This window comes from Sapajus apella, unplaced genomic scaffold, assembly GCF_009761245.1.
Source record: "Sapajus apella isolate SASKATOON/1434 unplaced genomic scaffold, GSC_monkey_1.0 scaffold81, whole genome shotgun sequence".
Taxonomy (NCBI): domain Eukaryota; kingdom Metazoa; phylum Chordata; class Mammalia; order Primates; family Cebidae; genus Sapajus; species Sapajus apella.
The window spans coordinates 2,555,912-2,700,090 of record NW_022437021.1 but is presented as its reverse complement, the minus strand read 5'-3'; the positions used below and the strand labels follow the sequence as shown (position 1 = coordinate 2,700,090).

Sequence of the window (144,179 nt, the reverse complement as noted above, 5' to 3'; positions counted from 1 at the left end):
TTCTCTGGAGAAAAGATAAAATATTGGTATACTAATGTTGATAAATATATGTATACATACACACCAACCTTGGGTGATAAAAAAGTTGGAATTAGTAGGCAAGGATTTTTAAAGCAGGTATTATAACTATGGTCAGTGAAATAAGGAAAAATATGTCAGCAATAAATAAAATAAGAGGAAATTTCAGTAAAGATAAGAAAATAAGAAATATTTTCTTTATCTCATATTTATGAAAATAAAGAAGCTAATAAATTCTAAAACTAAAATATAAAATATCTGAAAATTAAAAAAAAATCATCAGATAGGTTTATCAACAAAATATAGATGACAGGGCAACTAGTCAGTAAACTTGGTAATACAATAGAAATAGTCCAATCTGAAGAATAGACAAAAAAAAATTTTTTAAAGTTGGAAGAAGATGAGCAGAGCCTTGAGGGAGTATGTTAACTTCTTTTCCTGGATCCACAAGGGGTGTAGTTTGAAAGGCAAGAACTTCCCAGTGCCATACCTCCATCTAACTCCCCATCCGGGAGCCTGGAGTTATTTGTCTAACTTTCCTGCCTAGGAAGAGTAGGCCAGGTAAGCTTCCTTTGTTTAGAAAGCCCGACAAAAGCCTTGGAAGGAGGGGCTCTATTGCAAGCCAGGCAGCCAATCCAGCATCAGAGTCACTCCAGAGGAAGTCTGGAAAAGCTCCTCTCACTGCAGAAGAACTTGAATAGGACAGGAGTAACTCTGGGGTTAACTTCCCCCCCACTGCCTTACATATATGGACTCCATCTCTGGATCCCCTCCCCAATAGCATGGGAGCTCTCTCTCTCGGCCTGTCTCTTTTTCTATCTCTCTCTTTCTCTCTGTCTCTCCCTGTGTCTCTCTCTCCCTCTCTCTGTCTCTCTCTCTCTCTCTCTCTGCCTAATAAATCGCTTTTCTGCAAAGCTCTTTGGGTCCAATATTTACTTAAACAGTATCACTGTGCTGCCTGGGTCTCCTCCCCATTCTTGGATGAGTGAGAGCCCAAGGACCTGGAAAAAACACATCAGCTCGGGGTCCAGTAAGCGTCTTGGGACACCCCGGCAGCTTGCTCCTGTCACCCAGTTACAGCTTCAGAGAACTCAAAGACAATATCAAAAGATGTAACATATGTATAATTAGAATCACAGGATGACAGGAAAGAATGTGGCAGAAAAAATATATGAAGAATTATCTAAATTTTTCCAAAATTGGGCAAAAGGCATAAATATACAGACTGAAGAAGCTCGGTGACCCTCAAACATGATAAATGAAGAAGCTATGTGTAGATTCATCGTAGTCTTAATTGCCGAAATACAGAGAAAAAGAAAAAATCTTGAAAGCAGACAGAAAAAGAGTAACATAATTACATAGGGTTCAAATGATCCCAGATTTTGCATCCAACACTGTGGTGGCCATAATTCCATAAATAAACATCTTCAAAGGGCTGAGAAAAAAGCATCAACTCAGAATTTCATATGCAGCTAATCTATTGGATGAAAGTGAAATATTGTGATATAATTTTCAAATAAAAGAAATCTAGGAAAATGTGTCATCTAGCAGATTTGTTAAAATTCTAAATAAAATCCTTCAGACTGAAGGAAAGCTATACCAGCTGAAAATTCAGATCATCAGGAAGGAATGAAGATGCTTGGAAATATAATATCTGGGTAAATATGAAGTACTATTTACCACTTAATTTCCTTAAAATATATTTAGGTCAAAAACTAAAATTTATTGTGGATTTATAGTGAATGTGGATGTAATCATATAATATATGATCATTTACCATATGTAAGGCACAATACATCATGATTTATGATCATATAATATATAATTATATCACATAAAGGATAGTGGGGGAATATTAAGCCTACATGATAGCAAAGTTTCCACATTTTCTGTAGACTAAATGTACCTATTAATCCTAAATTAAGTACCCTATTAACTCTAAATTAAGAGTAAAAAGTTATGTATATTAACTCCCAGAGCAACCACTTTACCTGAGATTATAATCTCCTAAAAAGCAAGACGTTTGCTTTATTCACTATTCATTTTAAATCACTCACCACAGAGTAGCAAATCTAGTGAAACTGAATAGAAATAATGAAACAATATTTGTTAAGGTGTTTTGAATCAACTTTTTAAAACTGGAATTACAATTCAGGTGTAATTCTACTTGTAGCACAATGTTTAGCATAGAGAAAAGGCATAATAAATGCAATCATGATAACTAGTAATGTTCTTAATGATGTCTTTGGAACACAATAATGTCATGAGTCATACTTTCTGAATAATCAAAGGATAGTCAACTTATATTTAATCAACTTATATTTAAGAACATGGGTGCCAAATGCCCCAAACTTGGGTTTGAGTTTCACTGATTACCTATATGACTTCTCAATTTATTTACATGTAAAGTGAGATGATGACTTTAAAAGCTTACTTTACAGACCTGTTTAGAAAATTAAATGAAAATTCATGTACATTGTTTAACATAGTACTTGCTACAAAGGATGTGTTCAATTAGTATAGGTTGCACTTACTGAAGAAAGCTTTAGGATTGATGATACTCAATCATATATAAATCAACTCTGTACTAGTCAGAATATCTGATTAGGCAGAATTTTCATTCCCAAACTTTGGTAGATAACCGTGTTATTTAACTCCACCATGTATGAAAGCCTTCACATTTTCAAACCATTAACAAATAAAAAGCAGGAATGGCTCTGTTGTCTTATCAGATGAAATAACAGCAACACAGGTCAACAATTCCTTTGAAAACCCCATAGGACCTGATGTCCTTTGGAATTCACAATGTCTTGGATCTAAGTAAGTTGTGAATATCTTATGCAACAACCCCAAGGGATATGGCAGTAGCTCTTAATCAAACACATTAATACTTCTACCATCATACATATGAATATTCATACAAAATGGGATAAGTAAAGTTTATAAGTTGTCACAGATCAGTTCCAGTCAGATCTTGCCACTGAATGAGTTTGCTAAAAGTTGAACCAATTTTTTTCAATTTTTCAATTTTAGAATTGCAAATAAGGAATTGTAGACTTAAAAAAACAAACACTTATATTGCACTAATCATGAGCCAGGCATGTTCTAAATGCTTCACATATCAACATATTGATCCACAACAAGCCTAACAGGTAGACATTATGATTATCCCCATTTTACAAGTGAGAAAACTGAGGCATGAAAAGTTTAAGTAATTTACCAAAAGTTGCATACCTAATAAGATATCTGTAGAATGAGGATTCTGTTCCAGAGCTTATTTCTTAACCATCTTGCTACATTGGTTCTATGAAATCTAATTTATGTCCTAATTATCTGTAATGTATTTAAATATCATCTTAAAAAATTATTTTTAAATTCAGCTGAACATCAGTCAGCATCTGGCCAAAGGGACAATTGAGACTGTAGAAAAATTTTCCTGCTCTGCAGGCACCCTTGCACTGTGAACAAAAATAGAAAACTTTACTCAAGTACCAATATGTACAATATTCACCAATATGTACCAATACCACATGTGTTTTTCTCTGCCATACTGGCAGTGAAAGAAATAGCAGGGGGTGAGAAATTGTTGGGAGAGGCAAGCGGAATGGAAAATAACATGTGAAAAGCAATAGAATCCCTAGTGGGTAGCCTTACTCATTCCCATGTGTTCATTTTTACTTTTGGAAGAACAGGGTGGCAGGTTTTCTGAGCTTGACTAGAAGTCACGTTGTATTGAGTCTCCTGGACCTCCTCCTGAGGAATTACATAAAAGTCACATTAGAATGTTAGTTATTGATTTAGAACATTTCTGACCTCTGATTCTCTCAACGATTTGAATACAACTTAAAAAGCTTTATCAGAGTTTTCTGTATCTTAAAATTCAACTACAAACATACTATGGCTTCTTTGAGGTCTCTGTAGTGACTGTAACAAATCATCGCCTCTTCTTTGAAAACCAAGTGATCAGCACTCTCCAAAGATAATTTCTGTGTAGGTATATAGTAACCATACTCCGTTCCTATATCTACTGTTAAGCTGATTGGCTTTACAGTATAGGACATTACAGTTGAATATGTATTTTTTTAATTAGATGTTTTCATTGCTAATCAAAGACACAAAGTATTCTTGCTATCCCAGATATAGTCAAATCTAGGCTATGTCTAAAAAGCTGAAAATCACTTTAATTATATATCTATATTCCTGTTGGAAAACAATCTGCCTTATTTTATACTCTTGTTTTCCTATTCTCATTTCATGCCCTTGGCCCCCAGGTAATCACAGCTTTAGTTCTTACATTTGAAAAACAAGTTTTGTGAGATTGGATTTGATTCTGCTTGGCAAAAATGTTAGTTCACAGTAATATTGTATTTATGGTATCCAGAGAACATACAGAGGTAAAGAAAACTAAGAATCAGAGGGTACAAGAAACCTACTAATTATAAAACCTAAGTGAGACAGATCCATCTTAAATGATCTGAAAAACAAATGAGAATATAACAATAAGTGAACCATCTCCAGACCCCAGCTTGTCATACCATCAAAAAGTATTAAAAAAAAAAAAAGTAGCTTAAGATCAAATGGACAAAAGTGGAAAAGGACAAAACTATATAGATGAAACTTTCAAATAACTCAGTAGCCCCTATTATCTCTCTCCCCAAGGGCAGAAGGGCCATTACTGCCGCTGTGGGAGAGTGAAATATTCTCCTCATTGCAGAATTGAACCAATCTCCCTCTTGTATGGGTGATCACAGCAAGGGTAAGTACACTAAGTGAATCAGGGAAAGAGATTGCCGGCAGGGATGTCTGCAGACAAGGCATGAAAGAGCTCTTTTCTGGGTTTTATCAGGGCAATCACATTAAGGTAAGAGAAACTTTCAATCAACCAGGAAGAAAAGGTTATTATCCCAGAAGTCCTCTTTTTCACCTGGTACAATTCAACATTATGTGGTAAGAAGTAAACTAACACTTGAACACCACAGTGGGCTAGGCACCTTGATGGATTTGTTGTTTATGATCTCATTTGATGTTATAATAAGTTCTGTGATTGGATATCTTCTTCTCTCATTATACTGATGAGACTAAAGCAAAGAATCCAGGTAGCTCATCCACCATCACTCTACCTGTAAGCAAGAAGACGGAATTCAAATACAGATCTGCGTAACTTCACAGGCTTTTCCCACTGCTTCTGAGAAATTTTTGCCTCCCAGATTCCCTTCTTCTTTTCTTTCTTCTCAAAAATATAGACTCATTCCCCTTTCTCTAATAAGAATCAGGAATTCTCCAATCTAGAACATCCTTGTTTCCCCTCAAACAGAGACTCCTCTTCAATCAGCTATTTTCCCTTGAACATCTTCAGGAAACGCCACCTACAAACACACTTTGGATTGGCAAAGAGCAGAGTCAGGACCAAAATACAAAACTCGGTAAAGATGTGATTTTCTGAAATGGAGGGAATGGACATTGTTTTTATTTGTAATACAAATGAATCTTGATAGTTTGGGTTTAGGTCCATTCTAGATCACCCCTCAAAGTGGTACCTGTGGACACAGGTGTCAATCATGGCCAACAATGCCTAGACTATAAGCCTCTGCAGAAGATGCTACTGCACAAGGGTCTGTGCATGTATCTGGGGATGGGGGATGTGAAAGTGGACATTGAGCAATCCTGAAGCCCTTTCCTTTACTTTCTTCACTGACCTTTATCACATACCACACTTTACTGGAAATGTAAAGAAAAACAAAATTAGTGTGGCACAAGAAATTTGAAACTATATATTAAATATGACTTTCCCAACAGTCCAGAGGTCAACCAGCTACTAGCCACAACAGAGCTTAATTTCACCTTAGTTTCAACCAGCTACAAACCACAGCAGAGCTTAATTTCACTTTAGTTTGCACAATTCAGGGTATCGCCTTTGTAGTTACTAAGGCATGTGGGGGTCTGGAATCCAAGGAGAAGTGCACGGACAGTGTTTACACATATTTCATCCAGGTAGTAATGAGGCGTCATGAAGTATACTTATTACTGAATACTTCAGAGGCAAGAAATTTTTCAGACCTTCAGATCTAGCATCTCTCCTGCTCCACACCCAGATGACCCTTCCGGCCTTCTTTAAGAGTAAATAACAATCAATGCATTTTTTTCATAAATTCTGTATGACCCAACTTTGTTTAAAACTCAGCCTCCTGAGAATACGTGTGACTTCTGTGTGCTGCCTAAATACACATTTTTAAAATTGTTCTTGTAATCTTAATTTATACTTCATTTTATAAATGATACCTGGCAAGAGCAAAAGTCAAAAGTAAACTTCTCCTGTGCTCAGTACATAAAAGATTACAGTTTTTTCTAAGACTGGGAGATGATTGAAGATGGACCTTTAATGGTTAAACTTAGCACACAGTGACTAATGAAAGGAGATATAAAAGCAAGAAGTGAAGCTCTCAGGCCAATAAAATTGACTGCATCCTGAGATGGCATTAACTGTTAAAGAATGTTTACTGAACCTGTTCCCTTTGTTGTGATTTTATGTTCATCAGGTAAGCTTCAGGTCATAATTGACATCTCACGTTCACTTATCTACACAAACAGAATGAACTGGTCATAGACAATAGTTCTCTGGTTAGTGGGACACTTCTATTTCCTGTTAAAAATTAATGAATTGGCACTCAATTTTAGACATCAACCTTGTGAGTTTGGTTTACATGAATCTGTCTCTAAGAAATGCATCCATTCTTGTGAACAGACAAAAACTTTAGGGCTTCAAGTCTAGACAAGCTCAGGGCCATATTTTTTGACAAATTCACCAAAGTAAAGCCCCCATACAGGGTTCTGCAGGGTATCTAGAAAGCCAGCTGCTGCCACCTCTCACTGACAAGGCCTGTCTTCGCATTCCTATTGCTTCTGAGCAATGGTGTTAACTATAACAGCCCATTAATTGTTGACATCCTACTCAGCTTTATGCACAGGAATCTATCACAAAAAAGAACATATTCTTTACCTCTAATTGGGAAGGAAAATGCACTTTTGTTGTTTTCCCAGCCCACCTTATGTCAATTGTCACTTTTAGTGGGAAAAGCTAAATTAAAGATGGGAAAGTCAGTAATCACCAACCTCACTGCACTGCCAAGCACACCAAGCTAACACAAAAAGATAACACTTTATAAAATACTCCAGACTTACAGGATTTTTCCAATTTATGATATATGTTGACTTTTCTTAGTTTTGATAAAGAAATACAAGATTATTTTCCTGTGTAATTTTTCTTGGTCTTGAATATCTGAAAGCAGACAAATTTGAAAATCCATCATCAAGGTAGGATATTGTAAATATATTTTATTCATGTTTACTCATGTTATCTAGAGAAATGTTTGCTTTTTCTACTGTTTCTGGGCAAAGTGAAGGCTCTATTTTACAGGACTACCACAAACAATAGTAATGTAATTTCACGACAACCAACAAGAAGAGGCACTTCTATCAGTTTCCAGATTATTCTGAATTCAATTAACTGACATTAATATTTCTTAAGTCCCCAATAAGCAAGCCCAGAACAGAGGAATCCCCAAGTTTGTATTCGTGAAAATATTACATTTGAAGTAGGTTTTATATGTTTATTTGAAATTATGTTGAAACAGAAACAGGTGAGGGGTTTTTATTGGTTGTATTGCTACCACAAAAAGCCAGCTTATTTTCCATGAAAAATGAAACAAGATTCATAAGCCTCAGTTCTAACTATATGATGGGCAAAAGAGAATTAAAATTTAATTCAAACATCTCAGCCATAGAAGTCTTGTGTGGTCCTATTGGTCATTAATAATCCTTGAAACCTATTAATAAAAGAACAATATGCTTCTGTTGCTAGAAACTATAAGCAACATCACCATAAATCCATCCTATTAAATTCATCAATAAAACCTTGGGGGAGGCTGAGGCAGGAGAATCGCATTAGGCTAGGAGTGGAGTTTATCCCATAGACTGAATTTAGATGGCTTAGATTTCCTTCTTTTCTCTTTTCTTCTTTTCTTTTCTCTTCTCCTCCTCTTCCCCTCCCCTCCCCTCCCCTCCCCTCCCCTCCTCTTCCCTCTCCTCTTTTCTCTTTTTCTCAAGGTCTCACTCTGTTACCCAAGCTGGAGTGCAGTGGTATGATCATGGCTCACTGCAGCCTCAGACCCCTGAATTTGAGTGATCCTCCCACCTCAGTTTCCCAAAGTGCTGGGATTACAGGCATGAGCCACCATGCCTGGCCTATCATGTCCTCTGCAGATAGAGACAATTTGACTTCCTCCTTTCCTAATTGAATGCCCTTTATTTCTTTTTCTTACCTGATTGCTCTGGCTAGAACTTCCCATACTATATTGAATAGGAGTGGTGAGAGAGGGCATCCTTGTCTAGTGCCAGATTTCAAATGGAATGCTACCAGTTTTTGCCCATTCAGTATGATATTGGCTGTGGGTTTGTTGTAAATAGCTTTTATTATTTTGAGATATGTTCTATCGATACCTAGTTTATTGAGAGTTTTTAGCATAAAGGGCTGTTGAATTTTCTTGAAGGCCTTCTCTGCATCTATTGAGATAATCATGTGGCTTTTGTCTTTGGTTCTGTTTATGTGGTGAATTATGTTCATAGACTTGTGTATGTTTAACCAGCCTTGCATCTCCGGAATGAAGCCTACTTGAGCGTGATGGATAAGCTTTTTGATGTGCTGTTACAATTGGTTTGCCAGTACTTTATTGAAGATTTTTGCAACTATGTTCATCATGGATATTGGCCTGAGTTTTCTTTTCTTGTTGAGTTTCTGCTGGGTTTTGGTATCAGGATGACGTTGGTCTTATAAAATGATTTGGGAAGGATTCCTTCTTTTTGGATTGTTTGGAATAGTTTCAGAAGGAGTAGTACCAGCTCCTCTTTGTATGTCTGGTAGAATTCGACTGTGAACCCATCTGGACCTGGGCTTTTTTTGGTTGGTGGGCTATTAATTGCTGCCTCAACTCCAGCCCTTGTTATTGGTCTATTCAGGGTTTTGACTTCTTCCTGGTTTAGGCTTGGGAGGTTGCAAGCTTCCAGGAATTTATCCATTTCTCCCAAGTTTATGTGCATAGAGTTGTTTTTGGTAATCTCTGATGGTAGTTTGTATTTCTGTGGAATCTGTGGTGATATCCCCTTTATCATTTTTTATTGCACCTATTTGATTCTTCTCTCTTTTCTTTTTTATTAATCTAGCTAGTGGTCTATTTCATTGATCTTTTAAAAAAACCAGCTCCTGGATTTATTAATTTTTTGAAGGTTTTTTGTGTTTCTATCTCCTTCAGTTCTGCTCTGATCTTAGTTATTTCTTGCCTTCTGCTAGCCTTTGAGTTTTTTGATCTTGCTCCTCTAGCTCTTTCAATTTTGATGATAGGCTGTCGATATTAGATCTTTCCTTGCTTCTCATGTGGGCAATTATTGCTGTAAATTTTCCTCTAGACACTGCTTTAAATGTGTCCCAGAGATTCTGGTGTGTCATGTCTTCATTCTCGTTGGTTTCGAAGAACATCTTTATTTCTGCCTTCATTTCATTGTTTATCCAGTCAACATTCAAGAACCAGTTGTTCAGTTTCCATGAAGTTGTGCAGTTCTGAGTTAGTTTCTTAATCCTGAGTTCTAATTTGATTGTACTGTGGTTTGAGAGACTGTTATGATTTCCATTCTTTTGCATTTGCTGAGGAGTGGTTTACTTCCAATTATGTGGTCAATTTTAGAGTGGGTGTGAAGTGGTGATGAGAAGAATGTGTATTCTGTGGATTTGGGGTGGAGAGTTCTGTAAATGTCTATTAGGTTTGCTTGGTCCAGATCTGAGTTCAAGTCCTGGATATCCTTATTAATCTTCTTTCTTGTTAATCTGTCTAATATTGACAGTGGAGTATTAACACTCTATTATTGTGTGGGAGTCTAAGTCTCTTTGTACGTCATTAAGAACTTACTCCTGTATTGGGTGTGTATATATTTAGGATCGTTAGCTCTTCTTGTTGCATCGATCCTTTTACCATTATGTAATACCCATCTTTGTCTCTTTGGATCTTTGTTGGTTTAAAGTTTATTTTATCAGAGATTAGGATTGTAACTCCTGCTTACTTTGCTCTCCATTTGCTTGGTAAATCTTCCTCCATCCCTTTATTTTGAACCTGTGTGTATCCTCGCATGTGAGATGCATTTCCTGGATACAGCACACCAATTGGGTTTTGACTTTTTATCCAATTTGCCAGTCTGTGTCTTTTGATTGGGGCATTTAGACCATTTACATTTAAGGTTATTATTGTTATGTGCGAATTTGATCCTGCCATTTTGATGCTAGCTGGTTGTTTTGCCCATTAATTGATGCAGTTTCTTTATTGTTTCGATGCTCTTTACCATTTGGTACATTTTTGGTGTGGCTGGTACTGGTTATTTCATTCTATCTGTAGTGCTTCTTTCAGGAACTCTTTAAGTCAGGCCTGCTGGTGATGAAATCTCTCAGCAATTGCTTGTTTGTAAAGGATTTTATTTCTCCTTTGCTTATGAAGCTTAGTTTGCCTGGATATGAAATTCTAGGTGAAATTTCCTTTCTTTAAGGATGTTGAACATTGGCCCCCACTCTCTTCTGGCTTGTAGGGTTTCTGCCAAGATATCCACTGTGAGTCTGATGGGCTTCCCTTTGTGGGTAACCCGACCTTTCTCTCTGGCTGCCCTTGGAATTTTTCAACTCTGGTGAATCTGACGATTATGTCCCTGTGGGTTGCTCTTCTTGAGGAATATTTTTGTGGTGTTCTCTATATTTCCTAGCATTGAATATTGGCCTGCCTTGCTAGGTTGGGAAAGTTCTCCTGGATAATATCCTGAAGAGTGTTTTTTCCAGCTTGGATTCATTCTCTCTGTCACATTCAAGTACACCTATCAAACATAGATTAGATCTTTTCACATAATCCCATATTCCTTGGAGGCTTTGTTCATTTCTTTTTACTCTTTTTTCTCTAATCTTGCCTTCTCATTTTATTTCATTGAGTTGATCTTCAATCTCTGATATACTTTCTTCTGCTTGGTTGATTAGGTATTGAAACTTGTGTATGCTTCTTGAAATTCTTGTGTTGTGTTTTTCAGCTCCATCAACTCATTTATGTTCTTCTTTAACCTGTTTATTCTCGTTAGCATTTTGTCAAACCTTTTTTCAAGGTTCTTAGTTTCTTTGCAATGGGTTAGAACATGTTCTTTTTGCTCAGAGAAGTTTGTTATTATCCACTTTCTGAAGCCTGTTTCTATCAATTCATTAGACTCATTCTCCATTCAGACTTGTTCCCTTGCTGGTGAGGAGTTGTGATCCCTTGGAGGAGGAGGGGCATTCTGGTTTTGGGTATTTTCATCCTTTTTTGCACTGGTTTCTTCCCATCTTTGTGGATTTATCTACCTGTGGTCTTTGTAGTTGGTGACTTTCGGATGGGGTCTCTGAGTGGATGTCCTTTTTGTTGGTGATGAAGTTATTTCTTTCTGATTTTTAGTGTTCCTTCTAACAGTCAGGCCCCTCTGCTGTAGGACTACTGAAGGTCTGTTCCAGACCCTGCTTGCCTGGGGATCACCTGCAGTGGCTGCAGAACAGTAAGTGTTGCTGCCAGTTTCTTTGTCTGTTATTTTTGTCCCAGAAGGATACCTGCCAGATGTCAGCCTGGGCTCTCATTTACGAGGTGTCTCTTTGGATATACAGGGTCAGGGAGCTACTTGAGGAGACAGTCAGTCCCTTATAGGAGCTCAAGTGCTGAGCTGTGAGCTCCATTGTTCCATTGAGAGCTGCTGGGAAGGTATGTTTAAGTCTGCTGCAGCAGAACTAATAACCGCCTTTTTTTCCCAGGTGCTCTGTCCTGGGAAGGCGGGGCTTTATTTATAAGTTCTGACATGCTGCTGCCTTTTTCAGAGATGCCCTGCCCAGTGAGGAGGTAGCCTAGTTACAGTCTGCCAGCAGAGGCATTGCTGAGCTGGTGTAGCATTTTAAATTTCCATTCATGGACCTCATATCAACTTCTGTTTATCCAGAGTCTTGCATAAAGTCTCTCAATAACTCCAAACCAGACTCTCTTCTCTAGTCTCTGAACTTCCTTCTCTAGTCTCTGTGACTTAATATACAGTAGACATCTGTCATTAGCCATTCTACTTCTTCATTGCATTCTAACCTCCTTTTAGGAAGCAATTTCCCCTCTGTGTGTATGATCAGAGTTGGAAATCATATTGAAGGTGTCTCCCTTGAGAGGTTCCCATCTCTAACTACAGTCAGGAGGTGGGCACACAACCTAACCTCAGCCTATTGAATGCTCTTGTCCCACACAGTGAATCTGAGCAAGTGAGGTAAGAAAAAAATGAATGGTTGACAGTCACATAAAATGATGTCAACATAACGGCAGAATCAACATAACAGCAGACTATTTCCACCATACTATGGTGGCTCTATTTCTGCTTCTCTTCTCTTCACAGCTCCCTAGAATCCTCCATATTCCCAAGCCTGGCAACAGATTTTTAGAGTGCCTGTTATCTTTCAAATAACCTCAATTTTTGCTTAATTTAATCAATGGACTTCTGTTACTTTCAACTAACATTCCTTACTAATATGCTATATAAATCAGCACTTGCTTAGATATTTTCCCTAATTTTTGTATTTATTTTTTTTCTCACCAAAAGAATTTTAAGTTGCATACTTAATATTTAGTAAATACTGACAATTTTAGGGTAACAGAAAACATAAACTGAAGAGGGATTTAAGAATAAGTTATACCACTTTGGGAGGCCGAGGCGGGTGGATCACAGGGTCAAGAGATCGAGACCATCCTGGTCAACATGGTGAAACCTCGTCTCTACTTAAAATACAAAAATTAGCTGGGCATGATGGTGCGTGCCTGTATTCCCAGCTACTCGGGAGGCTGAGGCAGGAGAATTGCTTGAACCCAGGAGGCGGAGGTTGCAGTGAGCCGAGATCCTGCTATTGCACTCCAGTCTGGGCAACAACAGCGAAACTCCGTCTCAAAAAAAAAAAAAAAAAAAAGCATAAGTTATACTTAAATCAATTAATTCAGTTAATGAGAATATTTTCTTACGTGTCTTTATGTAGACAATCAATGTTTGTTATTTCAAAGGAAAGCTGTTAGTAATCTGTTACCCTGTTCTTTTTCATGATGATGAGCCTGGTATGCTTCCAAATACATTTTGTTCTTGTAGCTAACACCTGACATCCTGCTCTAGTCAGTAAAGCTGTTCCTTGTAGAAAAAAGAAAAAATAAGTATGTTATAAATGAAAAAGAGACACTGTACCTAAGGTAATTCACCACAGTTCAGAGTTGGCAGTGGAATAGTGACTAGAACAAGGATTACCCATTCTGCTGTTTATTTCTTTCTACCAGAACAAGCTTCCTTCTTGTTCATTAAGTGATTTTTTGAAAACATTAAGACTAAACTATGAATCATATTCTCAGATAATATTCAAAGAGAATATAATATGCATTCAAACAAGGAGCCATAAGAGCAGTTAAAGAGCACTCTCACAAAACAATAGAACTGCATCCGTCATTTTAGGACGTCATCTTGCAGAGCTAATGGAACACAGGAAATAATTCCCAAGATTGTGCAAAAGAAAGTAATTTCCCATAAGAACCCAAGGAAATATACTGCTATAATGATGACTGCAATAACTGACTTACAATTCATAAGCCTTCATTTATCATGAGCTTTATATAGTTATTTCCATACTGAACAGAATTTTTTTTCTCAGTTTCTTCCATGAGACAGCTGCAATACTTATGTTCCAGGATTAACTAAAAGGTATCATGTTGGATTCAGAGTGACTATTTGCATAAATGTAGCAGGTAGAAGTTTAAGGATTGTGCTGACAGGTCAGTAATTCATATTAAAGAAGAAGCCAGAAACATTGCTGAAAGAGGGCTAAGCACACGTCTCTAACAGGCTGCGCAATCTTTAACATGTTTTATGGGAGAACGGTGCTCTAATGAGAGACAATGGGCATACTGCTCCTGGCAGAGACTTCTATCTCTGGAGTTTAAAGACGTCTATCTCTTTAAGTCCAAGAGGAAAGGTTTTCCGTTCTGGGTTTAAAATCATAAGTATCACAGAGCAGAACTTTCAGCCATCCTGCCTTCATTATTTTCTGTACATTTTCTACATGCTACCACATTAATTGTTTCTGTACATTTTCTACATGCTAGCAAATTAATACCTTTCTCTTGCCATGATTAACATGAACTATTTACGACAACAATTGAATCTATTATTTCAACCTTTTAGAAAATAATATTATCCAGGCCCTAGATGTTAATTATAACTACTTAAGTATGTACACATGTTTGATGAACAAGAGTTTAATTTTTGAGTATGAAGAGCTAAGTGATATGAAAAGTGAAACAGTATAAATGAATTTTTTATAACTATCTAAGTATAATAGTAGCAATGAATTCATAAGGAAACAAGTGTGAGATGTATTAGTATTTTCTTGCCCCTGAGACCAGAATTATTTGGCATTCTATGAATGTGTGATCCATCAAATAAAATTAAATTAACAAATCCAGAGTCTTCTACAGAATACCAGGGCCAAGAAAATGCTTAAAATTCTTTTTTTTTGAGGAAACCAAAATAGCAATCAGAATGTTCTACCATGGTACACAGGGTCTTGACCTTTGCCCACTTTGCTGGAGGTATTTTCTGTCATCTTCCGCCTCACCTCACTTACCGTAACTCCATTCACACTGGCCTTTTTTCTTAGCCGAACGTTTGGGTGTTTTACACTTTTTTTTTTTTTTTTTCTGAGACAGAGTCTCACTCTGTCACTCAGGCTGGAGTGCAGTGGCGTAATATCAGCTCACTGCAACTTCTGCTTCCTAGGTTCAAGCAATTCTCCTGCCTCAGTCTCTTGAGTAGTTGGGATTACAGGTGTGCACCACTATACTTGGCTAATTTTTGTGTTTTTAGTAGAGACTGGGTTTTGCCATGATGGCTAGTTTGGTCTCAAGCTCCTGACCTCAAGTGATTCAGCAGCCTCAGCCTCCCAAAGTGCTGGGATTACAGGCATGAACCACCTGGCCTGGCGTAGGTGTCTCACACTTTTGCTCCAGAGCTTGGAATGAGTGGCTCTTTCTTGTAATGGAGCTCTTAACTCAAACAGGCCCTCCTGACAACCAGAGCAAATGTAGCCTCCTACTATACCCGTCTTCATAGTTACTTTCTACTCATTACTCTGCTTCATAGCATTACCACCAACAAAATGATCCCACTTATTTGTGGTTTATTTTATAGTTGGATCCCTATGGAGGAACAAACATGAAAATTTTATTTTTTTCCAATCACTGCCTTCAGCCTTGCACTGTGCAATTTTCCTTTCCTTCTTCTTAATAATAACTCAGGCTGCTCTCAAAGCAGTTGGGTCACTTTCAGTTATTATAAGTCCACCCGAGTTCATTTTTATTTTTATTTTTTATTTTTCTTGAGACAGGGTCTCAATCTGTTGCCTAGGCTGGAGTGCAGTGGCATGGTCATGGCTCACTGTGATCAGTGAGCTTCATGGCTCAGGTGATCCTCCCACCTTAGCCTCCCAAGTAACAGGGACCATAGACATGCACTACCCACACAACTGGCTAATTTCTGTACTGCTTTTGTAAAGACTGGGTTTCATTATGTCACCTAAGCCAGTCTCAAATTCCTGGACTCAACTGGTCTGCCTGCCTTGGCCTCCGAAAGTGCTAGAATTACAGGCTAGTTCATCTTTATAGCTCAATTTTATTCTCTTTCTCAGATATTTATTCCTAATATCCCTCATTACACCTCCTCCCCATTCCTTCCAATACTACAGCTTCTGGAAAATGGAGACAATTATGAAAATTAGCTGAGGTCTTATGTACCTGGCTGGCTGCCTCTCAGAAGTTCTCTCTTGGTTATTGAGGCATCTCTGGCTAAGACTACCTGGTCTTTGATATTTCCTTTCAGTAAGCTTCCAACTGCTGGTACTTCAGAAGACCCTGAGAGATTCCTGACACAGACAATCCCACTCCAGCTTGCTTTTTTTAATCCTCCAACACTGTTGCCCTGATGGCACCCACAAAGCACTTGATGTCAAGATCCTCACCAAGTGAAATACCAGGAGAGATCAAACTAACACTTCTGCAACAAGCTAGTAACCAAACTGAAACTAGAATCAGCATGGTGGTGGTGATGGTTGCTTTTCTTTTCTTTTTCTTTCCTTCTTTTCCTCTTTAATTCTCATCAGTTCTCTCCTTCTCCTCCTCTTTCTTGTCCTCTTTCTCCCTTCCCATCATCCCTTGTTCCTCTCTTTTCCTCTTTCCCCCCCTTTTTTCTTTCTTCTTCCTTCTTTTCTTCCTTTAACCATTGATCCAAAAAATGGTACCCCATGTTCACATATAAGGTAAACGGAGAAGATTATATTAATTTAAGCTGAAATTGTGAAATGATCTGATGCCAGAACAGCAAATTAAACAGTTTAGCATAGACCTTTGATGTAAAATTGAGGTTTGAAAAAGAGTTTAAACTTACCCAACAGTAATATTGCTATAAAGAATCTGGCATTGTTTATACCTTTAATACGAAAAGGATGCATGGTCACATAATTGTCTTTTCACCAAAACTTTTAAGAAGAGGAAAGTTCCTCAATCCCTCCTTCTACTTTCTTTTCAAACTCAAAATATTTTCCTACTAAATTCACACTAGGAAAAGAGACAGGTACAGAGCAATGTCTCCCTTGGTTCACTTTAGGATTTTCCTAAATTCTCTTCTGAAATGTTTCTATGATTCCATGAATAATTAATTACTGATCAAGTACATCAAAAAAGATGGTGTATTCTGAGTCAATTCTGAAAGGGAAAACCAAGGAACTTACCCCAGGCCTCCAAGGCAGAGCTGGCACACCGTTTTCACTTAGATTGCATTATTATTTGAGACAGCCTTAAGAGGGCTAAAAATAGTGGATAATAATATTGGATGGTAACCCCCGAAGGAGACAATTTTTCTTTTTTTTTTTTTCAGGTATAATCATTTTATTATATGCTTTTTGACATTATAATTAATTATGTAATTATTATCATTTTCTGAAGGTCATACATTTAAACATCTTCTCTAAATACAACCAATAATTCATAAAATCTTCTACCTTCTTCAAAAGCTCATGCTAACTTTACCATATAAAAATGCACTAATACAGAAAAGGCACATGCATGCTCATTGCAGCACTATTCACAATAGCAAAGACATGACAAAAATGCACTGATGATTTCTATCAGAAACTGATTTAAAATATCACCTATTTCTTTCTCAGACCTTGTGTTTCTCTTTTCTTTAATAACCAAACCTTTAAAGTCAGAATTATCCTAGGTTTGCTCCTCTTAGATATAATTCTAATCAATGCAATCTTATTTCCTCTGTCACATTTTTTTTTGGTATAAGTTTATAGGGTGCAAATGCAATTTTGTTACATGCATAGATTGTGTAGTGGTGAGGTCAGTGCTTTTGGGGTATCCATCACCGGAATAACGTATATTGTACTCATTGAACAATTTTTCTTCATCCACAACCTCCCCCACTACCATTCAATCCACTGCCACATTCTTCTGATACTACCCTCATGAATGTCATCATTGTCCTCCTGATTAACAAATCTAATGGATTATTTTAGTTTTTTTTTTTTCTTTTTATCTAACTTGACCACTTTTAGGCATAAAAGAATGCTGAATCCTCCTTCTTTGTATGTCTTATCTCCTTTATCCCCTTGCAATTTCACATTCTTGATTTTTCTATAAATTCTTCTCGGGATTTTCTTTTTTCTTTTCTTTCTTTCTTTTTTTTTTTTTCTTGAGATGGAATTTTACTCTCTCACCCAGGCTGGAGTGCAGCAGTGCTGTCTAGGCTCACTGTAGCCTCGGCCACCTGGGTTCAAGCAAATCTCCTGCCTCAGCCTCCCAAGTAGCTAGGACTGCAGGCACATGCCACCACACCTGGCTAACTTTTGTATTTTTAATAAAGATGGAGTTTCACCATGTTGGCCAGGCTGGTCCCTGACCTCAGGTGATCCACTCACCTTAGCCTTCCAAAGTGCTGGGATTACAGGCATGAGCCACCATGCCCAGCCTAATTTCTCAGGTTTTTAAAATGAGTTCTTACCTTCTGATATTCTCAGCCCCCTCCTCTTCTATATTCCCTTCTCTACTCCTCTCCTATGATTCCTTCTTCTTTTCTCTCATCTTTTGTTTATGTTATCCTCTTTACGGGAAGAATTATTTTTAGCCATACTTTTAATTTACAGCCATGATATCCAAATTGATCATTTTTAGCCCAAACCTAGACTTCTCAACTGAATATCCAATTGCTCCCTAGATAGCATCTAGAAGATAACATACAACTGCTGTTGCCCAAGACAAAAATATCTGAGAAAAATCTGAGTCATTTCTTTCTCTTCTTTGTTCTCCATTTTCAATGATTACCAAGTTCTATGAATCCATGTCTTAAGTATGTTTCAAAATTTCTCCTTTCCATAGTCATGATCCTTAGCCTAGGTTGAGCAATGAGCTATCTTAGAAACTCTCTCGGTGATCTTTTTGATGTTTATCTTATCTAAACCTTCCTTAAAAACCCATCTATTACCCATTCCGCCTTTTAAGATGCAGGTCTTATCAGATTACTTCTTTTCTCAACATTGTTCAGTAACTTTCTACTGTCTACAGAATAAAATGTAAAGATCCTTTGTATGGCTTAGAAGACCCTTTAATTACTTGTCCATTTTTATCTCTTGTAATCCTTATCTTTACTGCCCGTGACACCTTATACTTCAGAAATTCTAATATATTCTAGTTTCTGAATCTCAAGCAGAAGATGCTGTTTCACATTTGTTTCTGCCTCTGTTTGTGCATTTTGCATTGCTTGGAAATCTTTTATTCTAATTTTCCTGACAAACACCTGCAAATCCTCCAAGTGTCCTCTCAAGATCTGACTCCTCTGTGATGTCATCCTCAACTTTCTTAAATAGGTTTTCTTTCCCTAAAATGCCATTATGCCTACTCTGTTATAGCAAGTTTCTCTTTGTATTGGTTTTTCTGGCTCCCACTTCTTGAGAACTAAAACAATTTCTTTCATTTTTTAATTGTTTTTATTTTTAATTTTTATGGGTACATGGTGTATATATTTATGATGTACGTGAGATATTTTGATACAGGCATACAATTTGTAATAATTACATCAAGGTAAATGGGGTATCCATCATCTCAAGCATTTATCATTTCTTTGTATTATATACATTCTAATTATACTCCTTTAGTTATTTTAAAATGTACAATAAATTATTGTTGACTGTAATCACTCTGTTGTGAATACTAGCTCTTATTCATTCTAAATAACTAAATTCTGTACCCATTAACCATCCTCAGGTGCCCACCATCACCATCACCCAACTACCCTTCCTAGCCTCTGGTAAGGATCATTATACTATCTCCATGAATTTAGTTGTTTTAATTTTTAGCTCCCACAGATGGGTGAGAATATGTGAAGTTTGTGTTTCTGTTCCTGGTTTATTTTACTTAACATGTCCTCCCATTTCATTCATGTTATTGCAAATGAGAGGATTTCATTCTTTTTAACGGTGGAATATTACTCCATTTTGTATATGTACTACCTTTTCTTGATTCATTTATCTCTCTCTCTCTCTTTTTTTTTTTGAGATGGAGTTTCCCTCTTGTTGCCCATGCTAGACTGCAATGGCACCATCTCAGCTCACTGCAATCTCAGCCTCCCAGGTTCAAGAGATTCTCCTGCCTCAGCCTCCAAAGTAGTTGGGATTACAGGTGCCTGTCACCACTCTCAGCTAGTCTTTTTCTTTGTATTTTTAGTAGAGACGGGGTTTTGCCATGTTGGCCAGGCTGGTCTCAAACTCCTGATCTCAAGTGATCTGCCTTCCTCAGCCTCCTAGAGTGCTAGGATTACAGGTGTGAGCCACCACGCCTCATTCATCGCTTGATGAACACCTAGGTTGCTTCCAAATCTTGGCTATTGCAAATAGTGCTGCAAACAAACAAAACAAAAAAACAAACAAAAAAAATGGGGTATCTCAAAAAAACATGCAGATAACTCTTCTGTATACTGATTTTCTTTCTTTTAGGGATATACCTAGCGGTGGGATTGCTGCATCATATGATAGTTCTATTTTTAGTTTTTGAGGAACCTGCATACTGTTCTCCATAGTGGCTATACTAATTTACATTCCTACCAACAGTATACAAGGGTGTCCTTTTCTCCATATCCTTGCTGCCCTTTGTTAGTTTCTTTTTGGATAAAAGCCATTTTAAGTGGGGTATGATGATATCTTATTGTAGTTTTGATTTGCATTTCTCTGATGATCAGCGACATTAAGCATCTTTTCATATACTTGTTTGCCATTTATATATCTTCTTTTGGGAAAAATCTATTAAGATTTTTTTTTGCCCATTATTTATTTATTTATTTTTGTTATACTTTAAGTTCTGGTGTACGTGTGCAGAACGCACAGGTTTGTTACATAGGTATACACATGCCATGGTGGTTTGCTGCATCCATCACCCTGTCATCTACATTAGGTATTTCTCTTAATGTTATCCCTCCGGTATCCCCCCACCCCTAGCTATCCTTCCCCTATCCCCCCATCTCCCTGCTACAGGCCTTGGTGTGTGATGTTCCTCTCCCTGTGTCCATGTGTTCTCATTGTTCGACACCCACTTATGAGTAAGAACATGCGGTGTTTGGTTTTCTGTTCTTGTGTCAGCTTGCTGAGAATGATAGTTTCCAGCTTTATCCATGTCTTTGAAAAGGACCTGAACTCATCCTTTTTATAGTTGCACAGTATTCCATGGTGTATATCTGCCACATTTTTTAATCCAGTCTATTATGGATGGACATTTGGGTTGGTTCCAAGTCTTTGCTCTGGTGAACACTGCAGCAATAAACAGATATATGTACATTTGTCTTTAAAATAGAATGATTTCTAATCCTTTGGATATATACCCAGTAATGGGATTGCTGGGTCAAATGGTATTTCTGGTTCTAGAACCTTGAGGAATTGCCACACTGTCTTCCACAATGGTTCAACTAATTTACACTCCCACCAACAGTGTAAAAGCTTTCCTATTTCTCCACATCCTCTCTAGTATCTGTTGTCTCCTGACTTTTTAATTATCGCCATTCTTAGTGGTGTGAGATGATGTCTCATTTTGGTTTTGATTTGCATTTCTCTAATGATCAGTGATGATGAGCTGTTTTTCATATGTTTGCGACTACACAAATGTCTTCTTTTGAGAAGTATCTGTTCATATCCTTTGCCCACTTTTTGATGGGGCTGTTTTTTTCTTGTATATTTGTTTAAGTTCTTTGTAGATTGTGGATATTAGTCCTTTGTCAGATGGGTAGATTGCAAAAAAAATTTCCCATTCTCTTGGTTGACAGTTCGCTCTTACTGATAGTTTCTTTTGCTTCAGAAGCTCTGGAGTTTAATTATATCCCATTTGCCTATTTTGGCTTTTGTTGCCGTTGCTTTTGGTGTTTTAGTCATGAAGTTCTTGCCTATGCCTATGTTCTGAATGGTATTGCCTATGTTTTCTTCTAGGATTTTCATTGTGTTAGATCTTATGTTTAAATCTTTAATCCATCTGGAGTTAATTTTTGTAAAATGTATAAGGAAGGGATCTAGTTTCAGCTTTCTGCATATTTTAACTTAGTTTATTTAATGTTTCTCTGTTGAGTTTTTTGAGCTCCTTGCATATTCTAGTTACTAATTTCTTGCCAGATGGATAGTGTGCAAATATTCTCTCCCACAAAGTGGGTTTTTGTTTTTCTTCATTTCATTGATTGTTTATTTTGCTGTGCAAGAGCTGTGTGTCTGTGTGTGTGTGTGTGACTTTCACTTTTGTTGCCCAGGCTGGAGTGCAATGGTGCAAATTTGGCTCACTGCAACCTCCACCTCCCGGCTTCAAGCTATTCTCCTGCCCCAGTCTCCCATGTAGCTGGGATTACAGGTGCGCACCACCATGCCCAGCTAGTTTTTTGTATTCTTAAAAGACAGAGCGTTTCATCATGTTGGCCAGGCTGGTCTTGAACTCCTGACCTCAGATGATCTGCCCACCTCAGCCTCCCAAAGTGCTGGGATTACAGGTGCAAGCCACCATGCCCAGCCCTAACTTTTGTATTTTTAGAAGAGATGGGGTTTCACTATGTTGGCCAGGCTGATCTCAATCCACCTTGTCCTCCCAAAGTGCTGGGATTACAGGCACGAGCCATCATGCCTAGCCAACTAGTGATTTTTGTATGTTGATTTTGTATCCTGAACCTTTACTGAATGTATCTAATAGTTTTTTGTAAAGTCTTTAGGTTTTTCCAAATATAAGATCATATCATCTGCAAACAAGGATAATTTGACTTTTTCTATTCTATCTAGGATTCTAATACAATTTTCAATAACAGGGCACTCTTTTTAAATGTCACAGAACTTGAGTTTCCAAAATGATCACTTCTTAAAATGTTTTATTCCTCATCCCTTTATTGTCCCCAACACTATATAAGTCATTATCCTAGCTCCCATGAATCAATCCACCCAACAAGTAGGCAATTGCCACACTTGGTAATGAATGATCTCTGAATCCTATTTCCCAATCATTTGCTACATCCAAGAAACCATGAATTTATGTAGTTTTTTTCCCCTAAAGTAGTTTTCAAATGTTTTTTCACTGCTTATCCATCATCAAGATAGTTGAGGCTATTATAGGGAAAGAACTGTGCTTCAATGTAAAAAGTATATATTATTTACATCATAAAACTTCCAGATATCTGATTATTGTCCTTTATTGTCCTTGAGCTATTTACAAATCTCTTGTAGATAACTGATAGCAATGTACAATAATTATTGTCTGTGAAATGTAAATTCTGTCTGGTGAAGAGTCAACTGACTTGCCTCCTTTCCCATCTGTCCCCATGAAGCCAGTTTTACCTTTATTAGCACATTTATTTAAATATTCCTGATTAATAATTCTTAAAAATTATTCATTGTCTTTGTTGTAACACTTCACCTGTTTCCTGTTGAATTAAACAAAATCTTTAACATGGCCGGGCACGGTGGCTCAAGCCTGTAATCCCAGCACTTTGGGAGGCCGAGGCGGGTGGATCACGAGGTCAAGAGATCGAGACCATCCCGGTCAACACGGTGAAACCCTGTTTCTACTAAAAATACAAAAAACATTAGCTGGGCATGGTGGCGCGTGCCTGTAATCCCAGCTACTCAGGAGGTTGAGGTAGGAGAATTGCCTGAACCCAGGAGGCGGAGGTTGCGGTGAGCCGAGATCGTGCCATTGCACTCCAGCCTGGGTAACAAGAGCGAAACTCCGTCTCAAAAAAAAAAAAAATCTTTAACATATGTTAATTTTCATATTAATATAAAAGTTATGATTTTATCTTTTATAAAAAATGTATTTTAACATATTAAAAAATGATTTACTGTCACTTCTTAACATTCAAGGTCATCAGTAATATGGCCCCTTTGGCCATCCTACTCCTCGTTTAAACTATTTGAAACCAAAACACACTAGATCAGGCCAAGAAATGTATGAAAAAATACTAAACATCACTAATTATCAGAGAAATGCAAATCAAAACCACAATGTGATACCACCTTACTCCTGCAAGAATGGTCATAAACAATCAACAATAATAGATGTTGGCATGGATGTGGTGAAAAAAGAACATTTTTACACTGTTGGTGTGAATGTAAACTAGTACAACTGATTTGGAAAACAGTATGGAGATTTCTTGAAGAACTGAAAGTAGATCTGCCATTGGATCCAGCAATCCCACTCCTGGATATCTTCCCAAAGGAAAAGAAGTCACTATATGAAAAAGATACTTGCACATGCATATTTATAGCAGCACAATTCACAATTGCAAAAATAGGAAACCAGCCCAAATGTCCATCAATCAATGAGTAGATAAAGAAAATGTGGTTTATGTATATACCATGGAATACTACTCAGCCATAAAAAGGAACAGAATAATTGCATTTGTAGCAACCTGGATGGAATTGGAGATCATTATTCCTGATGCTAACGCAGATATGGAAAACCAAACATTTTATGTTCCCATTCATAAGTGAGAGCTAAGCTATAAGGATACAAAGGCATAAAAATGATTCAATGGACTTTGGGGACTCAGGGAAAAGAGTAGGAGGGGGCTAAGGGGTAAAAGACTACACACTGGGTACAATGTACACTACTTTAGTATTGGGTGCACCAAAATCTCAGAAATCACTACCAAAGGACTTATTTACATAACTAAACATCACTTGTTCCCCAAAAGCCTATTGAAATAAATAAATAAATAAGCCTAAATCATCATTCTCTAAGTATACCATGGGAGATTTTAGTTTTTTTTCCTGGTTCTTAGCCAACTCTTAATGTCTCATCTAACTTTACAGCCAGACCCGGGGACAAGCAGTTACATCAGACCATTGTGACAGTCTTGATTTCATAGTCAAAAAAGCATCTTATGTATACCTAAGTCTGATGGTACACAGTCAACAACTTGTTCTTCATTCAAAAGAGTAGTATTTAGGGGCTGGACATGGTGGCTCACACCTGTAATCCCAGCACTTTGGGAGGGCAAGACAGGTGGATCACCTGAGGTCAGGAGTTCAAGGCCAGCCTAGCCAACATGGAGAAACCCTGTTTCTACTAAAAAAAAAATTCAAAAATTAGTTGGGTATGGTGGCAGGCACCTGTAATCCCAGCTACTTGGGAGGCTGAGGCAGGAGAATTGCTTGAACCAAGGAGGCAAAGGTTGTAGTGAGTAGAGATCATGCCATTGCACTCCAGCTGGGGCGACAAGAGCAAAACTCCACTCAAAAAAAAAAAAAAAGAGTAGTATTTGGGAATCTGGTTTTATGATGAGACCATCTACCGACCTCTCTCAGGACATAAAGGGGATCAGTTTCTGTTGGGTGACAGACAGTAAAAAATCTGGTTTGTTAGCCTTGTTTTTGTTTACTTGTCTGACTATTTGTGAGCTCAACTCAATCAGGAAAACATTTTATGCTCACTAAAAGTAAAATATTCCTTTGAGATCTGCACTAGTGATTTTTATGGTTCTGTGTTTACTGTTGACTCATGATTGAGGTTGTAGAACTGAAACTTCAAGTTCTCAGTCTCAGTAAGTCTATCTGTAATTGTGAAAAACCTTTACCTTTCATTTTGTGAGTTTGACATTTTTCCACCTCATATATGTAAATAAATTATAAAGTCTCTCAAATCTAAATAGTTCCACTCTAATTGGTTCATAGAGAAAAATAAGCACTGATATAACTCTGGCATTTGCAAATTTCTCAGGAAATAAATAAATTGTTCATTTAAAACTAGGCTTAAAATTATTATAGAAATCTCAAGATCAGAAGCAGGTTTGTAAGAAAACATGAGTTCATATTATACAGGTGAATCCTTTGAGTCATACGTTTTATGTTAAAAAATAAAATAAAGGTGAATCTTTTACAGATTAGGCTTGTTTGATAACTTTTAGCTTGAAAACAGCTATATGACTCTTCCCTAATTTTATCAATGGGGTTGAAATGGTTTTCTATTGCTTTATAACAATATTACCACAAATTTCTCAACCTTAAGCAACAGGTTGATCAGTCAAAGCTCAATTTTTTAGGTCTGGTACAGCGAGGGAGAATGCCACCTTGAGAGATCTGAGTGATATCTCAAAATGGGACGGTAAGAGGAGAATATTTATAAGGCTTAGGGATCTAGGCTTCAGTTGTTTCTGGCAGGTTTATCATGTCAAGAATCTAACTGAACTGGAGGGCAGTTCATGACTTATAGTTTAGGATTAAGAGACACAGAAAGGCCAACTTCTTGAAATAAGCCTTAATAAGTAATTTTTCTTTCTTTCTTTTTTTTTTTGAGACAAAGTCTTGTTCTGTTGCCTTGGCTGGAGTGTAGTAGTACACTCTTGGCTCACTGTAGCTTCTGCCTCCTGGGTTCAAGTGATTCTCCTGCCTCAGCCTCCCAAATAGCTGAGATTATAGGTGACCACCACCATGCCTGGGTAATTTTTTTTTTTTTTTGAGTTGGAGTTTCGCTCTTGTCACCCAGGCTGGAGTGTAATGGCAAGATCTAGGTTCACTGCAACCTCCACTTCCAGAGTTCAAGTGATTCTTCTGCCTCAGCCTCTGGAGTAGCTGGGATTCCAGGCACCTGCCACCATTCCCGGCTAGTTTGTTGTTTTTTGTCTTTTGGTAGACAGGGTTTTGCCATGTTGGCCAGGCTGGTCTTGAACTCCTGACCGCAGGCAATCCACCCACCTTGGCCTCCCAAAGTGCTGGAATTACAGGCGTGAGCCAATGCGCCCAGTCTACTTTTTGTATTTTTAGTAAAGGCGGGGTTTTGCAATGTTGGTCAAGCTGGTATCAAACTCCTGACTTCAAGTGATCCACCCACCTCAGCCTCCCAAAGAGCTGGGATTGCAGGCTTGAGCCACTGTGCCTGGCCAGTAAGTAATATATATATATATATATATATATTTTTTTTTTTTTTTAGTAAGCTACCTATTTGGCCAGATGGCCAGATAAGCAATCTATTATCCTGATAAAAGAGGCTGCTTGGGCCAGCACTTTGGGAGCCTGAGGTGGGCAGATCACGAGGTCAGGAGATTGAGGCCAGCCTGATCAACATAGTGAAACTCCATCTCTACTAGAAATACAAAAATAAAATAAATAAATAAAAAATTAGCTGGGTGTGGTGGCACACACTTGTAATCCCATGTACTCAGGAGGCTGAGGCAGGAGAACCCCTTGAACCTGGGAGGCGGAGGTTGCAGTAAGCCAAGATCGTGCCACTGCACTCCAGCCTGGGTGACAGAATAAGACTCCATCTCAAAAAGAAAAAAAAGTTGCTTGGCCAGACGAACAAACTATATAGATAAGTTGCTGTTCAGGAATTTCCTGAAGCAAGTAATAAAGTTATACATGGGTTTATAGCTTTATATTTCTGGGCAATAATTTTTTAAGCAATAGGTAAGTCAAAGTAACATAGGGGATCTCAGTTCTAAGTCCCCACATTAAGTTATGTGACTACAAATGGTTTAAATTCTTAAAATACTGAAAAACTATTTTCTAAGTTGTAGTTTGTCAACATAACTAAGAACCTTATTTAACTTTAAAACTTTAGCCTATTCTTAGATCAAGTTATTTAATAGATAACTTGGACACCTAGATAATTTTTAAGGGAAATAGAATTATAAAATTTGGTCACCCAACATATTTTTAATACATACACTTTGTTTCTTATAGGGGGTATATCTGTTGTTTGTGTTAATGATTGTGTTTTCCTAACTAATGATTGTGTTTACTCTGATTTAAAGAGCGATAAATGGATGTGGGTGACTCTAGGAGGTTATATGAGTGTATTCATGAGTTTTCTTAATTTGCTAAAATGTATATAATAGATACTTCTTTACCCCCTTCCAGTTTTATCTATGAAATAGAAATCAGCTACTTTGAAAGTTAAAATTTATATAAGTAATCAAACCTATACTAAAGCAATAGTAGCAGAAAAGTATGACTATGAATGCAAGGTAATGAAAATATTTTCCGTCCTTAACTAAAAGGTTTGGTTCTTCTAGAATGTGAAAATGAATTGTGTAAAACAAATCTTGGATATAGAAAGTTGCAAGTATGCAGAAAACAATTTATTTGCCTCACTGCAAATAAAGAGTTGGAAAAGACGCAATAAAATATTTTTGAACGTTGGCAACATTCCCTCCATTTTGACGATTTTATTTGTAAGGTTGTTTTTTAAATAGGGCAGGCCAGGAAACGGAGGCTGCAATGAACTATAGGCATGCCACTGCATTCCAGCCTGGGTGACCAAAGAGGACCCTGACTCAAAAAAATACAACAGAAATAGGGCAGGTGTTCAGTTAGGCAGCACATACACTAACATTGGAATGATACAAGAAGATTAGTGTGGCCTCTGAACAAGGATGACACACAGAATCATGATACATTCCATAAAAAAAAAAAAGGGCAAAGAGCTAAGAAATCCTTTCCTGCTGACTACTATATTAATGTAAACTAGAATCTGGTTTTCTATGTACTAAAATGACAGTTTGTCTCAAACTGTTTGGTCTCCTCTTAACAAAGGGTAGGAAAAGTTCATTCCTTTACATTCTATCTGGTCTGACAACATAGAAATTCCATATTCCATCAAAACAGTTTTCTGTATTTTGTGCTGACTTTTTCCAAGCCCTTGACTATTAAGCAGCAAAAACTTAAAAGTTCCTCATTTGCTGCAAAGGTAAGACTCCTTTCTTTTGTGTCATCATCATCTTGTTATTTAAAATATTGTATTGTCACTTTGATCAATAGATACTCAATTTATTATTTCTCAGTCACATCTGACCCTATATTAATAGGTGATCTAAAGTACTGCAGTAACTCTTGGTTTTGCTTTCCCACAATCACATCCTCAATTCAGAAAAATAAAAATGTCAGGATTTTCTTCACACATAAAACTATCTTTGAAGCTTCCCATAAGACTGCTAGAAAATCATGAAGATTTTTTTCTTTTGCTTTATAAAGCAGAGAGGTACCAAATAATTGTTTTCTTGACATTTTTTTCTTAGCTCAACACTATTGTAAGAATTGATCAAAAGAGTAGTCAAATTAAAGGATAAATTTTATAGATAAATTATTACTTACACATTTATTTCTGAGACTGTACACATTACAGAATAAATTGGAAGGCCCGGGATATTTGTCTTTGCTCTCACTGTTCACAGCATTTTTTTTACTTAGTGAAAAACATTAATCAAATTCTTATTAAAAAATTATGTATTGTGGCTGGGTGCGGTGGCTCACGCCTGTAATCCCAGCACTTTGGGAGGCCAAGGTGAGTGGATTACCTGAGGTCAGGAGTTCAAGATCAGCCTGGCCAACATGGTGAAATCCCATCTCTAGTAAAAATACAAAATTAGCTAGGCATGGTGGTGCACACCTGTAATCCCAGCTACTCAGGAGGCTAAGGCAGAAGAATCACTTGAACGTGGGAGGCAGAAGTTGCAGTGAGCAGAGATCATGCCATTGTACTCCAGCCGGGGCAAAAAGAGTGAAACTCGGTCTCAAAAAAAAAAAATATGTATTGCACCTCAACAGAGAATTTGACTGTCTTCAATTTTGATCTCATCATACAAGGCCCACCCTGGAGTCACATTTGAGAATAAATTGAGATAGGAGAGTTCCTTGGACCCCTTCTTGGGACTTTTGACATGGGCATGGTGACATGAGTGTGGCTCATTTATTCAGCCACTGCACAAACCCCATGTGGAAGTGGGAGCATGCAGGTGAGTGGGTGCCAGGGCCTGGGCAAGTGTTTCTGGACTCCGGCCCCACAGTAGCATCTAGGGGTATGTTATAATTAATGCTCTTTTAGCAATGGCCATCCACAGATGGCTATGTATTAACCAGCTCAGTGGAGAGTCAAGGTGACAGCTTTTTATACCCTGTCCTCTTGGTATCCAGGTCCTTGTCTAGCATCCAGGAAGACAGGTCACACAGACTTGAACAACAGTCATTTCAGAGGTTTTATTGAGTGATGGAGGTGGCTCTCAGTGGGAAAGGGAGCTGAAAATGGGATGGAGTGGGAAGATATTCTTCCCCTAGGGTTTGGCCATCCCCAGCCAAACTCCTCTCTTAACATCCAGCTGCCTCTTTGACATTCAGATGCTTCTTTTTTTCTCTCTCTTTCTCTGCTGCACTGCTCTGCTCTTCTGCCAGGGGAGTTTAGGGTTTTTATGGGTATACAGGAAGGGGGCACGGCAGGCCAGAGTGGTTTGGGAAAAGCAACATTCGAGCAGTAAAACAGCAATAATTATTCTCATTTAGGCAGCAGTTTCCAGGCTTGAGGGTGGGGCCTCTTCCAGGGAACTGCCCTCTTCTACCCAGTATTTCCCTGCCTCTTGTCCTTATCAAAACGACATTTAATCAAATATGGGAAGCTTATCATTAAGAAGCAAGATATGAAAACAATGACTACAAATTTCACTGCCCACCCCCCCTCGAAAAAAAAACAACCACCTGTTTTATGATTAAAGCCTCACAGGTGATGAGCAATACCACTTACTAGCCAGCCAAGGACCTCAAAGTATTTGGGAGACTTCAAATACAAAGAAATTCACCAGAATCTATTAGTAATGACAGTGTAATCTTGGTGGATAGAATTTTGGGGGCTTGGTTTTCTAGTCTTGGGATAGAAGAAAAATAACACAGGTTTTTAAAGAATTGAATCCTATATTCCCTAATGAAATTGCCTGACAGAATTTAATTATTTGGCCTCTGCAGTTGCTCAGTACTGATGTTCAAGGAAGCATATACAGTTAATACCACTTGCTGAACTATGCGAACTATCATGACAAAACATGAAACTAGCTTTATGTGTGTGTGATCAAGAATGATCTCCTGAGGTTATTTATGATCACAAAAAGAGGCTATTAAATAAAATTATTTAAAACGTGGAAATAAGGCAAAAAGGGAGCTTGGAAAAAAATAGGGACCTTCAATGTCACAGTGTTTTGTTTTTTTAAAACAGGCTGAATCAAGGATTATTTAATTATCTAAGGGAATGTATCTGCATTTGACTTGGCTATTTTCTGTTAATTAAATATCTGGTCTCTGACACGTGGTTACTTTTAGCTATATAATCAGGAAGAGACTAGATTTAAGAGCAACTGCTTGTGCATTTATCAGTGAAAATGAACCTTGAAGGAGGGAAACAAAGAATTTTTTATTGAGCATCACCTAGATGTCAAGAACTATGGATTACTCATTGAGTCATAAAAACAACTTTGAGTGATAAGTGTGATTATCTTCATTTTACAAGTAAGAAAGCTGAAGTTCCACAGGTAAAATGATTTGCCACATTGTTTAGCTAGTAAATGGTAGAGCCAAATGTCAAATCCCAAATGTTCTTTCAAAACCTACACTCTTTTTACCACATTATTCTACCCCCGTAGTAGAAACTTTTTTCTAAGGACCACAAAGTTATACCTGCCATTTCTCCAAACTAAAAATGATATCTAAATGTCACCAAAAAAATATGCTAGTTAGAAAAGACAAAATTTCATGATGGAAAATGTAAGTATATGTTCTGTGTGCATAGAGCAAAAGATCTATGAGTCATCTTGTACAACCCACTAAGTGTTTAGTTGAAAATTGCTCTTTATCATCTAGCTAGATGGCAATTAGAAGTGTGAGAGACAAAGTATCCCTTAGGAAAACTTGGCTAAAGAATAAATCATTTAAAGTGCTTTAAAGACAGCTACCTAATACATTTTCATACATCCGTGTGAGCTACACAGCCCTACACAAAAAGCAATCCTAATTTGTTTACAGGCATTCAAAGGTGATACAATGTAAAGTGGAAGGCCAAAATTGCTGCTAACAGCATTAAACTTACCTTAGGCCTAAGGCAGTGTTGATCATTTCAACTGAAACACCACTAAGTTAATTAACCTCTATTTTTTTCCTTAGTGAAAATGTCAGTACCATTTGGGCCATGCCGGTTTGCAACCAGGCAGGTCATTTAGTTTTCTTCTCCACTTCCAACTGCCTCACTTTGACCTGATCAATGGTTAAGATTCTTTATTTTAGAAACAATAGAAGATACTCATATTTACCATCCCTAAGGGACTTCTTCCATGCCTTTGAAAAACCAGTGAACTGAATTTTAGCTAATTTAAACCAACTATTCTACAGAAAGGAAAATTGGTCTTAGTTTTTTAGAAAGACCCAAGGCAAAATAATTTTTACACTACCATTTCATCCCCCACTCACCCAATTTCTTTAAAACTCATTGTGGGAAACTGTTGATTTCACCTGAAAAAAGTGCAAGTTGGGAATGGAGTGGGAGATGTACTTTTTGTATGTCTGTCCTAGGGAAAAAAGTATTAAGAGTGGTGGGGTAGGGCAGAGTTTCATATATGGAAATTTAATATGTATTGTATTTTCTGGGTTTTAACTTTTAAACATAATAAATAACGTAAATAAGAATTAACTGAAGAAATATTCTGGTAATCATTCCTAAGCTTGTTCCTACTGCATTATTTCCCCTATCAGTAAGTAGTCTCTGAAGCCACTGCTTAAGCCAGAAACAGAAATCATCTTTGATTCTCCCTGTCTCTAATCTCTCACATGCAATCCATCAGCAAGTTCTGTCAATTTTACTTCTAAAATCCAATATGTCCACTTGTCTCTCATTTCCTCTGCTTCCACCTTTGCCAAAGCCATTAAAACAAATGAAGCCACCAGGGAAAGGGGTGAAGAGTTTTCTTGGAAGTACAAATATTTGGTAAACACTACAATTGGTAGGAGAAGGAAACAAGATAGACGAGAAGCTAAAACGGTGGGAAAAACAGAATATACTTGAGATAGGAAGAGAATTTAGACAGAAAGAACCAGAGACCTAAGGTTGAATCTCAAGTGCTTCCAATCTGAAGACAAATAGGACATGTGTGAATTTAAGGTAAATTTGGGATGTGTTCATTATATTGAAGACTATTATATATATAAAACTTTTTCTTTATACAACTTCCCAAATTATTGAGAAGATTTCTGTATCACTTTTTTCATTGTGAAAACTTACAGATTAAATAAAAACTACAAACAAAATAACTGTGTAATACTTTAGGATTTCTTTAAGTTTATTCTTTTGTGTCAGTATTTAAATGATTGAATAAATACAAATTGGATATTTGGGTTTTGTTTTTTTTTTTTTTGGCAGGGAATACTCAACTTGATCGAAGGATCTAAAGGGTGATGTTCAAATTCATTGTACTAAATATGTCTTCTTCAAGAAATCCAAATAGGAAAAGAGGAAGTTATCTGTCTTTGCTGATGACATGATTCTATACATAGAAAACTCTAACAATTTGGCCGGGCGTGATGGCTCACGCCTATAGTCCCAGCACTTTGGGAGGCCAAGGCAGGTGGATCACGAGGTCAAGAGATCGAAACCATCCTGGTCAACATGGTGAAACCCCGTCTCTACTAAAAATACAAAAATTAGCTGGGCATGGTGGCGCACGCTTGTAGTCCCAGCTACTTAGAGGCTGAGGCAGGAGAATTGCTTCAACCCAGGAGGTGGAGGTTGCGATAAGCTGAGATCGCGACATTGCACTCCAGCCTGGGTAACAAGAGGGAAACTGCATCTCAGAAAAAAAAAAAAAAAAAAAAAAGAAAACCCTAACAATTCTACCAAAAGACTCCTGAACCTGAAAAATGATTTCAGTAAAGTTTCAGGATACAAAAATCAATGCACAAAAATTAGTAGCATTTCTATACACCAATAACATTCAAACTGAGAACCAAATCAAGAACACAATTCCATTTACATTAGCCACAAACAGAATAAAATACCTAGGAATACATCTAACCAAGGAGATGAAAGAACTCTAAGAACAACAAAACATTGCTGAAAGAAATCATAGGTAACACAAACAAATGGAAAAACATGTCATGCTCATGATTGGAAGAATGAATATTGATAAAATGTCCATAGTGCCCAAAGCAATCTATAGATTCAATGTGATTCCTATCAAATTACCCATGTCATTCTTCACAGAATTAGAAATAACTATTCTAAAATTCATATGAAACCAAAAAAAGAGCCTGAATATCCAAAGCAATTCTATGCAAAATGAACAAAGACAGAGGCATCACATCACCCAACTTCAAGCTATACCATAAAGCTGTAATAACCAAAGCAGCATGGTACTGGTACAAAAACAAACACCTAGACAAATAGAATAAAGAAGCCAGAAATAAACTGCACATGTATAACCAACTGATCTTTGACAGAGTCAGTGAAAATAAACAATGTGAGAAAACACCTTATTCAATAAATGTTGCTGGGGAAACTGGCTAACCATATGCAGAAGAATGAGACTCAAACCCTACTTCTCACCATATATGAAAAATTAGCTCAAGATGGATTGAAGACTTAAATGTAAGTCCTCAGCCTATAAAAATCCTGGAAGAAAACCTAGGAAATACTCTTCTGGACATTGACCTAGGCAAATAATTTATGACTAAGTTCTTAAAAGCAAATGCAACAAAAACAAAAATTAAGTGGTACTTAATTATTTTCAAGAGCTTCTGCACAGCAAAAGAAAGTAGCAACAGAGTAAACAAGCAACCTACAGAATGGGAGAAAATATTTGCAAACTGTGTATCTGACAAAGGACTAATGTCCAGAATCTATAAGAAACTTAAACAAATCAACAAGAAACAAACAAACGATCCCACTAAAGAGTGGGCAAAGTAACATAGACACTTCTCAAAAGACATAAAAGCAGCCAATAAACCTATAAAATATGCTCAACATCACTAATCGGAGAAATGCAAATCAAAACCACAATGAGATATCATCTCACACCAGTCAAAATTGCTACTATTAAAAAACAACAGGGCCAGTCGTGGTGGCTCAAGCCTGTAATCCCAGCACTTTGGGCGGCCAGGGTGGGCGGATCACGAGGTCAAGAGATTGAGACCATCCTGGCCAACATGGTGAAACCCCGTCTCTACTAAAAATACAAAAATTAACTGGGCGTGGTGGCGTGCGCCTATAGTCCCAGCTACTCGGGAGGCTGGGGCAGAATTACTTGAACCCAAGAGGCGGAGGTTACAGTGAGCCAAGATTGTGCCACTGCACTCCAGCCTGGTGCCTGGTAACAGAGTAAGACTCTGTCTCAAAAAAAAAAAAAAAAAAAAAAAAAAATACTGGTGAGGTTGCAGAGAAAAGGGAAAATTCAAGCGCTGTTGGGATTGTAAGTCACTCTGGTCCCTGTGGAAAGCAGTTTGGAAATTTCTTGAAGAACTAAAAATAGAGTTATTATTCAACCCAGTGATTCCATTACTGAGTATATACCCAAAGGCAAATGAATCATTCTACCAAAAAGACACCTGCACTCACATATTTATCGCAGCACTATTCAAAGACATGTGATCAACGTAGGTGCTCATCAATGGTGGATGGATAAAGAAAATGTGATACATATATACCATGGCATATCACACAGCCGTGAGAAAGAACAAAATCATGTCCTTTGCAACAACATGGGTGCAGCTAGAGGCCATTATCCTAAGTGAAGTAACACAGAAGCAGAAAAGCAAATACTAAACGTTCTCACTTATAAGTGGGACCTAAACAGTGGGTATACATGGACATAACAATGAGAACAATAGACACTGGGGACCCCAAAGGCCAGATGAAGGATGGAAAAACTACCTATTGGTTACTATGTTTACTATTTGGGTGATGAAGTCAATCAAAGCACAAACCTCAGCATCATGCAGTATATCTATGTAACAAGCCTGCACATATACCTGCTGAATTTTAAATTTTTAAAATAAAATAATAAACAATTTTTAATTAAAAAATAGTCTTTTTCAGTCTTCTAGAGGAAACTGTTTTCTCATCTACACAAACAAAAATTTAGCTTGGAAAATATTTCTTTACCTCATAATCTTAAAAATCTTAAAAAAATCTCAAAATCTTAAAAAAATTTTAAATGAAAAGTGTCTCAACTTTCTCCAGTATTCTTCATTAAATTATCTTTAATCTGAACTTAAGAAATATCATGCCAGGTGCTGGGACTCACACCACACCTATAATCCCAGCACTTTGGGAGGCTGAGGCAGAGGGTCGCTTGAACCCAGGAGTTCAAGACCAGAGTGGGCAACATGGTGAAACCCTGTCTTTACAAAAAATACAAAAATTAGCAGGGCATGGTGTCCTGTGCCTGTTGTCCCAGCTACTGGGGATGCTGAGGTGGGTGGATCACTTGAGCCCAGGAGTTCGAGGCTGCAGTGAGCTGTGATCACATCACTGCATTTCAGCCTGCACAACAGAGCAAGACCCTGTCTCAAAAAAAAAAAAAAAAAAGAAAAAATATTAATATTTATTAAATTCAAGGCATACCCATGTATTAAAACAGTTGGCCCAATCCTTTTGGCATCAGAGACCAATTTCATGGAAGACAATTTTTCCATGGACCGGATGGGCAGGGCGGATTGTCATGTATGTACCTATGCAACAATCTTGCATGTTCTTCACATGTACCCCAAAACCTAAAACACAATAAAAAAAAATATATATATATATAAATAAAATTTAAAAAAAATAATACATGTTTTGGGTGCTTAGTTTCTAAGTGTCTCACTAATTTTGATGGCTTTGTATCAGTAGTAACTCTCAAAGCACTATACATTTACAGCAAGGCCCATAATTCTTATTTCAAAGTTTTGATAATTTTTTTCTGATATATATTTAAGTGGCCATCAATATGTGATAAATATATACACACACATTTATACATACTTTTTTTTTTTAACCATATAATGTAATAAAGAGTGGTTTTGTTGTTGTTGTTGTTGTTGTTGTTGTTTTTTCTGAGACAGGGTCTCACTCTGTCACCCAGGCTGGAGTGCAGTGGTGTGATCTTGGCTTACTACAGCCTTGACCTCCCGGGCTCAGGTGATCCTGCTACCTCAGCCTTCTGAGTATCTGAGACTACAGCCACGTACTACCACACCTAGCTAATTTTTATCTTTTTTGTAGAGACTGGGTTTCAGTATGTTGCCCAGTCTTGAACTCCTAAGCTGAAGCACTCTGCCCAGCTCAGTCTCCCTAAATGCTAGGATTACAGGTGTGAGCTACCATGCCCGGCCTAAAGAGTTTTTTCTTTTCTTTTTTTGAGACTGAGTCTCGCTCTGTCACCCAGGCTGGAGTGCAGTGGCGCGATCTTGGCTCACTGCAACTTCTGCCTCCCAGGTTTAAGCGATTCTCCTGCCCCACCCTCCCGAGTAGCTGGGACTACAGGTGTGGGCCACCAAGCCTGGCTTATTTTTGTAGTTTTAGTAGAGACAGGGTTTCATTATGCTGGCCAGGCTGGTGTTGAACTCCTGACATCAAGTGATTCATCCACCTTGGCCTCCCAAAGTGATGGGTTTGGTGGCCAAAAGAGTTTTTATCAGAAGATTCCATTCTGCATATTCTTGTTTGCTAGTATTTATGTAGTTAGAATTATCTTCAATTCACAGTTCCCTTATACAGACTTTTTTTTTTTTTTTTAAATCACTACCTATTTTGTGAGTTTAAGTGAAAGTAGATAATATAATCTGTTAATTCCTTTGGTCGGCTCATAGGCACAATTTGCTCAAAGTGAACCAATAAGTGAGCCACTGTCAGTCTCTCCACAAGGATGAATTTCCTTTGTTCCCTCAGGATTTATCTCCAAGTGAACTTCACATGACTCTATATATAGACCAAGTCAGGATACCAAGGGGAGTCTTTGTCTTAAGTAATAATGAGGCCTTGTTTTTATTGTAGGTCAGAATTAACTTACTGTTCTAGTTATCCTCTGCCTTGTCTTGTGAACCTCTGCCCCTTTAAAAACCTATAATTTATTTATTTTTGAATACTTACTTATTTATTTATGTTTTTTTTAGAGAGGGTCCCCCTCTGTTGCCTAGTCTGGAGTGCAGTGGTGTGATCATAGCTCACCGTAACCTTAAACTCCTGGGCTCCTGGTATCAAGTGATCCTCCCCTCTTGGCCTCCCAAAGTGCTGGGATTACAGGCATGCACACCTGGCCAAAACTCTATACTTTAGATAAGTAGAAGGCAGAGTATAAAGAAAATGAGTCAAAGATTAGCAGAAATGAATTGAAGGATAGTGTGCCAATGAGCTAAACGGAAAACTTCAAGGATGAACGATGTTTAGAAGAAAAATAAAACTTGTTTTCCAACACATTAGGTCTGAGGTACTATGAGAGTCATTGAAGCTTTCCCTGAGGTATATGAAAATGAGAGGACCATGAGAGAAATCCAGACTGTGCATGTGGATCAGGAGTGATAGTTGAAGCCAACTTACCATTTAGGTTTTCTAAGAAGAGAAATAAGAAAATGAGAAACTTGAAAAGCGCTTTTAAAAAGGGGCTTTGAAAAAGCAAAAGGAATCTTTGGAGGTGCATGAGAAAGGTAGGAGGAGAGAACTGAATAAGGCAAATATGTCAAGAACGTTGCACAGCCAAGAAGGATAAAGCTAAGCTAAATACATTGAATTTGGTAATTTAGGATGTAGCCCTCATTTTAAAGAGTGGTTGAAGTAAAATAGTAGGAACAGAAGTTAGTTTCCACGTATTTAAAGAACTGACAAGTAGTAAAAACATTTTTTTTTTTAAATGGGGAAAGTAGCCACAGACTGTTCCTTCAGAAAGTTTGGTGGTGAAAAAGTAGAGATTGTGTGGTGCGTTAAGGAAGACAGGATGCATCTGGCAAACAATGAAGAGAGATAAATTAAAGGTAGAAATAAGGAAGGGGAACTTAGGAGACCAGATTCTTAATGAAATGATATTGATATAATTATAGACATAGGTGAGAGTGACAGTTTTGGGAAAAGGGAGAAGGAATTTTTCTTTGAATCAGAAGGGAAAAGATAAAGTGTAGCAGCTTGTTTTAAATTAATGCATGGCTCATGCCTGCAATCCCTGCACTTTGGGAGGCTGAGGTGGGTGGATCACCTGAGGTCAGGAGTTCAAGATTAGCCTGGCCAACATGGTAAAGCCCCGTCTCTACTAAAAATACAAAAATTAGCCGGGCATGGTGGTGAGCACCTGTAGTCCCAGCTACTCAGGAGGCTGAGGCAGAATTTCTTGAACCTAGGAGGTGGAGGTGGCAGTGTGCCAAGACTGTGCCATTGCACTCCAGTCTGGGAGACAGAGTGAGACTCTATTTCAAAACATAAAAATAATCTTGCCTTCTTGCTTTATTTCATTAAATTTATCTTCAATGTCTGAGATCCTTTCTTCCGCTTGATGGATTTGGCTATTCAAACTTGGGTATGTTTCTTGAAGTTCTTGCACTGTGTTTTTCAGCTCCATCGTGCCGTTTATGTTCTTCTCCACAGTGGTTATTCTCATTAGCATTTTGTCTAACCATTACTCCAAGGTTCTTAGTTTCCTTGCATTGGGTTAGAACATGCTCCTTTAGCTGGGAGAAGTTTGTTATTACCCACCTTCTAAAGCCTGCTTCTGTCAATTCATCACACTCATTCTCCATCCAGTTTTGTTCCCTTGCTGGTGAGGAGTTGTGATGCCTTGAAGGAGGACAGGCGTTCTGGTTTTCGGTGTTTTCAACCTTTTTGCACTGGTTTCTTCCCATTTTTGTGGATTTATCTACCTTTGGTCTCTGAAGTTGGTGACTTTTGGATGGGGTGTCTGAGTGGGCATCCTTTCTGTTGATGTTGAAGCTATTTCTTTCTGTTTGTTAATTTTCCTTCTAACAGTCAGGCCCCACTGCTGGAGTTAGCTGGAGGTCCACTGCAGACCCTGCTTACCTGGGAATCGCCCACAGGGGCTGCAGAACAGCGAAGATTGCTGCCTGTTCCTTCCTCTGGTAGCTTTGTCCCAAAAGAGTACCTGCCAGATGTCACTCAGAGCTCTCCTCTATGACATATCTCACAGTTGGGGTACACGGGGGATCAGGGAGCCACTTGAGGTGACAGTCTGTCCTTTAACAGAGCTCAAGTACTGTGCTGGGGGATCCATTGCTCCCTTCAGGGCTGCTGGGCAGAGACATTTAAGTCTGCTGAAGCAGAACCCACAACCACCCCTTTTCCCAGGTGCTCTGTCCTAGGAAGGTGGGGGCTTTGCAACTCCCTGACCGGCTGCTATATAAGACAAGGATGTCCTCTCTCACCACTTCTATTCAACATAGTATTGGAATTTCTGGCTAGGGCCATCAGGCAAGAGAAAGAAATACAGGGTATTCAAATAGGAAGAGAGGATGTCAAATTGTCCCTGTTCGCAGATGACATGATTGTATATTTAGAAAACCCCATCGTCTCAGCCCCAGATCTCAAGCTGATAAGCAACTTTAGCAAAGTCTCAGGATACAAAATCAATGTGCAAAAAATCACGAGCGTTCCTATACATCAATAACAGACAAACAGAGAGCCAAATCATGAGTAAACTCCCATTCACAGTTACTACAAAGAGAATAAAATACCTAGGACTACAACTAACAAGGGATGTGAAGGATCTCTTCATGGAGAACTACAAACCGCTGCTCAAAGAAATAAAAGATGACACAAACAGATGGAAAAACATTCCATGCTCATGGTTTGGAAGAATCAATATTGTGAAAATGGCCATACTGCCCAAAGTAATTTATAGATTCAATGCTATCCCCATCAAGCTAACCAATGACTTTCTTCACAGAATTGGAAAAACCACCTCAAACTTCATATGGACCCAAAAAAGAGCCCACAAAGCCAAGACAATCCTAAGCGGGGGAGAAAAAAAAAGTTGGAGGTATCACACTACCTGACTTCAAACTATATTACAAGGCTACTATAATCAAAACAGCATGTTACTGGTACAAAAACAGAGATATAGACCAATGGAACACAACAGAGGCCTTCAAAGGAGTGCCACACAACTGAAACCATCTGATCTTTGACAAACCTGACAAAAACAAGCAATGGGGAAAGGATTTTCTATTTAATAAATAGTGCTGGGAAAACTGGCTAGGCATATGCAGAAAGCTAACTGGATCCCTTCCTTATATGTTATGCAAAAATTAACTCTAGATGGATTAAAGATTTAAACATGAGGCCTAACACTATAAAAACTCTAGAAGAAAACCTAGGCAATACAATCCAGGACATAGGCATAGGCAAGAACTTCATGATGAAAACACCAAAAGCAATGGCAACAAAAGCCAAAATAGACAAATGGGATCTAATTAAACTTAAGGGCTTCTGCCAGCAAAATAAACTATCAATAGAGTGAACCTGCAACCAACAGAATGAGAGAAAATTTTTGCCATCTACCCATTTGAAAAAGGGCTAATATCTGTAATCTGCAAAGAACTTAAACAACTTTACAAGAAAAAAAAGAAATCCATCAAAAAGTGGGCAAAGGATATGAAGAGACACTTCTCAAAAGAAGACATTTGTGCAGCCAACAAACATGAAAAGAAGCTCATCGTCACTGGTCATTACAGAAATCCAAATCAAAACCACATTGAGGTACCACTTCATGCCAGTTAGAATGGCAATCATTAAAAAATCAGGAGACAACAGATGCTGGACAGGATGTGGAGAAATAGGAATGCTTTTACCCTGTTGGTGGGAGTGTAAACTAATTCAACAATTGTGGAAAACAGTGTGGTGACTCCTCAAGGATCTAGAACTAGAAATGCCATTTGACCAAGCAATCCCATTACTGGGTATATACCCAAAGGATTATAAATCACTCTATTACAGAGACACATGCACACGTATGTTTATTGCAGCACTGTTCACAATAACAAAGACTTGGAACCAAACCAAATGCCCATCCATGATAGACTGGATAAAGAAAATGTGGCAGATATACACCATGGAATACTATGCAGCCATAAAAAAAGATGAGTTCATGTCCTTTGCAGGGACATGGATGAAACTGAAAACCATAATTCTCAACAAACTGACACAAGAACAGAAAACCAAACACCGCATGTTCTTACTTATAAGTAGGTGTTGAACAATGAGAACACATGGACACAGGGAGGGGAACATCACATACTGGGGCCTGGGGGTTGGGGGGCTAGGGGAGGAAGAGCAGAGGTGGGGGGATTGGGGAGGGATAGCATTAGGATAAATACCTAATGTAGATGATGGGGCAATGGATACAGCAAACCACTACCATGGTACGTGTATACCTATGTAACAAACCTGCACGTTCTGCAAATGTACACCAGAACTTAATGTATAATAAATAAATAAATAAAATAAAGTAATGCATAAGTTGAGAGAGTTTCTGTCAGATGGTTTCTGTCATTCTCTTTTTAAAATATCATTAAGGTGTGAGGCAACCTGCTGAGCATTAGTAAACATTCTGGATAGTTCAGAGGTAAGGAAATAAACATGGAGCCACTAACTAACTAGTTTTTAGCAGGAAATGACATTACCAGATTTGAATTTAAGAAAGTTCCATCTGGTAAGAGGTATGGCAGAATGGCAGTAGTATTGTATTGTTGAGTGACCTAAGAAAGATGCATAAAAGGATGAGAAATGCAGGCAAGAAAACATCCCTTAACCAAGGTAACAGCAAGTTGCTAGAGATGGGGCAGCACAGTTGAGAGTTATTTAGAAGGAAGCAAGGATGACTCAAACACTTGCTTGGATAACTGGGTTAATGATGAAAACTAAAGCATAAAAGTTGAAAATAGATAAAGGAGAAGGAAAGTGATGAGCTTGTTTAGGAAATGATAAGTATTAGGTACCTGAAGTATATCCTAGTAGAGAGATCCAGTAGGCAGATGGCTCTTACAGTATGCAGATAAATATGAACTGACATAATCAGTGGTGTGTGTAGGTGTGTGTATGTGTATATAAGGAAACTGATCCCATGGGAGGGATGGGACCACCAAATGATGGCTAAGTGATTCTAAGATCACTTTAATAAAACAGCAAGAAGTGGGCTGAAAACAGAGCCCTGGTTAATATCCATCAAGGAGGAAAACTTGATGGATAACAAATAAGGAAGAATGGTCAACAATGTCAGATGCCATAAAATGATCCAGGAAGATAAAGAATATAAAGTGTCCCTTGGATTTAACAAGTGGTCATACCACAACACCTTGGTGAAGAACAATGAAATGGCTGAAGAGAGAATGCTAATTGAGCCAGTGAAGGCAGAGAGTCAACACTGCTCAAAAAAATTTCTAAATGTTTGCCAGAGGAGGAAAGAGATGACAAAGTAAACACACAGGAACAGAGTCCATGAGTGTTTTTCATTAAAAAGAAAAAGTTATTGGAGGAAGGCAAACAGCAAGGAGATAGGGAGAATTGGAAGATACAGAAAAAGGATGATTTGCATAGGGATAACTGATGGAGGAATCAACAGCCTCAAGAAAGGAGGATAAGAAAAGATTCAGAGCAGAGGTAGAGAGATTGGCCTTAAACTTGAGAGAAGAAAAAGGAGGTTCAGAAGCTATTTAGAATATTTCAGAAAGCCTTCTGGAAATTGCAATTAAATAGAATGTCAAGTTTCTTTACTTTTGGCAGGCATTAAATCAACCCTGTGGGTTAACACTGGTTATTGCATGCTGATAAGAAATTCTAATTTGCTGTTGATGACATCATAGAAATGTCTAGAATGTGATTGGCAGACCATATATTGTTAGCAGAGTTATCTGGTTTTTACAATATCTAATTCTTAAAGCATGTGATTAACCTCTGATCAGAATGACAGCCAAAATTAAAAGGCTATTTTCAGGGAACAGCACTGAAGTGTTTGTACACTTATTTAACTTTATTGCTTATTAGCATTACATCCATGACAGTGATGTATGTGATTTCATTTAAGTGACAAAATCTTTCAAGATATGAGTCCGTGGATGAAAACATAATAAAGAGTCCTTGGATGAAAAGAATGGGAATGAGCATACAAGATCTCTGCAGTCCATTCATATCTAATATTCTACAATTTTAAGAGGGGCCTATAAGCACAAGTTCAGGAATGGCTAAATGGGAAAGTTGTAAAGAATACCTGACAACACCCCAACTAAGCAATGACTCACTGTAAACGAGGTAAGGCAAGTAGAATGGCAAGCAATGTAAATAACGATTCCGATCTGGAAGTAAGCACAAGAAAAACCATTTTAAAAAGGGGTGGGGTGGGAGCGAGAGGAGAGTAGGGATAACAAGTGCTTTATTAAGGAAATGGAATGCTGGCTTTATTGAGAATCAGAAAACATGAACCAACATTAGCGCGGAAGATTGTCATAAGCACATTAAAAAAAATTTTTTTTTTGGCTGGACACGGTGGCTCACCCTGTAATCCCAGCACTTTTCGAGGCTGAGGCAGGCGGATCATTTGAGGTCAGGAGTTGGAGACCAGCTGAGTAACATGATGAAACCCTCGTCTCTACTAAAATACAAAAATTAGCTGGGCATGGTGGCAGGCACCTGTAATCTCAGCTATTCGGGAGGCTGAGTCAGGAGAATCACTTGAACCCAGGAAGCGGAGGTTGCAGTGAACCAAGTTCGTGCCACTGCACTCCAGCCTGGGCAACAGAGCGAGACTCCCTCTCAAAAAAATTAAAATTTTTTGGCCGGGCGCGGTGGCTCAAGCCTGTAATCCCAGCACTTTGGGAGGCCGAGGCGGGTGGATCACAAGGTCAAGAGATCGAGACCATCCTGGTCAACATGGTGAAACCCCGTCTCTACTAAAAATACAAAAAATTAGCTGGGCATGGTGGCACGTGCCTGTAATCCCAGCTACTCAGGAGGCTGAGGCAGGAGAATTGCCTGAACCCAGGAGACGGAGGTTGCGGTGAGCCGAGATCGCGCCATTGCACTCCAGCCTGGGTAACAAGAGCGAAACTCCGTCTCAAAAAAAAAAAAAAAAAAAAAAAAAAAATTAAAATTTTTTTTTAGTATATCGACCTAGCCAACCATGTGTAGATACAAGTGAGAGTCAGCCTCTTTTCTCATCAACGCCTACACTAAGTTAGGCTCCTGCAGCTTCCACTCTGCACTTTGGTGTACCTTTGCCCACTGGAGCCGGGCAAACTGAGGGCACTAAAAAATGGTTTAAGAGAAACTGGCCAAGGCAGTGAGTTAAGTATTAAGACTTGTCTTTACTCCTGGGTTGGATGCCAGCACTCTCAATATCTGGCCAGCACCCGGGGGCAGCCAGACTGACCAGCCAGGCCACGGATAGCCATACAATAAGCGACCTTAGGGTGTAGCCTTCGCATCTGGGCGGGTCCTGGGAGTAGAAGACCGAGAAAGGGCAGTGTTGGGGAAGGAAGGAGTGGGACGGTGTGTACTTTCCTCCCGGAACTGTAGTTCTATTGTCCCAACCTGGGCTCAGGTAGCCGCCGGTAAACTAGGAGAGAGCCCTAAGCCCCGCGTCCGGGCCGAGCGGGTATCCCTCTCCCCACACCCCCATGGCTCTGCTGCCGCCGCCGCCGCCGCCCCCGCCCGCCGGGGCTCGTGACCCGGTGACCCCGGAGCCCTGGGCATCCCGACCCCCCTTGCCGGCGCAGCCGCTATTAAGGCAGGAGGCTAAAGAGGAGGAGGAAGGGGAGGAGACAGACATCCAGGACGCCTGGGGAACCGGCACAGCGGAGCAGCGGCGGCGGGGCTTCGGGGAGGCCGCCGAGCCGGCCGACTCGGCCGAGGAGGGGCAGGCGGAGGCCAGGGTCGCCGCGGCCGGGGGGTCAGGTTCCCCGGCGGGAGGCGCGGGTGGTGACGGCGAGAGCTGGCGGCAGCTCCTCGCCTGGCTGCAGCGGCGGCAGCCCCAGTGCTGCCCCTGTGCGGCGCCCCTTCCCCGCTCCGCCGCGCACTGTTGTCATGGAGGAACCAAGATGGCGGCTCTGGCCTACAACCTGGGCAAGCGGGAGATCAACCACTACTTCAGCGTGAGGAGCGCCAAAGTGCTGGCGCTGGTGGCTGTGCTGCTGCTCGCAGCGTGCCACCTCGCCTCCCGCCGCTACCGAGGTGAGCGGGCCCTCCCCCCTGCCCGGGCAGGCCGTGGGGGAGGCGGCGACGCGGTGGCTGGAGGCCGCCCCCCTCGCCCAACACACGCCCACGCGGCCTCCCGCCCGCCCGGCCCGCGGGGGAGGCGATTCCCACACGTGCCCCCAGGTGTCCCTACCAGCGGGCCGGCGCCCCAGGCCAACAGAGTGGACCCCAGTGCGGGTCACCACAGGACAATGGCTGGTGGTTCCGGTCCCCGCCCCGAGCCGCCCGCGCTGGGGTCGGGGGCGCCAACCTTGGGCCTGGCCCAAGGTGCTGCCAGGGTCCGGCTCCTGAGCGGTCTGGGCTCCAGGTTCAGGGGCTCGCGTGCAGGAGGTCGGTCAGGCGGCCCTTGGAGGCAGCCCGGGGCGCGTGAAGCCCAAGCCGCCCTGCGAGGGGCACCTCTGCCAGGAGTGGGGTCGCAGGTCCAACCTCTTAAGGGTCCGGCTCTTTAGCTTTTGTTTAATTTTGCCTCTGCCCTGTAACACCCAGTTTGGGCTGTTGGACAGCGGCAAGGGCCGCCCCCCATTTTCCTTTGCCAAAAGGGTGATAGCTGGCAAAAGATGTCTGTGGTTAAATGGAAGAGGTGCTACCCAGCTTTTGTGATTCAAAAACGTTTAAAGGGTTTGGAATGCACACTTTTTTAAAAGTAAAGGCAGATTTTTGGAAAAAAGTTATGGGTTGACAGGCATAAAGGTGGGCAGTGAAAGCAAGTTGTAAGCAGTATGAAAGCAGGCCCTGGCCATGGGTTTTGCAATTGGTGTGAAAGGGAAAAGAAAATAGGACGTTATTTCAGAAGGAACTACCTTTCAGTAATCAAGGGATATTTACTTGTCCTTGTTGATTGATTTTTCTTTCTTTGTAAAAATGCCACTAGGAAAGAGTCTGACTGGCAGAGGGAAATTAATGATAGGATCTTTTATTTTTGGCTGTTAATACTATCAAAGCCATTATCTGGACAGCTCTTGGTGGCTGTGAAATTAATCAGTCAAGATATTATGTGTAATGGACAGGTGTAAATTAACGCTGTGCCCGTTTAACTTTACACCTACTTTGGCAAAATATTCATAAATGGGGTGCTAGAGCCTGTGATGTATCCTCATCCCAGGAGATCTTTCAAGGTATAGGGCATTTTGGTCAGTTTTGCTTTTTCAGTTTGCTGCTTTCCGCCAACTCCTGAGAATTAAAAATCTTATACTCTAGAGGTATACTGAGTGAACAGTTTTTAATATACTAAATTGATACAGCGATATAGATTCTTTATAACCTTTTGGCCTCTCTCCAGCTCTCTCCAGATCATAGTCATATGACCTGGCAGGGCCTTGGTTCATCTACAGTCATGTAAAACTAGCAATGTTGATGCATTGATTTGTGGTAGTTTCGAAGAAATACTTGTTTTAACTACTCTTAATCATTTTATGACAATTTGGCATAAAATAGCAGTGATTTAATTCAATTTTGTGTATGTGATGGTAGTAGAGAGAAATTTTATAACTACAGTGCTGTTGCCCTAAGATAAAATTCTGGTCCCCTTCCCTTTTTCTTAATTGTGCTTATTATCTTTTGATAAGCTTGGAATACTATTATTTTTAGATTATAGTTTTCATCTTATCAAGATCTGTCATCAGCAGGGAGAATAGAATGTCAGATGGGAACTGTTTTGTAAAGTCTTCTCCAGAAGTAAGTCATCAGTTTCCATAGGTACTTCAGTGCCTTGAGTGTGAAGCACTACACTTGGTGTGTGGATTTGCCCAGACTGAATGTCAAGACTTTGAGCTGAAGACGTTGGGAAAAATAAGTATCTTACCAGGAACATCTTAGCCATCCTCATGCTTTGGCAGTATCAAACTGAGTCGGGTGCAGTGCCCTTCACACTCTTCAGGATAGATGTGGCCAATCTTTTGACTACTCTGGGCACATGGGAAGAAGAAGAATTGTCATTGGGCCACACATAAAATACACTAACGATAGCCGATGAGATTTTTAAAATTGCAAAAAAAATTGTGTTTTCTTAAGAAAGTTTATGAATTTGGACTACATTCAAAGCTGTCCTGGACCGCCAGCAGCCCAGACCACGCACATCTTGGATAATCTTGCTTTAGAGTAAGAAAGGATCTTACAGTACATGAAGGGAATTAGGCTGTATATTTGGATTTTGAATCTGTGAGTATCAGTGTGTCACAGGCAAGGTACAATAAAGGCAGTTTGGATGTAAACATAGTCAGTTTCTCTTGCTTTACAAACTATATAAAGTAAAAGAAAATTACCCACTACAGAAAGTAAAGCTTGGCAAATACTGTGTGCTAGCATTGAACACTTATATATCAAGGACTGTTCTACTAAAGGTTTTATGTGTTTTAACTCATTTTGTCTTAATAACCATTCTATGAGGCAGAGACAATTACCATATTTAATTCCCCCCCCCCATCATTTTTAACAGCTCTGTAATCAGGATGAGTCTTTAAAACTTTGATTGCATGTCAAAGTTTAATTGGTAACATTTTTTTCTTACTATGACATAAAATAATCATGTGTCTTATAATCAATGGTCTTAGATTCAGTGAATTACAGTATTATTTCCATTTTAAAGATGAAGCATGACAGATTAAATAAATTGCCTAAGGATACACAATGACTGAGATAGGATTTAGATCACAGTTAGTCTGTCTCATGCCTTATGTTACAGTCTGTCTTTCTCAGAGCTTCTTAGATATTTGGGAGTATAGAAGATGGAATGAGAAAGCATTTTCCAGGGAAGCATGGGTTAAACAACATAGAAACAGGAATTCAGGTCAGGCACGGTGGCTCATGCCTGTAATCCCAGCACTTTAGGAAGCCAAGGCAGAAGGATAACTTGAGTTCAGGAGTTCGAGACCAGTCTGGCCAACATGGCGAAACCCTCTCTACTAAAAATACAAAAATTAGCCAGGCATGGTAGCGGGCACCTGTAATCCCAGCTACTGGGGAGGCTGAGGCAGGGAGAATTGCTTGAACCCCAGAGGCGGAGGTTGCAGTGAGCAGTGATGTAGGCATTGCACCCCAGCCTGCATGACAGAGTGAGACCCTGTCTCAAAAAAAAAAAAAAAAAAAGAAACACTAATTCAACTTCATTGTACCAGTAAGAGTTTTTCTATTATTTTTCCAGCCAGGGGGTAATTTTCTAAAAGTTGTTTGTGTAAAGCTTCAAAATCTGACCTGAGCCTACTTTTTCTTACCTATGTTTTTTCCTATTTTCCCCAAATTCCAGGTTCACAATCTAAACGTGCTTTACCCATTTACACATCTTACAGTTATCTGATTTTCTCTGCCCACAGTGACGTCTCTCTTGAAAGAAAGTATAGGTTTTTCCTTCAAGACCTGGTTCAAATGTCACCCCCATAGCAGTAGGAATTAGCAATTTAATTTTGCCAGCAATTTATATATACTTATTGTGTTGTATTGTAATAATTGGTATCTGCCTACCCACACAAACTGTAAGCTTCCAGTAGTATCTTATTCATCTTTAAATCTTCAAATCATGAGAGCCTAAAACACAATAGGAAATCCTTAAATAACTGTGGATAAATAGATTTCAAAGTCCTTATTTCCTTTTATGGTTCTTTTGTGGCTTTAATTGAATTTCATGTTCTAATCTGAATTTTAGAAGGTAGGCTTTTAAAAATTATTAATATTATTTTCACATAATAGAGTGGCATTTTGAAAATAATTATTGTCTTAATTATACTTTTTCCAAATGTTATCAATTTCTAACATTATGAATCTCAAAATGTCCATTATTAGTGTGATTACAGGTTAAAAACATAATTTCTGTGACAATTGACCAATATATGTAGCCTTAAGGATAGTTCCAATCTGGTAAAATTTTAATTTTTTAAATTGATAACAGTAACTTCAAGTGTCTTAATTTTGAAATCAAAAAATTTTTTTTATCACTAAGCATATTAAATCCCAGTGTTAAATGATATTTGATGTTCTGCAAAAAAGTAAGTTGAAAGCTTCAGAAATTAAAGCAAGAAAGTAGCAGCTCTGGGCCTCTTAGCCTTTTCTTTGTTTGACTGTTAGAAAGTTCCTGATCTGTATGATACCACTTGTAATGAGCCACTCCTTGCTTTTCTAAAGAAAACTTTTAATGGTGATTTTCAGCACAGACTAAAGTATAACTTGCTGTATCTTAGGCAAACAAAATATTCTGTGAACTATATTGTAAACTTTATGATCTGGTATTTTAATGGTTGGTAGTAGGAAACACACAGTTTTAGCAGGATGATTCAGTCTAAAGGTGTAGTGTGCCAGACATATGCTCTTCAAAGGAAAACATAACTTGCAGCTTATATGGGCCATCAGATGTTTCCTTTAGTTGTTACATTTTATTTTTTGGTTTGTTTTTGTTTGTTTGCTTTTAAGGACTTTTCTATCACAGAAAAATCATGCATAAAATTCTGAGATTGTAGATTGACAAACCAGAATGCTTATAGTTAAGATAATAGAATAAATAAAGAGGAAGACAGCCATTCATCCAGATAATTTTAGTGTTGGAGATAGCTGAAGTAGATAATTCTGTCCCTTTCCTTTCATTTGTGTGTGTATGTTTCTTGCTTGATTTATCTGAGCACTTGGCAACGTTTATCTCACATTAGTTGTATTAAAATAGCTATCAAAGTTATACTAGATAATTGAAAATAACAACTGAAGTTTTGTTTTGTCTTTGGTAAATTTGGAAAGGAAAATATGTGGCAACAGATATTTATATATAGTTAGTGTAAATATTAAAAAGGTGGTACATTGTCTTAAGATCTAGATTTATATTTAGCAATTTGGTTTTTAAAAACTTCCTTCCCAAAAAAAGAGAACTTGTTTTAGAGTATGAAATTTTATGGCATGTTTTCTGGATCAGGTTAATTTATTTTAATTAGATTATAATAGGAAGAGTAATTTATTACTACTATTTTTGCTGACATACAGAAAAATCATTCTTTTCTTACTTTTTCAGTTGTCTACTTAGCAGTCCTTTGTATTAGATTCTATTAAAATTGCTAGTATAGTTCCTGTCTTTTGACTGGACCCTAGCTGATATGATACAGACACATATGGATTAATGTCAGATACAAGCCTTGTAAAAAAAAAAAATCTTTGCATTATGAAATATATTGAGTCATCACTAGCATTCATTAGCAAATTAAGAATTTCTTCCATGGAAAGATCAGTATTCTCTAAAATACTATGTTTATAATGCCTTTGGGTAGTGACAACTTCAAATCTTATTTTGCTCTTTTTTTTTTTCGATATGTTTATCAGGTTAGAGCACTTATTTTCCATCAACTCAACAACTGAGAAACAAGATAGTAGTAGTGTTGACTGGAGGCAAAAAAAAATTGTTGGTATTTTAGAAGTGTTTTCTGGGGAGAAAAGACTGGTTATTTTGAGATACTGGTATGGTGTTTCTGTCTCTATAAAAAACATACTGGTGCCAGGCGAAGTGGCTCATGCCTATAATCCCAGCACTTTGGGAGGCTGAGGTGGGTGGATCACAAGGTCAGGAGATCAAGACCATCCTGGCCAACATAATGAAACCCTGTCTCTACTGAATATACAAAAATTAACTGGGCATGGTGGCAAGTGCCTGTAATCCCAGCTACTCAGGAGGCTGAGGCAGGAGAATCACTTGAACCAGGGAGGTGGAGGTTGCAGTGAGCTGAGATTACACCATTGCCCTCCAGCATGGCAACAGAGAAAACTCCGTCTCAAAAAAAAAAAAAAATGCGAGTACCCCCTACAGGGATGTGTAATCCCGGACACTGAAGTTTGACTAAGGTGTGTTTCTATCTACTTTTTTAAAAAAAAAAAAAAGAAAAAAACCCCCCCCCCCCCCCCCGCAAAAAAAAAGGGGGAAAGGAGAAAGAAAAGAAAAAAGAAAAAGAAGACGTACCCCAAAGGATTAACACCTATTTATTTACAACTTACAACTTAAAAAAAAAAATAGATGTGTTGCTAACTTTTAACTTGGTTTAGTAGATTTAAAAAGAAATGCTGTAAATATGGAATTTCCTCTTGAATTTTCAACATTTACTAGGTTTTAATAAGATTTTACCATATGGCCATTATAAAAGAATGCTACAGGAATGCTATTTGTAGAAAAATCAGTTGTGTAATTGTACAGTCCTTTTTTTACTCATCCTTGGTTATTTATGTAGCTTAATTTTGTTTTTCAGAACTAGAATTAGTTTTTAATTATTGGGGGAAATGAAGAACTAATTATTTGCAGTTTACCTAGAGACAGGTTATTAAAAAATCTTTGAAATACAAAAAAAGCCTGCTTAGGCTGTATATGTAGTTACACAAATTTAATAATTCATATCCTGCTTTCCTTACCCAGTTTCACATCAATAAGATAATGCAACATTTTAACTTTTTCTCCCTGTTCTACTTTCGAATTTATGACATAGGAAACAACAATACTTTCAATATTTATGCATACTTGTCTTGCATTTGTATCACCTTTTATCTGTATTTTGGCTAGATAATGAATAACTGGATTGAGAAAAGAGATGTGTTCTGCTACTTTAAATATCTTTGAGTCTACCTTATCTCTACCCTGAAAAGCTCAATATCATTTCTGTTCTGCAGTATTCCTCCTCTCAGACTCCCTAGTGTGACCTTAACTAAATGTCAAGTATAACTTGCTGTTCACTATTAATAAATAACTGGAGATTAAATTAAATAATGCTTATATTTTGTTATATTCCCCATAGTTAACCTAAACATCTCATTCTGCCCCTACATCCCGCTGTCCTACCCCACCATCACCCTGCCCTACCCCATTCATTTGACATGTTTGAGCTTAAATGCATCTAAACTCTCTTTTAACCCCTTTGGATATTTAGCTAATGTATAGTAAAATATCCAAAAGTGTAGAGTGACTGTGCCACAGTTTACTTGGGACTGAGGAGTTCCTAGTTACAGAACTTTCTATATAAAACTAGACCTCCGGGTATGCTGATGCACTATGTGTTATAATAGTTGAATAGGAAGTCATTTCCAAAGTCTTGTCTTTTATCCCTTACTTTTTTTTTTTTTTTTTTTGTGAGACAGAGTCTCACTCTGTCAGCCAGGCTATAGTGCAGTGGCATGATCTCAGATCACTGCAACCTCCACTTCCTGGGTTCAAGCGATTCTCATGCCTCAGCCTCCCGAGTAGCTGGGACTACAGACGTGTGCCACCATGCCCAGCTAATTTTTGTATTTTTAGTACAGATGAGGTTTCACCATGTTGGCCGGGCTGGTCTCGAACTCCTGACCTCAAGTGATCAGCCCGCCTTGACCTCCCAAAGTGCTGTGATTGTAGGTGTGAGCCACCATGCCTGACCCCCCTTAAACTATTCTTTCTCAGCTAGAAGTAGGAGTGATATTCAAATATAAAGGCTAATTTAAGGTTGAAATGATATCCCTGGAAAGAAAACCTGAAGTAGAAGGAACTGCCAAAGCAGGGAACATAGCGTTTAGGAGTTAGGCCATCAGTGGCTCTTGTTTTCTTGAATACTAATATATTAATATTTACCATGTTTCTCATGAATGAGTAATATGAACCTGGATGGTGTACTAAAACATAGAAACTCTACTTTTTGATTTCAAGAATCTTATATAGGGTCAAGATAGCTGATGTGTAAAATTTTATCTATTGTTTACAACACTGTTGTGTTTAACTGTTTTAGGCAATGATTCATGTGAATACCTTCTCTCAAGTGGCAGATTTCTTGGAGAGAAAGTTTGGCAGCCTCATAGTTGTATGATGCATAAATACAAAATCAGGTAACATTTCTTCATTTTGTTGTTTGCTTTCTTTTTTAGGATGGGTCTTAATATGTAGTGGAGAAGGGGTTGGTGAAACAGTACTTTTCTTCTTTATGTTAGGGTGGAAACTTGCTGACTGACGGTAGGGTTGATTGCAAATGAAGATTTCACTGCCCCCAAGGTTTTAGGGAAGGGCTTTGGCCAACCTGCTTTGTCTCAGGTGAAAGATAACCAGGGCTAACTCAATAATCCTTGAGCAAAAGTCTTTTACCCTGGCACCTGCTGGATACTTACGGAGTTATTGTAAGGATTAAGAGATAGTAAATATAAAGCACCTAATACAGTTAGAGTACATCTTAAATATGTAATGAATCGAGCTATTACAGAGAGTTAACTGATCATAAGTACATGGAGTGGTAAGTTAAACCTGGCCACCTGCTTATAAAGCAATATAATGGTACGTGTAACAATCCGGTACAATTTTCTTCAAAAACCATGTGCTTCAAAATGCCAATATGGCTGATTTTACTTATTTTAATTAATTTTTCTCTGTTGATTTCAGTGAAGCAAAGAACTGCCTTGTAGATAAACATATTGCATTTATTGGAGATTCCAGAATTCGTCAATTGTTTTATTCTTTTGTAAAAATAATTAATCCCCAGTTCAAAGAAGAAGGAAATAAGGTAAAACTTGTCTATTCCCTTCTGTAGAGTGTTTTAGAAGTTAACCAACTGAATAGTTATAGGAGGAATGTGTCTCTCCAGATTGAGTGGGAGCTGAAAAAATTTTACTTTGATTTTTCAGAAAGGTTGGGGGAAAAGAGAGATAGATGACTTGCTTTAATGAGAAAGATGAAAAAAAAAAGTGATAGCTAAAACACAAGCTTGTTTTGTTTATTTTATTTTTTATTTATTTATTTTTTGTGTGACGGAGTCTCACTCTGTCTCCAGGCTGGAGTGCATTGATGTGATCTTGGCTCACTGCAACCTCCAACTCTGGTTCAAGCAACTCTCCTGCCTCAGCCTCCCGAGTAGCTGGGATTATAGAAATGTGCCACCATATCCAGCTAATTTTTGTATTTTTAGTAGAGACAGAGTTTCACCAGGTTAGCCAGGATGATCTCGATCTCCTGACCTCGTGATCCACCCACCTCAGCCTCCCAAAGAGCTAGGATTACAGGCGTGAGCCAGCACTCCCAGCCTGTCAAGCTTTTAATTGTGATAACCTAAACTTTTAGTTTTCAGAAATAATAAATTCTTACCATGGAAGAACTTTTCAATTTCCTTAGAAAGAAGACAAAGAGAAAATATCATCCCTTATTCTCTTGTTAGTATTTTTCCATACTTCTTTTTTCATCTTTTTTTTAAAAAAGTAAAAACATACTAGTAATCTTTTAGTATGTGCAAGTTTATATCTTGCTTTTTTCTTCACCGCTTATTCACCATTATAAATCAACTTAAATATTTTCTTAATGGTAACATATTATTGGGTGGATGTAATGTCATTTTATATAATTTTCTAATTTTTAAAGTTTTTTATAGTTTTCTAATTTTTTGCAGTTAAGGGACATTTTAAATTCTTTGTGTGAAAACTTTGCTTTTTAAATTATTTCCTTAGGATGGAATCTCTAAAATTCAAATATTAGGTTAAAGAACATAAACATTTAAAAATTATTAATTATGCTGTAAAATTCTTTCCATTTATACTAATTATCAATATATGTTGGGGCCTAATTTTCTGCAAACTTTCTGGCATTGGGTGATCATGCTGCAAATTAAAACAGCAATGCAATAAATTTCTGCTATTGATTTTGTTAGAAAATTTCTCATTAAAAATATAACTTGAAAAAAAAAAAAGAAAAACAAAAAAATATTACTGAAAACTAACAAGGATTAATTTCTATATATTAATTAATTAGTTCATTACTTTTTGGTTAAGTATGTCATTATATCCTCTGTTTATACCTTTTTAAGTGATCCCAGATTCTAATCATTGTCTTCAAACACCATGTGATTGGGAGAGGGAAGTAACAAAGGGGAGAAAGTAGAGTACAACAAAATTTAGAATTGTGAGGGGAGTAGCTCATGAATTTATAAAAATCTGCCTGTGGTAAAGAGCTGAAAACTTAGAGGCTTCACAGCTAAGTAGTTATTAACATACTGATGATACCAGGTCCAAAACCTTTAGCAGCTATTCTATGTAAGAATGAGAATAATGGAAACAAACGATTAAGTCAACTTTCCATTTTATTTGCTACTATCTGTATTTTTCATTTGCATTTATACATACGAAATTATAGAGAAGTTTCAGAACTATTTAACATCAAATTATTACAAAAGTGAAAAAATTTGATAAGCTTTTATTATTCTTTTTAATACTTAACAAATTCTTTAATACAGATGAGGTCTCACTGTGTTGCCCAAGGTTGTCTCAAACTTCTGAGGTCAAGCAATTTCTTCCACCTTGACCTCCTAAAGTGCTCGAATTACAGGTGCGAGCCACTGTGCCTAGCCTTTAGTAAACTTTTAAAAAGTAGAGAGATTTCTGATTACTACGAAGGTTTTAGTATTTCTTGGCTTAAAATTGCATGACTTTCTAAAAATTTGAATAATGGATTTGACAACAAGTAGTTGAAAAAAAGCTATAATGGTTTAGTCTGCAGCAAAAGTAGATATAATATAGTACATTGTTTCTGAGCCCTAGTTATAACACTTCGGTTTCCAGTTTTTATAGTCTAGGGTGGCCAGTTATTTCCAAGATTATCAAACAAGATATCAGGCAAGATAAATTTTAATTTATATGCATTTAAAAAGAAACAAAATAAAGATAATGTGTTCCAATCTTAAAGAGACAGTTATCAAGAAAATATTTATTTCAAACTGCGAATGGAACATTTGCCAAATCATATATTACCTTGTCTCTGCACACTTTGAGAACAGAAATTGCATATCATCATTATTATTTTTTAATATATTTCTTGTGCCTAGCAGAATCTGGCATATTTTATAAAAGCTTATTAATTTTATTTAAAGCCTGGTGTGGGTATGTCTGGTTAGAATAGGAATATTGAAGATAATTCTTTGTTCGAATTTGATTTCTGTGTTGAGGCATTTTTTAGGAAAAAAAAAAAAAAAAACTGAATTTTTTCAAATTATGCTTTGTGAAAACTAGTTCTGTGAGAAGCACTGGTCAAATGAATTTGGGTAGAGCAAGATATTATATCTCCCTCTTAGATGATTTTAATTTAGGCTGGGATGTTAAAAACTTGAGAAGTTTTACAGTAAAGAAACCCATTTTGTGTTGCTTCCAGCCATAGAGCAGGCTAGATACCCTAGGGGCTTCTTTTACTTCAAACCAACTAGAGCCTAGGTTTAAAAATATACTGTTGATGGGCTGGGCACAGTGGCTTACGCCTGTTATCCCAGCACTTTGGGAGGCTGATGCAGGTGGATCACGGGGTCAAGTGATCAAGACCATCCTGCCCGACATGGTGAAACCCCTTCTCTATTAAAAATACAAAAATTAGCTGCACATGGTGGCACGCGCTGTAGTCTCAGCTACTGAGGAGGCTGAGACAGGAGAATCGCTTGAACCAGGGAGTCAGAGGTTGCAGTGAGCTGAGATCGTGCCACTGCACTCCAGCCTGGTGACAGAGTGAGACTGTCTCAAAAAAAAAAGAGAAAAAAAAAAAGAGTAGCAGCATTGAAGTTCTGAAAGTAAGTTTGAACCTAGAATTGTATACTTGGGATTAAAATTTCTGTGTCCTTGAAATGTAATATAGGACATTCTCAGATATATAAAAATGATGAGGATTTACTACAAAATAGACTTAACACTAAGGGAATTTCTAAAGGGTAAATATCAGGAATGAGGGAAATGTTCAGAAAAAATTATCTGAAATATAAGAAGCAAAGGTTTAAGAAAATAGTAAACATGTATATAAATCTAAACAATGTTTGTATAAAATAATATTATCTTTTGCACTTAGTGAAAAGACAGAACTAAAGAACTGGCTAAGTCAGAAGTAAATGATGACAAAGTGTTCTAATATACTCTATATTCTCTGTGTTTCTCTAAAACTTAAAGATGTACAGTAAAACTTCAAGAATAAGGATTGAAAAAATAGAATTAGGATGTATGAATTTCAACCAGAAGTATAAAAAATATTAAGCCCAAACCAAACTCATCTAATACCAAATATGTATATTTATACGCACATGCATACACACGCATGTACCCATACACATATATATGATATGCATACACACACACATATGTCCATGTAAAAAGCTGTTTAACATATACATATATGAGAAAGCTATGTCTATGTGGCAGGGATAGAAATTAAAAAGTGAGATGGCAGAAACATTTATAATCAAAATAAATGCAAGTAGCCTAAACTTGTAAGCTAAACACAGATTTTCAGATTGCTCTTAAAAAGAACTTTCTACAACTTAAAAAGACATATTCAAAATAAAAAGGACATGGAAAGGTTTTAATTAGAAATGAAAAAAGATTCATTCGATAAATACTAAAGAAAGTTGAGCCATATTAGTATAAGACAAAATAGATTTTAAGGCAAAAGCATTTTCAGGGATACAGAAAGTCACTTTCTAATGACAAAGAGTTCAGATCACTAAGATTTTAAACTTACAGACATCTAGTAAAGTAGCCTTAAAATTTATAAAGCAAAAATATAACTACAAGGAGAAATTGGCAAATTCTCACTCATAGTGGGAGAATTGCATACTGCTCTCAATTAATGGTAGGATAAGCAAATTAAACTAGTAAACATATAGTAGACCATTAACATGCTTGATTCTACAAGCTTATAGCTCAAAAATTTAGTAAATACGCTTCAAAATCGGGAATATATTTTTTGAAGCACACATGGAGCTTTTTAATTTTTAACAATGTATTACACCATTAAGCAAGTTCCAACAATATCAGAGAATTCGTGTTATTCTTTCTTTAAGGTAAGTTACTTTCTATCAAACTTAACTGATAAAAATTCTAGGAGCCTACAGTAAATGTTCTTAATGGTGAAATGTCAGACATATTTTCATTAAAATCAGTAAAAAGACAAGGATGTTCAATACTGCTCCTTCTATTCAACTTTGTATTAGAGATTCTAGCCAAAAAAGATAATTTAAAGATAAAAGGATTAGAAAGAAATAAACTTAGGAGTTCATATGATACAGTTCTCTATGTGGAAAATCCCAAAGGATTTATAGAAAATTTACTAGGAATAATAAATATTTTAACAAGGTAGCTGATTATAAGATGTACATACAAAAATTGTGATACCTCAACAAAGCTTTTAAAAATTAATGCATATCTGCATGCCAACAATGTAGAGTTCTAAAGGCTTTTAAAATATACCATGTGCAATGGTAATGACAACAACTATATGTTACATAGGAATAAACAGCAAATGTGGAAGATCTGTATGCAGAAAAGCCATAAAAATTTATTTTAAGACAGTTTGAAATGACATAATTAGATGGAATATAATATACTGTTTTCTTGGATAGCAAGACTCAGTATTTTGAAGATGTTAGTCCCAAAGTGATCTGTAGGTTCAGTGTAATTCCAATAAAATCCTAACAGAATTTGTTGCGAAACTTTACTAATGAATTCTAAGTTTTTTTATAGAGGGGCAGCAGACCAAGAATAACCACAACAAATCTGAAGAACAAAGTGAAAAGGATTTGTTCTACAATATCAAGATTTAATTTTACCCTATAGTAATTAAAACAGTAGGGTACTGGTGTAGAGTTAAACGAAGAAACCAATGGAATAGAATATAGAGCCCTAAAATAGAAACATGCATATACAATGACTTTAAAAGTAACAGAAATGGGCCGGGCGCGGTGGCTCAAGCCTGTAATCCCAGCACTGTGGGAGGCCGAGGCGGGTGGATCACGAGGTCAAGAGATCGAGACCATCCTGGTCAACATGGTGAAACCCCGTCTCTACTAAAAATACAAAAAATTAGCTGGGCATGGTGGTGTGTGCCTATAATCCCAGCTAGTCAGGAGGCTGAGGCAGGAGAATTGCCTGAACCCAGGAGGCTGAGGCGGTGAGGCGAGATGGCGCCATTGCACTCCAGCCTGGGTAACAAGAGCGAAACTCCGTCTCAAAAAAAAAAAAAAAAAAAAAAAAAGTAACAGAAATGCCATGGAAGATCACTGGGGAAAGGAAGGTCTATTCAATTAATGGTGCTAAGGCAATTTGCACATGGAAAAAATTGAAATTGGATTCCTACCTCACACCATTGAGTGAAATCATTTCTAGATGGATGAGTTTAAACTTAAATATGAAAGTAAAAATTTTGAAACCTTTAGAAATAGAAATAAAATGTAGGCAAATATGTTTATTACCTCAAGATAGGGAACTATCTCTCACATAAGAGACAAAAAGTGCTAACCATAAAAGATAAATTCACATACCTTAAGATAAAGAGTATCTGTTCACCGAAAGATACCTTAAAGAAAAAAGTTAAACTACAAACTGAGAGAAGATATTTACATTTTTTCAACAAATATCAGAAACTGCAAATTAATGAAGAAGATAACCCAGTAGACAAAAGGTAGGTGTCAGGGAGCATGGCCAGGCATTTTACTGAAGTGGAAGTGAGACTTTTTTATACCTATAATAATGACAAAAATTAAATCTGACAATGGCAAGAAATATGAAAACAGACCAGATACATTAGGCTGTGTACCAGTAGATGCCTTAGAAACTGTTAGTGGGAGTGTAAATTCTTACAAACACTCCAGAAAATAATTGCATTATTATTTGAGGGTGAACATTTTTATGGCCTATGGATCTATGAAACAATTAGGGAAGTTCTTACTCTTTTTGTTAAGAGACATGTCCAAGAAGATAACCATTAGTGCTGTTTATAATCAGATAGTGATATATTGTGTCAAGTGATCTGTACTCTAAAAAATAGTAACTATGATAATTGATATCAATAAAAATTATATTGATAAAATAAAGTGACTGATATGTACAAGTTTTTAAAAGCTAGGGAATGTTCTAGATTTTGAGACTAAGATGTGACAACTAAATGTAACACTTGATTTTAATTGGATTGTAGGTTAAAATGTAAGAGCTGTAGAAAGTATATTCTTGGGAAATCGGAAAAAATTGAATATGGGCTGTATATAAAATGAGATAATATTTTATCAGTGTCAAATTTTTTATGTAAGAATGTTCTTAGGGATTATGTGCTCAGAGATATATGTTTACGTATTTAAGGGTGAAATGTTATGACTTCTGTAATGTGCTTTCACATAGTTCAGCAAAAGAGAAAAACTATAGAGTATGTACATGCCGAGAGGGAGAAAGGTGAAGCTGATACAGGAAATGTTAATTGGTAAAGGATTTTGGGTATTTATTTAATTCTGTCAGCTTTGCTGTAAGATTGAAAATTTTTAAAATTAAAAACTACAGAGAAAGCCAACAACACTAAACAATATATCATTTAAAGATGCATATTTATGTGACAAAAACTATACAAAGGTTTTAAAAACAAAGCATAAACACAAAATCAGGAGAGTGGTTTACTTTGGGTGAAGCAGGGAATTAAGATAGGGAGAGAACCACATAGGTGGTTCATTGTGTTGGCAGTGCTCTAATTTGTATAATGGATTCATGTGTTTATTAGTTCTACTGTGCTTTGTGATTTTCGTATATGTGACTTTTGTATATATCAAATGTTATATTGAAAAAGGAAGAAGAAGTAGATCGAGTTGCATTAACTACGCTATGCCAAGTAAGACAAAGTTCATGACATTATTTCTCTGAGGACAAATTTTTAGAAGGTTGAGGACAGGGTAGAAGGAGGAAAACACCTGTGTGATTTTGTTTGACCCAGTATATCCCAAATTTATTTGATCAAAGAAACTTACCCTAAAGTTTCATTGAATTGATAGTCTCAAGACTCCTTTTGGAAAGTGAAGTTTTAGGAGCACCAACAAGAATCTAAAAAGTTAACCTGTTGGTAGAACAAATTTTATTGCATGGAGATTTCAGTATAAATACCGTTTGTCTGTTTAAATTAATGAAAACATTTCAACCTTGATTTTAGCAACAGAATTAGCTTCCTATTGACCACCCTTACCCCTTCCCCACCCAGATTTTTAATTCTGAAAGAAATGCCATTCTTGATGTGGAACATTTGGTTACAAGAAGTTGTAGTGTTCGCATTTCAATTTTTTCTGCAAATCAACTATTTATATACCGTTTGCAAAGTGAAACTTACAATAACCTGGAATCCTGTACATCCATTCCTGTCATTCAGGGCCTGTACTCTAGTGCACTGGTAAGAGTGGACTAGATGTTGCTGCAGCAACAAACCACTCTAACGTCTTAACAAAACAGAAGTTCTTACTTAGCTTTGCATGACCTAGGTGGGCTGGCAAGAGACATTACTCCACACAGTCATTCAGCAGTTCCTGCTACTGGAATTTTTACTGTCTTCTAGAGTACTTTGGAACATTCAGTTTCCTTAATCTGTTAAGTTAGAAACTAAAGAATTGCCTTGGGAAATTCAGCCTGGAAGTGATGTATGTTCACATTGCATTAGCTAAAACTAGCCATGTGGCTCTGTCTAACTGGAAGGGACTCAGGAAACGTAGGGGAAGAAATCCACTTCTGAGATAAATAGTAACACTAGGGCTGGGCACAGTGGCTCATACCTGTAATCCCAGCTCTTTGGGAGGCTGAGGTGGGTGAATCACTTGAGCCTAGGAGATTGAGACCAGCTGGGCAACATGGCAAAACTCCATTGCTACAAAAAATATTTTTTAAAAATTCGCCAGGCATGGCGGTGTGAGCCAGTAGTCCTAACTACTTGGGAGGCGGAGGTTGCAATGAGTCGAGATCACACCATTGTACTCCAGCCTGGGCAACAGATTGAGACTCTGTCTCAAAAAAACAACAAAACAAACAAAAAATAGTAATAATAGGACTAAGTTGGAATCCTGGCAATCTTGGCATAAAGGTAATTTATATAGGCATGTTTATGTGTCTGCTTGTTTACTGTTGAAATTTTATCTTTGAACTATGTCTTAGATGTTGAAAATCACATGTAGACAATTTAACTGGTGTCACTTTTTTTTTTATATTCTATGTTGTTTTTTTCTCTTTTATTTGTATAGATAATTGAGATTTGGTACATAATAGTAAATCAACAAAAAAATGCATAAAAATTAATCAACAAAAGCAGTTAAATGGGGTATTCATGTAAATTTTAATTTATACATTAATGTTCCTCTGTCTCCTTTTATGGCAGCATGAAAACATTCCTTTTGAAGACAAGCTTGCATCAGTTAAAGTGGTAAGTTCGTATAATAGTAAGCTAGATGTTACAATATTGAAGCTATATTCATTGGTTAATTGAACATACTAAGTGTATTCCAATGTATTCTTGAGAGTAGGTAAGAATATTAGGATAGTGGAGTAAAAGTTTGTGTGAGTTGTTTTATGTAATGGTCTCAAAATTTTATTAGGAAAGAATAATCTTGCACATGAATTTGAAACCAGTATGTGTTCTGGATTAATCCATAAAAGAATATATGAGAATTCTCTGAATTCCCAATCAGTGAGAGTTAAGTGGGGTCAAGACAAAAATGGCCTTGATTTAGTGAAGATTCCAAGTCTTCATAGTTGTCTACATGCAAATACAAGTGAGACAAGGATGGCAGAAAAGAAAAAGAGAGGCAATAGGAATGTACAGAGCAAGGAAATGAAAGTCATTTTCCTCCCTGCAAAAGTGGTGTTTTAACTGAGGCTTCAAAGATAAGAATGAGTTAGACAGGCTCAGTGGAAGAGTTTGTGAGCATTATGGACAGAATGAATAGTATGTGCAAAGTCCTAGAGAAAAAGGAGAGCGTAGAGCATTCCAGGAGCTGATTGAGAACCAAAAGGTAGAGCAAGGGTAGAAGTGGCAGAAGAAAAGACAGAAAGGACAGGTGGAGATCTTGCACCGTCTTAGCAAATTATGGGATTTTAGGTTTTATTCTCAGGGCAGTAGAAAGTCTCTGAATACTTAAGCAGGGGTGTGGCAAGATCAGATTTAAGTTTTTTAAAGATTGCTCTGGCTAAAATGTGGACAGTATGTCAGAGGAAGACAAAAGTAGTTTCAAGGAAAACTATTCTATGACTCTTGCCAAATTAATATAGGAATTGAAGATATGTTGGACAAGGTAATGTTTTACTTTTAAGTACTCTGTAAGAGAATGAATGGTGGAATTAAGAGTTTCTTTGGCCTTTTGTTTACTTCTAACATTTCTCTTTTAGGATTTTCTGTGGCATCCTGAAGTTAACGGTTCTATGAAACAGTGTATCAAAGTGTGGACTGAGGTCTGTATTTAAAAAGATAGGCTTTTCTTTTTTTTTTAAGCAACCAAATTTTAGAAGCCCACAAGCATATTTTTCTTCCCCTTTCTCCCGTGTCCTACTCTGATATTTCATACCTACCTTCTTGATAGCAACTAAACTAAACTGGGCTGGACTGATTTTAGCACTTCATAGAGAAGGGAATGTGTTCATCCAGCATCTCTGCCCCGTTACCACCGTTCTGTCCATAAGGCAGGTTATGCTTATACCACACTTTTCAGACTTAAAGTCTTCTGTTAACTGCTGTAGTTCAGCTAATTCAAACCCAGGTAGTCTTCCCAACACAATGTGTATGCTCTTGAGCATTTTTCTGTTTTTTCCTAACTCATGCCCAGATACTTGAGGAAATTTTTGTTTGTTTTTATAGCCTTTTCTCCCTTTTATTATTACATTTGTGACCCAGCAGACAGGACTAATATGCTTTAGCTCATCATGTTTGGAGATACATTAGATGTAAAGGCAATCATGATATTAACCTCAGAAAACTCCTCTAAGTTCTCACAAGTCCATTTTACAATCCCTGTAATAGTTTCCATACAACTTTTCGTCAGTCCTTTAATTAAACCTATATTCTTTCCCAGAGACATTTGTATTTGAGACAGGTAAATAATATTTAATTTTATTGACCTTGTTTTGCTTAATTAATTGCTGTGCAACAGTTTTTTGGTTTGGGATTTTTTTGTTTCCTTCACAGTAAATGTTTAGTATCACGACCACATCATACAATAAATAGGCTGTTGTAGGATCCAATGGGAACCTAGCTAGCATTTCTAATCTTGTTTCTTTGAGCGAATGTTTCCAAAAAACAAACATGTAGACAACTTCTAGAATTCAGTTTTCTGGTAAATTGAGGTGTACACCATGTTTTGTTTTTATTGATACGTTTTTAAAATGTCCAGAAGTGTAGAATAATGTTCTGTGTACATTTGAAATGATTTTAGCATATGTTTCATATTTGTGCTGGACTGAAAATATATTTATTAAAGTATTAGAAATTCACAGTTAAGTGAACATTAATACATTACAATTTGTAAGTCCTGCAAGATCACAGAAAACCTTTATAGTATTTACTAACCTGGAGATACATTACATATCCAAAATTTCAATTCTCATAAATTTGTTAAAGCTAGTTTTTGGAGCCTTAGATTCTGTTGTAAAATTTATTATGGTTGTTGAGAAAAAGAAAATATTCAATTTATTTAGATAGATGACCACATAATCACCTGAGGTTGATTAGCTGATGGATTTCATTCACTCAAGGAGCATGTGTGTATGTATTTATTTTTTACTATTTCTGTAGTAAGCTGCTAGAAGCGGAGGATTTGGAGACCCACATTTTTATTGTTTATGTACTATTGCCAGCTTTGTGCTGAGTAATAGGAATGTGGCTGGGAATTAACTTCAGTCTCAGCCCTCAAGGAATTTGCAGTCTCGTAGATGGTGACTTACTGATGAAAAACAACATAAAACGGCAAAGGCTAACACAGAATTGAGCTCAAAGGACTATGAAAGCACCATGGATAGAGGCACTTAGGATGGGAGGTGGTGAGAGTATTGCTAATGATCTAAGAAAATTTTATAGAGATGATATTTGAGAACTATGACTCAGGAACAAGATACGCTTATTAACTGGAATAGTCTTATAGAAGCCTATAGGCATAAAAGCAAAGTTGAATTGAGAGGACTCTAAGTAGGTATTCCACAGATATTTCCATATTCTAGGCACTAAACTGGACACTGTTGATACACTGGTTAACAGTATAGAGTTTCTCCCCTCAAAGAGCTTCTAGATGAATTACACATATAGATACTTAAGCAATTGCTAAAATAGGAAACATATAGGGCACAACAAACAGGATTACAGAGGATAGGCCCTAAGTGTAATTTTTTCAGGTTTTCAAAATTAGTTTTCAGATAAAGTGGTCTTGAAGGTGAGTGTGGGGAATGAGAAATGGGGTTTTTCCCTGCAAAGGAAACAACATGTGCAATGATAGTGAAGATGGAGTATAGCCTATGCAGGGAATCTCTAGCAGTTTTAGTGTGGCTGGAGCTAAAATATAAAATGCTTCTTTATGTGTGTTGGTTTTGGTTGTTCTTTTTATGTGCTTCATTTTGGAGGGAGTTGATAAGAGTTGAGGAAGCAGATACTATATTATGAATGATATTCTAACCCATATTGGGGGAGTGGATTTATTTTGTCCATTTTTTAACTACTTCTAAACACTTCAGGGTGTATTTTCTGAAAATCAGTACATTGAATTGAATACATTGTATTGAGGGTAGTGGAGAACCATTGAAAGTTTTAAACAGGTGAATGATGTGATATATTGGAGGAGTGGAAGGAAATTAGGCTAACTTGTAAAGAAACTGGCAATTTAGACATATTTCTGTAAGTGATTGGAAATCATTAAGGCTGAACTATGTGAATGGATTTGGGGAGTCTTGGTATGGATTGAGGTGATATTTAAGTTATTTGAATGGAAGAAATTGAATAGACAGAGAATTTAGAGATTAAAGAGGAGAAAGCTTGTGAAGAATGGAATTATCAAGGAGATTCTGAGAAGTGGCAGTAAAAGGAGTAGGAAGAAAAGCAAGGGAGGAAGGGTGGAAGGACTGTAAAATCACATACGGTGGAGGTAAGGATTTTATAAGGTAGATAGTCACCAGTGGCACTTTCAAAACTTGCTAAGGTAGAATCAAGCTACAGCATTTGGCAATCCAGAGTTCATTAGTGGGCTCTCAGAACAGTTTTAATGGATAGTGAAGCCCAAATTCAAAACATAAGTTGAGGCATAAATGAGAGAACGAAATTGACATAGTGAGGGCAGAATACTCTTTCAAGTAATCTGTTGGTTACAGATATGAGGTGAGACAGGGTTGAAGGAAAACTTTTTCAGGATAAGTTTAATTTAACACTTTTAGGTTGAGGGAAGGAAAGAGAGTGGAGGAGGACAAGTTTGATACTATGAGAGCTGGAGAACATAATTCATAGTTTATAGCCCCAGAAGTGAAAAGGGAGGGAATGTAGACAGAGGAAGGCATTAGCCATTGAGAAGAACAGGGACATATTTTCTTTACTTTTTTGTCAGAGGAAGATAGCTGGGGTAGTACAGATAAGTTGTAAGAATGGAGAAAGGAAGGCAAGAGGACACATGTCGGATGAATTTTATTTTCTCTATGAAGTTTGAGAATTAAACATTATGCTGAGAAGGACAAGAGAGACTGTTTAAGGAATATAAGTTTTGGGGTAACCAACAGAAATTTTGGGAATGAGAAAGCTACCTAGGGATGAGGCAAAAAAATTTTTTTCACTAAAAATTCTTTAAGAATGTAAAATGAAGCATACTAGACTGGAAATGGTCATATATCTAAAAGAAAATGGGTGTATTTTGTTATTTTTCTCTATTTTCATAGTATTTTACACTAAGAGTATATTACCTTTATAATGAAAAAGTAACTCATTTTTGTACATGGGTCAGTTTTTTGTTATTAAATTTTGTTTTAATTGTTTCTTTGTATATGATTGCAATATCAGGTCTTTGATGTGGTGATAAGTGTACTGAATTCAAAAGTCAGAAGACTTAAATTCTCACTTACCTGGCAGACCTCAGCAATATCCTGTTAGCCATTCCGAGTCTGTATCGTTGTTTTCTAAGAGATGTATAATATCATCTTGCTTACCCCACAGGGTGGCAGGAATCTATATTACAATGACATAGTTTAAGAGAAAGTACTAAGTTCCTAAGTACTATATACATGTTATACTATATATAATATATAGTTAGCTACATATATAATTGTATTATAATATATTATTGCTATATATTATAAATAGTATACAGTAGTCCCCCTTTATCCATGGTTAATATGTTCCAAGACCCCAGCATATGCCTGAAACCATAGGTGGTACCGAACGCTATGTGTACTATATTTTTTCCTATACATAAAAATGTATGATAAAGTTTAATGTATAAATTAGGCCCAGTAAGAGATTAACAGCAATGACTAATAATAAAATAGAACAATTATCACAGTATCTCAGCATCACTATTTTTGAGCTTTGGGGTCATTATTGAGTAAAATAGTGGTTACTTTAACACAAGGATTGTGATGCTGTGACAGTTGGTCTGATAACTGAGTGGCTACTAAGTGACTAATGGCCAGGTGGCATATACAGCATGATACCTTGAACAAAGAGAGGATTCACATCCTAGGAGGGACAGAGTGGAATAGCCTGAGATTTTATGATGTTACTTAGAATGGCACATAATTGAAAAATTAGAAATTATTTATTTTTGGAAGTTTCTATTTAATATTTTTGGACCTGAGTTGACCATGGGTAACTGAAACAGTGGAAACTGAATACATATGTAAGTGGGGGAAACTAATTTGTATTTGGTGAAGATTTTTAGGGATTTCTACTTGTGTTTTTCCACGTGTGGTCTTTAATAGTTACCAGTTTATTTTATTAAATATGCATTGGATTTAGCTTTCCCAGAAGATTGTTTTGGCACTGACTTTGTATTTTATTTAAAGCTTAAATTATGTACCCTGTAGGCTTCCATGATTACCTTTTAATTGACTGACATAATACACTAGAGCTTTACTCTAAGCATTTTACTCAGAGTTCAGAACAATATTAGGTCATGTTAGATTTCAGTGGTGCTTTTTTTTTTTAAGAACACCAAAGAATTAACTAATATCCAAATTTCTGTCATCCTGTATGAATATGTAGCCTTACAAGATTTTAGGCATTGGATATCTGTCTTGTTATACCAATAATAAGCAATAATAATAACAAGGAATTCTAGAAACTTCTAATACATTTAGAAGGAAGAACTTACATTTTAAGGAAAAAATTAAATGATGTTACTTGTATTAATTCTCTGAACTGGATATAATACTATGATAAAGATTTTTCTTCCTTTAGGATTCCATTGCAAAACCCCACGTGATTGTAGCAGGAGCTGCCACAGTAAGTTATTGTCTGTATTTTTACTTAATTATTTTGTTTCACATTTAAGAACATGCTAAGAAAAAGTTAATTTCTGTTCAGAATTCTTGATTGTACCTACATTTTTAATTCCCACTTCTATTATGATTAGATTGATGAATTTTAATAAAAAAACTGGAATGAACTTAGGAAACTTAGTGTTAAATATCAGTGTTTTTTATATCTAAAATTGTATTCTTCTTGAATGTTATACATAGAAAGTATAATTTGTAACAGGTTTTTCTAATTGCCTTCATATATTTCATTAAATAATTTGACTGAAGTTTATTCTAGTATTGGATGGGAAATATCTAAAATAATAACCCTTGTTACAATAGGTAAATTATATACTTTAATTGTGATAAATACTAAATTAATGCATAATTTGTACTTCTTTTTAGTGGTCCATCAAGATTCACAATGGTAGCAGTGAAGGGCTTTCTCAGTATAAAATGAACATTACCTCCATAGCACCGCTTTTAGAAAAATTGGCAAAGACTAGTGATGTTTATTGGGTCTTACAAGGTAAGGAATGAGTAATGAAAAAATGTCATTTTGTGTATAGTTTGAAGCATGGGTTTTTGTTATCTCCTGTTTCAAGAACAGAATTACTCCTTTATGAGACTTAATTTTGAAATAAGATTTGCAAGATTAGAGTACACCTGAGTTGTTTTCTCTCGTTTTTCAAATGTAAGGAACAAATTAATAAATATAAGTAAAAATAAAAAATATATCCTCTAAGGAACCTCATCAGAATGGCTATAAGAATGCATAACAAAAAGATAAGTCCTAAAGGCGAATGAGATGTGATATCTCTGATTTTTTATTTCTTACAAAACGTATATTGTGATAGGGAAATATATAGAAAAAAATTATCTATTTCATAATTTTTTTTTTGAGACAGGGTCTCACTCTCTTTCCCAGGTTGGAGTACAGTGGCACAATCTTGGCTCACTGCAACCTCCGCCCTTCAGGCTCAAGCAACCCTCCCACCTCAGCCTCCCGAGTAGCTGGGACTACAGGCGTGCACCACCATACCCAGCTAATTTTTTTGTATGTTTGGTAGAGATGGGGTTTTGCCCTGTTTCATAATATTAAAGTCATTAGAAGTAAATATCCTTCACCCTGCTTTATAATATTAAAGTCATTAGAAATAAATATACTTTTTTTTAGCAAGCAATGGATTTCTGAAAAAAATAAATAAAATATACTTTTGAATTGACAGAATATGTTTAAATTTACACCATCTAGTTTATGCTTGTAATGAAATTCTTAGTAGACATTAGCTTAACTCATTTTAGGAATTTATTAAATGTCCACTATTTAATGCCTAGCACAATGTGAAATTCCTTGGATATTTTAGCAATTCATGTTTTTTGTCAGAAATTCTTAATATTTCCAAGTTGAATGTCAAGATGAAAGGAATAAGAAAAGGGGTAGTGATGATGTGTTCCATAACCCCCATTTTATTCACAGACTCACTGCTAACCTTTCTCATACTAAAATGAGGAAAAATTAAAGTTATTTATAGTAAGTGGTAAAAGAATAGACAGACCTTGATCCTCAGTAATATTACTTTCTAATCATATGAACAAAGTTTACAGAATTAAGCAGCTACAAGAGAAAAAAAAAGATGGGCAGCTATTTTTAATTAAGCAATCTTCTATAAATCATTTTAGATTTCTTGTTACCCAGTATAACCCAGCATCCAAAAATGTTAAACTCTTAAGACATGCTGGAGCATAAAAATATTTCCCCAAATCTGTGTACATAGAGATGGGACAAAAATTCTTTAAATTTGAGAGGGATATTGCTTGACTCAAACTTGAATATACGATGGGAAATGTATTGCAAGCTTTGGGAAGCTTTATGTAAAAATGAACTGTTAGGTACCTGATATCAACTGTACTTTTAAAAACAACATGTGAATGTGGTACAGCTAACTTGCATGATCACAATTTTTACCAATAGGGATTTTTGAAATGTGTTTTTTAAAAATATGTCTCACATACAGATCCTGTTTATGAAGATCTATTAAGTGAAAATAGGAAGATGATCACTAATGAGAAGATAGATGCTTACAATGAGGCTGCAGTCAGTATTTTGAATAGTAGCACCAGAAATTCTAAATCAAATGTTAAGATGTTCAGTGTTTCCAAATTAATTGCTCAAGAAACCATCATGGAATCTTTGGATGGCTTACATCTTCCTGAATCAAGCAGAGAAACCGTAAGAAATTTTTATATATGTCAGTAGATGGAGAATATAATATCAATTGCTTATAGCCATAAGTCATTATAACATGTTTATAATTTATTTTATTGCAGTGTTAGTAACTTGTAGTTAGTTATTCTGTATAAAGATACATCTAGAAATAAATTTTGGTTTCTATCATCTAGCTGAATATATACTTAAGAGTTTTGTTATACTCTAAGAGAGAAAGAAGTTAGGGAAGAGAGGAAGTTAAACTTCATTTACTGAGTGCTAATCACTGTTATATACATTGTTTCCTAATAAGCATATATGTTCTCAGCACACTCACATTTAAAAGCTACTGCCTTTATGTTCTCCTTACCTTAAACCTTAAGCTCACAAGATTAAGCTTCAATGAAGAGTACATTTTTTAATACATAAAATAATTTTTATTATTTCCCTATAGCTCTTCTGGCCGGGCGTGGTGGTTCACACCTGTAATCCCAGCACTTTGGGAGGCCGAGGCAGATCACCTGAGGTCAGAAGTTTGAGACTACCCTGGCCAACATGGGGAAACCCCATTTCCACTAAAAATGCAAAAATTAGCTGAGTGTGGTGGCACATGCCTGTAATCTCAGATACTATGGAGGCTGAGGCAGGAGAATTGCTTGAACCTGGGAGGCAGAGGTTGCAGTGAGCCAAGATCCTGCCACTGCACTCCAGCCTGGGTGACAGAGGGAGACTCCGTCTCAAAAAAAAAAAAAAAAAAAAAAAAAGAAAGAAAAAAAGTCCTTCTAGCCCTTCTATCCTAAGCATTATTCTAAATACACAAGTATATACTGAACAAATCCAGGTTAACCCATGGAAAGGGATTTAGGTTAAATATGAAAGAAAACTACATAACTATAAATTTTCACAAACAGTGGAACAAATTAAAGTTTTTTCTCTTATAAAGCAGTGGTTCTTAACCTTTGTGAGAGTTACATAAGCCCTTTGAGTATCTGATAAAAGACAATGGTTGTTCTTCTCCTGCAGAATAATGTGTATATTTGCATATACATATGGTTCTCCATATATGTAAAAGGACCCCCTAAAAGCTAGTTGAGAACCTTACAATGGAATTTGCAGACTAATATCTGCAAGAGTGCAGGCATAAAACCACCTGCAGTGTCAGGGCTAAAAGGATGAGATTTCCTAAACACTTGATTATTTTGAATGCTTAGGCTTAAATAACGTAATCACCTGGAGTTCCACAGATGCCTAAACTATGAAGTTTTTACAAAACTAGAGTTTGACTGAACCTTCAACTAGACAGACTCTTGATAACTTTCCCAAAACGATTTTATATAATCAAACCATGATGAAAGTTCTAAGTTATATTTAACATTAGATATCTTAAAACTGTAGAATCCTAAATGGCCTATAAGCTATAATCCAAATGAAAGACATACTACAAATATTGCTAGCTAAAAACTAATAATTTTTTAGTGACAGTTATTTTATGTTGTTTTTTTCACATTTAAGCAGTAGCCTTTATCTTAAGTGTTCTGGCATCTTCTGTTTTGAAAGTCTGCTGATTAAAATTCTTTGGTCCTTGATGTCTGTCAGCATTTTTTTAACCAAAGGTCACAACCCATAATAACAACCATGAAATCGGTGTTGGAAAAAAAGGAATAGAACAGAACAATCTCAGAGTGCATTCCAAGTAGTAAGGATAGGTATTGTCCTGGGTCACATTATAAAATGTATTTTGTATTTTGGTTCACAGCCCCAGAAGTTTGAAACATCCTGAACTAGCTATTACAGATGGAATTTGCATGATTTGGGAAATGGTAGCAAAAGATATGAAAGCATTTTGGTTTCAGTGCTAAAAACTCAGCAGTATTCACAGGAGAAAACTTAATGTGAAATACATCACTGACAAGATAATAACCAAATAACTTGATTTGTTCACAGAGTGCAATGATTCTTATGAATGTGTATTGCAATAAAATTTTGAAGCCTGTAGATGGGTCCTGTTGTCAACCTCGGCCTCCTCTTACTCTCATACAGAAGCTAGCTGCTTGTTTTTTCACTTTATCTATTACTGGATATTTAATTTTTTACATAATTCATCGCAATGCTCATCGGAAGAATAAGCCATGTACTGATTTGGAAAGTGGAGAGGAAAAGAAAAATATTATCAATACCCCTGTGTCTTCATTAGAAATACTTTTACAGTCTTTCTGCAAACTTGGCCTGATTATGGCGTATTTCTATATGTGTGACCGTGCAAATCTGTTCATGAAGGAAAACAAATTTTATACACATTCATCTTTCTTTATTCCAATTATCTACATTTTGGTTTTGGGAGTATTTTACAATGAAAATACTAAAGAGGTAAGAGTCATTTTCTTTTTAACTCATGTTATCCTTCTTATCTTATTACAAACTCTGCATAAAAGAACTAGTATCGTTTATCATGCCAGAATATACAAACATGTATATGGATGAGGAAGAAGGAATAATGTAGTTACACTTCACTTAGTGAATTCTTAACTGTTCTTTTTTTGGAATAGTTTGGAAAAAGGTCAGTCACGTGAAAATTGTTGAAAAGCTGGGAAATACGACCTGTGAAAAAGATTTCGTGACTTAATATTATTTTGCCTGCTTGTTGATGGAACTTTCATTCTGATTTTATAATGGTCTTCAAGCATGAGATACTATTATCTTTTATAAAGTAAAATAATATATTAACAAATGCCTATGCACATAAACATATATTTATATATTTATCAGTCAGACATATATACATATCAATTAGAACTTAATGATGTGACCACTACTACTCACAATATTCTGATTTTCCTATTTTGGAATTGCATTCATTGCTCAGAATATTTGTGTAACTTCTTTACAAGGCATGATTTATTTGAATTACTGAATTCTATTGTAAAACATACCTCTCCTATGAGGGTTATTAATTAGTTATTCATCTTCAGTGAGAATATACTAGGGAAAGTAAACTGTCATAATGGAGCTTTTTTCTGTCAATAAAGTGTAGGGGAATTATAAGATCCTTTTAACTGAAATTATAGAAAAAATTATGGAATGCCATTTTTAGATTTATAAATACATCTGTTGTAGTTTAATTTTAGTATATTTAATTTTAATATAATTGTCATTTTAGTACAAAACCAAGAGGGTCCACTTAAATATTAAAAAACTCTTTATGGTTTTTTTTTGTATTCATATTGTATTTAAAATAGTTTTATTCTATCTTTTAGCAAGAATTAAAATGACAGTTTATAACTGTTTTTCACCACCATAACGGTTCTTTTGACAGAAGCATTAGCTTTATATCCTGTAAGAAAACTTTTAATATACTTAATGTATACTGTTCAAATAATTTCTTCATGATGAATTTTAAAACAGATTTTTGTTCCTTTACACAGACTAAAGTATTAAATAGAGAACAAACAGATGAATGGAAAGGCTGGATGCAACTTGTGATTTTGATTTATCACATTTCTGGAGCAAGTACAGTAAGTATTTCAAATTTAAGTTCAGAAAGTATAGGAAATAATGTCATTTTAATGTTTCTTTAAGGGCACCAGCTTTTTTGTGTTTTATATTCTCTACCAGTTATAGATCCTTCTCATTTCCCACTCAATCTTCCTGCCTTCCCATTCTTTTCCTAACTCTTTGAAAAAATGTAATTTTAAGAGCAAAGTAATTAAAAAAAAGGCAGTAATTTATTTGTATTTACTTGGCCTTAATTTTTAACATTAGAAGTAGCTGATATCTAAGGGTATTATTTTATACCATCTTGTTGAACAGCTAATAAAAGTTATCAAGAAACTTTGAAGAGGCCAGGTGTGGTGGCAGACACCTGTAATCCCAGCACTTTGGGAGGCTGAGGTGGGATTACTTGAGGTCAAGGAGCTCAAGACCAGCCTGGCCAACATGGTGAAACCCTGTCTGTACTAGAAATAAAAAAATTAGCGAGGTGTGGTAGTGCAAGCCTGTAATCCCAGCTACTTGGGAGGCTGAGGCAAGAGAAATGCTTGAACCACGGGGGCGGAGGTTGCGGTGAGCTAAGATTGCACCACTGCACTCCAGCCTGGGTGACAGAGTCAGACTGTGTCTCAAAAATAACAAAGAAACTTTGAAGGTGACAATTATAAAGCATTTAGAATAGGCAAGTTACTATCAGAAGAAATCAAATTTGATTATTATAGTTTATATATCCTTCACTGTCTTTTAGGAAGTTTGACTAGCTATTTTTACATTTTTAAAGTTTAAAAAACTCAGAACTCTCTTGCCTCAGTATTCAAATAATCCAAATACAGGTGGACTGCTATTGTAGATAACATAGGATATGCCATACTTCCTAAGTGCTAAGTACTGTTATCTCCTCTGTGCTGTGGAAGACCCTTCCTTTGGTCATCCAGTGTCTTTTGTACCTGGAAAAAAATAGTTTTTTCTTTCTCCATAGCTGTTTTAAGAGACAGGATTATCATGATCTCTGGCCACTTTGGATTCGACAGGGCTAGAAAAAAAATGTGTGTTCTGAGTTGTAACACCCCAGCTACATTACAGTTAATAAGCTTTTGTGGCTGAGCCTAACAGCCACTTTTCACACAAGTTTTTATAGTGAAGATGCAAACTTTCCATAAAATATGTTTAAAAATTTTTAAGAAATGTATAATTCAGAAACTATTGAACTGTTTTTTATTGTTTTATTTGCTTATATAAAGCACACATCTGTAAACAGTACATACATCAATGATAAATTGAAGTAGGAGAGGAGTGTTGCCCAGAAAGGAGTATATTGAAGATTTTATAGCTGTATTAAGATGGATTACTAGTGTTTTTCAGCTATCTATAACAATTGAAGGATGTCTTTCTTCATTGTCTCTTTATTATTTTCAAAACTTGTTTATGATTTTATGAGTTATTTGAAGTATAGAAGGCAGAGAAATGAAATATAAATTTTACTACTATTATATGGCTATGATATGTATATTTGTGGTAACAGTGAAATTCCTTCGATGCTGCAGCTAAAGGGAAGCTAGTGAATTTGAGTCATTATGAAAGAACCAAAATAGTATAAAGGATCCAAGGCAAGGAGAGATGGAGATAGTAAGACATAGTTTATAAGCCCAGCTAAGAATTGGTAGGATAAATCCAGAGATTCTCTAAGGAGCAAGTAGAGATGAAAATTGAATCCTAAGAATATCTCTGCTGTATAAATAAAGACTGGGCAATGGGAATTTGTTTTAATAAAATACCACTTAGAGATAATTAATTGCTGACATATTAAAGGGTGATACTACTGTTTTAAAAAATCAGGTAGAAATAATTAATAGCAGACTAAGTTCCTCAATTCAGTGATTCCAGAAAGGATTTAGATCATAAAAGGATGAAGGCAATTTAGCATTCAATTATAATCATTTACCAACCTAACATTCTAATATATCTTCTTATACTACATCCTAATATATTCTAATTTACAATTTTAAAAAATTTCTGTTCTGGAAGGACATACTTTTCACTAACAGATCATTAGTAATGATTAATTAACATATCCCTGTTCTTTTATATAGAATGTTGTGGTTAAAATTTTTGCTATATCTACATAGGCAAAACATTTTTAGCATAGGTTATAACATATTTGGGGATTTGATTCTTGGCTTTGAGCGATTACTCATATTAAAAACTTTTTAACTGCCATGATTATTTTAATTACTTAATATTTTTTATTGTGAATAAAATGTCAAACTTTAGTTGTGTTATATTTTTATGCTAAAAGATAAGAACTGTGTCAAAAATTCTAGAGCATTATTAACATAATCATTATGGTCTGACAGATTCTCATTGTTAGTATAAACATTATTTTAAAGTATAATACATATGAAATATAGATTAAATGTTGTGAATTTAATACAGAGAGAATAGTAAGTTTGGTATATACACTAGATGATTTTGTGTTTCATTGTTGTTTTTGCCTTTGGAGAGTTTGTAGGTAATTTCCATGGAAAGACCTGAATGAGAGGTCATGAGGGAATATATGGGGACTAGAGAAAGAGGAGAACCAGAAGTCAAACTAGCTATTAACTCTAATGTAAAGTTGAAATTCCAAACATATTTTTAATAGTAGAATTTTGTTGTAAGTAATACAATAAAATAATAATTGGAGAATTTTGAATATGGATCATACAGTAAATACTGTTATATTTGTATTAAATTTCTTGGGTATGGTAATGATAATGTGGTCATGTAAGAAACCATCCTTTTTTCCTATGAGATATGTGGTGAAATAGTTTAGGAGCACTGTCACGTGGTCTGTAACATACTTTTAAAAGGTTTATCATACAGCATATAGGTGTTCATTGTACTAGTACAACTTTTCTGTTTGTTTAAAATATCTTAAAATAAAACTTTGGGATAAATATTACATGAAATTTGCAATAGGCCAACATTGGCAGGAACTTGGAAAATTGTTACAGTGTTTAATTTGGTTTAAATGAATTATGTTTACTATCTAAATGTAATAACCAACCCAACTTTGCAGTCCCAGCCCCAGTCTTTAAGGGAACTTGAACGCATGTTTTATGGAGGGTGTGTAAAGTAGTTAGGAATGGTTAACCAGGTTTGACATCTGTTTTGAAATTATTTATAGAGCCATCAGATGTAAGAGTGAGTTAGCTCTGACAGACTCTAGAGCTAGACTGTCTGCTGTGGTAACCCCATTAGTTGCATGTGGCTATTGAGCACTTTGTAGCTAGTCAGGATTCAGAGGTACCAAAAGTGTGAAATATATACCATATTAAATATGATTAATTATGATAAATCAGTACTAAATCTAAAAACTTCATATAAAAAAGAAATTATTTTATATGTTGAAATAATATTTTGGATATATTGAGTTAAACAAAATATATTTATTGAAATTTATTTTACCTGTTTCTTTTAACTTTTAAAATGCTCTGATAGCCTCATTAAAAAATTACTTATGGCTCACATTTTATTTCTATTGGACAGCACTGCTCTAGAGGGCTGAACATGATAGCTTTTATATATAGTTAGATTTCAACTTTTCATGAAAAGGTACATTATAGCAGTTAATGACCATCTAAAGGTAGAATGGATCGCCTTGGGAATTTGTTTTCTGCTATTAAAAGATGCTTAGACAATCCGTGAAGGGGATATTTTAGAGTACATTGAAGAATGAGGTAAGGCGACAGATTTGGATTAAATTCCAAAGTTATTTCAGTACATTTCCTCCCTCCATCCTTTTGATTCTAATATGTTACACCCTCACTGAAAATTTCTGATCTAATAAAAGTAATTTAAAATGAGCTGATATTAAAGGACAGTAAATAAAAACTCTTTGTTTGATACGTAGATTGTAGGTGTTGTAGGAACTCAGGAAGGAGAAATGACATTCATCTGATAGTAAAGATTGGAATTTTGAACTAGACTCTAAAGAAGAGTAGGATTTGATAAGCAGAATGCATTTAGGGGAGGAACATTCCAGGGCAAGACAGAACAGGTAGATAAAAGACTTGACAAAGGAGCATAAGATGTATCAGTTTAGGAGACAGAGAATCTCTAAGTTTGGTTAGAGTGGAGGCTATGTAGAAGAATTTATGATCTAAGTTCAGGTTCATTCCTCCCCCCCAAAAAAAAATCTCTCAAAAAAGAAACAGATGAATTCAAGGATGTTTGTAAAAGATGCATATATTCAGGGCTTATAAAATCTATTTAATGTGTCTGCCCAATCAGTTTATTTTGTCCTACAAAGTATCACGTGGGAAAGGTACCCTAACCTAAAATGACCATAGGCAGTGTTAATGCTAGGTAATTGCAGAGATGATCAGATGAATCTGTAAAATAGGAGCCAAAAAATTTTACATAGATCTGGTAATTATCCCCAAAAGAATGACCTTATAATTGCAGAGATTGCATGTCACTGAGCAAGCCTTTTAAATATCACTTTATTTTTGTTAATTTTTTGTGTGTATGTGATGGAGTCTCACTCTGTCGCCCAGGCTATAGTGCAGTGGCACGAGCTTGGCTCACTGCAGTCTCCCCCTCCTGGGTTTAAGCGGCTCTCTTGCCTAAGCGTCCCGAGTAGCTGGGATTACAGGTGCAAGCCACCACGCCCAGCTAATTTTTGTATTTTTAATAGAGGCGAGGTTTTGCCATATTGGCCAGGCTGTTCTTGAACTCTTTACCTTAGGTGATCCACTTGCATCCGTCTACCAAAGCTCTGGGATTGCAGCCATGAGCCACCACAACGGCCTTAAAGATCACTTTAAAAAGCATATGGCCAGGTGTGGTGGCTCAAGCCTGTAATCTCAGCACTTTGGGAGGCCAAGGCTAGTGGATCACCTGAGGCAAGGAGTTTGAGACCAGCCTGGCCAACATGGCAAAACCCCATCTCTACTAAAAATACAAAAAATTAACCAGTTGTGGTGGCAGGCTCCTGTAGTCCCAGCTACTTGACAGGCTAAAGCAGGAGAATCGCTTAAATCGGGGAGGCGGAGACTGCAGTAAGCCAAGATCACACCACTGCCCTCCAGCCTAGGCAACAGAGTGAGACTGTGTCTCAAAAAAAAAAAAAAAAAAAAAAAAAAGGCAGTGTGCGAGTTATGCTATGGAAATTGTGAATATACACATAAAGGACCAGCAGGTGGTGAAAGGTGAATGACAGTGTTCCAAGGTTATGAGAATTAGTACTAGTAAATAACATTTTCAGTGCCTCCTATCATATGTGGATTCAAATGTGATGTATTTCATTCAACTTAGAAGTAATGATGTGATGCTCTGAAATATCATAATAAATGACCCTAAGGGACTTGGTCATAACAAAGACAGTGATGTAGGAGTGTACAACAAAATTGTTTCATAAAATAAGAGTGAGAGGGAAATAATATTCCTAAGTTAGGTTTATACTGGATAAAAATGTGAACCCATCTTGCATTCAGGATGCATGACAATATAGTTATCATATATTGAATTTTAATTGGGTGCAAGTTAATGTACAAAGTGCTTCACATTTATTATCTCATTCATTCTTCACAAGAACCCTTTAAGGAAGGAAGGAATAGTCTCATTTTACAAATTAGAAAACTCAAAGTCACATAGCTGGAAAGTGGCAGAACTAGAATTTGAACCTAGATCTCTCCAATTCCAATTCTACATTTTTGTAATCCATACTATAATGACTAACTTTTGAGAATAAACTTTTTGATTGAGGAGATGTCAAATGCTAATAATGATTTATTATCTTTGTTAAATATACTTGTTATGATAATCCAAGATATAGTTGATGCCAACATATGTTTTACCTGTTTATTTTTGTCAACAGTTTTTGCCTGTATACATGCACATTCGAGTTCTGGTTGCCGCATATTTATTTCAGACAGGGTATGGGCATTTCTCATACTTTTGGATCAAAGGAGATTTTGGAATCCATAGAGTATGTCAGGTAGGAATGCTTTGTTGTTTTCCTTTCTTTCAGTTAAACATGCTTTCTTGAGAAACCATTAACTTGAGAAAAAAATATAGTCATTATAAGACTATGAATAATTTGAATTTATGAAATAGCACTGTAAAGTTGTATTATGTCTGTGTTCTATGTGTAGTAATTCAAGATTATTAGTGAAAGAAGGAAAATATAATTTAATATATAATAAAAGCACTGGTACACAGGAGACAGCATTGCTGATTCACTTTAGTTTTGTAGAAATAGAGTTACCTGTAATTATTATAACGTGCTGTTTTCTTTCTCTGAGAAGAGGATATTAATTTTCTATCTAATGCTAAGCAATTTCTAAACATTATTTCATTTATCCCATATTACAACCTTGAGTTGTTATCTTTATATTTACAGCTGAGGAAAGTAAGATAAGTCTCAGAGAGCTTAAATAATTTGCCCAAGGTCACATAGTAAGTGATACAGCACTGGTAAAAATCTGCCCAAATTCTGTGTTTTTTGAATGACATCAAACTGATATCTGAAATGACTGTTATGAAAGTCCCAAAGACACTTTTAAATTTTGAGTTCTGAATAATACTATTTTGTATCTGTGACAACTCTTAATTTAACCCCATATGGGGTAAATCAAGCATGATAATGTAATCTATGCTTCTAAACCATAGTTCTAAGACGGATGACTTTTTTCTCATTTAGCAAGATGCCAGTTATAGCCAGAGGACAGCTCAGGTTGGTACTTTGCTGGGATTTAGTTAATGTAATGATGCATATATATTTTATATTCAACTCTTTACAGTGATTGCAGAACAAATATAATTTTAAAGATTAGTAATATATACTTGTACAGTCATTATTGAGTCTTAACCATTTATACTCTGTCAGAGAAAATCTACCTTTGCTGTTCGTGTATACCTATAATTAAAACCATTACTTAGAATGAAAACCATTTTCTTCTCTTTTTCAATAGGTTTTATTTCGTCTCAATTTCCTGGTAGTGGTGTTATGTATAGTAATGGATCGACCTTATCAATTCTATTACTTTGTCCCCTTGGTCACTGTATGGTTCATGGTCATATATATTACTTTAGCACTATGGCCACAAATAATCCAAAAAAAAGCAAACGGTAAATGTACTTTCTTACTAATATTAGTAAATATGTTTTTTCAGTGTGTGAAATTTCTTTTTAGTTGCTGAAGGATATTATTTTATCAAATGATGTAGACAGTTTAAATTTATACGTAGTTTCGAACTTTTGAAATTCTGTTCTTGAACTGTCTAAAAATGTTACAGCTAAGTAAAGTAATATAACAGTGCAGAATAATAGTTTATATTACATGTTTTTCCTTTTTTAAATTTAAATTCTTCACAACCATTTTACATATTAACTAATGCTACAGTTTTTAAACTTTCTTTTTGTACAGAGGCAGAGTACAGAGAACTGAAAGAGAGAAGAGAAAGTCAAATAGGGCTCCAGGTGCCTATGTCTTGCTTCAATCTTGGCAGTTCTACTTTGATTTTGTTTTTTATATATATATCTCCATATATAGAGAGAGAGAGAGAAAGAGAGAGAGAGAGAGATTTTGAGTAAATATTTCTTTGCAAAAGGCTTCTTATGTCAAACACGATTTAAAAACACTAATATATTTTCTAGACAAGCGTTGAAGCAGTTATCAACCTGTTTTATATATAAGGAACCTAAATACCCAAAAGGTTGTTATTTTCAAATTTCACATGGTTAGTTACTAATAATGTTCAAAGTGAGACCACAGTCATTTACCTTAATGCTTTTTTTTTTTTCTTTCAAGATCATATCATTAAAATAAAAGCTTCCTTTTTTGGAAAAATAATTTTTTGTTTTTAAAAATGTATTTAACTTGACCCTTTCAACCAAATAGTATATGTCAAAAGTATTTTTCCATTGGCTTCCAATATAACATCAAATAATTTTTCAGGAATGAGTTGAGGTCTAGCCTCTATTAAAGTCCAGTAATGTCTTTGGACAGCCTCTATAGTTTTAATTTCTCTGTACAAACCCAGCATATTAATCAAATAAACTATTGATATATATAAACTTTCAACACATAATTTTAAATATGCACATGTTGAAATATATTTTATGTTTAAACTCTAGTCCATTAGGGAGTTTAAGCTTTATCCTTGGAACTTTAATGTTAAAGGAATATCACCTAAGTCATATTCAACAAAAGTGTTTGTTAAAATTATATTGCATATCTTGTTCCAGATTTTGTTGTAACTTTCAATAATGAATAAGTATAATTGAATCCAGGAGGTATTTTAAAATATATTTCTAATGGATGAACAGCAGGTGTACAGGGTATCACTTAACACTTTGTAGCCTTATTCCTAGCAAACATTCTTTGTTTTTCTTTTTGTCCTCCTACTTGTAACTTACACTAAGTAGATATATTTTTTGTAATCTTGTAAACATACTTATATTAAGAACTATTCAGCATGTACGTGTATCAAATAGAGAGTATTTAATATGTTGTCTACTATAAATTTATTTTTTAGTAAATTAAATATTTTCTCTCTTAGGAAATTGTTTCTGGCATTTTGGCTTACTGTTGAAACTAGGCTTTTTGCTGTTATTCATATGTTTTTTGGCATATTCTCAGGTTTGTATGATCTTTTCAGTTTATATTTTTTAATATTTTATTTTAAAGTTCAAGTGTATTAAAGCATGTGAGAAGAGTCAGGGCTTTTTTTTACCTTCTTTTTTTAATGACCGTAATAAAAGTGTCACTCTGTAGTTGACTACTCAGTGTAGTTCTTTTGAGAAATACATACTTTTGTTACCACTGTTTTTGTTGTAAGAGTAATTTAAAGCTCTTCCTGTGGCAGTTGTTCAAGATCCATTTTACTTGACTTTGATCAATCAAACATGTTGAATGCTTCTTATAAGACGCTAGTGTAAGTGGAGATCAAAATTTTCTTGACAGAATTTGCAGCTAGTTTGTGCATTATTCATTGCATCAAAGTGTTACTTGATTTTTCCGTAATTATGTAGACTAAAATTTTGGCCGTTCGTAAAATAAACTTAAGAGCAAAGGGGTTCATGTATATATAGTATGGTATGTTTAATTAAATAAAATTTTTGGTCATTTTTTTTCTTTTAGCTCTAACCTTGTATTTTTTTTTATTCTGATGATTGAGATTTTCTGTTATTTTAACAGGGTGGCAATCTGCTACCTGCTGGTTAAACCCATCAGGCAGACATATTATTGGGCAGCATGATATTTATAACAACACATTTTAATTTGAATGCCTATAGTTGTGTCATATTCTGCAGTAAACTCACATCTCCAACACTCTGTTTTTGTACCTGTGTAGGTCAGGTGGAAGGAAGTGCCCTATAGGCATTTTGTGTGTATGTATAATCCTATGCTGTTTGGGTTTTCTTCTTTCTTTTTGTAGACTTTTATATTTGTTTTTATACTTAGAGGTCTTTAAAGCATATTATTTCTGCCTGACACTCAAATTTTTATAGGAGATGAATAAGGAAACAGCTGACAGATGTATAAAGAAATAGCCAGGTTACAGCAACAACATCTTGACAGTTACTCGTTAAAATTCCCAACACTCTGTGGATACTGCTGACAGAAAGAAAGAAGAGCTGATTAGAGGTTCAGTCCAGGGATTAAGAATGTTTCCCTAGCTTTGGGTCAGTGTTGACCACTGCACAAGAACAAAAAACCCACTGTCTTTCGCAAAATAGTACTTGATAAATATTTATTAATCACATAAGTAAATTTTTAATTAGAGATAAGATTTCAAATTATGTATACATCATATATAATCATAGATATGCTATATATGTATGATCCACAAGATTATTTTATCTAAGAGATATATACCTAGTGTATATCTATAATCATATTGATACAGGTATATGTAATATATATATATATATACACACACACACATATATATGATCTATAAGTACTTCAGGCGTCATATTGCCACTCTTGGTAAAAATCATCCTTAATTTTCTGAGACATAGATTTTGATATAGCCTATTTTTAACGTGCTATATACATTTTAAATTCTGTGGTTAAATGGAGACGGTTGCCTTTTATTAAAATAATACTGTAAAGTTCTTCTGACCTAAAGATTCAGCATTATTTAAAATATAATATTATTTTCACATTTTTTCTTTGGCTTTTAATAGCCTCTTTTGAAATCATGATGTTACATTTTTTTTTATGCCATAGCATTATGTCTCATTATGGAGCTTTACTTGATAGAGTTTGTTGTGATTCTTTATTCTGAAAATTGAGGGCTTTTGTTCTCTACTTTGAAAGACTTCATTAATGTGCAGGAATGTACCCAAGACTTCTGCCCCTTCATTCCCTGATTTTCCAAGCTGTCAGATTAATAAGAGGGCACTGTTCACTAACTTTACCAGAGTAAGATTGTAAACTTTGTTTCAAAGGCTGGTAATGGCATTTGGGTATAGTTGATTGAGTAAGGTGGCTAATTCAGAGTACTCTTTTAACTCAAATAGTTAATTATAGATTATTAAGGACATTTGGAGAAAGATAACTGTATTTTAACTTTAATAGTTATTCTTTGGGATATTGATACCATATTGGCTGAAATATTGTGTATTTTTCTGTTTGATTAGTAAATACTAACCGTTTGTTTGTGAGATTAAAAACCCTAAATAGGATGATTTTCTAATTACCAGATTTTTTTGTTTTGGGGGTTTAAAAAAATGTTACACTCTCAGTAGCCTTTCATGTGAAACTGAAAATAAGTTTACCAAGTTTTAAGTCATCTTTTTTGGAAGATAAATTTATTTTCTAATTTTATTAATTTCATTTGAAATATATTTCAAATGAAGTGATGTTTTCAAATGAAATAAAACAGAATTTTAACATTGTGAATGACTCTCATATAATCCAAACTTTAGAAAACTACAATTTATAATAGAATTGTAAAGCAAGTATTGACTTGTACCATCTTAATTTATTTTCTGGATTTCTTTTCTCAGGGTGCATTTGAGAAGATCTTTTCTCTTTGGCCATTGTCCAAGTGTTTCGAACTAAAAGGGAATGTATATGAATGGTGGTTCAGATGGAGGTTAGACCGTTATGTATGTATTTACTTTGTGATATTTTGAAATTTCAATTTATACTGTTGGAAAATGATTTCGAAATTTTTCATCTATCTGTACTTAGTTTTAGAATGAAGAAAGGTATTTATTTAGTAAATCAAAGCAGTCTACTACCCCCTGCCTTTGTTTTTTTACAGCAGTGAAACAGTGTGCATGTGTATATATATCTGCTGGGAAATAGTATTTAAAATGTTATCTGTAACAGGGCCTCTGTCTGACTTATAATTTTGATTTATAGGTGATCCATTGTATATATGCTTCAGCCATTCAACACAATGTTTATTGAGTTTCAGTATATGCCCTAGATGTTGATGTCATGAAATATACATTAGAGAATGAAAGAAGACATGCTAGTAGGCTTCTAAGCTTTAAGAATCTAGTTTAAAACCCAAGATTACTATTCTAAGAGGAGACTAAACTATGCAATATAGATTTTGTGGTGGACATATGCAAAGAAGAAAGAGCAGTATCTTGTATTAGTCTATGAACTTTCATTTGGCCAAGAAAATGTACATCTAGCACAGCATTTGGAAAACAGATACTAAATAGCTATTACTTCATTCTTTCCTTTTGTTCTTTCATTTTTGACTCATCTCTTTTTTCCAACAAATGTTTTCTTAGTGCTTATTCTTTGCCTTTCCTCATTTCCAACACTTTTGCACTTTTCCATTGTACTATATTGCATTTCAAAACCATATCTGAATTAAAATCTTTGCTAAAGTCTCACATCAAAGAATTTTTAATTTCTTAATGTTCTCATTAGAGCAGTATACTATGATATGACTGTCCCAGAATATTTACATAGATTGGGTGGCTTACAAACAACAAAAATTTATTTCTTACAGTTTTGGAAGCTGGGAAGTATAAAATCACACCAGCAGATTTGGTCTGGTGAGAGCCTACTTGCTATTTCATAGACATTCGTCTTCTCACTCTGTCCTCACGTGCTACAAGGGTCAAGGGTGCTCTCTGGGGTCTTTTTCTTTAAAGGGCATGAATCCCGTTCAGGAAGGCTCAGCCCTAATGACCAACCAAAGGCTTTACCTCCAAAACTATCACACTGGGGATTAACATGATTCAACTTAACGAAGTTTGGGTGGACACAAACGTTCAGCCTGTTGCAATAACAGTTCACATTAAGTCTTTGTTTGAAAAGAAAAAGCTCATGTGCTTTCTGATCTACCATATTTTTTTCACTTTATGAACATATACTTTTTTTCAAAAGTATGACTTGGTGGTGTTATTCTTGGTTTTATTTGACTGAAAGGACTGAAATAAAATGTGTTTTATCTTTGTTGGGTGCATTTAAATTTTATCGTATGTCTATAGGAGAGTTTCTTACTATTTTTAAATTGTCTTTATTACTTCTCTTGCTGCTGAGACTGCTCAGAATGAACCAGTGTTATCAAGAGATGCTTGCTTGTCTATTGCTGATGGTTTCTAACAATCATCGACTTTATTTCATATCTTGGAAGTTTCACTCTTGAAGTCCTTCATAGACACTTCAAACTTTAAGCTTTTAACCTACCTAATTTATTCATATATTCCTCACTAACCAAATATTTTTTCTGTTTTTTGAAAAGTAACTGTTTAAAATAAATGTTCTCTCTTTGCTTTTCAGGTAGTTTTCCATGGAATGCTGTTTGCCTTCATTTATCTGGCTTTACAGAAGCGTCAAGTACTTTCTGAAGGAAAGGGTGAACCTCTTTTTTCAAACAAAATTTCAAATTTTCTATTGTTTATTTCAGTAGTTTCTTTCTTGGTAAGTTTTGAAAACTTTCCAAAATCCTAAATGGTATGGAATATTAGGATATGGATATATAATCAATTATTTTTAATAATAAACCTTTAACAGTGATTTTTCTCCTTATTTTTCTTTTTAATATTTAGAAATTTTAATACTTCTCTTCCAGTAATTGATAGGATGGCTAGGCAAATTTAGTAAAAGTTATAGAATATCTTAAGGACACTTATCAATTAATTTGACCTGAGCTGTTAGAATAGGGTAAGCAATAATAGCAGAATGCACATTCATTTCAAATGCATGAAAAATGTTTGCCAAGATAAACCATGTTTTTATCTATAAAAATAGTTTCAATAATTTAAAAAAAATTGTTTATTTTTAATTATTATGAGTTTGTATTAGTTCATATTTATGGGACACGTGATATTTTGATATAAGCATACAATGCATAATGATCAAATTGAGGTAATGTTAAGTGCTTGAAGTGATGTATATCTCCTTATTTTTCTAACTGTATATAAATTCTAAAGAGAATATATATCTAAGTTAAAAATGAAGAATAACTGAGAAGTTAGTGAAATGGGAATTTTAAAAGTTACAATAAATTTGAGAGAAAATATAAGATAAGGTGTTTTATATGGAGAGCCATCACTGCCTTTTAATCACTATTTCCAGAAAAGCACAGACTTGTGTACCTCCCTCTGTGCTTTCTTATGTTTGGACAGTTGAACATGCCAAAACAAGTGATGAGCAAATTTGCAGGCAGTTTTTACTAATAGTTTTTACGTAGCATAATGAAGTATAATGTTATATAAAAAAAAAAAAAAAAACTGTAAAAAAAAAAAAATTCTGAGGCTTACGCCTCTTCCAGACTTGTTTTTGTGAACTGTTCCATACATTTTTTTGTTTTAGACCTATTCCATCTGGGCTAGCAGTTGTAAAAACAAAGCAGAGTGCAATGAACTCCACCCATCTGTTTCTGTGGTACAGGTACTTATCTTGATTTAGATAAATTTTCATGTCTTAATTCTTGGTAAGAAAATAGTTTTAGAGGCAGAGAGGTTTGAGATTGAACTCCAGAAAATGTAGAGAAGTTACTTCATCTTTCTAAGCCCTTCCTTTCTCTGTAGTAATAAGGATATTAAAATCTCTTTCAAAGGGTTCTTGTATTAAATACATGGAAATGATGTGGTTCAGTATTTTTCACTTAATCTGCCCTTAGAAAATGTTAATTCCCAGCCTGGCACAGTGGCTCACACCTGTAATCCCAGCACTTTGGGAGGCTGAAGTGGGCAGATCATAAGATCAGGAGTTCAAGACCAGCCTGGCCAACATGGCAAAATCCTGTCTCTACTAAAAATACAAAAATTAGCTGGGCATGGTGGCTAGTGCCTGTAATCCCAGCTACTCAGGAGGCTGAGGCAGGAAAATCACTTGAACCCAGGAGTCAGAGGATGCAGTGAGCTGAGATTGTGCCATTGCACTCCAGTCTGGGTGACAAGAGTTAAGACTCAGTCTCAAAAAAAAAAAAAAAAAGCTAATACCTGTTCTTAGGTTTGCTTTTTCATCTATTCAGATTTACTTAGTCTCAGTTGTTAATTATCTATGTGTTGACTGTCATGCTGCATATAAGAGGATCTGTGTTAAACAGATATGGTTTCTGTCCCCTCTATTCTAATATAGATATGGATCAGTAAACATTGATTCATTTATTTAACAATTAAAAATTTTTTTTAGTTTTTTTTTTTGTGTGTGTGTGTCTCTTGTTTTTTTTATTTTTTTACCCACCCCACCCAGAACTAACAATTTTAAAAATTTAACTAACAAATAGCCACATGTTGTGGCTCACACCTATAATCCCAGCACTTTGGGAGGCCAAGGTTGGTGGCTTACCTGAGATCAGGAGTTCAAGACCAGACTGGCCAACATGGTGAAACCCTGTCTCTACTAAAAATACAAAAATTAGCCAGATGTGATGGCGGGTGCCTGTAACCCCAGCTACTTGGAAGGCTGAGACAGGAGAATCACTTGAACTAGGAGGTGGAGGCTGCAGTGAGCCAAGATTGCGTCATTGCACTCCAGCCTAGGCAACAAGAGCGAGACACCATCTCAAACAAACAAACAAACAAAAAGTTCATACTAGATATTATGCCAAGGGTTGCAGTGGTTACCAAATCAAATACAGCTCCTACTCTCATGGAGCCTACATTGTTTTTAGTGTTGTACAATTTATGCAATGCTTTAATTGTAATAACTCATTAAACGGTTTTATGTCTAAAGTCTTTATTTAGGTCTCACTTTCATGATTTTCACCATTTTGTATATCACTTATGCTATTAATTATTTAAAATGTTGCTTTAAGTGACTCACAACCTGTGCTATAATAAGTACCTTACATATGTTTTCTCATTTAATGTTCACATCACCCTTTCAAAGTAAAGCTTATCTTTATTTGTATAAATTAAGAAAAAGACCCACAAGATTAAGTGCCTTGCCACAAGTGCTAGAACTAACACAAGCAAAAGACTAGATTCAAATTTGAGTCTTTTTGATGCTATTGCTGATGAGAATCACTCAACTTAATTATACCCAAGTAGTTCACTTTGGTTCCTTTTTCCTATGTTATCTCCTCCTATTTCATCTTTTATGCATCCTAGAGACTTCTTAGATCCTTTGACAAAATCCCAAGAATTATTGAATATGAGTTTTTCCCTGAAGTATGAATAGATTTGTCAATCCTTTTGTAAGAGAAAGTTTCTGGAAAGTAGTTGTGAAAGTGGAAATACTTTTTTTCTTTACAGTTTCTTGCTTTTTTATAAAGAGGTGGATTCTAAGGAGAGGATTTTTTGCTTGATAAGCTGGTTATTGGATGTGAGACCATGATTTGGAAGTTTAGAAAATACAAGAGTGTTCCATCTGGTACCAAAGGATAGGGGAGAGGGTTAAAGGCCAGGATCCCAAAAGCTGAAGATTCTTTCAGGAGAGAAAAGATCTAGAGAGGAAAATATATTACATGTGAATATAATTCAAGACATCATTTATCAGGCCATGCAGAGCAAACATGAAGACATGTTAAAAGCCATGTCATTTCCCATACTACCATAGCTGTCAGCAGAAGGAGGATTTTGAAGGGAGTAAAGAGAGTGGGTGACTGCCAACCAAGGACATACTTTGTGAGAGCAGCAAAATTGTATCATAGGATTTTGTGAAATTTTGCTACATAAATATGATGGCAACTTTTTCTACACAAAGGGCCTTAGGCAAATTTGTAATTTTTCCAATAGACATAAAATTGTTAAGCCATGTACTACTTAAAATGTGCATTGGTATGCAGCATACATGTGTTGAGAAATCCAGTTTGGGTCGACTCCAGAACAAAAATAACTTTCTAGTACTTTTAGAATATAAAAATACTATTATGTATGTGTCAAGTTCACAAACATCAAGAATAAGGTTATTTAAAAGAAAGCTTTATACAAAATACTTTTCAATAAAGAGATTATTAATACTTGCCTTTGTGCTTTTTCTTTAGATTTTAGCCTTCATCCTAATAAGGAACATCCCTGGATATGCCCGTTCAGTTTACAGTTCCTTTTTTGCTTGGTTTGGAAAAATTTCATTAGAGGTTGGTACGTTAAATAGTTTATTTATCGCATACATCCAGGTGTTACGTGTGTGTGTGTATGTATGTACATGTGTATGTGTGTAAATATAACACATATATATGTGAGTATGAAAATCAGACGTACTTTTTTCTAAACTAAAGCTATTGTGGAATTACAGGGAAAAGACTCAGAACTCTCAACAATAGTGAAGTATTTTGAAATGTTTTTAAGCCTTATTTTAAAATGACTAGATATAGATTATTTGCAAAATATTATTTACGTTGTCTCGAGCTTTCAAGCACAACCAAGATGCTGAGATCAAGAGAGAAAAATATTAGACCAGATATAAATGAAATCAAGCTGAGAGGAGTTTGATTTTTTGTTCATCTTCATAATTAAATATTATATTACTGGAATGCAGTTTATTGATGTGTACCATAATAAAATTTACCCTTAATATGATTGGAAATTGTGGGAGAAAGTATAAACTCATTACATTTTGTGTGAGATACATAATATGAAATTATTTACAAGATCAGTTTGAACAGTAGGTTTTGAAATATATTCTGAGTAGTACAAGCTTTATTATTTGAAATAGAATGTTTTAAAACAATTTATATTGTAATCATAACATATATTTTAGAGTTTTTAGAGTGTAAGATTTATTAAATTGCCTCTTAAAATAGGGAAAATAAATTCCTCTCTGAGTTCCTGAATAATTGTTTTACCATTTTCTTTGGTCCCATTTATAAGAGAGATTGTATTAACAGTTGGAATTCTAAGTAGTAGACTGCAGTGGACTTTTCAGGGCCAATAGTGAGACAAAAAGCTTTCTAATGTTATTATGCTATCAAATGTTTAAATTAGGAAAAACTGTAATTTATTCATGGATTCTCTGTAAATACCTGACTTAAATCTTTTTTCTCCTAGCTATTTATTTGCCAGTACCACATATGGCTGGCAGCGGACACAAGGGGTATCTTGGTACTGATACCTGGAAACCCTATGCTCAACATCATTGTCAGCACTTTCATATTTGTTTGTGTGGCACATGAAATTTCTCAGATCACTAATGATCTTGCACAGATTATTATTCCTAAAGATAACTCATCTCTCTTGAAAAGGTTGGCATGTATAGCTGCATTTTTTTGTGGACTCCTCATCTTATCATCCATTCAAGATAAATCAAAACAATAGGTTCCAAAAATTCTAAAAAACCTAAATTCTTCAGGCTTACTTTGTGTCTGTCTAGAATAGAAGAGCATCTATCTGGAGATATAAACATATATGTAAATATAAACCTGTGTGGCAAGTGGACAGTTCTGTGACATCTGTTGAACATGTGTGGTTGTATATATTGGGAATGTACATATCCAGTGTCAAATACTAAAAACAACAACAACAACAAAAAACCCAGAATACATTGTATAGGAGAGCATGTGAAGTCTTTTCTACTGAATCTATGTTTCCATTTGTAGATGATTTTAAGTTAACATATGAAGGCAGGGGAATGATTACCTTTCCAGTAAAAAGTATAGATAATTAACTTAGAGACACTACGAAGAGTTTTGCTATAACTAAATTTGTGGTAATAAGACTGTCTGCACCCATATTCATTGTGGAACTTCCTATTTCATTGGAAACTTTCTTACTCAAGAATGACTGCAGTATTGTTTTCTTATATGTGCAATGAAGTGGAATGATAAACAGTATGCCTTTAATTTATATGTGTTCTTGTTCTGATGTTATGTTTCCTGAAATGATTTTTCTTCCTAACTGTGGTTTTCAGGTATGCAAGCCTAAATCTTTGTACACTTTTTTCACAGAATAGTTCTGGGGCTCCATGACAGGGTTTTGTCATTGTTGATATTATTGTTGCTTCTTTTTATAAAAAAGCCAAAATTTTGTTTCCAATCCAAACATTCACCTGTTTCCTTTCCTCCAGCTATACCAGTGTAATACAAGTTATCCTGTGGATTCATTTAATATGTTATCCCTACTAATTAATTTTTGTATATTATTTCCAATGTTTGGAAAGTTCTTTATGGCCATTTGGTATTTCCTATTACCCACCTCCTATTTTAAATATTTATCAGTCTAAACTTGTACAGTATAGTAAACATACAAGTTGTTATGATTGAATTGTATTACCATAAGTAGAATTTTAAGTAAACTGGTGACTTTGGGCAATAAATGTTTTTGCTTTTTGTTTTGTTTGTTTTTTTCTACAAGCTGTTAGAGGTATACATTTATTTATCTGTTGTACAGATTTGATTAATTTTTAATGTTTGAAAGATTGCACTTGTTTGCTTTTACTATGTGTGGGGTAAAATATTTTTCTGTTCACAGTGTATGAAAATATGGAGTAATTTAAACAGTAAATAAACATTCTGTGGATGCTTATTTTTATATTGGCAAAGTATCAATTAAACTATATGTGTTCTTTTTCAAAAATGCTGGATCCATTAATGATTGGTTCAAATATCTGATTTATTTCCTTAACTTAAATTTTCTTTTAAAATTTCTTAGTATATATATAGGAGTAGATCACTAAGTGATAGTTGGGTAAGAAATCATTTAGTTATCAGAGCTTCAAAGGGTCATCTGCTTTCCACTAAGGAAGTTTAAGCATTACGGTTCAGTAGTGATTTTGCTTGAAGATTTAAAAAATGTAATTATTATTTCTTTAGCACTGGATTTATGTGCTATTGATATATCCCCATTAATTGAGGAATATTTATTGGACAGAAATGTGTGTTCTTTCCTTTTCTCTCTTCTTTTGCCCTTACTTAATCTTTTGACATTTCCCAGATAGACAATTGTAATGATTCATTGCTCTGCCTCCTAGACTGCAGCCTTATAAGTAGAGAATAGTATAGTTATAAATCAAAAACTTCCAAGTACTGTGATCACATTATTCTTGCTCATGTAGCTTGCCAATGAGTAGAGTGCATTTTAATTTAGCTTGTAAGTTTTACCACCTGAAAAAGATTCTTCTTGATGAAATAATTGAAAAAGAAAGATGACCGGTATCCCTGTGTGTTTTAGAAGCACTTATGTCTTCAATAGTGATGCCCAAGTGAATATATACTTTTCTCTCCTATTTGAACTCAAGCCTAAAACTTACCTGTTAAGCCCCGTTTCTTCATCACATGTTCTTATTTAATATAAAGCACTGTTTTTACATATAATTATATACAATAATTCATATAATTTAAATATAATATATTTGTAGTTAAAATATATTTTGTATTTGATTTTCTTAATTGGTCTTAAAAGGTTGTTGTGGAAGCTACCACAATGATAGCACCTGTATATATGGTAAACCTCTTAATATTTTATTTTCTGCATCGACTCAGATACTGACCAATGGCATTAATCATACCATTCTTCAGAATAAGATTTTTAACAGAATGTTCAGATACGCCAAAGTTGAGATAAAACCACAGAGGTTCTCTAAACTCAGATTTTCTGTAATAGAAATCACAGTCAGAAATCTACCATCTGGCTTTAAAAGTGACTCAGTTCTACCGCAATCTTCCTCCTTTCGTTTGCCAAAACTTCCCAGTTTTGTGTATAGCCAACAGAAGTATTAAAAATTCAGCCCACACCTAAATTAATAGTGTTTTACAAGGATGTGGAACCTGAGTTCATTTACTATTCTTTTCTCCATGTTCATCATGGATATTGGCCTGAAGTTTTCTTTTGTTGAGTCTCTGCTAGGTTTTAGTATCAGGATGATGCTGGGCTCATAACATGATTTGGGGGATTCCCTCTTTTTGGATTGTTTAGAATAGTTTCAGGAGTGGTACCAGCACCTCTTGGTATGTCTGGCAGAATTCACTGTGAACCCGCTGGACCTGAGCTTTTTTTGGTTGGTAGGCTATTAATTGCTGCCTCAACTTCAGCCCTTGTTATTGGTCTATTCAGGATTTCAACTTCTTCCTGGTTTAGGCTTGGGAGAGTGCAAGTGTCCAGGAATTTATCCATTTCTTCCAGGTTTACTGGTTTATGTGCATAGAGTTGCTTTTAGTAATCTCTGATGGTAGTTTTTATTTCTGTGGAATCTGTGGTGATATTCCCTTTATCGTTTTTTATTGTGTCTATTTGATTCTACTCTGTCTTCTTTTTTATTAATCTAGCTAGTGGTCTGTCTATTTTATTGATCTTTTCAAAAAACCAGCTCCTGATTTATTGATTTTTTTGAAGGGTTTTTTGTGTCTGTATCTCCTTTAGTTCTACTCTGATCTTAATTATTTCTTGACTTCTGCTAGCTTTTGAGTTTTTTTGATCTTGCTCCTCTGGCTATTATTCTTTTCCCAAATGACTTTATACCAAAACCTTAAAAAGAGAATGCATCCTGGATATAGTCATTGATGTCATAAACTGGATATGTTCCATTGCTTGCATTCCAGATAATTCAGTGTTTACCTTGATGAACTGGTTGTACCACATGGGAGTCTGCTGTATAACAGGAGATTAGGTAGGATTGTACTTACAGATTTTTGGAACATTTAAAAGAAATTCAATTCTTTACATCATTCAAGAGAAAAATGACCTTTTTAGCTTAATAGTGAAGACCGAAATAAAGATTGCCAATTTTTGAACTGGTTGGCAGTTCAATCCATCTTAGCACTTGGAATATTTCTCTGCAAAGACATTCAAAAAGGATTACATACATTCATGACTTAATTTTTTCATTCTTAGAATAATTGTGATTTGGGAAGGTGTATTCTGGTTCATTTTCTTATACTAAAAGTGGTTTCCAGAAAAGGAAGTGGTGGTCCGAAATATATTCCCAAAATTGTGGTGGTTGATGACTGATGTCCAGAATAGATTTCTGATTTTAATTAATTAATTAATTAATTTTTTGAGACAGGCTCTTACTCTATCACCCACGCTGGAGTGCATTGGCACGATCTTGGCTCACTGCAACTTCCGCCTCCAGGTTCAAGCAATTCTCCTGTCTCATCCTCCCAAGTAGCTGGGATTACAGGTACCTACCACCACTCCTGGCTAATTCTTGTATTTTTAGTAGAGGTAGGGTTTTGCCGGTCTCCAGTTCTGGCCTCAAGTGATCCATCTGCCTCAGCCTCCCAAAGTGCTGGGATTACAGGCCACAGCCACTGTGCCCAGCCTGATTTTCTGATTTTAAATCTTACAAAAATTTAATGGCACTATTTGTTCTGCCATTCCATATTGATAGAGATAGTAGGAAAAACGAGACACAAATGGAAGTTATTTAACTGCCATTCAATATGGTACCGAAACCTAAATATAACAATATTGGAATACCCAAATTCTGTATCTCTCTCTCTCTCTCTCTCCATATATATATATATATATATATATATGGAATAATTTCTTTAAAAATTAAGCAAAAATATTTATGTTCATAAATAACCATTACAAACAATTTGGGTGGAATATGAAATTGGATAAAATACCCTTTGTCTTTCAAGGATTTGGCAGTAAAATTGTCCTGAACATCTGACATTTTATATCTTAGTAAAAAAGTTTTTTTTTTTTTTTTTTGTTTTTTTTTTTTTTTTTGAGAGGGAGTCTCACTCTGTCACCTAGGATGGAGTGCAATGGCATGATCTCGGCTCACTGCATCGTCTGCCTCCCAGGGTCAAACTATTCTTCTGCCTCAGGTTCCCAAGTAGCTGGGATTACAGGTGCATGTCACCACTGGCTAATTTTTGTATTTTTAGTAGAAATGGGGTTTCACCATGTTGGCCAGTTTGGTCTCGAACTCCAGACCTCAGGTGATCCATCCTCCTCGGCCTGCCAAAGTGGTATGATTACAGGCGTGAGCCACTGCGCCTGGCCAAAAAGGTATTAAAATTCTTATGTCAAATTCAAAGTAAAACCAAGAAAGAAAAATGTCATAATTAAATGTATTTTCCCTTTATTTTCAAATTAAGATATATTCAATATTATACATGCCTATGTTATATTAAAAGCTTATGCTGTCATTCAGTAAAAATAAAGCTTGATTCCATATTTGACAGTTTTGTTGGTTTGTTTGGTTGTTTTAATCCGTAGGCTTCTTTATTCTCTTTTCTATCCATCCCTAGTAAGTACTTGATTTTTGACTCTAGTTCTTTCATAAGTAGGCTAGTATTTTTGTTTTGTTTTGTTTTTAACAAGTCACAGAGTCAAAGCCCTGCTGATAGATGGAATGAATATGCCTTTCTTCATGATACTAGATTAGACATGTTTTTGAAAGATAACTAATATTGGGAGTGGCACGATGCATTTTTCTTAGGTTATTCAGGAGAAAATAGTGGCAGTTGTTTCTGGTGTTGAGAGAAAACTGGAACTGAGAACTCAGCACTTTCCTTGTCCCCTTCCATCTCATCCCCACCACTAGACCCTGTCAATGGGAGAGACAAAGTGATGGAAAAACATTTAGTTGAAGTCTGAGGAATCCAGTACTTTCAACGTATATAATGCATAAGGCACATGGAGCTGGAGCCCTTTCTCAGAGGCTGCAAAATTTAAAATGGAAACTATAAAGAAGTAACACCTGGGCAAGAATATCCAGGAAAAGTTTTAGAGTAACGGGAGAAGTGGGACTTGTAAAGTTGTGTATTGGGATATATTATTAAGTTACAGTTACATCAGTATAGAATGGATGCAGCAATGTATAGGTTAATGGATAGAATCAGAAGCATAAAAGCATTTTATCAAAAGATACTAGAATAAGGTAATGGTTTGATGTCACATTACTGGGGAAAGGTGGAAATATTCTTTAAATAGTTCCAGGACAAATGCTTAACTGGAGGGTGAGAGCAGTAAATTCCCATTCTTACTGTATATACCAAAAGAAATGTAAAATGATTAATAGGTTTAAAGACATGTGAAATAAACAGTAGAAAATGTAGGTGAACATCTCCTCCTTAGATGAGAAATGACCCATTAAGGATGAAAGGTAAAGCTGGAATTGCTACATCCATTACAGGAAAATTTAAAATTTCACTGTGCCAAGAAACGTAAACAGAAAAAATCCTAGTGGGAAAATTTTACAACATTAATATTTGATAAAAATTTAATGTCCTGCTTCATGACCAGCCTGGCAAATATGGCAAAATCTCATGTCTACTAAAAATACAAAAAATCAGCTGGACATGGTGGCAGGCACCTGTAATCTCAGATACTTGGGAGGCTAAGGCAGGAGAATCTCTTGAACCTGGGAGGTGGAGGTTGCGGTGAGACAAGATCACACCATTGCACTCCAGCCTGGGCAACAAGAGTGAAACTCTGCCTCAAAAAAAAAATTAATATCCTGCATATATAGAGACCTCTTAGAGATTAGAAACACCAAGATGTTTTCCAGATTTCACTTGGTTCCTAATTCTGTACAGAAGATCACTTCATTCAAATACCTTAATGTACATTACACAAATGATTTAACTTGCAAGAACATCAGGAAACTATGGTACTCCAAGTTAGGCTTTCTATGGATGTCTTTTGGAAATTGCGGGGAGGGGAAAGATTTTTGAATGGCCACTATGTTTACTTATGCCTTCCTTAAATATCCAGACTAAAATTAATTAAGACTAGGTTATATTGAGCAGAACTTTGGAAACTAAATGGCCCATCTGTCTGTGTGAGAGCACAGATTCAATCTTTTTTTTTTTTTCTAAAGAGAACCTTGGCCAAAATCTAGAGTATTCCCTCAGAAACTAGTGAATATTAAACTCAAGTTTTTCTATGCCCACTCAATGTTTATTAAGGCTATGTTTTTCCTAGAACCCTAAAATGGCTGAATTCCAGTAATGAACCCTCAACTAGCTAATATGTGTCTTCTATGGGTTTGACTGTGGTGAACAGTATTTATAAAGGAATATTAGGGATTTGCTTTTTATCACTTCTTCAGATACTTTAAAATGTACCTGGGAATTAAGTCTGGCAAGTACCTAGCAAAGTGCACCTGGACAATTAACTTCCTGACTTACCCCTAGAATTTCTCTTGAGTTTGAAGGCATTGATTAGCATTGCAGGTTCTATAAACAGTTCTATGAAATTCATTGTGTCTACTATAGAAATGTTGATTACATTACACAGTGGGCTCTTTGTGTGGACTGGTTACTTCATTCTTGCCTTACTGTAATATTTGCACCTCTTCTAGACAGTTGATTTGCTGCTATCTTGGGTATACTGTGAGTTGGCTTTTTATGTTTACTGATAAGAAGCTAAAGCTAAATTTGTGCTCCATCACAGAAAACAGGGCACTTTGGTATTCATTATTTATATTAGTCTCACTCTTGACTCCTTTTTCCTTCTCATCTACTTCAGATGATGTTATTAGGCTACATTTTGCCTACCCTTATAAGCTATCTTACATTCTTTTTTGAAATAAGGCGGTCTGGTAGTCCTAAGTGTTTCTTCAGACCATACCAGTCAGGATGATCAAGAGTCATAGTATATATAAATAGTATTAATATTTTTGTCTTACTGGTTATGGTTGAAAATCTGAGTCTTCCAAGACATTTATCTCCTAATTAGGGTCCTGAGTTGCTCATGAAATGTCCCTATAACAAATGTTCACAGTTCTCTGCAATTCGCTTTAGTACAGTAAGGTCAAAAGTTCTCCTTATCCTGTTCACTTCATATGTTTCTTCTCAGCCAACACTGTTTCCTTTTTTTTTTCTTTGAGATTACCAAAAATTCCAATTAGTAGCTGTGACGTTTCCTTCTCTAACTGCCAGTTGTCAGTTGCTTTTTTGAGGTTGCCGCTCTGAGGACCAGATGTCAGGCTGCCACATCAGATGTTGAAACACACTTGCCCTTACGATATAGCAGTAACCTCTTCTATGGATACTTGCTTCTTACTGCCAGGTCATCATGCTGCAGCCTGGGAGTGGTTTCATTGTAGACCAGATGATCTCCCTACTGGAATATAGTCTCTCAGCTGACCCCTTTTTCTTTTATGCTAGAGAATGTTGGAGGATTCAGGAAAATTCCTGTTTCTTACGGCTTAGTTTTGCTGACCCTTCAGAAAAATACGAGACACTGAAACAACCTGATATGATCGTGCCTAGAAGGAGTTAGGTTTTCCTCATGCACAATCCTATCTTACATACAAAGGCCTTTGTAGAAACAGCAGTATCACCTTTAGGGGGGCTCTCCTCTGTGAATTTCCAATGATGTATGGAAAAAGTGAGTGGTGATCAAATTGCTAGAGAAATGAGTAGCAAGAGGGAATGTGGAACTTGAAGATGTTGAGTGGACCACTGAAGAAAAGAAGTTATACTAACTTCCCCCTTACCGCCTTTTCCAAATATCCTAAATGGAGGCAATATTAAGGAGGCCTCTTCCATGCAAGGGTTAGAAAAGGCCTCTGTGGAGATAATACTGAAGCTCTGGAAAACTCTTATACATAGCTAAGTAATTTGAGGAAAACAATTTTTTGGTGGTTTGGCCAATTAGAGAATGAAGCCATAACTAGTTACTTGCAGTTTTCACTTTTTTTCCTTAACAAAATGCCTGCTTATTTCCTTTATGCTTATGCAACTTGAAGGCTTGTCTTTTTCTTGGTAATTTAGAAGTATTTCTTTTATAATAAGTATGATAACTCTGCATGATTTTACAAACATTTTTCCCAGTTGCCACTTTCTTCTGTTTTGACTGTTATTTCTTACATTTTAAATTTTATCAAATCCATAATTTTTTTCATTACTAGCACAGCTCTTTCTTATTTAGGGTCCCCCTAACAGCTGGCTAACTTTTTTTTATCACTGTGCATGGCCAGAGCAGTATTACTAAGTATGGAATGTGTTGCCCCCAGAACCTAAAGAGCCTACCAGGCACTAGGAGCTTCCTTCTTCAGTAGGGAATACAGGATGCAGCAATGTGTTTTTTTTATTTTGATGGGCATGTCTTGGCTTAGCCCTGACTGCTGGACTCTTACTTAAGTGGCAAGTCTATTAGTCTTTTAATGGTTTATTTTCGATACTCTAGAGTACATGTGTCTCATCAAGACCTCCAGTGTGATAACCACTTTATTAGCATGATGTCCTCAACATAATCAATATAATATCCTATGGGATGTTTAGATAGTTCAGATCTCTTCAGACTATTTTATGACACACAGCCAAAGATTTACCATAGCCTAGAAGCAAATGAGTATTTTTGTCTTTTTCATGTGAATGCAGACAATTTCTGATTAGAATGGAAGGAACACATTTACTAGACCAGAGGACATGTACCTGAGGCCTTACTACTCTCCTCTAGCAATGAAGCTGTTTGGCATAACAGTTGCAGTCCAAGCTACTGCTTGGTTGAGCTTGTTGTAGTGTGCTGATACTCCTCAAGATCCATCTGGTTTCTGCAGGGTCGGACTAATGAATTAAAGTGATATGTTAAGGACCACCATCCCTGCACTATTTGGATCTTTAATGGTTGCACTAATACCTTCTATCACCCCTGGGATAAGAAATTGTCCAACTGAGGCTAACTTCAGTTTTCAAGTATGTAAATTCCAATTACACATTCAGGAAATGACCACAGAGTCTTGGCTAAAGTAGTAAATGGGGTCCATGGTCCAACAGGGTGGATCCATGGACATAGTGAACCTACTTTAGCCAAGACCCCATTTACTACTTAGCATTTGTGTGCTCCCACTCTGAAGGCCATGAAAATACTTTGGGTCTCCATGTATCAGTGTCAAACAGTTCTCAAAATGGCTGGTTATTCTCCTTTTAACAGCAACAATTACATTAGTAAATGTCTGTAAATCTTTATGAGGGAAGAACTGAAGAAAGCTTTGCAATATTGTACAGTATATATTTGTCATTGCTTTGCAGGGTTCTTTCTTTTGGGAAATTGGCCAACTCCTTAGGTGTTGGTTTCTAGATCTGAACGTAGTCTCAGATGTGGGAAATCAGCAAGAAATTGCAATGTTTTATTGGGCTATGGCTCTCAGCCTCTCCTGCTCCTCCATTCTCGCCTTCTGATTCTATATGTTAAGTACCATAGGAATTCCCTGCCCATCTTATTTTTCATAGGGACACCATATTCTTTTATCTATCTCTACTACTTGCTGTTAAGACCCTACCCCTAAGACTGTAATGGTAAAGTGTGACAATTGTGTGCCACTACCTGGTCTCTATTGTTTTGGGGCCCATCAATCCATTGTGAATAACAAGACTAGTCCTGTGTATATTTCCAACCCATGTTTTAGAGTCCTGGACTTCACATAAAGGCCTGAACTTTGTATAACAGACCTGCCTTGGCTGAGCGTTTAAACACCTCTGGTGCTCTGTATTTCTAGTTATTAAATCCTGAACTTTCTTCCCACTGAAGGGTAGAAGGTCCTCTTTGAAGCTACCTAAAAGGTCCTGTGACTGTAAGACCTACCTTATGTTGTGTTAACTGCCCTCAGCTTCTCATCATTCATTTACAGAGCATTCATACAACTGAGCAATAAATAACCCACTGACTTTGCTGTCCCTGTAGGTGTTAATTCTTCCCAAAACCTTCAGATGCCTCAATTGTCACATTGGTAAGAGTGCTTCCCTCCACCAGGACTTTTTTCCAGGTCACCACTAATGAAAATTTCAGCAATTAAGCCATCATCTATGCCAAGGACTTCATGATTCACATTCTTAGTAAGGGCTTCCCATTGCCCGCTGAGCATGAGTGAGCCAGTCTCCTAACCTCTTTCTTACCATGTACATTCTCAGACCATTCCAGGTACCAACTATGTCAGTTTGGGTTACCTAGAAGCAGACAGAATTATACTTGCGATAATAAATTTGCTAAGGAAAATACTTGTGAAGGATAATGGGGAAAGGTACCAGGCTTAGTTGGAGAATTGGGTAGGAAGAGCTTCAGAATGCAATACAGCTTCAAGAAAGCCTTGGCTAGGATGATGGTGAACTCCAAAACTAACATTACAATTGGAAGTGTCAGTCATTGAGCAGGAATAAACTGGCTCTAGTACTGCTGCCATGCCCAGTCATTGTCTGGGATCAGCAGCTGAGGGAGAGCCAGGACTTCCTCACAATATGTTTTTTGAAGGGAGAGCTGAGCAGCACATTTTCATGTCAACCACAAAGAATGAGGCGAGCATGTGTAGTTAATAAATGCAGAAATTTACAGTTAAATTCATGGGCTTCATCAAAACACCAGAAGAAAAACTGGGAATAGAATTATATGTTATATATATGTATATGAAAATTCTTAGTACAGTGTACATAGAATTTTAAGTAAGCAAAGAAAGGAGGGAAACAATATAATTTAATTTTAATCTAATTTCTGATATAGGAAGAATAGCTCAAGCATATAAACAAAAGAAAGCAAAATACATGTGATTATAATACAGAAAAGAAATATTTCTATTAGTCAAAAGAAATGCCACAAACAAAATTAAGAGTCAAATTGGAAAAAAAAAAAAAAAAAAAAACAACCAAAAACTTGATAAATAGACGTACTTTTAACATTCTTACATAAAGAATTCTTACAATTTGTTTTAAACACAGGTTTTCTCCAACTTATGGCTGGTTCATAGTTTATGATTCCACATAGATTCCACCTTTATTCTATTACTTTGGTCTCCATTACATAAATAGTTTAGCTTGGAGGGTATATCAGGAAGCAACACTGCTTAAAGCTGGACGTTCTAATGGGAGCTTTATTAAATTTTTTCTCTTTTTTAAATGTGCCGCAGTGGGCTTTTGGTTACACCTTCCTTAAACATTTAATGGAGTAAAATTATTGAGTCTGTGCTATATGGAGCAGAAATCTGGCCCCTCAATTGACCATTTGTCTGTGATTAAGAGCAAATTCAGAGTTTCTTCCTGAGGAGAACCTTGGCCAGGTCTTAACTACCCCCTCGGCTTATCATGATGTGGCAGTATAATGGCTCTTCCGGTTAGGCTTTTCAGCATGCAGAAATATTTCTCCTAACCCTGTATCCTGTAGCAGTTTATACTTGAGTTTGCACTCTCAATCAACCAAACAAAATAGCCATACTCCAGACATTTACCAGGGTATTTATATACGTTCACATTTATTTTGCTAACTGTGATGTTTAGTCTTACTACTTCCACCCTTCTTTTTTTTTTTTTTAATCTTTCTGTTATAGGTTTATTTCCTATTAGGACCAAGTCTATGAGTTCACATGCCACAGATTTTGTTTTATGATTGTCAGAGGCTAGAATGCTTCCATCTTGTTTTATATGTATTTTTTGTTGACTTCTCTTTATTATAGTGATTTATTTTTCTCTTTTCTAACATGTTGCAATGGTTTAGTTTTTATTTCTTTTCTATTGATTTGGGCCTCCCAGACCCTGCTTCTGTCATACCAGTGGTTACCTTTAATTCTTTCTTCACAATTCTGATATTATCTGAGTGAGGCCATGTAAAAGAAACAGACTTATAATTGAAACAAAAATTAAAATTGCTATGAGCCCATTTTTTCCCTCATGAAGCATTTTTGGCAAGGTACTTGAAAGTACCAGTGCAGTTATAAGGGGAGTGCAGAAAGAAACACCAGAGAGTTTGTAAGCCCCTGTCTTTCAACATTCTGGTTATCTTTAAAATACCAGGAAAGCTTAGTAGAGAGAACTGAAATAGGAATGTCTACTGTTGTCAGTCTATGCCTTCTAGCTTCTTTTTTCAAAGGCAAGGTCCTTTATTATTTCTTTGTTATGGATGTATTTTTGAATAGGGAATATAGTTAGATGGTTCAAAAATAAAATATTAAGAGCAGATAGTGAAAAGTTTTATTTTTCTTCTACAATTCCTCATCTGCCTACTTCCCATGACTATTCCTCCCCAACTACACATAGCCAGTCTTACTAGCTCTTTCTATATTCTTAGAGTTCCTTTATACCCTATAAGGAAATAGAAAAGTTTTTAAAGAAATAAACTGATTCTGAATTACATTTGGAATATCAAGAATTGCAAGAAAACCTCTGTTTTAAAGAAGAGCAGTACAGGAGGGTACTTTCACCAGAAATAAAAATATATTATTTTATAATGTATGACATAATATAATAGAAAGCCTTTCTAATTAAAACTGTGTGGAGCTGATGCATGAATAGCTAGTGATGTAGAGTAAAAAGTACACAAATTGTCCCATACATGTCTGTGAATTTAGTGTATGTTATAGGAAGTAAGCCAGTTACAAAAAAAGATGATTGTTTAATGAATAGTACTGGCAAGAAGGTTGTCATTTTAAACAAAATTAAGTTTTATCCCTACCACACATCATAGAAGTATAGAAAAAATAGAAGTGATATCCTGTATTACTTTGGAATGATATAGTACCCTTCATTCAAAAACTATTCAAAATCCAGAAGTCATAAAAGATTGACAAAATTTTCTATATTAGAAATTTTTTTTTTGCAAAGCAAAAACCATAAATCAAAAGATAGACTGAGAAAAAAAGTATTTGTATCTTACAGACAAAGGGATAATCTCCCCAAAATATAAAGACTTGCTAGGCATTGATGAGAAAAGAACAAACAACAGATAAGTGAGTGTTGTGGTCTGAATGTGTATGAATTAATATGTTGAAATCTAATCGCCAATGTGATGGTATTTGGAGGTCAGGCCTTTGGGAAGTGATTAGGTCATGAGGGCAAACCCTCATGATTGGGATTATTGCCATTGTTAAAGAATCCCCAGGGAGTTTCCTTGCCCCTTCCACCATGTGAGGACACAGTAAATGGCCATCTAGGAATCAGGAAATTGACCCTCTCGAGACATCAAATCTACCAGCACTTTGATCTTGGACTTCCTAGCCTTCTATACTGTGAGAAATAAATTTCTGTTGTTTATAAGCTACCCAGTCTATGTTATATATTATAGCAGCCCAAATGGACTAAGACAGAGGGGAAGCAGTATAAGCAACTATTCACAGAAAGGGAAATATTAATACCTTTTAAATATATAACGAGATGCAAGTTGACAACACACTGTATTGAGTGAAGGTTATGGCAGGACAGCACAGATGCATTGCTGTGGGAATATAAATTCCTAGGGTCCCTATGGAAGACAGTATAGATATGCATATTAAAATAAAAAATACATATACCACATCTGGTAACTTACATTCATATTGGTGGAAAGGGGTATATAAATAAGGTCATTCACTGCAGTATTACTTGTAATTGATTGTACAATTGATAATTGTGATTGGAACTAACATCATCAATAAGGGAATGGAATTGGAAGTAACATCATCAATAAGGGATTGATGATGTGGTGTCCATACTATATAATACCATGTAGTGGTAACAAAGAATGGGGAGATTATGTATTAATAGGAAAAAATCTCAAGGAATATTGCTAAGTGAAAAAAAAATTCAGAAATCTGGGTATAATTTTTGTTTTTAAGAAGACAGTGTCTCACTCTGTCAGCCAGGCTGCAGAGCAGTGATGCAATTTTGACCCATTGCAGCCTCAACCTCCTAGGCTCAAATAATCCTCCCATCTCAGCCTCTCAAGTAACTACTACAGGCTGGCACCTTCACACTTGGCTAGTTTTTAAAATTTTTATATAGATGGGAGTCTTTCTATGTTGTCCAGACTGGTCTCAAACCCCTGGCCTCAAGTGGTCCTCCCACCTCAGCCTCTCAAATTACTAGGATTACAGGTGTGAGCCACTACGCCAGGCATGAAGTGTGTCTCTTGTAGACAACATATAGTTGGATCATTTAAAGAACTCCATTCTACAAGCCTCTGACTTTTGGTTTGAAAATTTAATCTATTTAAGTACTGACAAGAAAGGATTTACTTGTGCCATTTTATTTTTTTACCCTGTCTTATTACGTTTTGGCCCCTATTTCTTCCACTACTGCCTCTTTTCGTGTTTAGTTGATTTTTTTTGTAGTGAAAGGTTGTGATTCCCTTCTCACTTCTTTTTCTGTGCATTCTATAGATACTTTCTTTGTGGTTACTATGGGGCTCATATTTAATGTCCTAAATTTGAATTGATAACTGCAATAGCATAGGAAATCTGTGCTTCTATACAACTGTATCCCCTTTTACATTATTGATGTCACAGATTACATATTTATACATTGTGTGCCCAATAATATAGATTTATGTTGTTTTATACATTTGTCCTTTTTTTTTTTTTTTTTTTTTTTGAGATGGCGTGCCTCCCTCTGTCACCCAGGCTGGAGTGCAGTGGCACAGTCTCAGCTCGCTGCCAACAACCACCTTCCAGGTTCAAGCAATTCTCCTGCCTCAGCCACCTGAGTAGCTGGGACTACAGATATGCACCACCATGCCCAGCTAATTTTTGTATTTTTAGTGGAGACAAGATTTCACCATGTTGGCCAGACTGATCTCGAACTCCTGACCTCAAGTGATCCAACCACCTTGGCTTTCCAAAGTGCTGGGATTATAGGCATGAGCCACTGCATTCAGCCCACATTTGTCTTTTAAATCATTTAGACAATAAAAAGTGAAGCTATGAAGCAAAATTACAATAGTATAAGCTTTTGTATTTGCTGATGTGTTTACCTTTACTGGAGATCTTTATTTCTTTATATGGCTTTGAGTTACTGTTGAGTGTCCTTTCATTTCACCCTGAAGTACTACCTTGAGCATTTCTTGTGGGACAGGTCTAATGGTAAGAAAATCCTTCAGCTTTTCTTTATTTGGAAATATCTTAATTTCTCCTCTTTTTTTTTTTTTTTTCCAAACAGGGTCTCATTCTGTCACCCAGGCTGGAAAGCAATAGTCCAACCACAGCTCACTGCAGTCTTGACTTCCCAGGCCTAAGTAATCCTCCCAGCTCAGCCTCCCAGGTAGCTGGGAACACAGGCACATGCCACCATGCCTAGCTAATTGTTTAATTTTTCTAGAGGGCTTCTAGAAAACATAAAAGTGGTGTCCCGTAGCAGGAGGCCAAAATAGAGAAGTAATTCTCTCAAAAACATCTGGGCCGGGGTGGCTTTTGTCTTATGAAGTTAGTATCCATGAAATCCATGGAATGCCCTTAACATTTTTTCCTTCATTTCGACCTTGGAGAATCTGATGATTATATATCTTGGGGTTGATCTTCTCATGTAGTATATTACTGGGGTTCTCTAGATTTCCTAAATTTGAATATTGGCTTGTCTTACTAGGTTGAGGAAGTTCTCCTAGATGATACACTGAAGTATGTTTTCCTACTTGGTTTCATTCTCCCTGTCTCTTTCAGGTACTTCAGTCAGTTGTAGGTTCAGTATCTACATAATCCCGTATTTCTCAAAGGTTTTGTTCATTCCTTTTCATTCTTTTTTCTCTATTCTTGTCTTCCTATCTTATTTGAGAAATGTAGTCTTCAAACTCTGAGATTCTTTCCTCCATTTGGTCTATACTGTTATGGATACTTGTGTGATTGCATTGTGAAGTTCTCATAGTGTGTTTTTTAGCTCCATTGGGTTGGTATGTTCCTCTCTAATCTGGCTATTCTGGCTTTCAGCTCCTGTATTGTTTTGTCATGATTCTTAGCTTCTTTGTATTTGGTTACAGTATTGTTCCTTTAGCTCAGAGACATTTGTTATTACCCACCTTCTGAAGCCTACTTCTGTCAATTCAGCCATCTCCTCCACCTCATCCCATTTCTGTGTCTTTGCTGGACAGTGCTGTGGTCATTTGGAGAAGTGGCACTCCAGCTTTTTGAGTTTTTAGCATTTTTGTGTTGATTCTTTCTCATTTTTGTGGGTTTATCTACCTTCAATTTTTGAGGTATCTGACCTTTGAATGGAGTTTTTGTGGGTATTTTTCTGCTTTTTGTTTCTTTGTTTGTTTTTTGTTTTTTTTAGACAGAGTCTCACTCTGTTGTCAGGCGCCAGGCTGGAGTGCAATGGCACAATCTCGGCTCACTGCAACCTCTGCCCCTCGGGTTCAAGCAATTCTCCTGCCTCAGCCTCCCGAGTAGCTGGGATTACAGGTGCACGCCATCACCCCCAGCTAATTTTTGTATTTTTAGTAGAGACAGGATTTCACCATGTTGGCCAGGATGGTCTCGATCTCTTGACCTCATGATCTGCCCACCTCGGCCTCCCAAAGTGCTGGGATTACAGGCTTGAGCCACTGCGCCTGGCCTGTTTGTTTTTCTTTTAACAGTCAGGCCACTGTTCCACAGGGCTGCTGCTGTTTGCTGGGGGTCTATTCCAGACCCTGGTTGCCTCAGCTTTCCGCACACCTGGAAGTATCACAGTATCAGGAAGCAGCAAAGATGGCAGCCTGCTCCTTCATATGGAAGTCCCATCCCAAGGGGTACTGACCTGTTGCTAGCCCATATGTGCCTGTAGGAGGTAGCTGGAGACCCCTGATGGGAGGTTTTACCCAGTCAGGAGGAGTAGAATCAGAGATCTGCTTAAAGAAACAGTCTAGCTGTTTTTTGGTAGAGCAGGTGTACTGCACTGTGGGGGACCCTTCCTTGTCCAGACCATTTGGACTCTTCAAAGCTGGCAGGCTGGAATGGCTGAGTCAACCAAACTGCAGAGATAGTAGCCACTCCTCCCCCTGGGAGCTCCGTCCCAGGGAGTGATCAGAACTCTGCTCGTATAATCCTGGCTGGAATGGCCGGAGCCCCTGCAGGGAGGCCCCACCCAGTGAGAAGGAATGGATCAGGGTCCCACTTAAAGAGGCAATCTGGCTACAACCTGATGAAGCAGCTGTGTAAAAACTATTGATTTTTTTTCCCCATCCTATTCCTGAATAGTTGCTCTTATATTCTCTTTGCATTAACATTTTGCCCTTGCATTCATTCTTCTTATTTTGGTTACAGCATTATTTTTAAGGTTTTCATTTTGAGATAATTTTAGATTTGCAAAATGTTTTAAATATAGTACAACCACTGCCATATACTCAGATTTACCAAAATGTTAATATTTTACCACACTTCTTTTATCATTTCTATTTTTTTTTCCCTTGAGACAGCGTTTCTCCCTTGTTGCCAAGGCTGGAGTGCAATGCCACAATCTTGGCTCACCTCGACCTCTGCCTACTGAATTCAAGCGATTCTTTTGCCTCAGCCTCCTGAGTAGTTGGGATTACAGGTAGGCGCCACCATGCCTGGCTAATTTTTTTTTTTTTTTTTAATTTTTAGTAGAGGCAGGGGGTTTTACCATGTTGGTCAGGCTAGTCTCAAACTCCTGACCTCAGGTGATCCACCTGCTTTGGCTTCCCAAAGTGCTGGGATTACAAGCGTGAGCTACCGTGTGCAGCCTATCATTTCTGTTTACGTGTTCATCCATCTGTCTATATGTACAATTTTTTTCTAAAGTAGCTGAGTACAAACTGCAGACATGATTCCCCTTTAATTCTAAAACGCTTTGTGAAAATTCTTAAAATTAAAGACATTCTATTGTATAATTTCAGTTCAGTTATCAAAACTAGGAATTTAGCATTGATATAATTCTGTTGTCTAACCTGAAGACCTTATTCCAATTTTACCAAGTGTCCCAATAAAGTAATTTCTCTGATCCAGATTTCAGTTCAAGATCACACATTACATTTTTTCATAAAGTCTCCTTAACCTCCTTTAATCTGGAGTTCCTCCCTCTTTATCTCCATGAACTTGATAGTTTTTAAGAGTAGTTATTTTGTAGAATGTCTTTCAGTAGAATGTCAGATTTTTTCTTGTTTACATTCAGGATATGCATTTTTGGTATGAATATCACAGAAATGGTGTTACCTTCTTTTAGTGCACCATATCAAAAGGCATATATGGTATCAATTTGCTCCATTATTAGTAATGATAATTTTGTCATTTGGTTAAAACAGTGTTTTCCAGATTTCTTCACAGTAAAATTGCTATCTTTTTCTTTCAAATTGCTGTAAGTTGAATTGTGCACCCCACCCCCACCTCTCACCCCAAGAAGACATGTTTTAAAAAGCAGGATCTCCAACAGATATTTGCACACCCATGTTCATTGCAACATTGTTCACAAAGCTAAGAGATGGAGGCAACCCAAATATCCAATGACAGATGAATGGATATAGAAAACATGGCATGTGCATAAAATGAAATATTACGTAGTCTTAAAAAACAGGGAATCCTGTCAAATGCTACATGTATGAACCTCAAAGACATTAATGCAAAGTGAAATAACCCATCATAAAAGGACAAATACTATATGATCCCACTAATATGAAGTGTGTAAACTAGTCAATATCATTGAAACAGAAAGTAGAAATGTGATTACCAATGGCTGGTGGGTGGTAGGGTGGGGACGCAATTGGTGTTTACTGAATATACAGTTTCAGTTTCTCAAAGTGAAAATGTTCTAGAGGTCTCTTGCACAACGATGTGAATATATTTTACTGACAGAACTGTATACTTTAGAATGGTTGGGACATTAAATTTAATATCATGTGGTTTTTAACCACAATTTGTTTTTTAAAAAGAAGGCCAGAATGCTATGTGAGAAATGATTATCCTTAGTGGTAATCAAGGACATATTGATTAGAACCAATATCATCAATTAATGTCATATTTATCATATTTACCAATGTCTTTTCATAAAATAGAATGTAAATTTGTATTACCTTCCTGAAAGCACTTGGTAATAAATCTATTAAATGTGGAAAAAATGATATATTGAGGTGCTAGCCCACAGTACCTAAGAATGAGAACATACTTGGAAATAGGATTTTTGCAGATACAATTCGTTAAAATGAAGTCATACTGGAATAGGGTTAGTTTTTAATCCAATTTGACTGGTGTCCTTATGAGAAAACAAGAAAAAACACAGGAACAGAGATACACAGGCTTAAATGCCATGTGATGACAGAGACAGAGATTGAACTGCTGCAGCTGTAAGCCAAGGAGTGCCAAAGATTACAGCAGTACCCCCTTATCCACAGGTGATACATTCCAAGATCCCCAGTAGATGCCTAAAACCTTGGACAGTACTACACCCTGTGTATAGTATGTTTTGATCCTGTACATACATACTGTGATAAAGTTTTATAAATTAGGCACAATAAGAGATTAACAATAATAATTAATATAACAATTATAATAATGTACTGTAATAAAAGTTATATAAATGCTGTTTATGTCTTTTTCTCAAAATGTCCTATTATACTGTACTAATCTTTTTGTGAAGATGTGACATGTAAAATGCTTTGTACTAGCTCAGTGTTTTCTGGTAAAACGTGTCATTGGTCAGAACACGTTTCTTTTTCTTTTTCTCTTTTTTTCTTTTTTTTTCTTTTTGAGACAGAGGATACTCTATCTCCCAGGCTGGAGTGCAGTGGCTCAATTTTAACTCACTACAACCTCTGCCTTCTGGGTTCAAGCAATTCTCCGTCAGCCTCCCAAGTAGCTGGAGCTACAGGCATGTGCTACCATGCCCGGCTAATTTTTATATTTTTGGTAGAGACAGGGTTTCACCATGTTGGACATGCTGATCTTGAACTCCTGACCTAAGGTAATCCACCCACCTTGGCCTCCCAAAGTGCTGGGATTACAGGTGTGAGCCATCGCACCAGGCCACTCCGAACACATTTCTGTTCATGTCTTCTGTCCACAAATTTAACACCTCTTCCATCTTATCTTTGCAGTTTGAGGTACAACAGCAAAACTAGAATGAATTTATTTTTCCTTCATAATTTCATGGATAGAAGATTTGATTTTGTGCTGATCTTAGCAACCTAGGCACACAATTTTTTTTTGTTGTTATTATTTTCTGTTGTTATTAACTCAAGAACTTTCATCTTTTCACTGAAGCCCTTTATGGCTCTTCTTTGGCATATCCAAATTGCCAGCATTACTACTCTTGTGCTTTGGGACCATTATGAAGTAAAATAAGGGTTATTGGAACACAAGCACTGCAGTATCAAGACATTCTGTCTGATCACTGAGACAGAGATGGCTACTAAGTGACTAATGGAGTGGGCAGCATCTACCACATGGATAAACTGAGCAGCGGGCTGATTCGTGTTCTACATGGGATGGATTAGGCGTGACACTTTATTATGCTATTCAGAATGGGCACATAATTTAAAACCTATGAATTGTTTATTTCTGGAATTTTTCATTTACTATTTTCATACTGAAATTGACTGCAGGTAACTGAAACCATAAAGTAAAACAGAGGATAAGTGGGGCTACTACAGAAATTCAACAGAAACTACGAATAGGCAAGGAAAGGTTCTCCCCTATAGGTTTCAGAGGGAAATTAACCCTGCTGACACTCTGATTTCAGATTTCTAGACTCCAGATTTGTAATATAATACATTTCTCTTGTTTTAAGCCACCCAGTTTGTGGTCCTTTCATATTCACACCTCTAATTCTAGCCCAACACTACAGAATTCATTTCAGCCTTTCCCTGTTCTGTATTTGTAACTCCCTTCTCCAAAGATAGTAATATGAGAAATATGGCTGCTACTATCCACAAACCTTTACTTATTTTTACAGTCATGAAGGAAAAAGTTTTTAATATTGTGAGCCCATACTTCTCTAAAACACAAACCTAGAATACAGTATTTGTTTACAGTTCTTTATGTTTTTACTTTAACACAAATAGTCAAAACACTGTATTCCAGTTATATGTTAGTTTTACCCCAACACTTGAGTGTGGTTATTTATTTAAATACAGTTGGATTAGCTTTTTTTTTTTTTTTTTTTTTTTTTTGGGTGCTGACATTCTTGGGATTTTATTTTATTTTTATTATTATATTTTAAGTTCTGGGGTACATGTGCAGAATGTGCAGATTTGTTACATAGGTATACGTGTGCCATGGTGGTTTGCTGCATCCATCACCCCGTCATCTACATTAGGTATTTCTCCTAATGCTTTCTCTCCTCTATCTATCCCTGCTATCCCACCCCTGCTATCCCTCCCCTAACCCCCATCCCCCCACAGGCCCTGATGTGTGATATTCCCCTTCTTCTGTCCATGTGTTCTAATTGTTCAACACCCACTTATGAGTGAGAACGTGTAGTGTTTGGTTTTCTGTTCTTTTGTCAGTTTGCTAAGAATGATGGTTTCCAGATTCATCTGTGTCCCTGCAAAGGACATGAACTAATCCTTTTTTATGGCTGCATGGTATTCCATGGTATATATGTGCCACATTTTCTTTATCTAGTCTATCATTGATGGGCATTTGGGTTTATTCCAAGTCTTTGCTGTTGTGAACAGTGCTGTAATAAACATATGTGTGCATGTGTCTTTATAATAGAATGATTTATAATCCCTTGGGTATATACCCAGTAATGGGATTGCTGGGTCAAATGGTATTTCTAGTTCTAGATCCTTGAGAAATCACCACACTGTCTTCCACAATGGTTGAACTAATTTACACTCCCATCAACAGTTGGAGTAATGAAATCTTTCCTGTTCCTATGTCCAGGATGGTATTTCCTAGGTTGTCTCTCAGGGTTTTTATAGTTTTGGGTTTTATATTTAAGTCTTTAATCCATCTTGAGTTGATTTTTGTATATGGTGTGAGGAAGGAGTCAAACTTCAATTTTCTGCATATGGCTAGCCAGTTATCCCAGCACCATTTATTGACTAGGGAGTCTTTCCCCCATTGCATGTTTGTCAGCTTTGTTGAAGATCAGATGGTCATAGGAGTTGCAGCCTTATTTCCTCTATTCTGTTCCATTGGTCTATGTTCCTGTTTTTCTATGAGTGCCATGGTGTTTTGGTTACTGCAGCACTGTAGTATAGTTTGAGGCATCAGATAACATGGTGCATCCAGCTTTGTTCTTTGTGCTTAGGATTGCTTTGGCTCTTCAGGATCTTTTTTGGTTCCATATGAATTTTAAAATAGTTTTTCTAGTTCTGTGAAGAGTGTCATTGATAGTTTGATAAGAATAGCATTAATCTGTAAATTGCTTTGGGTAGTATGGCCATTTTAATGAAATTGATTCTTCCCATCCATCAGCATGGGAAGTTTTTTCATTTGTTTGTGTCTTCTCTGATTTCTTTGAGCAGTGTTTTGTAATTCTCATTATAGAGATCTTTTACCTCTGACTAGCAGTATTCTTAGATATTTTATTCTTTTTCTGGCAATTGTGAATGGAATTGCCTTTCTGAGTTGGCTCCTGGCTTGGCTGTTAGTGGTGTTTAGGAATGCTAGTGATTTTTATACGTTGATTTTATATCCTGAAACTTTACTGCAGTTGTTTATTGGTTAAAGGAGCTTTTGAGCTGAAACTATGGCGTTTTTCAGGGTATAGAATCATGTTTGTCTGCAAACAGGATAGTTTGATTTCCTCTCTTCCTATTTGGTTGCCTTTTCTTTCTTTCTCTTGCTTGATTACTCTGGCTACGACTTCCAGTACTGTGTTGAATAGGAGTTGTGAGAGAGGGCATTCTTGTCTTGTGCTGATTTTTAAGGAGATTGCTTTCAGCTTTTGCCCATTCATATACTGTTGGCTGTGGGTTTGTCATAGATGGCTCTCATTATTTTGAGGTATGTTCCTTCAATACCTAGTATATCAGGAGTTTTTGATATGAAGGGGTGTTGAATTTTATTGAAAGATATTTCTGTATCTATTGAGATAATCGTGTTTTTGTCTATCATTTTATGTGATTAATCACATTTATTGACTTGTGTATGTTGAACCAGCCTTGTATCCCAGGATGAAACCTACTTGGTTGTGGTGGATTAACTTTTTGATGTGCTACTGGATTCAGTTTGCAAGTATTTTGTTGAAGATTTTTGCATCAGTGTTCATCAAGGATATTGGACTTCAGTTTTCTTTTTTATGTTGTGTCTCTGACAGGTTTTGGTGTCAGGATGATGCTGGCTTCATAGAATGAGTTGAGGAGGAGTCCCTCCTTCTTAATTTTTTGGAATGGTTTCTATAGAAATAGCAGCAGATCTTCCTTGTACATCTGGTAGAATTTGGCTGTGAATCCATCAGGTCCTGGACTTTTTTTGGTTGGTAGGCTGCTTATTACTGATTCAGTTTTAGAGCTTGTTATTGGCCTGTTCAGGAAATCAATTTCTTCCTTGTTCAGTCTTGGGAGGGTGTATGTGTCCAATAATTTATCCATTGCTTCTACATTTTCTGGTTTGTGTGTGTGGAAGTATTCATAGTAGTTTCTGATGGTTATTTTTTATTTTTTTGTGGTCAGTGGTAACAGTTTTATCATCATTTCTAATTGTTTTACTTGGATCTTCTCTCTTTTCTTCCTTATTAGTCTAGCTAGTGGCCTATCTTATTTATTTCAAAAAACCAATTCCTGGATTTGTTGATCTTTTGAATGGTTTTTCATGTCTCAGTCTCCTTCAGTTTAGCTCTAATTTTGGTTATTTCTTGTCTTATGCTAGCTTTGGGGTTGATTTGTTCTTGCTTCTCGAATTCTATCAGTTGTGATGTTAAGTTGTTAATTTAAGATCTTCCTAATTTTCCGATGTGGGCATTTAGTGCTGTGAATCTCCCTCTTAATATTGCCTTAGCTGTGTCCCAGAGATTCTAGTATGTTTTGGCTTTGTTTTCGTTAGTTTCAAAGAACTTCTTGATTTCTGCCTTGATTTCATTATTTACCCAAAAGTCATTAAAAAGCATGTTGTTTAATTTCCATGTAATTACATGGTTTTGAGTGATTTTCTTAGTCTTAACATCTGTTTTTATTGTGCTCTGGTACAAGAGAGCATTTGGTATGATTTCCATTCTTTTGCATTTGCTGAGGATTGTTTTATGTCCGATTATGTGGTCAGTTTTAGAGCATGTGCCACGTAATGATGAGAATGTATACTCTGTTTTTTTCAGTGGAGAGTTCTGTAGAGGTCTATCAGATCCATTTGGTCCAGTGTTGAGTTCAGGGTCTGAATATCTTTGTTAATTTTCTGCCTCAGTGATCTGTCTAACACTCTTAGTAGGACTCCCTTTAATATTTCTGATAGGGCAGGCTTTCTAGCATTTCTTTACTTTGTATTTATCTGGGAATCTCTTAAATTCTTCTTCAGTTTTTAAAAATAAGTTTGCTGGATACAAAATCTTTGGTTGGTGATTTTTTTTTCCCCAAGGACTTTGAATATGTCATGTCATCCCTCTGCCTTCTTGCCTACATGGTTTCTGATGAGAAATCCACTGTTAATCTTGTTGAGGAGCACTTGCACATGTTAAAATTACATTTTTTCTTACTGCTTTCAAGAGTCTCTGTCTTTCTGTAGTTTGATCATAATGTATCTAAGTGTGGATCTCTGAGTTTTTCCTGCTTGGAGTTTATTGAGCTCTTGAATATGTGATGTTTTTCATCAAATTTTGGAAGTTTTGGCCATTGTTTCTTGATATATTCTTCCTGTCTGTCTCTTGCTCTCTCTCTTCTCCTTCTGCGATTTCCATTATGCATATTATGATATGCTTATGGAATAACACAGGTCTCTCAAGCTATATTTATTTACCTTCATTCTTTTTCTTTTCTTTTCTTCAGACTGGATAATCTCATTTGTCCCATATTCAAGTTTGCTGATTCTTTTCTGCTGCCTGCTCAAATCTGCTGTTAAACCCTTAGGTAGGAGGATTGGGTTGCTCAGATCTTATACATTTAAAAGAAGTGTTTATCTTTGGGCCTGGCCATTAGCTGGCTCCTGGAAAGTAGCCTTTGAGCCCTTGGAATATTCTTCCTGATATAAGTGTCTGTATGCCTAAAGCCCTGAACCATACTGTATTTATGGTATTTATGGTAAACTCCTGTTTTTGTATGACTAAGCCCTTGTGCTATACTGTACCAGTTTGACTGGATAAGTTTATCCTAAAAAAGTGATTTGTGATGAATGCCTGATTTTGCTCTGTGGAAGACTGGAGTCTGAGTATCTGAGGTCATTCATATGGGCACTGCATACCTACGTGATTGACAAACCCAATGAAAACTCTGATACCAAAGCATAGGTGAACTTCCCTAGCAACGTTTCACATGTGTGGTCATACATTCCCGCTAGAACAATTAAAGACATACCTATGTGACTCCACTGGGAAGGGATACTTGGAAGTTTGAACTTGATTTCTCTCAGATTTAATCCATGTAAGTTCTCCCTCTGTCAATTATGATATATCCTTCTGCCATAATAAACTGTAACCATGAATATGGCAGTTTCTGAGTTCTGTGAGTCTTTCTAGTGAATCATTGAACCTGAGTATGGTATTGGATATCCCCAATATAATAGTGAAGTTTTCATTTCAGTTCTTTTCTTGTTTATTTCAGAATTTCTATTTGTTTCTTATAATTTGTATCTCCGTATTGATATTCTCTGTTTGGTGAGATATTAGTCTCATATTTACATTTAGTTATTTAGACGTGGTTTCCTTTAGTTCTCTAGATAAAATAACTGACTTAAAGTACTTGCCTAGTAGGTCCAACTTCTATGTTTCCTGGGCAGTTTCTACTCATTGCTTTATTTCCTAGGTATGGACTATGGTTTCTTGATTCTTTATACATTTATATGAGGTTTTGTGTGTTTGTGAAAACTGGATTTTTTAAATAATATGGCGACCCTGGACATCAGATTATCCTCCCAACTTCTGCTCCCCAATGACTTTTGTGAACTAATCCTATAAAGCCCATATTCTTTGTCATGTGTGGCTACTAAAGTTTCTGATTAGTTATCTTAGTAGTCAGCTAATAAATTAAACAGATATGTTCTTACATACATTTGCCAAAAATTTCTATGTAAATGTTGGGGAATGCTTTAACATTGAGACAGGCAGTTGATAGCTCTGTGTTAGCATTCACTACCTGATCTCACAGAGACTCAAGGTTATCCCAAGATGAGAATATAGGGCTCTTCTTCTTAGGTCTTTCCTGAGCATTCACACAGCCCTACACATTCATGTGTAGATTCCCAAAAGATGTTGAAACTTTTCAAAGCCCCTATGGAAATCTCATTTGCTAAGCTTTTCCTTATAAGCCCTTTGGTTAATCAATTCTTTGTCCCAGCTGTTATCCACAATTTTAGGCAGCTGGAAAATTTATAAATTGCCTGTGTTTTCAAAAATACCCCAGGGAAAATGTTTTTATGCTGGAAGAGCTCTGAGTCAGGTCAAATAAAGACAGCTTTGCAAGTGGGTCATCAAGGGAACTACCAGACAGGTAAAACAGCAGTTTTAGAAAAACAGATGTTTTTTTTTTCTATTTTAAATGGTTTATTTTCAGTGTTCTTAGAATTAAATCCAAACTCCACAATCAAAGTCTATGAGACTAATAGGACTCTGTTTATATCCCCAGAATCATCTTTAAGCCCACTTCCCTCTCATTCAATATGTTTCAACAACACAGAGATCCTTTATGTTCTCGAGAGTCAAGTGTTACCCAACCTAACCACCTGCGTACATAGAGAATTGATTTCTGACCATTCTGTTGGTCCTCTACTTTTTTTTTGTTGGCCTTATTTTGACCTCAAATTCAAGTATATTGGATAAGAGCCCCCCACTCATTTGCCATTCTCAGTAAAATTAAATTATATCTCACAGGTCCTAGTGAGTCAGAGGTCTAAACCCTGACCAGAGAAATGCAGTGTTCTGATTAGCCAGACCTGAGATCTTGTGCAAGGTGTGGAGTCACCTTCGGTGGAAGTACGTGGCTGGAAAGTAGAGCAGCAATGGTTGTATAAAGTTGCTAGAAGAAGGGTAAGTTGATACTGGGCAGAAACTACAACTGCCTGTTTTCATGATGTTGCCTTTGGGTCTGTGCCCATGCTGTTTCCTCTGACCAGAATGCTAAGCATGAGTGGCACATAATTAGTCTTCAAATCTTGTCTTCAGATATTTTCTCTTTAGATAGACCTCTATTCTGATCATTTAATCCAAGTAGCTTCCTTTCCTCATTCTCTATCACAATACTTTCTTTTTTAACTTTCATAACTTTTAGATTAGATGTTAGGTTTATTCTGCCAACAAATATTTATTTAGCACCAACTAGTACCAGACAGTGTACTAGACTTTGTTCATTATCTTCCATAATACACTATGTTTTATTCACCAGTGCATAGTTCAATGCCTAGAACACAAAAGGTCCTAGGTAAATATTCACTCAATGAATGAATGAAATGGTCCTGATACTCAATCCAATAAGATATTTTGAAATGTTTAAAAAAAAATAAAAGGAAAGGGGTATGTTACTTTACTAGGCCAGTTTATCTCCATATTTCTTTATTGTCTTAGCACTTAATTTGCTTTAGGTACATGCATGGACTCCCAAATTAAGGTAATAAGAAGAATCTTTATCACATAAAAATTAAACATAATATGAAAACTACATGATAAACTACCTAAAATGAACTGCATCCTACTAATTAAATGCCAAGTGAGATGATCTGATCACATAAATCCTTGAAGCAATGAACAACCTTTAAAAATGTAAGATTTATTAAGAAAGTAATAAAATTTGTACAAAAATAAGTAGCATTACATTTTAATTTTGTAAAATGTCAAGAAAATACCATCTCAGACTTTCTCTGATCATTAGATTCTGGCAAATATTCAACTTCATGTACCTTATCCTTTTTGCTAGCTATTGGAGGAATAATTGCAACACACTTTAGCTGCTGTATGAATGTTCAGGTGACAAAATGAGTACCAGTTTTCTCATCAGATCCTGTGGTTTCAATGAATACCCATATCCAGATGACTCACCAATCATATCACCAGTCCAAATCTCTACGCTTGAGTTTCAACTGCCTACTTCTTTTGGTTTTCTCAGAGGTACCTTAAGTTCACTTTGCATAAAACTAGCTCATATCATTTTCCTCAATCCTGATTCTCATCCACTATTGTCTGTCACAATGGATATTGCCACCGTTTGACCAAGAAAAACCCACACATCAGAACTGGCTCCTCTCTGTTCCTCAACACCATTTCCAAAGTATCAATGTTCTAACAACTGCTGCCTTTTTTACCTCCTAAATAGCTCTTGAATCTCCCACCACTATCCTAGTCAAAGCTACCATATCCCCAAGATTTCCCCAGATATCTATTATATCTATAATAGATTTCTGACTGGTATAACCACACCCACTCTTTCCAACTGCCCTATCTGCTCTCTATATTATTGTTGGATTATTTGTATATATAAAAAGGTTAAATATGACCACATCACATTTTTCATTCTTAGAACCCTTCAGAGTTTTTCTCCTTTAAGTTCATGCATGGTTTTGGCCTATCTACCTCTTAGATCTCGCCTACCCCTATACTTCACCATCTCTTGCCTAGTCTCCATACTGTGGCTACATTGGACTTTGATGGAAGTCTAGACTCACTAGGATCTCTTCTTCCAAAGGGCTTAGATAATGCTCTTCTATCTGCCTCAAATATTTTTTATTATTCCTCATCATCTTAGCATTTTTTGGCATTTCCTTAAATTTTTATTAAAGATTTTCAAATTACTCAAGTAAGATATAAATACATTCTTCCTTACAAAACTAACAAAAATTATAACATTGCAGATAAAGTCAGGGTATAGGTTATAACTTTCCTAATCTTAGTGCCATCACAAGTTGTTAGATTTTTTTTTTTTCCTAAAATCACCTTTGTTCCAACAGATGGCCTAAGAACTCTTGAGTCACTTCCCTTGTCACCTAAGGCTGCTCATCTTAGGCTGCAAAGCTGCCAATTATTTCAGAATGCACATAGAGTTTACTCCTGCCCTACCCTTTTGCTCATACGTGGAATACTTCTTCCCAAACCAGCCTGAAGCATATCATTCTTTTAGTTTCTTTTCAAGTAAAACTCAATCTATATTTTCTGTTGCAGTTTGAACAGGGAGCAGTCAGCCAAGGTGTTGCAAAGAATCACTAACTGCATCACTTCAAGCACCCTCTTCAGGGAACCCTTATTCCTTCAATTAACTATAGTCCATGGGTTGGCTTTTGATTTACAGATTCGGGAGTCTGATTTTGCCAGAATCCCATAAAGAGAGCTACCATTTAGGGATAGACTCACATTAGACACACAGACTCATAAGGCCAATTTTTAAATTTACGGTGAAAAATATCAGTCTCCTAGTGCCATGAACAGTGCTGTGTTTCCTCAAGAGATAAACATGAGAATCCAAACTAAAATTAGAAATTGCTTGGTTCATATGAAATCAAACTTAAAAGCTCTTAGAACATAGTATCAAGTCTCTTCCCAGAAAGTGGTACCAACTTAAAATCTCACTGACTATGTATCAATGCCCATTTTAATACACTGTCCAACACTGTCAGACAGGCAAACATCCATTCTCATTGTTTCAGTTGACATCAAAGGCATTTTTTTGTCATTTTATTTCCAACTTTTAAGTTCAGGGGTACATGTGTAGGATGTGTAGGTTTGTTACATAGGTAAATGTGTGCCATATGGTGTGCTGCACAAATCATCCCATCACCCAGGTATTAAGCCCAGTACCCACTAGATATTCTTCCTGTTTCTCTCCCTCTTCCCACCTCCTGCCCTCCAGCAGGTCCCAGTGTGTGTTGTTACTCCTGATGTGTCCATGTGTTCTCATTATTTAGCTCTCACTTATAAATGAGAACATGTGGAATTTTGTTTTCTGTTCCTGTGTTAGTTTGCTAAGGATAATGGCCTCAAGCTCCATTCATATCCCTGCAAAGGGCATGATCTCATTCCTTTTTACAGCTGCATAGCATTCCATGGTGTATATGTACCAAATTTTCTTTATGCAGTCTATCATTGATGGGCATTTAGGTTGATTCCATGTCTCTGCTATTGTGAATAGTGCTGTAGTGAACATACATGTGCATGTATCTTTATAATAGAATAATTTATACTCCTTTGCATATGTACCAGCAATGGGATTGCTGGGTTGGATGGTATTTCTGTCTCTAGGTCTTTGAGAAACCACCACAATGTCTTCCACAATGATTGAACTAATTTACACTCCCACCAACAGTGTAAAAGCATTCCTATTTCTCCACAACCTTGCCATCAACTGTTATTTTCTAACTTTTTAATAATAGCTATTCTGACGGGTGTGAGATGGTATCTCATTGTGGTTTTGATTTGCATTTCTCTAATGATCAGTGATGTTGATGTTGAGGTTTTTTTTTTTTTTTTTTTTTTTTTGAGTCTCACTCTGTCGCCCAGGCTAGAGTACAGTGGCATGATCTCAGCTCACTGCAACTTACAGCTCCTGGGTTTAAACGATTCTCCTACTTCAGCCTCCTGGGTAACTTGGATTATAGGTGCCTGCCACATCGCCTGGCTAATTTTTGTATTTTGAGTAGAGACGGGGTTGTCCAGGCTGGTCTTGAACTCCTGACCTAAAGTGATCTGCCTGTTTTGGCTTCCCAAAATGTTGGGATTACAGGCGTGAGCCACTGTGCCTGGCCAGCTTTTTTTTGTGTGTTTGTTAACCACATGTATGTCTTCTTTTGAGAATTATCAATTCATGTCTTTTGCCCAGTTTTAATTTTTTTTTTTCTAGTAAAGTTTCTTATAGATGCTGGATATTAAACCTTTGTCAGATGGATAGATTGCAAAAACTGTCTCATATTCTGTAGGTTGTTTGTTTATTCAGTTGATAGTTTCATCTTAACATTTACTGCTCATTCTTTTGGTATCAACCAAACTTTAGGGAAGCTTCTCTGACCTTGCTGACTAGGTCAAGTCCTGCTGTGATAAACTTTTATAGCATCACTTTCCATCATAGCATTTATCGCTATTACAGGTTGGCATTTATTTGTATAACTACTTGATTAATATGTCTTTTCCACTAGAATGTAAACTCTTTGAGAACAAGCCTATGTCTAATTTGGCTCACCATTGCATCCTTAGAACACTATCTGACTTAAGTAATGTATTAGGCATTCAGTAACTAAGCAGATGGTAGAGGTGTTTAATAGGAAATTCTGAAATGCAAATTTTTGAAGCTGCCCTATTTTAGGATGGTTTGCTTAAAGGCTTTTATTCATCCTTAATTGGTATGGTCAAGACATGAGAAGTAATAGCTCAGGTCTTGGACCATTGATCCCAAGGGTCACTCACCTCACCTATTTGCTATGTCTGTACTTGGAGGCACTGACCTTGATGTTATTTTCTATTTAATTTTCTCTTCTAAGTATTCTCTTAGCCTCAAATTTAGCCTTAACAGCTTTACTAAGTGCTCTTTTCTATCATCAGTGTAGATTTTACAGATGTGAATTTTTAATGCATGTTTTGACCTAAATAACTGGTTAGGAGCTTTCAATTTCATTACTGCCATTGGCACTTCTAAAGATCAACAATCCCTTGTTGCTCACTGCCCAGTACCATTACTGATCTAGCCTCCAAGTAAAGACTGAAGGCGGATAGAAATAAACACACGTTTGGTAGGAGACGGCCTTACTAAAGTCAATGTTTAAAAGAATCATGGTCCCTTAAGTCAATTCGAAAGAACCAGATTGTAGATATGGACCCTGTGGAATGATGGGAAATCTTGCAACCTCAGGTACACCCCATGTGGTAATTGAACCTAGACCTTCCTCAAAGAGAGGTTGTCATGTATATGGGTAACTATAGCTTGGAGGGTGGAAAAGGCGCAGACTTTTAGGGGATTTGGAATCTAAATCTTAAGCTTACTTGAATTCCTGGAAATGTGGAGAACCATTATAGTCAGTATTTTAGGGCAAGGGATTATGCTGGCTAACTGAAAAAGGTGTTTTAAATTTACCACCAGGACCCAAAACTCAACAGCCAGCCATTTGCCCACTATGAGAGTGTATAGTTGGGATAGAAATCCTCAACATATGCCACAATCCTCACTTTGTAAAACAAAAACAAAAACAGAAAAACCCTTAAGTCCTCAAGGACTATTAGCGTAGCATCAACGATGGGGAAATTATTTGGACTCTTTTCCCCATCGAAATATTAAGTCAGAAGGAAGATTACTTTCTCAGGGGGAACTGCAGAGATTAAAGCTATTATTAAAGATTTGTAAGATGGGGGCCAATGATTTCTCTCCCCATTCAATATGTCAGTATGGTCAATGCAAAAACCAATGCTAACTCCAACTGTACTTTCCCATCTCCAAATGGCTTCTTTACTAAATAGATTAATAAAATTCCTGATTTCTGATCTGTAGTCCATGATATGTTGATCGTGTGTTACCTTGTTGCTGCTCACTTGGACTATCAGGAGCAGTTTGATTTCACCTGACAGGAGCAACAGTTTACTCTGTGTCTGTGCCAAAATCCGGTCCTCTGGAGCCTTGACATTGCATTCCTCCTAGGCCATGACTCTGATGCAATACATTTACAATCTCAAGCTGATACTCCTGGAGAACAGTAAGTGGCAATGCCCTAGATACCTTAGGAAGAAATAAGAGTAAGAGAGATATCTTTAAGAAATAAGAGGGCCGGGCGCGGTGGCTCAAGCCTGTAATCCCAGCACTTTGGGAGGCCAAGGCGGGTGGATCACGAGGTCAAGAGATCGAGACCATCCTGGTCAACATGGTGAAACCCCGTCTCTACCAAAAATACAAAAAATTAGCTAGGCATGGTGGTGCGTGCCTGTAATCCCTGCTACTCAGGAGGCTGAGGCAGGAGAATTGCCTGAACCCAGGAGGCGGAGGTTGCGGTGAGCCGAGATCGCGCCATTGCACTCCAGCCTGGGTAACATGAGTGAAACTCCGTCTCAAAAAAAAAAAAAAAAAGAAAGAAAGAAATAAGAGAACCTACTTCCTCTGTCCTAGAAAGAAGAGGGAGGTTCTAATGTCAATGATATGAAAGAGTATTCTCCCTAAGTGGAAAACAAGTTGCGGTACATAGTATTAACAGGGAGTCTGTCTGGATTTTGGAATTTTTGTGATCTCTGGCCAACTAATAGGTGACACAAAAATTTGCCCAAAGTAGATTAAGAGAAGGTTTTCCAGCTAGCCCAGTCTGCAAGGAAAGCTGCCCTGCCAGGTGACATGATAGCCACACTGATCCAATAGTATCCAAGATGCATGAAGCAGACCAAAATGGTAAGAAGAAGCAATAGAGCCTTGAACATAAAGAGTTACTGCAAGGAACTCTGGGGTTTTGGAGCTAACTGATGTCACATTAGCAGTAACTATTCTTTTTGTGTAACAACTTCTGTCTTGCTTCTAGATCCAAATATCCTCCCATTTCAGTGGGTATAGCTAAAGAAAAAAAAAAAAAACCCAAATATCTGATTATGAAGTCAGCTAAGTGTGAGACCTTGGCTGCTCTGCATTAACTGGATATCATCAGTTTCACAATCCATAAAACTAGGTTTATTTGAAAATACTCCAAGTGGTATAAAAAACAACAGGATTTACAGGCCACAAGAGTTAAAATATTATTTAAATGGGTTGCTCAATTGGAACACTGAAGCACAGACATTTTATATATTTATAGGAAGGACTAAATAAAGTCTTGTGGAATGAGACTGAACACACAAACCTGTTTCTAGCAATTAAAAGATTTCTACTAAATAGGAAGCAGATACTTTATTCAAATAAATTTCACCAGACATTAGGCTTCATTAATAATATTTATTTTAAAGATCAACTTTTATTGTAACAAATATAAAGTCATCAATGTTTTACAAATTGTCAAAAATGTTTTAAGTACAAAAAATACATTAGTAAAATTAAAGTTATGTTGTATTACTTGCTACACACTTAATACTGTCAACATGCACAACATATGCCAGAAAAGCTCATGCATTATTGGAAGAGAAAAGAAATATGATATAATTGCCATATCATCTGATTATAAATTCATTGCTTCAGTCAGTTTTCTTTCTTCAGGGATACCATTTACCTGCAATGTGTAAGAATGAATATGGGCAGGCGTTAGGGCATGGATACTTTTAGATTTTGAGCAAAGCAAATTATGGCAAGGATACAATCTCCATCTTCTTAATACAATGTAAAATAATTACATTGCATGATTTCTCTGTATTTAGTTAAAAAAACGAAAGAAAAAATTCTAAATTAATCCTCTCCTTCGTGGGCCAAAGCTATAATATTTTATATTTCCCAAAAGGTACAGTCTGAAAATTCCTCCCACAATAAACAAAAAGAATGACTGTACCTTTTAATCATGGCTTAAAAAAAAAATACCATGTGGGCTGGTAGGGCAGAGAAAATGAGAAATCCTGAAGGGGCATCAAACCTAATGGTTTGGGTCTAGTCCAAAAGTTAGTGTGACTGTCAGCTTTTAACTGCTCTATTATCCCAGCTAGTGCTCAAGTCCAGGACTACAACACCAGCAGCTAGTTCATTTCTTAAAGTTTTGATGAGAATTTAAAAGAAAACAAGGAACTTAATTAAAAAAAGAACTTCAAGATATACTTTCTCCTGATAAATTCCATACAGGTAGCTACAAATAAAATTACTTGATATCCAAGACAAACTCTTGTGCCTAAATTACCTTCATAAAGAAAACTGACACATGCATAGTGTGCTGTGGTACTTGGAAAACTCCAGTTACTGTTTAACGATAATCATGCATAAATGTAGGTACCTCTTTGCAGTATTAGGATAATCAGGGTAAAAGAATAGAAAAGCTGTTGTACTCACAAAAATATATGAATGGCACTGAATCCATGCATTTGTAGATAGAATAATTTAGAAATTGAGAAACAAACTTTTTTATTTAAATAAATAGAATGGCAATAAGGAATATAAATTGCCCAGTAGCCCTTCTCTCCAGGAAGCATGCCTCCATTTAGGTTTTTTTTTTCTTTTTTTTTTTTTTGATACAGAGTCACTCTGTTGTCCAGGCTGGAGTGCAGTGGTGTGATCTCAGCTCACTGCAACCTCTGCCTCCTGGTTCAAGTGATTCTCCTGCCCCAGGCTCCCAAGTAGTTGGGATTACAGGCACGTGCCACCACACCCAACAAATTTTTGTATTTTTTTTTAGTAGAGAAGGGGTTTCCACCATGTTTGCCAGGCTGGTCTCGACCTTCTGACCTCAGGTGTTCCACCCGCCTTGGCCACCACACCCGGCCTCCATTTAGTTTTAAATGTACCAGAGGTACAAACACACCAATCTTTCATAATTATAACAAAATGCTAGGGTGGTCTCTCTCCCTTTGGCACTTAGATATTGTAGGGACTCACTGAAAAAAACTAACAACAAAACAACCAAGAGGAGATAGTAACAACAAAACAACCAGAAGAGATAGTGTATTTTAGTAATATAATCCAAATTGCAGAAAAATGTAAGAAAACAAGAAGGTAATAGGCTCTAGTGTTAACTAAAAAGAAGAGCAAAGCTTTCTTGACTCAAGCAAAATGCCTGCTCCCAAAAATCTGTTTCAGAAAAATAACTTTATAAATTGGGTTAAACAACCTTAAAATCCCCTGGGAAAACTCCAGCTCTTGTATTTGTTTAGGCATAAATTGTCCTTGTATTTGAAAATGCTCTGTTACTAAAATGTAGCAAGTTAACAAGCATACTTGCTAAAAAAAATCTATGTGACTATTAAATTGCCCTAATATCATCTACTAAAGTTTCCTATTTCCCCTAGTGGGTAAGTAAGTAAAGTCTAGATTTTTAAATACTCGAAAGAAATATTTACTATTTTTCTAGAAATTGCCTCCTTTCTACTCACTCCATGCCTGAAATAATTAAGCATCAGAAGATACACATCTTAGGAGAGATGGAAGCTACAAGGTTAATGATGAAGTTCTATCGTTTCCATTGTAGAAATATTCTTTTAGAAATTTTCCTCTTTAAAAAAATAGCCATGAAATTAGTGGTACTAGGAATTCATTTATCTTTTTCTCTCTTTAGGTGACTCATTTTTATAACAAAGTTTGTTCCTTCATCAATCTCCTGAATGCTTACAAAGTAGCAACAACACATCAATATACTGAATAGTCTTGTTGAAACACGTTAGCATTTAATTAAAACTGAGTAATCAAATTGTAGGAAAAATTCTGATAAACATTATCCTGTAACTGAAATCTGACGAACAATTTCATTATACTTGCCTCAAATCTTTGAAAAGTTGTCAAACGAAAATCTCCTTAAATTCACGAAAGCAGTAATAGAGAAGATAATTTCTGAATGAAAACATGCAATACATTTCTGGATGTGCCTGAAGTTTTTAAGAGACTTACTTAATAGTTTCCCTATCACAATGCCACTATTCATACTTAGAATTCCACATCCAACTTACATTTTTAAAACTTCTCTTGCTTTTCCAAAAGAGCTATAAAGGCATTAATGGTTGCCTGGCAATTAGAACTAGGAATCAACCACTAATTAGAAGACAATCATGAATAAGTTATCTACTCAGTATAGAGATGAATGAAATAATTGGCTGTGGAAATTTTTTAGGGACACTTGAAAGAAATAAAGAAAGCAAGTCTTAGGGAAATAGAATAGTCCAAGGAGAATTGTCCACCATCTTGTTGTCACTGGTCATGTTATAACAGCTTTTTAAAACGGGTTTAAAACCAGGCCAGCCACTTCTCATTTATCCCAATGAAGCCTCAGTGATTAGTCACAATGCTTTCCTTTTGTAAGAGTCAGTTTCAAGCTGCTCACTTACTGAGACAAATCCTGGATGCATCCAAGCTAAGAATCTTTCATACCAAGGGGAAGAATAGGGAGCTTCACTAAAGGAAAGGGGTTTTATTCAGTCTTCCTTAATTAGACAGGACCTCCATGGATGCTTTTGCTCTAAGATCATTTACCCTGTGTTTATCATTCTGATGCCAATCTACGTCATAATCTAAGCTATTATTCTGAGGTTCTAAGTTATGTCTACGTCTATGACACAAATTTTATATAGTGCCATAATTATCTTTTAATCTATTAGATTCATCCATAAACATGAAATTATTATTATTAGCACTCACCTGTAGTCTGCTGTTGGGGAATCTGAGTCTGATGTGGCAAGTTCCTAGAAATGATGAACATTTTTGAGTAAAACTGTGTTTGCTACACACTTGTAAAAAGAGAGCAGACATACTAGATTGAAAAACTTTACAGGTAACTATAACCCCAGTCATGTAATCCAGCACAATTCCCCTCCCCCTTCTTGAGCTTACAGATGAGGAAACTAGGTCTGAGGAGAATAAAAATTAATAATATTTGATAACATGCATGAATCTTTCACTACCTGCTATACTCTAAAGTACCTGACAACAACCCTAACAGGTAGACATTAATATTTTCCCCATTTTATGGGTGAGGAAATACCCTTGCAGATCCAACGCCACATACCTAGGATGTGGAAGGTAAAGATGTGAACACAGTGGCTTGTGCTCTTAACCTATATACTTTCAGATCCAGGTCTAGAAGACATACATACACTCACACGTTTTATGGAAAAATAAATATAACCTTCATTCACTATCTCAAACATTTGTGCTCTTTTATCTTCACGTCAGGAATGACAGTAGCCATGCATGAAATGCATTAGCAAAATGCAGAAGTCATCCTTGTTCCTTCCCTCTCCTTCAGTCCCCACATTCAACTACTAAGGGACTTTGGCATTTCTTTTTGTCTCATTTGGATCTGCCCCATTCTTCCCCATCTCCATTGCTAATTAATAATGGCTTGGTTGAAGCCATCATCATTTCTCACTTGGATCCTTGTAATCGGTCTGACTTGTTTCCTTATTCACATTATTGTCCCCTTATAATCCACTCTGCCTACTGCTATCAGAACAATCTTCCAAGACAGGGGTCTCCAAACCCTGGGCGACAGAACTTGGCTGCACAGCAGGAGGTGAAGAATGGCAGGTGAGCCAGCGAAGCTTCATCTGTACTTACAGCTGCTCCCCATCACTTGCATTACCACCTGAGCTCCGCCTCCTGTCAGACCAGTGGCAGCAGTAGACTGTCATAGGAGTGTGAACCCTAGGGATCTAAGTTGTGTACTCCTTATGAGAATCTAATGCCTGATGATCTGTCACTGTCTCTCATCACCCCCTGATGGGACCATCTAGTTGCAGGAAAACAAGCTCAGAGCTCTCACTGATTCTACATTATGGTGAGTTACATAATATTTCATTATATATTACAATGTAATAACAATAGAAATAAAGTGTGTAATACTACTCCTGGTCTGTGAAAAAAACTGTCTTCCATGAAACCAGTTCCTGGTGCCAAAAAGGTTGGGGACTACTGTTCTAAGACACAAGTCTGGTTATGTCATTCAAATAACACACATTTCAATATTTCCTTATATTTATCTGCAGATTAAATTTCAGATTTCTTAATGTGGCCTGGAAAGCCACAATATATCTCACTCCTACATGGAGTGCCCCATGTCTGCTTGAAGCATGGCTACTACCATATCCTGTACCCAATCAGCTCCCATTTGTCCTTGCAAACAACTCAGAACTTGTTATAACATACAGGTATTACTCTTATAATTTAAAAATTCCCATAAGAAATGTTATTAAAATTTTTAACATATTATGGCTCCTCTCTAAGCAACTCACAATTAGGTTACCATTTAGCATGCTTTCATTCACATGCTGATAGTCATTGTATTCTCTGAACGTAATATTTAATTGCCCTAATGTATATTAACAATAAGAACCATCCTATTTTGTTTAGTATCCTGAGTATTAAGAGGACTCACATACACCATGGCATGTGTATACCTATGTAACAATCCAGCACAATCTGCACATGTACCCCAGAACTTAAAGTATATTAAAAAAAGACTCACATAATATACATGTTTATTGACATATAGATACACCCATTTAGTTTCAAATTTTGATATTAAAATTAGTTTATGAAAATGTACAATTTAAGTTCTATGTGGAAGAAACTCTAGGAGTCAGTCCTTTGCAATAAAGTTTGATCCAAGCTGGGGATTTTCAAAGTTTTGTGTTTTCTCTTTAACACTTGGATTCCTCTTAATTGAAACCCTAAGCGGAACTGCGACGTACAAAAGAGATAAATGTGAGGTTGCCTGGGTTGAAACAAGGGAGTTAGGAATCCTGTCTGCTTTGTTTTCTCTGCCCCTCATGCTGGCCCCTACAGCAATTCAAAGAAATCTCTAAGAAACAGTTTGAAAACCATTGATCTGAATTATTTCAGCCAAGAAAGTATTATGTTCCAAATACAACAATCTAAAGTGGAAAACAGTATTTAAACTCTTACTTTAATCTATAGTTAACACCTTTGAGTGATTTTTTTAATGTCTCAGTTCCACTTTAAAGATATTACTAAGGAAATAATAAACTCAACTCTAACTCAATTTGAGGAAGTTACTTAATAATTTGTTCCAACATTTATATTCTTTTTTATTGTTACTTATCAGCCTTACTTATCCCCGTGTGGGCTAGAGGAGTATTTCTTTTTAGTTTGTTTGTTCTTTCAGAATTTCACACAATGTATTTATATTTGTTTTGGTCACAAAGTAAAAAGATCAATTTATAAACTACAAAGAGGGAGTAAGTTCTACATTTAAAGATGGCAAGGCAAACATCTTTACTACAGAAGTCAAAATGCAATTAGATGGGCATCTGGCGTGGGGTGGGAGAATGTGTTTTACCTACTCAGATACAACTGATTTGGGTCTATTCTATACTCAAAACAAATACAGTGCACCCTCTGTACACAAGTATGCACACACACCCACACAAGCACTTCCTCATTCCTTACCATCTCTAGCTCTACCTAGCCTGTTAACAGATGAAATCAACACATTTCAACAAAATACAAAAATCAAAAAGGATAAAGAAAGTCCAGAATGTAGGTGTTGTAACATAGGCAGTGGTTGGTAAACAAAGACACGGGTTTTCCGAAAGCCTTAGATTAAAGATACTTCAAATTCAATATCAGCATTTAGATGAGGTAGTTGGACGCCTCCCCCTGCCTTGTTGGCCCTCCTGTTGGCCTCCTAACTGACCTTTTGTGGAATTTAGCTTGGAAACCACTGATCAAAGACAACCTATGCCCTGTTATTTCTCCTCTAGCTTCCATTTGTTCCTCTTTTGCTGCATTGCTAAACTTTCTAAATCACAATGGGTTGGGCTAGGTGAAAAGAGATGGCTGGTTGAGAAAAATGGCACAAACAAACTAGCAAGAAATTTAGAGAAGATAGATACGAAAGCAACTGTGTGTCTTATATTGATTTAGGGACTGAAAAGCATAGTGCATCTTCTAAGTGGTTATGTTTGAACAATGCACATGCACTCCTTGTAATTTCAAAGGAAACTTAGATGAGTTATATTAAAAGTGCTTGTGTGTACAAAAAGGTGCTCAACCAAAAATTACTGCGACTCAGTTTCTCCTGATTAAGTACGACCTATCTCCTGTTTTGAGGGGGACCCTTGAGTCTCCAAGATATGTACAACTTGTAACTACATGCGAACCTGTATTAGAGTGTGAATACATCTATGATGGGCATATTTAAAACTGTGTATTCCATTTAAGTGTTGAAGGAACACAGCTTGTAAGAGCACTGCTTCAGGCACACTAGAAAAAATGCCTACACCCTCAACTCTGCTAGTTAAAAGATGCAAAGGATACAGGAAGAAGGTGGAGCATTTTCATCTTTGGTGAGAGCACGGTCCTAAAGGCAATTATACAGGAGAGGGGGGTCAACTTCAAGTAGAGGCCCTATAATCCTTCTAAGGAAAGACCTTTTTAAAATCATAAAACAATTTAAAATAATTATTAGACGAAGTGAAAAATTATTATGTATAAACTGTATTACATAGAAATTTAAGAAAACTGTAACTGTAAATTAGCATTATTTTCTAATTTCATTTTCATTAATTTCATGCATTTAAATAGAAAATTGTGTAAATTAGTCATTGCACAAACTTCATTCTTTAAGAATGCAAAGGTAATGATTTGCAAATTAAGAAATAAGTGATTTGGAGGAAGTACACAATTATTTGTTATTTGTACAACCGTTTCAAAGTAATTTGACATTCTTGGATACCCTATACAGTAATTCTGTGAGTAAAGTTGATGATTATCAACTGATTATATTGCTACTTATTTCAATACTAAAAAGCAAAATGATTTGCATAAAGCCAAAGAATCCATGCCAGAGTTGAAAGAAAATGACATTAGTTACATGGAATACAAAACATTTCACTTTTCAATTAGTATGGTGACGTCACTAAACAATAAGAAATAGTAATATATTTTTGGAAATCAATGGCTCGGAAATATTCTTGGCTGCTTGATACTTCTTCTCAACAGGACACCATAATCTTAAATCTTAGTCCCCTAAATCATTGTCTTCAACTGATACTTTTATTAAAACTTAATTTTTATTTATGAAATTTGACCATAAAGTTGTGATTGTGACCAAAGGGAGGACAAATGGAAAAATACTTAAATAAAAGCTAAAATGATTAGATACTATTTTTAATTAGAAGACTTAATTCTACTTTTATACTTGTCAATTTTCAAAAGATTAGGTGCAAACTATCTCCTGTTTTGAGGGAGAACCAATTATCCTGGATTAGGAATTTTGTTTAGAATAATGAATAAGGAAAATTTTTGTGTAACAAGTTAATATCTTCCAGAAAAATGTGTGGAGCACTATCCCCAGTTATTCATTAACTAAGGGGCCTCATGGAGATGCCTACCGCTTCAGAAAAATCAACTGGTATTGATGTTGTCATAAGAATAGTGAAGAGGCAGATCTTTCCCCAAAAGACAGCATACCTCACTACAAATTTAATATAATAAAAAATTATTTTTTAGAAAATCAAATATTGGGATCCCTGTCCCCAAGCATAAGACTACAAAATAACAATTTCTCAATGGCTTTGAGCTGTTCCAGGTTTAGCCATTCAGGCACTGTTTTCTTATTAGCTCTATTTCTCAATCTCTCCATATCATTTTCCTCAGGCAGTTTAGGGAGGTGTGGAAGACTCTAGAGGCTGAGTAGCATAAACTCCCAAATACCTCCAACCTCCTAGACAATGTGCATAGACTGCTTCTCTTTCACAGTTTCACATGGGGGAATTTAGGAAAAACTATTCCACTTTTAAAACTCCATGTAGAGGAATGTGAATAACAACCTTTCCCACTCATGAGCCTGACCAGAAATATCAGAGTTTTTGGATTTTCCAATCTTGAAACTTAAGTCATTTGATTATTAAGCCAGGAATTCTCAAACTTTGTTGAGAAGCTCTCTGCAGGAGCTCTACCACTGCCCATAATCCACACTCCCACCAGACTCTAAATTCCCTGACTCAGAGCCCCAGGATGTATACTGTAAAAGCTCTACGGTGATTCTGACACATAACATGGTTTGGGAACAAGGCTAGACTCTCTCTTGACATTCCTTTGAGGACCTAAAATTCTATTACTTGGAATTAAATTTTTTTTCATTTAAACAATTACAAAGGGCAATCTTTGAGGTACACCAATCAAATATGTAATAGATTTTTGATGTGAAGTCTTTGGTCACAAACATAACCCCAATCACAACAATGGTTCTTTGGGCAAAGTCAATTTACTTTTAAGAATTACTTTACAATGTGATTTCCAGAAATGAATTGTAATACATAAGATGAATGTCTATAGAGGAAAAAAATTCGCCCTGCTATTAATGGCAACACTTATTTGCTACAAAGATAAAAAGGACAGATGCAGAAAAACTTACTATACGAGGGCATGAGGGACATACTATACAATACTTGGCTAGAGCTCTTCATGACTGTCAAGGTCATGGGACCACAAGAAAGGTATAAGAAAATGCCCAGACCTGAGGAGACTAAGGAAACATAGTGATTATTGTGTCCTAGATGGAATCCTAGAACAGAAAAAGAACACTAGTGAAAAAACTAATGATATCTGAAAAAAGTCTGAAGTCTAGGTAACAATAAAGTAACAATACTGGGTTCTTCATTGTGACAAATGTACCATGGTACTATAAGATGTTAACAACAGGAGAAACTGGCTGAGGGGTATCTAGGAGTAACTTTCCTGTACCTTTATAATCATTCAAAAATAAAAAGTTTATTAAATAATAAATACATTAGCAAAGATCAAATTAAGTTGACCTTATATTTCTAGACTATGTGATAGTTTTAACAGCCTATTTATATTATCTCTGTAATTTGAAAAGCAGAAGGAATAACTACAAAATGAAACACCTCATTTCTGGGCACATCTCCAGGTTCTATTCCAGCTTCCCTTTCCACTGCCTCTTTGTTCATTTTGTTTACAACGTAAATCAGAGATCCCTCTGAGGTCAATGATGAATGCTATCTATCCCTGCCTAGATGTCAGGATAGGTAAATAATCTAATCTCATGTCTGACCTAATTTAGCTTTGCCCCTTATCAGTGGCTCAAATTTATCTTCTGCAAATGATTAAATATTTTTTCTTACTGGCTAATTTATGGTGCCAGTCTGGCACTTTGTGAAACATTCTACCGAAAAGAAAATATTACTATGTGATTGATAACAGTGGCAGTCATTTATTACACAATTTTGTGAGTTCTCTATACCTCTGATGTAAATTGACTTGTTTAAAGGAACAAACTAGTTTTATGCAGTTTTGAAACAAAGCTTTGAATATTCTTGAGTCTTACTTAGAAGCCAATGTAAACCTTTAGCCATATCCGTGTCTGAATATTTCTGGTATCAAGTCTGAAGAATAAACATGAAATCCTTTGGCTAAATTGTTTATGAATGATAAATTCAGTACACATAGTATGAATGTGAAGATGAAATACATGCCCTTTTAGGAAGGGTAAATTAATAAGTACAAGGCAGCATTATCCAAGCATATACCTGGTTATTGAGTACTATAATGCCTCCCCAAATATCATATCATTTAATCTTGAGAATTCAGTTCAATCCAAATGACCAAAATATTTATGTGTGTCTACTCAGTGCTGAAGTAAAACTTTTAAAACATGGCTGTTTTTCTGGTAAAGAGTAAAAGTTGAATTTCCATGAAGAACAGTTATGATGAACCCCATACAATAAATTCCCTATTATCTGGCATGGTTGGAAAATGAGGTTAATTTAATCACATATTCTAGCTTATAGGGAGTTACCATAGAGACCGTGCACATATTATCCATTTCCAAGAATAAAAGAAAGATAATATACACTCAACACTGAAACGACACCGAATGTAATTTAATTTTCCTCTGATGAGTCAGACGCACTTGATGATCCTGCAGTGCCTCAGAATAATCATTGTGAACATCGTCAATTATCTGTGTACCCTATTTATATAGAAGTGCTAGTTAATGGAGCTTTTCCATTAGCAGAAATCTGAATAATGTGAAGGTTTTCTGGACTTAAAACTACGTATGTGTTTAAATTGTTGCAAGTTCAATATAATAGCGTATTGCATTTGCAAATAGATCTGATCAACATAATGACAGTCTTGATGGGGTTATGGAAGGACCAGAAAGATGCATTTGGTGTAAACTAGACAGAAAATTTTATTTTGTTTGTATATTAGTAGCAATATTGTAAAATTCTAACTACAGGGAATCAAAATACTTTTTAAGGAGCTATTCTTATTTTCAACATATATGATTAGAAAGGGTTATCTTAAAATGATAACAACATTTTCCTTCTCTTCAATTTCATTAGCAATAGAGTTTTACTGACTTACATATGTAGTCAAGTTCCCCTACTTATTATAACTAGTTTTCTACTCTAAAATTCTACAGCATTGTTACATTATCAATAGAAGCATTTCTCAAACTCTGTTCTATGAAGAGTTGCCTATTCTGACCTTTTCCTATGGATTCATAAAGTATATCAGCACACTAAGGGACTGAGGACTGTTGTAGCTTAAAAAACAGAGAAATAAAACCTTTACATTACAGTACTTGATAACCAGGCATATGCTTGGATAATGCTGCCTTGCACTTACTAATTAACACTTCTTAAAAGGGTATGCATTTCTTCTTCACATTCATACTAAGTATACTGAATTTATCATTCATAAACAATTTGGTTAGCTACAGGACTTCATGTTTCATGTTAAAAGTTTGCAATGTTGCTACTACTTTTTTCTAGGTGATTTGACCACTTCATTTTTGAAGGGTATCTGTCAACATTTCACTGGCATGCTAGGGTAAACAATATCAGAAACTTAATAAACTTAAAGAATAAGTACGAATTCTTTTCATTTTGAAAATGACAAAGCCATTTCATAATTTTCACCTAAAAAAGGCATAAAAGGTTAAATTGTGAATTATTACAATATTATTGAAATTTTACCAATTTTTCTCATCAATATCTAATCCTGGTAAACTGGGTTTTATGATGACCCATAATAGATAGGCTACTGACCATCAGAGAGTATAGAAACCCATCTGTTTCATTCAGTGCAACTAAATTTTGCAGACTTTAATATTTATATCCCTGATGTATTAATGTTTCAAAAATTTAAAACTGTAAACTTATGCAATTTTACTCATTACTTAAATTACCCACTACCCATTATGTAATTACTCTCTCACATACACATGCACATAAAACACGAACCTTATTCTGTATGACTTTAAGTGATGTTAGAGAACTTTAGAAAAATATTCATAATACTTTTGGATTTCTAAAGTATTCTGGATAAACTTGTCTATCTATACTATTCATATTAATTATTATTTAATCTTCAAATTACCACAAGCATTCTATCTGGTTACAAAAATAAACATTCAATGGGAAAATGTACCCAGCAGAGTTCCCAGGTGAATGTGTTCACTTTAATATCATATCCTAAGGGATGGGGGGGGTGTGTGTGTGTGCGCGCGCATGTGTGTGTGTGTGTGTGTGTGTGTGTGTGAGAGAGAGAGAGAGCAAGAGAGAGAAAGAGAGAGACAGAGAGGGAGAAAGATTTTTCTGCATAACCACTCCATCTACAAAAGTAAAGTGAAAAAGAGGAGGACCTCAAAAGCCAACTTTGTGACTTCTAGTGCTTGAGCAATTGAATTCAACTCATTTTAACATATGGTTAAAAAGAAAAAAAAGAGACATGTTCTTATAAACAACAGTTTTATCCACCATTCCGTTATATAAAAATGTGACCATTAGGCTACATTATATTAGCAATATACGATGTAGCATAATGCTGTATTACAGTATTATACAACATGGTTTCCTAAATGCAACTGTACAATTTCCTCACCCTTTATCCTTATCTTTACAAGGTCCTTCCAGGCTTTCTAACCCTGGTCCCTATAGCACTAGACAAGGTTTGCACTAATAAAATAGGTGTTTATAGCCCAAATTGGAACTGCCTGCCTTGATAGACAAGCAGATCACAAAAAACAACCCAAACATCCTTAATTCTAAGGCAAAAATTTAGATTACAAAGGTCTATGGTAATAACATATTTAATAGGTTAAAACCAAATAATTCTAACAACATCTCTAAAAAATAATCAAATTGAAATGCTTAGGATATGCTTCTTTTTTAATAATTAACTCATCTTTGAGCAAACATGTGAGTTTAGTATCAGTGTCAATTTCTTAAATATTAAGGTATATGTAGTCTTATTTGCATTAGTAGGGGGGAAAATGTACATTTCCTAAAAGTAATTGTATTGTATTTGTCTCAGGACAGTAGGGGTGGGATTTACACGATTAATATCCTTTTTGTATTTTCTCTTCCAGTTATAAACAAACAAACAACACAACAACAACAGAAAAATCTGGTCTTTACAGATATTAGTAAAAATATACACCCATATTAATAATTGTGGCTCTAAGTGGACACTTACTGCTGTGTTTGCATCAATGGCATGTTTGTGCTATCATAGCTGTCTGTGTGTAAAGGAGGTATGATTTCTCCAGTCACAGGGTGGAACACAGGAAGCGTTGACAGGGGCCATGCTATCTCTCTATTCTTGGACATGTCTCGAAGCTCCTTGGTAGATTTCTGAATAGCACTGTGATGAACCAGTTGAATGCTAGGTCAAAAAGAAATAAAACAACATATATTTAAAATCATATATTAGCCTAATGGGTCATCAATTTGAAAAAGCTATGAAGTATTTTTATTTTTTAAAGTGACAAGACATTATTGCACTTTGGGCATTCAACAAACTATCTCACAAAGTCAGATATCTCACATACTTTTAATATAACAAAACTGAAAACTATAAACTGATTTTAAAATACATAAGTGTTTTATTAAACTAAGCTATGAAGCATTGTATTAATATTACTGCCCTAAGTAACAAACTAGTTTTCTATTTATTTTCTATGATTAAGATAAAACTATCATAGCTTTTATATTTTTGCTTCTGGTGGGGCATTCATAAATACTCACAGAGGTTTCATTTTATGGTAGGTTATTACTGTAGATTCTGGAAAACTTGTATGAAAGGTCTTTTCATCTGTTCTCTGGTTTACAGAAATGCAGATTGGAAATCACATAATATAAATGGCAAGTTAATATTCTGAATCTGAAATACTTTAGGTTTAATTTTTATCTGTTTACTCTTAGTTTTCAAATCCTTTTTAAAGGTTTTAGTTTCTACCCCTCCTAAATATCTCTATTTAGAAAGCAGCTTTCACAGTTATGAAATAAACTATGAAAGATGATGAATGAAAAAAAGCATGACACACATGTATGGAGCACGATGGGCAACTGAGAAGTGGCAAAAATGATGAAGAAAATAACAGGAAAAAAGACACTTACTCTGGTGTTTGCATGTTTCTCTTTTCCCTAGAAACAAAACAAAATTTATGAATTAAATAATAGCATTGATATTTGGAACATTAAGACTATATGCTCATGGGATCTTGCATGATGTGGAAACGCTGACATTGTTACTATTAAATGCAACCAGGCAGCATTTGCCACCAGGTTTATGACATTACTTGGATGATACACATACGATGGAATACTGATGAGAAACACATAGAAAAATGGAAAAAAAAATGGAGATTAAGAATCAAGGCCTTGATTGAAATAAATTCTATGACATAATGAAATCAAGCTACATGTAAAAATGAAAGGATTTGTTACTTGCTGCTTTATTCATTTTTTAACCTTTGCTTTGTTACCCTGACTTCCAGGTAATCTTTGGAAATTACCTTAATTGACATAGATGTCCTGAAAGTACTAACTATTCATGAAGTGAAGACTCATTACTCAAATTATACCTTATTTTCATTAATTTACTCCTAAGTTGGGTTTTAAAAATATATTTTAAACATTTAGACTGTGTCATCTTGTTTGACAGCAGAATGATTTCAAGAAGAATTTTGACCATCACTTCTGATCAAACTAACACAATTTTTTTTTAAGTGCAATTACAGGTCTGCAAACCAGTCTCTGCTCATACAAGATAGCTCGTATAACCAAATATCTAGCCTCAATTATTCTTGGGACTGTTTTGCCAGTATGAATTTACATCTAGCCTTAATAATTTTTGAATAAACTAATTATATCCCCTAATTTGATTTACTAGACTCGAAACTATTTTAATTCATTTTAAAGAAATAAAATATTGCAGTTTGACTGAACACAATTTCAATTCATTTACAAACTGTTTTATGAGCTAAATGAAACTTTGTTTTTAATGGAATCTTCTATGTTGTTATCTTGGCAGGATCTCTAATTTTCTTATTAGTCTTAAAGTACTCACACTCCTTCCCGTCGGCAGCACATGATATAAGCGAGTATTAGAAAAAGGACCAGTGCTACTGCCGAGGGCACAGCCAGTGTAATTAGGAAATCCGTGTAATAGTCTCTGCTTTTCAAAGAATCAGAAGGGGGTTTGTATTCTCCACCATCAGGTAAAATCCCCTCTCCACGAATCACTTCCTGATAGGTGGACACTTGCTTTGTTTTATCAACCTGATACAAAAGAAGACAATTACACAATAAATTAATAGTTGCAAACATTGAGATTTTAAGATCGGGACACACTAAAACATTCTTTGACAAATTATCTAAAAAGCCATATTTTCCAATTACTTTATCACTTTGAATTTGCAAGTATTTACTGGAGGTAGGGAGTGTAATGAATGAAAGTAATAAAGGCTTTACTTTGGTCTACTTTCTATGTTCTCTCTAAAACACGTATACATATACATTTACATGTGTACATATTTAACGTGTATGTGCCTATCAGTGTAGTTGTTCTTTCTAGGTTTCCTTTCTCTAAAGCAATAGTCCTTTACACTACCATGTAAATGTCTTATTTGCTAGTGGCAATACTCAAGTGCAGATGTTACCAAACCTAAAACTGGCTGAAAACCAGGTATGCACCTATGGTTTCTAAGTTTAGCGAAAGAGAAAGGAAAAACAAAACAAAACAAAACAGGGACAATTTCCAAACATGTCCTTGATCTTTCTGCCTTCCAGCTGACAGAAGTAACTTTTATGGAAGATAGTCTAGGGAATATGGAACCTAACCCAGTCTTACTTAAATCCCAGAATCAAAAAAACTACAACAGTTGCATTATGTTAATTTACCTCCACATTAATTGAGCGGCTTTCACTGAGTTGCATTTAATTATGCTAAGGTTTTTATTGAGGCACACTAAAAATGCAGCCATGTGAAATTTGCTACTACATTTGCTACTAAAATAAACTGTTGGGGATAATTATTGTAGCATTATTCAGTATCTGCTCCCAACAAACTCCACTTGAAAAATTTTCTTAGTAATACAATGTTAGTAAAAACTTTTGTTTTCTGCCAAAGAATGGATGCTGTGCTTCCTTTTTAAGAATGAGAACTAAACAACTGATGAATTTCTTTTTTTTTTTTTTTTTTTTTTCCCTTCACATTAGGCAGCTTGTTGTCAAACACAGCCTTATGCTTATTTTTAGAGGGTGAAATTTAGGTCCTGATTTTCCATTTCTTTTACATTTTATTTATTATGTGTATTGTATGACTCTTATTTAACCTTCTGAAATCTTTTGTGGCAAGATATGGCATAAAAATAAATACATGTAAAATAAAAAATAAAAATTCCCAAACTTTCCACTTATAAAGCCTTACCACATAAACAAAAATCTTTAAGGCATATGTCATTTTTAAACTTTTAGAGATTGAGTAATAGTCCTAAACATAAACTAATTTTCTAGAACAACCACAAGTAAAATGGCATTGTTAGGGTCTGCCATCCACTGATGCTGGGAGAGGAATCTGAGTTACGGCTGCAGAGCTGCTCAGTCTCCTGAACCCTTGTGTCATTAGCACCCTGACTGAAATATTGAGCAAATTTGCCTATAATAATAATTTTACTTAGGAAGGCAAAGAAGGCCATTTTTCTAAGGGCCATGAGACAAGAGGCATGAGAGGAAGAGTTCAAGGCAAAATGCCACAAGGAGTGCTAAGTGTTGCAACGTGAGTAATATGTTCTCTAGTACTGGATCCTGGAAAGTTGCCTGCAGCTGGTTCTCTAAGACATGAAGTGATAGTTGTGTTTATGTGTCAACAACTTTGTTCAAATGTCAACTTTAAACTTAGATCTAATTCACTCATCACCAGTCATAAAAAGTTGACAGAAGTTAAAACTAAAAGGTCACTAAATTAAAACATCAGTTGGATACATTAAATATGAAAAGAAAAAAAGAATTAAAACAACTCTCCTACCTTTCAGATAATAGGATCTAAAAATTATATACAGACATATAAAATGATATATAAACATATATAAAATGTTACATATATCTTAAATATATTTGAAATCTTACATTTTCCTAAATCTTTTAACATGCAAATTAAAATGTGATTTGGAAAGAAATATAATGTTTATGAATTATGGGTATGATTCTTTTTTCACTTGGAATTGTCTCTATAATTTGGCTTTGGAATATTAAATCATAGCACAATATTGCTTTATTTTCAGATTTATTATTGTACTCCATCCTCTCCTCCAAAGTTGGGTAGTGGCAGAATATTTAAGAAGAATCTTTCTGCACATATCATACTAACTCCATTATCTGTGCCCATTTAGCAGCTATATGGATGTCCAAGCAGTTCATCTAGACCACCTGCCAAGCTAATCCAGCCCCAGCAACTAATCCAGGGTAGAATAAGTACAAAAGTGGATATACTCTTTCCTAAATGGATGCACTGTCAACGACCTTACCAGATCCTTAAACTCAGGGAAGTCAACTGCAGTTAAAGTAAAACCAGGGTTTATTCCTAAAAGCAATTCAAGTTTTAGTCAAATGTTACTACCTCCAGCCACATAATTTTTAACTACACTTGCAAAAAAAAAACAAAATAAAAACTCACCAATGAAATTTTGCACCAGTCAATGTAAAATTGAGTACGAAATTTTTTATCACATGTTATTACAGGCTCCATTTCTTGACTGCATCTCAACTGATTCTGTGGATTTTCAACTTCTCGTAAACAAGAAGAAAACGGGACATCTGCAC

General features: G+C 36.1%; 2 protein-coding genes and 1 non-coding gene across 15 annotated transcripts in view; 2 read left to right on the top strand and 1 right to left on the bottom strand.

Moving 5' to 3' along the window:
• Positions 1 to 27,985: 27,985 nt before the first annotated feature.
• LOC116533372 lies at positions 27,986 to 28,091 on the top strand. Its single transcript, XR_004261257.1, has one exon. It is a non-coding gene; the product is annotated as a U6 spliceosomal RNA (small nuclear RNA).
• Positions 28,092 to 45,026: 16,935 nt separating this feature from the next.
• On the top strand, positions 45,027 to 119,733 carry CASD1 (CAS1 domain containing 1). 2 transcript variants are annotated; one of them, XM_032252940.1, is made up of 18 exons: positions 45,027 to 45,623; positions 53,351 to 53,447; positions 53,992 to 54,112; positions 62,734 to 62,778; positions 63,741 to 63,803; positions 68,770 to 68,814; positions 69,234 to 69,357; positions 70,847 to 71,061; positions 72,982 to 73,404; positions 74,460 to 74,549; positions 80,384 to 80,503; positions 81,480 to 81,636; positions 83,070 to 83,149; positions 85,528 to 85,629; positions 87,272 to 87,412; positions 88,307 to 88,384; positions 90,927 to 91,019; positions 119,397 to 119,733. In XM_032252940.1, the coding sequence occupies exons 1-18, from the start codon at positions 45,071 to 45,073 to the stop codon at positions 119,424 to 119,426; spliced, it is 2,577 nt and encodes an 858-aa protein (XP_032108831.1). In that variant the 5' UTR covers positions 45,027 to 45,070; the 3' UTR covers positions 119,427 to 119,733. The 2 variants fall into 2 exon arrangements, with proteins under 2 accessions (XP_032108831.1, XP_032108830.1); XM_032252939.1 differs by lacking the exon at positions 119,397 to 119,733 and adding an exon at positions 91,930 to 93,453.
• A 6,643-nt stretch (positions 119,734 to 126,376) lies between these two features.
• Positions 126,377 to 144,179, bottom strand: part of SGCE (sarcoglycan epsilon) — a 69,751-nt gene continuing 51,948 nt past the window's right edge. For 3 of the 12 annotated variants that reach the window (XM_032252930.1, XM_032252925.1, XM_032252934.1), the window contains 7 exons: positions 144,034 to 144,179; positions 141,427 to 141,638; positions 140,475 to 140,501; positions 139,552 to 139,740; positions 129,721 to 129,764; positions 128,848 to 128,882; positions 126,377 to 126,667 (listed from right to left, as the gene is read on the bottom strand). The exon at positions 144,034 to 144,179 is cut by the window's right edge and continues 17 nt beyond it. In XM_032252930.1, coding sequence (XP_032108821.1) covers positions 126,617 to 126,667; positions 128,848 to 128,882; positions 129,721 to 129,764; positions 139,552 to 139,740; positions 140,475 to 140,501; positions 141,427 to 141,638; positions 144,034 to 144,179 — 704 coding nt within the window. In that variant the 3' untranslated portion in view covers positions 126,377 to 126,616. The remainder of the gene's footprint in view (positions 126,668 to 128,847; positions 128,883 to 129,720; positions 129,765 to 139,551; positions 139,741 to 140,474; positions 140,502 to 141,426; positions 141,639 to 144,033) is intronic. The other 9 variants (XM_032252932.1, XM_032252928.1, XM_032252936.1 and 6 more) reach the window with 3 other exon arrangements.

Coding starts and splice junctions, on each gene's coding strand:
- CASD1 (XM_032252939.1), top strand. CDS start 45,071: ATGGCTCTGCTGCCGCCGCCGCCGCCGCCCCCGCCCGCCGGGGCTCGT. Junction 62,779..63,740: donor AGCTTGCATCAGTTAAAGTG/GTAAGTTCGTAT, acceptor TTTCTCTTTTAG/GATTTTCTGTGGCATCCTGA. Junction 68,815..69,233: donor TTGTAGCAGGAGCTGCCACA/GTAAGTTATTGT, acceptor ACTTCTTTTTAG/TGGTCCATCAAGATTCACAA.